Consider the following 144,179-nt stretch of genomic DNA (forward strand, 5'->3'; position numbering starts at 1 on the left):
GTACATTTCTGTGTACATTATTGTTATGTAGACATAGCCACAGTATACATTTCTGTGTACATTATTGTTATGTAGACACAGCCATAGTGTACATTTCTGTGTATATTATTGTTATGCAGACACAACCACAGTGTACATTTCTGTGTACATTATTCTTATGTAGACACAGCCATAGTGCACATTTCTGTGTACATTATTGTTATGCAGACACAGCCACAGTGTACATTTCTGTGTATATTATTGTTATGTAGACATAGCCACAGTATACATTTCTGTTTACATTATTGTTATGTAGACCTCATACTAGTATAACTAGTCTGAGTGTAGATACAGCCACAGTGGACATTTCTGTGTAAGTTGTTTGTTATGTACACACAACCACATTAGAGTACACGAATGAGGAGACACAACATTCATTCTCATTGCTAACAATGAGACACAACATTCATTCTGTCACACGCAACGTAATATTACCGTAATTGGTATGGTACAGGTTTGATGGTTCAAATACAAAAAATGGCAACAGTAACAAAAAGACTTCCCTGGCGGCGATGATAAAATACGAACACGGAGCCAACAGATGAGTACTCCACTACTCCAATAACTAGATACTTAAACTCCAATACAATTCAACGAGATCTCCGATCTGATCTCAGTGCTGAACAACTCCCCTATATATACCCACACTGTCTATAAATAGACCATTACATCACCATACATAATGAGTCTGGCACTTACTACAAATTTCTAGAATGTTCCATTACCTTCTATTGCCTTCTACAGTGTCCTATTACCTATTCAACCAGCTTCTAAAAATTCCACCCAGACACAGTACGGTTCTAGAACATTCTCAGTCAAACGGAAGTGGTAAACAAGTCGTATGCGACACATTTTCATCAATAACAATGATACACAACATTCATTCTTATTGCTATCAATGAGACACAACATTCATTCTTATTGCTATCAATGAGACACAACATTCCTTCTCATCGCTAACAATGAGACAAAACATTCATTCTCATCAATAACAATGAGACACAACATTCATTCTTATTGCTATCAATGAGACACAATATCCATTCTCATCGCTAACAATGAGACAACATTCATTCTCATCAATAACAATGAGACACAACATTTATTCTCATCTCTAACAATGAGACACAACATTCATTCTCATCGCTAGCAATGAGACACAACATTCATTCACATCTCTAACAATGAGACACAATATTCATTCTCATCGCTAACAATGAGACACAACATTCATTCTCATCGCTAACAATGAGACACAGCATTCATTCTCGTCAATAACAATGAGACACAACATTCATTCTCGTCAATAACAATGAGACACAACATTCATTCTCGTCAATAACAATGAGACACAACATTCATTCTCATCGCTAGCAATGAGACACAACATTCATTCACATCTCTAACAATGAGATACAACATTCATTCTCATCGCTAACAATGAGACACAACATTCATTCTCATCGCTAACAATGAGACAACATTCATTCTCATCAATAACAATGAGACACAACATTCATTCTCATCGCTAGCAATGAGACACAACATTCATTCACATCTCTAACAATGAGATACAACATTCATTCTCATCGCTAGCAATGAGACACAACATTCATTCTCATCGCTAACAATGAGACAACATTCATTCTCATCAATAACAATGAGACACAACATTTATTTTCATCATAAACAATGAGACACAACATTCATTCACATCTCTAACAATGAGACACAGCATTCATTCTCGTCAATAACAATGAGACACAACATTCATTCTCGTCAATAACAATGAGACACAACATTCATTCTCGTCAATAACAATGAGACACAACATTCATTCTCGTCAATAACAATGAGACACAACATTTATTCTCATCGCTAGCAATGAGACACAACATTCATTCACATCTCTAACAATGAGATACAATATTCATTCTCATCGCTAACAATGAGACACAACATTCATTCTCATCGCTAACAATGAGACAACATTCATTCTCATCAATAACAATGAGACACAACATTTATTCTCATCAAAAACAATGAGACACAACATTCATTCACATCTCTAACAATGAGACACAACATTCATTCTCGTCAATAACAATGAGACACAACATTCATTCTCGTCAATTACAATGAGACACAACATTCATTCTTGTCAATAACAATGAGACACAACATTCATTCTCGTCAATAACAATGAGACACAACATTCATTCTCGTCAATAACAATGAGACACAACATTCATTCTCGTCAATAACAATGAGACACAACATTCATTCTCATCAATAACAATGAGACACATCATTCATTCTCATCAATAACAATGAGACACAACATTCATTCTCATCTCTAACAATGAGACACAACATTCATTCTCATCAATAACAATGAGACACAACATTCATTCTCATCAATAACAATGAGACACAACATTCATTCTCATCACTAGCAATGAGACACAACATTCATTCTCATCGCTAACAATGAGACACATCATTCATTCTCATCGCTAACAATGAGACACATCATTCATTCTCATCGCTAACAATGGGTCACAACATTAATTCTTATCAATAACAATGAGACACAACATTCATTCTCATCGCTAACAATGAGACAACATTCATTCTCATCAATAACAATGTTCACAACACTCATTCTCATCGCTAACAATGAGACACATCATTCATTCTCATCGCTAACAATGAGTCATAACATTCATTCTTATCAATAACAATGAGACATAGCATTCATTCTCATTGCTAACAGTGAGACACATCATTCATTCTCATCAATAAAAATGAGACACAACATTCGTTCTCATCGCTAACAATGAGACACAACATTCATTCTCATTGCTAACAATAAGACACATAATTCATTCTCATCGATAACAATGAGACACAACATGCGTTCTCATTGCTAACAATGAGACACAACATGCATTCTCATTGCTAACAATGAGACACAACATGCATTCTCATTGCTAACAATGAGGCACAACATTCATTCTCATCAATAACAATGAGACACAACATTCATTCTCGTCAATAACAATGAAACACAACATTCATTCTCATCAATAACAGTGAGACACAACATTCATTCTCATTGCTAACAGTGATACAAACATGCATTCTCATTGCTAACAGTGAGACACAACATGCATTCTCATTGCTAACAGTGATACAAACATGCATTCTCATTGCTAACAGTGAGACACAACATGCATTCTCATTTCTAACAGTGATACAAACATGCATTCTCATTGCTAACAGTGATACAAACATGCATTCTCATTGCTAACAGTGAGACACAACATGCATTCTCATCAATAACAATGAGGCACAACATTCATTCTCATCAATAACAATGAGACACAACATTCATTCTCATCAATAACAGTGAGACACAACATTCATTCTCATCAATAACAATGAGACACAACATTCATTCTCATTGCTAACAGTGAGACACAACATTCATTCTTATTGCTATCGATGAAACACAACATTCATTCTCATTGCTAACAATGAGACACAACATTCATTCTTATCGCTATCAATGAGACACAACATTCATTCTCATTGCTAACAATGAGACACAACATTCATTCTCATTGCTAACAATGAGACACAACATTCATTCTCATTGCTAACAATGAGACACATCATTCATTCTCATTGCTAACAATGAGACACATCATTCATTCTCATTGCTAACAATGAGACACAGCATTCATTCTCGTCAATAACAATGAGACACAACATTCATTCTCGCCAATAACAATGAGACACAACATTAATTCTCATCAATAACAGTGAGACACAACATTCATGCTCGTCAATAACAATGAGACACAACATTCATTCTCATTGCTAACAGTGAGACACACCATTCATTCTTATTGCTAACAATGAGACACAACATTCATGCTCATCAATAACAATGAGACACAACATTCATTCTCATTGCTAACAGTGAGACACAACATTCATGCTCATCAAGAACAATGAGACACAACATTCAATCTCATTGCTAACGGTGAGACACAACATTCATGCTCATCAAGAACAATGAGACACAACAATCATTCTCATTGCTAACAATGAGACACAACATTCATGCTCATCAATAACAATGAGACACAACATTCATTCTCATTGCTCACAGTGAGACACAACATTCATGCTCATCAATAACAATGAGACACAACATTCATTCTCATCGCTAACAGTGAGACACAACATTCATGCTCATCAATAACAATGAGACACAGCATTCATTCTCATTGCTAACAATGAGACACAACATTCATTCTCATTGCTAACAATGAGACACAACATTCATCCTCATTGCTCACAGTGAGACACAACATTCATGCTCATCAATAACAATGAGACACAACATTCATTCTCATCGCTAACAATGAGACACAACATTCATGCTCATCAATAACAATGAGACACAGCATTCATTCTCATCGCTAACAGTGAGACAACATTCATGCTCATCAAGAACAATGAGACACAACATTCATTCTCATCGCTAACAGCGAGACACAACATTCATGCTCATCAATAACAATGAGACACAACATTCATTCTCATCGCTAACAGTGAGACACAACATTCATTCTCATCAATAACAATGAGACACAGCATTCATTCTCATTGCTAACAATGAGACACAGCATTCATTCTCGTCAATAACAATGAGACACAACATTCATTCTCGTCAATAACAATGAGACACAACATTCATTCTCGTCAATAACAGTGAGACACAACATTCATGCTCATCAAGAACAATGAGACACAACATTCATTCTCATTGCTAACAACGAGACACAACATTCATGCTCATCAATAACAATGAGACACAACATTCATTCTCATTGCTCACAGTGAGACACAACATTCATGCTCACCAATAACAATGAGACACAGCATTCATTCTCATTGCTAACAATGAGACACAACATTCATTCTCATTGCTAACAATGAGACACAACATTCATTCTCATTGCTCACAGTGAGACACAACATTCATTCTCATCAATAACAATGAGACACAGCATTCATTCTCATTGCTAACAATGAGACACAACATTCATTCTCATTGCTAACAATGAGACACAACATTCATCCTCATTGCTCACAGTGAGACACAACATTCATGCTCATCAATAACAATGAGACACAACATTCATTCTCATCGCTAACAATGAGACACAACATTCATGCTCATCAATAACAATGAGACACAGCATTCATTCTCATCGCTAACAGTGAGACAACATTCATGCTCATCAAGAACAATGAGACACAACATTCATTCTCATCGCTAACAGCGAGACACAACATTCATGCTCATCAATAACAATGAGACACAACATTCATTCTCATCGCTAACAGTGAGACACAACATTCATTCTCATCAATAACAATGAGACACAGCATTCATTCTCATTGCTAACAATGAGACACAGCATTCATTCTCGTCAATAACAATGAGACACAACATTCATTCTCGTCAATAACAATGAGACACAACATTCATTCTCGTCAATAACAGTGAGACACAACATTCATGCTCATCAAGAACAATGAGACACAACATTCATTCTCATTGCTAACAACGAGACACAACATTCATGCTCATCAATAACAATGAGACACAACATTCATTCTCATTGCTCACAGTGAGACACAACATTCATGCTCACCAATAACAATGAGACACAGCATTCATTCTCATTGCTAACAATGAGACACAACATTCATTCTCATTGCTAACAATGAGACACAACATTCATTCTCATTGCTCACAGTGAGACACAACATTCATTCTCATCAATAACAATGAGACACAGCATTCATTCTCATTGCTAACAATGAGACACAACATTCATTCTCATTGCTAACAATGAGACACAACATTCATCCTCATTGCTCACAGTGAGACACAACATTCATGCTCATCAATAACAATGAGACACAACATTCATTCTCATCGCTAACAATGAGACACAACATTCATGCTCATCAATAACAATGAGACACAGCATTCATTCTCATCGCTAACAGTGAGACAACATTCATGCTCATCAAGAACAATGAGACACAACATTCATTCTCATCGCTAACAGCGAGACACAACATTCATGCTCATCAATAACAATGAGACACAACATTCATTCTCATCGCTAACAGTGAGACACAACATTCATTCTCATCAATAACAATGAGACACAGCATTCATTCTCATTGCTAACAATGAGACACAGCATTCATTCTCGTCAATAACAATGAGACACAACATTCATTCTCGTCAATAACAATGAGACACAACATTCATTCTCGTCAATAACAGTGAGACACAACATTCATGCTCATCAAGAACAATGAGACACAACATTCATTCTCATTGCTAACAACGAGACACAACATTCATGCTCATCAATAACAATGAGACACAACATTCATTCTCATTGCTCACAGTGAGACACAACATTCATGCTCACCAATAACAATGAGACACAGCATTCATTCTCATTGCTAACAATGAGACACAACATTCATTCTCATTGCTAACAATGAGACACAACATTCATTCTCATTGCTCACAGTGAGACACAACATTCATGCTCATCAATAACAATGAGACACAACATTCATTCTCATCGCTAACAGTGAGACACAACATTCATGCTCATCAATAACAATGAGACACAGCATTCATTCTCATTGCTAACAATGAGACACAGCATTCATTCTCATCGCTAACAGTGAAACACAACATTCATTCTCATTGCTAACAATGAGACACAACATTCATTCTCATTGCTAACAATGAGACACATCATTCATTCTCATTGCTATCAATGATTAACAACATTCATTCTCATCGCTATCGATGATACACAACATTCATTCTCATCGCTAACAATGAGACACAGCATTCATTCTCGTCAATAACAATGAGACACAACATTCATTCTCGTCAATAACAATGAGACACAACATTCATTCTCGTCAATAACAGTGAGACACAACATTCATGCTCATCAAGAACAATGAGACACAACATTCATTCTCATTGCTAACAACGAGACACAACATTCATGCTCATCAATAACAATGAGACACAACATTCATTCTCATTGCTCACAGTGAGACACAACATTCATGCTCACCAATAACAATGAGACACAGCATTCATTCTCATTGCTAACAATGAGACACAACATTCATTCTCATTGCTAACAATGAGACACAACATTCATTCTCATTGCTCACAGTGAGACACAACATTCATTCTCATCAATAACAATGAGACACAGCATTCATTCTCATTGCTAACAATGAGACACAACATTCATTCTCATTGCTAACAATGAGACACAACATTCATCCTCATTGCTCACAGTGAGACACAACATTCATGCTCATCAATAACAATGAGACACAACATTCATTCTCATCGCTAACAATGAGACACAACATTCATGCTCATCAATAACAATGAGACACAGCATTCATTCTCATCGCTAACAGTGAGACAACATTCATGCTCATCAAGAACAATGAGACACAACATTCATTCTCATCGCTAACAGCGAGACACAACATTCATGCTCATCAATAACAATGAGACACAACATTCATTCTCATCGCTAACAGTGAGACACAACATTCATTCTCATCAATAACAATGAGACACAGCATTCATTCTCATTGCTAACAATGAGACACAGCATTCATTCTCGTCAATAACAATGAGACACAACATTCATTCTCGTCAATAACAATGAGACACAACATTCATTCTCGTCAATAACAGTGAGACACAACATTCATGCTCATCAAGAACAATGAGACACAACATTCATTCTCATTGCTAACAACGAGACACAACATTCATGCTCATCAATAACAATGAGACACAACATTCATTCTCATTGCTCACAGTGAGACACAACATTCATGCTCACCAATAACAATGAGACACAGCATTCATTCTCATTGCTAACAATGAGACACAACATTCATTCTCATTGCTAACAATGAGACACAACATTCATTCTCATTGCTCACAGTGAGACACAACATTCATGCTCATCAATAACAATGAGACACAACATTCATTCTCATCGCTAACAGTGAGACACAACATTCATGCTCACCAATAACAATGAGACACAGCATTCATTCTCATTGCTAACAATGAGACACAACATTCATTCTCATTGCTAACAGTGAGACACAACATTCATTCTCATTGCTAACAGTGAGACACAACATTCATGCTCATCAATAACAATGAGACACAGCATTCATTCTCATTGCTAACAATGAGACACAGCATTCATTCTCATCGCTAACAGTGAAACACAACATTCATTCTCATTGCTAACAATGAGACACAACATTCATTCTCATTGCTAACAATGAGACACATCATTCATTCTCATTGCTATCAATGATTAACAACATTCATTCTCATCGCTATCGATGATACACAACATTCATTCTCATCGCTAACAATGAGACACAACATTCATGCTCATCAATAACAATGAGACACAACATTCATTCTCATTGCTAATAGTGAAACACAACATTCATTATCATCGCTAAAAATAAGACACAACACTCATTTTCATCGCTAACAATGAGACAACCTTCATTCTCATCGCTAAGAGTGATACACAACATACACATCGTACATACTTCCCACTATCAGTAAGACATAAAATCGCTCTCATCGCTAACTACTATATGACAATATATTCCATGGTTCCTTTATAATGTGCTTCACACTGAATATTAAAAATGATTCGTTATCTACAATCTTGAATCTAACAAATGATTTAATAATATTCACTTTTAATTCAGATGTGCCTTTGAACGATGATATAACCATGCATTTTGCGATGAATATGATTGCGACGTCTTCTGGGGAAAATGTACTATATTGTTATTTGACCTGATATCCAATAAGATGTACACGTGTTGATGGATTGACAACGTACTCTGGTTTTACAGCAATGAAGTACTATATTAAAAAATACTGTTCGCCAGTCCGCATTATTGCTGTTATTGCTTTACTTATAGCAGTACATTTTATGTACCAATTCACAAAAATTCCAGATGTTCACGTGTTTGTCTTGTATTCATGTACTAATTGCAAAGAGAAAGTCACAGATGATTGGGCTAAATCTACTAAAGATTTAACAAGGGCGAAACAGATACAAGTTGAAGCTGTCACATATTCGAACAATATTTCGGGTACAAAATTTAAAATTACTCTTCCGGACCTCAGAAACGCTGAATTGAAAAAATCAATTGAAGCTTATGATAAACAATTTGACAACAGTTACGCTATTCCGTTACTAAACACTCATGGAGTGAAATATCCACTTGGGAAGTTTGATGGAACACTTACTAAAAATAACGTTCTGTGTAAAGTTAAACTTGCATTACCAATTGTACTAGGACAAGATACAGTACCGTTCAAGGAAATGGGACTAGCAAAATACTTCCCAGAACAATCTATTTATGAAAAGTATCGATATGAACGATGTGCCGTCGTATCCAGCTCCATCTTCATGAGCGGAAGCAGCTTTGGGAAGGAAATAGGTAATATTTAGAAGATACAATACTACTTTTGCAAACACGATTTTAATGAAGTTTGCTAAATTTATTTATTTGATTTAATGAGGTGCATTTCCATTTGAAGATTCTCATGATGCTGTAGTAAGATTCAACAGTGCCCCCACCGATGGTTTTGAGAAAGATGTAGGTGAAAAGACAACATTCCGCATTATTAATGGTGATGTTTGTTTCTCTGATTACGCTGATGGATCAGACAGCATGTTCCACAATACTACATTGTTGATGTGGTGGACAGGACCTTACAATGGTAACCTATATAGGGTAAGTGAACATTGCATTACAAATACAGACAGATTGGCTCTTACAATGTGAATCTATCCAGAGTTACTACAGTGACAACCTATCCACAGTTATCTAATTTTGCAATGGAAACTTATTCTTATAGTGATAGTAAGTGTAGCTTATATTAGCAATCTCTCTACAGTAATGGGCCTTACAGTGATAAGCTATACAACGTAAGTGTAACTATTAGTAACACACACCAAATTTGAGAGAAACTTACGTGATAACGTATCCAGACTATGACAAGATATCAATATCAAGTAGACCTAACAGTTGTAACTTATCCACAGTAAGTGGACCTCAATTTTACAACTTGCTCAGAGTAATTGTAATACTTATAATGACACCTTATTCAAATTAAGTGCACCTGGCCATGACAGTACATTGGCAACATACGCAGAGTGAGTGGACATTACCGTAGTAGAGTAAGTTTACCTTACACAGACAGACTATCCAGAGTAAGTTGACTTTACATTGACAGACTATCCAGAGTAAGTTGACTTTCCATTGACAGACTATCTAGAGTAAGTTGACTTTACATTGACAGACTATCTAGAGAAAGTTGAGTTTACATTGACAGACTATCTAGAGTAAGTTGACTTTCCATTGACAGACTATCTAGAGTAAGTTGACTTTACATTGACAGACTATCTAGAGTAAGTTGACTTTACATTGATAGACTATCCAGAGTAAGTTGACTTTACATTGACAGACTATCTAGAGTAAGTTGACTTTACATTGATAGACTATCCAGAGTAAGTTGACTTTACATTGACAGACTATCTAGAGTAAGTTGACTTTACATTGACAGACTATCCAGAGTAAGTTGACTTTACATTGACTGACTATCTAGAGTAAGTTGACTTTACATTGACAGACTATCCAGAGTAAGTTGACTTTACATTGATAGACTATCCAGAGTAAGTTGACTTTACATTGATAGACTATCTAGAGTAAGTTGACTTTACATTGACAGACTATCTAGAGTAAGTTGACTTTACATTGACAGACTATCTAGAGTAAGTTGACTTTACATTGACGGACTATCTAGAGTAAGTTGACTTTACATTGACAAACTATCCAGAGTACGTTGACTTTACATTGACAGACTATCCAGAGTAAGTGGACTTTACATTGACAGACTATTCAGAGTAAGTTGACTTTACATTGACAGACTATCCAGAGTACGTTGACTTTACATTGATAGACTATCCAGAGTAAGTTGAGTTTACATTGACTGACTAACTAGAGTAAGTTGACTTTACATTGACTGACTATCTAGAGTAAGTTGACTTTACATTGACAGACTATCCAGAGTAAGTTGACTTTACATTGACAGACTATCCAGAGTAAGTTGACTTTACATTGACAGACTATCTAGAGTAAGTTGACTTTGCATTGAAAAAATATCTAGAGTAAGTTGACTTTACATTGACAGACTATCTAGAGTAAGTTGACTTTACATTGACAGACTATCTAGAGTAAGTTGACTTTGCATTGATAAACTATCTAGAGTAAGTTGACTTTACATTGACAGACTATCTAGAGTAAGTTGACTTTACATTGACAGACTATCCAGAGTAAGTTGACTTTACATTGACAGACTATCCAGAGTAAGTTGACTTTACATTGACAGACTATCTAGAGTAAGTTGACTTTGCATTGATAAACTATCTAGAGTAAGTTGACTTTACATTGACTGACGATCTAGAGTAAGTTGACTTTACATTGACAGACTATCCAGAGTGAGTTGACTTTGCAATGATAGACTATCTAGAGTAGTTGACTTTACATTGACAGACTATCTAGAGTAAGTTGACTTTGCATTGATAGACTATCTAGAGTAAGTTGAGTTTACATTGACAGACTATTCAGAGTAAGTTGAGTTTACATTGACTGACTATCTAGAGTAAGTTGACTTTACATTGACAGACTATCCAGAGTACGTTGACTTACATTGACATACTATCTAGAGTAAGTTGAGTTTACATTGACTGACTAACTAGAGTAAGTTGACTTTACATTGATAGACTATCTAGAGTAAGTTGACTTTACATTGACAGACTATCTAGAGTAAGTTGACTTTACATTGACAGACTATCTAGAGTAAGTTGACTTTACATTGACAGACTATCCAGAGTAAGTTGACTTTACATTGACTGACTATCTAGAGTAAGTTGACTTTACATTGACAGACTATCCAGAGTAAGTTGACTTTACATTGATAGACTATCCAGAGTAAGTTGACTTTACATTGATAGACTATCTAGAGTAAGTTGACTTTACATTGACAGACTATCTAGAGTAAGTTGACTTTACATTGACAGACTATCTAGAGTAAGTTGACTTTACATTGACGGACTATCTAGAGTAAGTTGACTTTACATTGACAAACTATCCAGAGTACGTTGACTTTACATTGACAGACTATCCAGAGTAAGTGGACTTTACATTGACAGACTATTCAGAGTAAGTTGACTTTACATTGACAGACTATCCAGAGTACGTTGACTTTACATTGATAGACTATCCAGAGTAAGTTGAGTTTACATTGACTGACTAACTAGAGTAAGTTGACTTTACATTGACTGACTATCTAGAGTAAGTTGACTTTACATTGACAGACTATCCAGAGTAAGTTGACTTTACATTGACAGACTATCCAGAGTAAGTTGACTTTACATTGACAGACTATCTAGAGTAAGTTGACTTTGCATTGAAAAAATATCTAGAGTAAGTTGACTTTACATTGACAGACTATCTAGAGTAAGTTGACTTTACATTGACAGACTATCTAGAGTAAGTTGACTTTGCATTGATAAACTATCTAGAGTAAGTTGACTTTACATTGACAGACTATCTAGAGTAAGTTGACTTTACATTGACAGACTATCCAGAGTAAGTTGACTTTACATTGACAGACTATCCAGAGTAAGTTGACTTTACATTGACAGACTATCTAGAGTAAGTTGACTTTGCATTGATAAACTATCTAGAGTAAGTTGACTTTACATTGACTGACGATCTAGAGTAAGTTGACTTTACATTGACAGACTATCCAGAGTGAGTTGACTTTGCAATGATAGACTATCTAGAGTAGTTGACTTTACATTGACAGACTATCTAGAGTAAGTTGACTTTGCATTGATAGACTATCTAGAGTAAGTTGAGTTTACATTGACAGACTATTCAGAGTAAGTTGAGTTTACATTGACTGACTATCTAGAGTAAGTTGACTTTACATTGACAGACTATCCAGAGTACGTTGACTTACATTGACATACTATCTAGAGTAAGTTGAGTTTACATTGACTGACTAACTAGAGTAAGTTGACTTTACATTGATAGACTATCTAGAGTAAGTTGACTTTACATTGACAGACTATCTAGAGTAAGTTGACTTTACATTGACAGACTATCCAGAGTAAGTTGACTTTACATTGACGGACTATCTAGAGTCAGTTGACTTTACATTGACAGACTATCCAGAGTAAGTTGACTTTACATTGACAAACTATCCAGAGTAAGTTGACTTTACATTGACTGACTATCTAGATTAAGTTGATTTTACATTGACAGACTATCCAGAGTAAGTTGACTTTACATTGACAAACTATCCAGAGTACGTTGACTTTACATTGACAGACTATCCAGAGTAAGTTGAGTTTACATTGACAGACTATCTAGAGTAAGTTGACTTTACATTGACAGACTATCTAGAGTAAGTTGACTTTACATTGACAGACTATCCAGAGTATGTTGACTTTACATTGACAAACTATCCAGAGTAAGTTGACTTTACATTGACAGACTATCCAGAATAAGTTGACTTACATTGACAGACTATCTAGAGTAAGTTGACTTTACATTGACAAACTATCCAGAGTACGTTGACTTTACATTGACTGACTAACTAGAGTAAGTTGACTTTACATTGATAGACTATCTAGAGTAAGTTGACTTTACATTGACAGACTATCCAGAGTAAGTTGACTTTACATTGACAGACTATCTAGTGTAAGTTGACTTTGCATTGATAAACTATCTAGAGTAAATTGACTTTACATTGACTGACTATCTAGAGTAAGTTGACTTTACATTGACAGACTATCCAGAGTAAGTTGACTTTGCATTGATAGACTATCTAGAGTAAGTTGACTTTACATTGACTGACTATCTAGAGTAAGTTGACTTTGCATTGATAGACTATCTAGAGTAAGTTGACTTTACATTGACAGACTATTCCGAGTAAGTTGAGTTTACATTGACTGACTATCTAAAGTAAGTTGACTTTACATTGACAGACTATCCAGAGTAAGTTGACTTTACATTGACAGACTATCCAGAGTAAGTTGACTTTGCATTGACGGACTATCTAGAGTCAGTTGACTTTACATTGACAGACTATCCAGAGTAAGTTGACTTTACATTGACAAACTATCCAGAGTAAGTTGACTTTACATTGACTGACTATCTAGATTAAGTTGATTTTACATTGACAGACTATCCAGAGTAAGTTGACTTTACATTGACAAACTATCCAGAGTACGTTGACTTTACATTGACAGACTATCCAGAGTAAGTTGAGTTTACATTGACAGACTATCTAGAGTAAGTTGAGTTTACATTGACAGACTATCTAGAGTAAGTTGACTTTACATTGACAGACTATCCAGAGTATGTTGACTTTACATTGACAAACTATCCAGAGTAAGTTGACTTTACATTGACAGACTATCCAGAGTAAGTTGACTTACATTGACAGACTATCTAGAGTAAGTTGACTTTACATTGACAAACTATCCAGAGTACGTTGACTTTACATTGACAGACTATCCAGAGTAAGTTGACTTTACATTGACAGACTATCCAGAATACGTTGACTTTACATTGATAGACTATCTAGAGTAAGTTGAGTTTACATTGACTGACTAACTAGAGTAAGTTGACTTTACATTGATAGACTATCTAGAGTAAGTTGACTTTACATTGACAGACTATCCAGAGTAAGTTGACTTTACATTGACAGACTATCTAGTGTAAGTTGACTTTGCATTGATAAACTATCTAGAGTAAATTGACTTTACATTGACTGACTATCTAGAGTAAGTTGACTTTACATTGACAGACTATCCAGAGTAAGTTGACTTTGCATTGATAGACTATCTAGAGTAAGTTGACTTTACATTGACTGACTATCTAGAGTAAGTTGACTTTGCATTGATAGACTATCTAGAGTAAGTTGACTTTACATTGACAGACTATTCCGAGTAAGTTGAGTTTACATTGACTGACTATCTAAAGTAAGTTGACTTTACATTGACAGACTATCCAGAGTACGTTGACTTACATTGACATACTATCTAGAGTAAGTTGAGTTTACATTGACTGACCACCTAGAGTAAGTTGACTTTACATTGATAGACTATCTAGAGTAAGTTGACTTTACATTGACAGACTATCCAGAGTAAGTTGACTTTACATTGACAGACTATCTAGAGTAAGTTGACTTTGCATTGATAAACTATCTAGAGTAAGTTGACTTTACATTGACTGACTATCTAGAGTAAGTTGACTTTACATTGACAGACTATCCAGAGTAAGTTGACTTTGCATTGATAGACTATCTAGAGTAAGTTGACTTTACATTGACAGACTATCTAGAGTAAGTTGACTTTGCATTGATAGACTATCTAGAGTAAGTTGACTTTACATTGACTGACTATCTAGAGTAAGTTGACTTTACATTGGCAGACTATTCAGAGTAAGTTGAGTTTACATTGACTGACTATCTAGAGTAAGTTGACTTTACATTGACAGACTATCCAGAGTATGTTGACTTTACATTGACATACTATTCAGAGTAAGTTGACTTTACATTGACAGACTATCCAGAGTAAGTTGACTTTACATTGACAGACTATCCAGAGTAAGTTGACTTTACATTGACTGACTATCTAGAGTAAGTTGACTTTACATTGACAGACTATCCAGAGTAAGTTGACTTTACATTGATAGACTATTCAGAGTAAGTTGACTTTACATTGACTGACTATCCAGAGTAAGTTGACTTTACATTGACTGACTATCCAGAGTAAGTTGACTTTACATTGATAGACTATCCAGAGTAAGTTGACTTTACATTGACTGACCACCTAGAGTAAGTTGACTTTACATTGATAGACTATCCAGAGTAAGTTGACTTTACATTGATAGACTATCTAGAGTAAGTTGACTTTACATTGATAGACTATCCAGAGTAAGTTGACTTTACATTGACAGACTATCCAGAGTAAGTTGACTTTACATTGACTGACTATCTAGAGTAAGTTGACTTTACATTGACAGACTATCCAGAGTAAGTTGACTTTGCATTGATAGACTATCTAGAGTAAGTTGACTTTACATTGACAGACTATCTAGAGTAAGTTGACTTTGCATTGATAGACTATCTAGAGTAAGTTGACTTTACATTGACTGACTATCTAGAGTAAGTTGACTTTACATTGGCAGACTATTCAGAGTAAGTTGAGTTTACATTGACTGACTATCTAGAGTAAGTTGACTTTACATTGACAGACTATCCAGAGTATGTTGACTTTACATTGACATACTATTCAGAGTAAGTTGACTTTACATTGACAGACTATCCAGAGTAAGTTGACTTTACATTGACAGACTATCCAGAGTAAGTTGACTTTACATTGACTGACTATCTAGAGTAAGTTGACTTTACATTGACAGACTATCCAGAGTAAGTTGACTTTACATTGATAGACTATTCAGAGTAAGTTGACTTTACATTGACTGACTATCCAGAGTAAGTTGACTTTACATTGACTGACTATCCAGAGTAAGTTGACTTTACATTGATAGACTATCCAGAGTAAGTTGACTTTACATTGACAGACTATCTAGAGTAAGTTGACTTTACATTGACAGACTATCCAGAGTAAGTTGACTTTACATTGATAGACTATCTAGAGTAAGTTGACTTTACATTGATAGACTATCCAGAGTAAGTTGACTTTACATTGACAGACTATCCAGAGTAAGTTGACTTTACATTGACAGACTATCTAGAGTAAGTTGACTTTACATTGACAGACTATCCAGAGTAAGTTGACTTTACATTCACTGACTATCTGGAGTAAGTTGACTTTACATTGACAGACTATCTAGAGTAAGTTGACTTTACATTTACAGACTATCTAGAGTAAGTTGACTTTACATTGACAGACTATCCAGAGTAAGTTGACTTTACATTGACAGACTATCTAGAGTAAGTTGAGTTTACATTGATAGACTATCCAGAGTAAGTTGACTTTACATTGACAGACTATCTAGAGTAAGTTGACTTTACATTGACAGACTATCTAGAGTAAGTTGAGTTTACATTGACAGACTATCCAGGGTAAGTTGACTTTACATTGACAGACTATCCAGAGTAAGTTGACTTTACATTGACAGACTATCCAGAGTAAGTTGACTTTACATTGACAGACTATCCAGAGTAAGTTGACTTTACATTGACAGACTATCTAGAGTAAGTTGAGTTTACATTGACAGACTATCCAGGGTAAGTTGACTTTACATTGACAGACTATCCAGAGTAAGTTGACTTTACATTGACAGACTATCCAGAGTAAGTTGACTTTACATTGACAGACTATCCAGAGTAAGTTGACTTTACATTGACGGACTATCTAGAGTAAGTTGACTTTACATTGACAGACTATCTAGAGTAAGTTGACTTTACATTGACAGACTATCCAGAGTAAGTTGACTTTGCATTGACAAACTATCCAGAGTAAGTTGACTTTACATTGACAGACTATCTAGAGTAAGTTGACTTTGCATTGACAGACTATCCAGAGTACGTTGACTTTACATTGACAGACTATCCAGAGTAAGTTGAGTTTACATTGATAGACTATCTAGAGTAGTTGACTTTACATTGACAGACTATCCAGAGTAAGTTGAGTTTACATTGACAGACTATCCAGAGTAAGTTGACTTTACATTGACAGACTATCCAGAGTAAGTTGAGTTTACATTGATAGACTATCTAGAGTAGTTGACTTTACATTGACAGACTATCCAGAGTAAGTTGACTTTACATTGACAGACTATCCAGAGTAAGTTGAGTTTACATTGATAGACTATCTAGAGTAGTTGACTTTACATTGACAGACTATCTAGAGTAAGTTGACTTACATTGGCAGACTATCTAGAGTAAGTTGACTTTACATTGACAGACTATCTAGAGTAAGTTGACTTTGCATTGACAAACTATCCAGAGTAAGTTGAGTTTACATTGACAGACTATCTAGAGTAAGTTGACTTTACATTGACAGACTATCCAGAGTAAGTTGACTTTACATTGACAGACTATCTAGAGTAAGTTGACTTTACATTGACAGACTATCCAGAGTAAGTTGACTTTACATTATCAGACTATCTAGAGTAAGTTGACTTTGCATTGAAAAAATATCTAGAGTAAGTTGACTTTACATTGACAGACTATCTAGAGTAAGTTGACTTTACATTGACAGACTATCTAGAGTAAGTTGACTTTGCATTGATAAACTATCTAGAGTAAGTTGACTTTACATTGACAGACTATCTAGAGTAAGTTGACTTTACATTGACAGACTATCCAGAGTAAGTTGACTTTACATTGACAGACTATCCAGAGTAAGTTGACTTTACATTGACAGACTATCTAGAGTAAGTTGACTTTGCATTGATAAACTATCTAGAGTAAGTTGACTTTACATTGACTGACGATCTAGAGTAAGTTGACTTTACATTGACAGACTATCCAGAGTGAGTTGACTTTGCAATGATAGACTATCTAGAGTAGTTGACTTTACATTGACAGACTATCTAGAGTAAGTTGACTTTGCATTGATAGACTATCTAGAGTAAGTTGAGTTTACATTGACAGACTATTCAGAGTAAGTTGAGTTTACATTGACTGACTATCTAGAGTAAGTTGACTTTACATTGACAGACTATCCAGAGTACGTTGACTTACATTGACATACTATCTAGAGTAAGTTGAGTTTACATTGACTGACTAACTAGAGTAAGTTGACTTTACATTGATAGACTATCTAGAGTAAGTTGACTTTACATTGACAGACTATCTAGAGTAAGTTGACTTTACATTGACAGACTATCCAGAGTAAGTTGACTTTACATTGACGGACTATCTAGAGTCAGTTGACTTTACATTGACAAACTATCCAGAGTAAGTTGACTTTACATTGACTGACTATCTAGATTAAGTTGATTTTACATTGACAGACTATCCAGAGTAAGTTGACTTTACATTGACAAACTATCCAGAGTACGTTGACTTCACATTGACAGACTATCCAGAGTAAGTTGACTTTACATTGACAGACTATTCAGAGTAAGTTGACTTTACATTGACAGACTATCCAGAGTAAGTTGTGTTTACATTGACAGACTATCTAGAGTAAGTTGACTTTACATTGACAGACTATCCAGAGTATGTTGACTTTACATTGACAAACTATCCAGAGTAAGTTGACTTTACATTGACAGACTATCCAGAGTAAGTTGACTTACATTGACAGACTATCTAGAGTAAGTTGACTTTACATTGACAAACTATCCAGAGTACGTTGACTTTACATTGACAGACTATCCAGAGTAAGTTGACTTTACATTGACAGACTATCCAGAGTACGTTGACTTTACATTGATAGACTATCTAGAGTAAGTTGAGTTTACATTGACTGACTAACTAGAGTAAGTTGACTTTACATTGATAGACTATCTAGAGTAAGTTGACTTTACATTGACAGACTATCCAGAGTAAGTTGACTTTACATTGACAGACTATCTAGTGTAAGTTGACTTTGCATTGATAAACTATCTAGAGTAAATTGACTTTACATTGACTGACTATCTAGAGTAAGTTGACTTTACATTGACAGACTATCCAGAGTAAGTTGACTTTGCATTGATAGACTATCTAGAGTAAGTTGACTTTACATTGACTGACTATCTAGAGTAAGTTGACTTTGCATTGATAGACTATCTAGAGTAAGTTGACTTTACATTGACAGACTATTCCGAGTAAGTTGAGTTTACATTGACTGACTATCTAAAGTAAGTTGACTTTACATTGACAGACTATCCAGAGTACGTTGACTTACATTGACATACTATCTAGAGTAAGTTGAGTTTACATTGACTGACCACCTAGAGTAAGTTGACTTTACATTGATAGACTATCTAGAGTAAGTTGACTTTACATTGACAGACTATCCAGAGTAAGTTGACTTTACATTGACAGACTATCTAGAGTAAGTTGACTTTGCATTGATAAACTATCTAGAGTAAGTTGACTTTACATTGACTGACTATCTAGAGTAAGTTGACTTTACATTGACAGACTATCCAGAGTAAGTTGACTTTGCATTGATAGACTATCTAGAGTAAGTTGACTTTACATTGACAGACTATCTAGAGTAAGTTGACTTTGCATTGATAGACTATCTAGAGTAAGTTGACTTTACATTGACTGACTATCTAGAGTAAGTTGACTTTACATTGACAGACTATCCAGAGTAAGTTGACTTTACATTGACGGACTATCTAGAGTCAGTTGACTTTACATTGACAAACTATCCAGAGTAAGTTGACTTTACATTGACTGACTATCTAGATTAAGTTGATTTTACATTGACAGACTATCCAGAGTAAGTTGACTTTACATTGACAAACTATCCAGAGTACGTTGACTTCACATTGACAGACTATCCAGAGTAAGTTGACTTTACATTGACAGACTATTCAGAGTAAGTTGACTTTACATTGACAGACTATCCAGAGTAAGTTGTGTTTACATTGACAGACTATCTAGAGTAAGTTGACTTTACATTGACAGACTATCCAGAGTATGTTGACTTTACATTGACAAACTATCCAGAGTAAGTTGACTTTACATTGACAGACTATCCAGAGTAAGTTGACTTACATTGACAGACTATCTAGAGTAAGTTGACTTTACATTGACAAACTATCCAGAGTACGTTGACTTTACATTGACAGACTATCCAGAGTAAGTTGACTTTACATTGACAGACTATCCAGAGTACGTTGACTTTACATTGATAGACTATCTAGAGTAAGTTGAGTTTACATTGACTGACTAACTAGAGTAAGTTGACTTTACATTGATAGACTATCTAGAGTAAGTTGACTTTACATTGACAGACTATCCAGAGTAAGTTGACTTTACATTGACAGACTATCTAGTGTAAGTTGACTTTGCATTGATAAACTATCTAGAGTAAATTGACTTTACATTGACTGACTATCTAGAGTAAGTTGACTTTACATTGACAGACTATCCAGAGTAAGTTGACTTTGCATTGATAGACTATCTAGAGTAAGTTGACTTTACATTGACTGACTATCTAGAGTAAGTTGACTTTGCATTGATAGACTATCTAGAGTAAGTTGACTTTACATTGACAGACTATTCCGAGTAAGTTGAGTTTACATTGACTGACTATCTAAAGTAAGTTGACTTTACATTGACAGACTATCCAGAGTACGTTGACTTACATTGACATACTATCTAGAGTAAGTTGAGTTTACATTGACTGACCACCTAGAGTAAGTTGACTTTACATTGATAGACTATCTAGAGTAAGTTGACTTTACATTGACAGACTATCCAGAGTAAGTTGACTTTACATTGACAGACTATCTAGAGTAAGTTGACTTTGCATTGATAAACTATCTAGAGTAAGTTGACTTTACATTGACTGACTATCTAGAGTAAGTTGACTTTACATTGACAGACTATCCAGAGTAAGTTGACTTTGCATTGATAGACTATCTAGAGTAAGTTGACTTTACATTGACAGACTATCTAGAGTAAGTTGACTTTGCATTGATAGACTATCTAGAGTAAGTTGACTTTACATTGACTGACTATCTAGAGTAAGTTGACTTTACATTGGCAGACTATTCAGAGTAAGTTGAGTTTACATTGACTGACTATCTAGAGTAAGTTGACTTTACATTGACAGACTATCCAGAGTATGTTGACTTTACATTGACATACTATTCAGAGTAAGTTGACTTTACATTGACAGACTATCCAGAGTAAGTTGACTTTACATTGACAGACTATCCAGAGTAAGTTGACTTTACATTGACTGACTATCTAGAGTAAGTTGACTTTACATTGACAGACTATCCAGAGTAAGTTGACTTTACATTGATAGACTATTCAGAGTAAGTTGACTTTACATTGACTGACTATCCAGAGTAAGTTGACTTTACATTGACTGACTATCCAGAGTAAGTTGACTTTACATTGATAGACTATCCAGAGTAAGTTGACTTTACATTGACAGACTATCTAGAGTAAGTTGACTTTACATTGACAGACTATCCAGAGTAAGTTGACTTTACATTGATAGACTATCTAGAGTAAGTTGACTTTACATTGATAGACTATCCAGAGTAAGTTGACTTTACATTGACAGACTATCCAGAGTAAGTTGACTTTACATTGACAGACTATCTAGAGTAAGTTGACTTTACATTGACAGACTATCCAGAGTAAGTTGACTTTACATTCACTGACTATCTGGAGTAAGTTGACTTTACATTGACAGACTATCTAGAGTAAGTTGACTTTACATTTACAGACTATCTAGAGTAAGTTGACTTTACATTGACAGACTATCCAGAGTAAGTTGACTTTACATTGACAGACTATCTAGAGTAAGTTGAGTTTACATTGATAGACTATCCAGAGTAAGTTGACTTTACATTGACAGACTATCTAGAGTAAGTTGACTTTACATTGACAGACTATCTAGAGTAAGTTGAGTTTACATTGACAGACTATCCAGGGTAAGTTGACTTTACATTGACAGACTATCCAGAGTAAGTTGACTTTACATTGACAGACTATCCAGAGTAAGTTGACTTTACATTGACAGACTATCCAGAGTAAGTTGACTTTACATTGACAGACTATCTAGAGTAAGTTGAGTTTACATTGACAGACTATCCAGGGTAAGTTGACTTTACATTGACAGACTATCCAGAGTAAGTTGACTTTACATTGACAGACTATCCAGAGTAAGTTGACTTTACATTGACAGACTATCCAGAGTAAGTTGACTTTACATTGACGGACTATCTAGAGTAAGTTGACTTTACATTGACAGACTATCTAGAGTAAGTTGACTTTGCATTGATAAACTATCTAGAGTAAGTTGACTTTACATTGACTGACTATCTAGAGTAAGTTGACTTTACATTGACAGACTATCCAGAGTAAGTTGACTTTGCATTGATAGACTATCTAGAGTAAGTTGACTTTACATTGACAGACTATCTAGAGTAAGTTGACTTTGCATTGATAGACTATCTAGAGTAAGTTGACTTTACATTGACTGACTATCTAGAGTAAGTTGACTTTACATTGGCAGACTATTCAGAGTAAGTTGAGTTTACATTGACTGACTATCTAGAGTAAGTTGACTTTACATTGACAGACTATCCAGAGTATGTTGACTTTACATTGACATACTATTCAGAGTAAGTTGACTTTACATTGACAGACTATCCAGAGTAAGTTGACTTTACATTGACAGACTATCCAGAGTAAGTTGACTTTACATTGACTGACTATCTAGAGTAAGTTGACTTTACATTGACAGACTATCCAGAGTAAGTTGACTTTACATTGATAGACTATTCAGAGTAAGTTGACTTTACATTGACTGACTATCCAGAGTAAGTTGACTTTACATTGACTGACTATCCAGAGTAAGTTGACTTTACATTGATAGACTATCCAGAGTAAGTTGACTTTACATTGACAGACTATCTAGAGTAAGTTGACTTTACATTGACAGACTATCCAGAGTAAGTTGACTTTACATTGATAGACTATCTAGAGTAAGTTGACTTTACATTGATAGACTATCCAGAGTAAGTTGACTTTACATTGACAGACTATCCAGAGTAAGTTGACTTTACATTGACAGACTATCTAGAGTAAGTTGACTTTACATTGACAGACTATCCAGAGTAAGTTGACTTTACATTCACTGACTATCTGGAGTAAGTTGACTTTACATTGACAGACTATCTAGAGTAAGTTGACTTTACATTTACAGACTATCTAGAGTAAGTTGACTTTACATTGACAGACTATCCAGAGTAAGTTGACTTTACATTGACAGACTATCTAGAGTAAGTTGAGTTTACATTGATAGACTATCCAGAGTAAGTTGACTTTACATTGACAGACTATCTAGAGTAAGTTGACTTTACATTGACAGACTATCTAGAGTAAGTTGAGTTTACATTGACAGACTATCCAGGGTAAGTTGACTTTACATTGACAGACTATCCAGAGTAAGTTGACTTTACATTGACAGACTATCCAGAGTAAGTTGACTTTACATTGACAGACTATCCAGAGTAAGTTGACTTTACATTGACAGACTATCTAGAGTAAGTTGAGTTTACATTGACAGACTATCCAGGGTAAGTTGACTTTACATTGACAGACTATCCAGAGTAAGTTGACTTTACATTGACAGACTATCCAGAGTAAGTTGACTTTACATTGACAGACTATCCAGAGTAAGTTGACTTTACATTGACGGACTATCTAGAGTAAGTTGACTTTACATTGACAGACTATCTAGAGTAAGTTGACTTTACATTGACAGACTATCCAGAGTAAGTTGACTTTGCATTGACAAACTATCCAGAGTAAGTTGACTTTACATTGACAGACTATCTAGAGTAAGTTGACTTTGCATTGACAGACTATCCAGAGTACGTTGACTTTACATTGACAGACTATCCAGAGTAAGTTGAGTTTACATTGATAGACTATCTAGAGTAGTTGACTTTACATTGACAGACTATCCAGAGTAAGTTGAGTTTACATTGACAGACTATCCAGAGTAAGTTGACTTTACATTGACAGACTATCCAGAGTAAGTTGAGTTTACATTGATAGACTATCTAGAGTAGTTGACTTTACATTGACAGACTATCCTGAGTAAGTTGACTTTACATTGACAGACTATCCAGAGTAAGTTGAGTTTACATTGATAGACTATCTAGAGTAGTTGACTTTACATTGACAGACTATCTAGAGTAAGTTGACTTACATTGGCAGACTATCTAGAGTAAGTTGACTTTACATTGACAGACTATCTAGAGTAAGTTGACTTTGCATTGACAAACTATCCAGAGTAAGTTGAGTTTACATTGACAGACTATCTAGAGTAAGTTGACTTTACATTGACAGACTATCCAGAGTAAGTTGACTTTACATTGACAGACTATCTAGAGTAAGTTGACTTTACATTGACAGACTATCCAGAGTAAGTTGACTTTACATTATCAGACTATCTAGAGTAAGTTGACTTTGCATTGATAAACTATCCAGAGTAAGTTGACTTTGCATTGACAAACTATCCAGAGTAAGTTGACTTTACATTGACAGACTATCTAGAGTAAGTTGACTTTACATTGACTGACTATCTAGAGTAAGTTGACTTTACATTGACAGACTATCCAGAGTAAGTTGACTTTACATTGACAGACTATCTAGAGTAAGTTGACTTTACATTGACTGACTATCTAGAGTAAGTTGACTTTACATTGACAGACTATCCAGAGTAAGTTGACTTTACATTGACAGACTATCCAGAGTAAGTTGACTTTACATTGACAGACTATCCAGAGTAAGTTGACTTTACATTGACGGACTATCTAGAGTAAGTTGACTTTACATTGACAGACTATCTAGAGTAAGTTGACTTTACATTGACAGACTATCCAGAGTAAGTTGACTTTGCATTGACAAACTATCCAGAGTAAGTTGACTTTACATTGACAGACTATCTAGAGTAAGTTGACTTTGCATTGACAGACTATCCAGAGTACGTTGACTTTACATTGACAGACTATCCAGAGTAAGTTGAGTTTACATTGATAGACTATCTAGAGTAGTTGACTTTACATTGACAGACTATCCAGAGTAAGTTGAGTTTACATTGACAGACTATCCAGAGTAAGTTGACTTTACATTGACAGACTATCCAGAGTAAGTTGAGTTTACATTGATAGACTATCTAGAGTAGTTGACTTTACATTGACAGACTATCCAGAGTAAGTTGACTTTACATTGACAGACTATCCAGAGTAAGTTGAGTTTACATTGATAGACTATCTAGAGTAGTTGACTTTACATTGACAGACTATCTAGAGTAAGTTGACTTACATTGGCAGACTATCTAGAGTAAGTTGACTTTACATTGACAGACTATCTAGAGTAAGTTGACTTTGCATTGACAAACTATCCAGAGTAAGTTGAGTTTACATTGACAGACTATCTAGAGTAAGTTGACTTTACATTGACAGACTATCCAGAGTAAGTTGACTTTACATTGACAGACTATCTAGAGTAAGTTGACTTTACATTGACAGACTATCCAGAGTAAGTTGACTTTACATTATCAGACTATCTAGAGTAAGTTGACTTTGCATTGATAAACTATCCAGAGTAAGTTGACTTTGCATTGACAAACTATCCAGAGTAAGTTGACTTTACATTGACAGACTATCTAGAGTAAGTTGACTTTACATTGACTGACTATCTAGAGTAAGTTGACTTTACATTGACAGACTATCCAGAGTAAGTTGACTTTACATTGACGGACTATCTAGAGTCAGTTGACTTTACATTGACAGACTATCCAGAGTAAGTTGACTTTACATTGACAAACTATCCAGAGTAAGTTGACTTTACATTGACTGACTATCTAGATTAAGTTGATTTTACATTGACAGACTATCCAGAGTAAGTTGACTTTACATTGACAAACTATCCAGAGTACGTTGACTTCACATTGACAGACTATCCAGAGTAAGTTGACTTTACATTGACAGACTATTCAGAGTAAGTTGACTTTACATTGACAGACTATCCAGAGTAAGTTGAGTTTACATTGACAGACTATCTAGAGTAAGTTGACTTTACATTGACAGACTATCCAGAGTATGTTGACTTTACATTGACAAACTATCCAGAGTAAGTTGACTTTACATTGACAGACTATCCAGAGTAAGTTGACTTACATTGACAGACTATCTAGAGTAAGTTGACTTTACATTGACAAACTATCCAGAGTACGTTGACTTTACATTGACAGACTATCCAGAGTAAGTTGACTTTACATTGACAGACTATCCAGAGTACGTTGACTTTACATTGATAGACTATCTAGAGTAAGTTGAGTTTACATTGACTGACTAACTAGAGTAAGTTGACTTTACATTGACAGACTATCCAGAGTACGTTGACTTTACATTGACAGACTATCCAGAGTAAGTTGAGTTTACATTGATAGACTATCTAGAGTAGTTGACTTTACATTGACAGACTATCCAGAGTAAGTTGAGTTTACATTGACAGACTATCCAGAGTAAGTTGACTTTACATTGACAGACTATCCAGAGTAAGTTGAGTTTACATTGATAGACTATCTAGAGTAGTTGACTTTACATTGACAGACTATCCAGAGTAAGTTGACTTTACATTGACAGACTATCCAGAGTAAGTTGAGTTTACATTGATAGACTATCTAGAGTAGTTGACTTTACATTGACAGACTATCTAGAGTAAGTTGACTTACATTGGCAGACTATCTAGAGTAAGTTGACTTTACATTGACAGACTATCTAGAGTAAGTTGACTTTGCATTGACAAACTATCCAGAGTAAGTTGAGTTTACATTGACAGACTATCTAGAGTAAGTTGACTTTACATTGACAGACTATCCAGAGTAAGTTGACTTTACATTGACAGACTATCTAGAGTAAGTTGACTTTACATTGACAGACTATCCAGAGTAAGTTGACTTTACATTATCAGACTATCTAGAGTAAGTTGACTTTGCATTGATAAACTATCCAGAGTAAGTTGACTTTGCATTGACAAACTATCCAGAGTAAGTTGACTTTACATTGACAGACTATCTAGAGTAAGTTGACTTTACATTGACTGACTATCTAGAGTAAGTTGACTTTACATTGACAGACTATCCAGAGTAAGTTGACTTTACATTGACGGACTATCTAGAGTCAGTTGACTTTACATTGACAGACTATCCAGAGTAAGTTGACTTTACATTGACAAACTATCCAGAGTAAGTTGACTTTACATTGACTGACTATCTAGATTAAGTTGATTTTACATTGACAGACTATCCAGAGTAAGTTGACTTTACATTGACAAACTATCCAGAGTACGTTGACTTCACATTGACAGACTATCCAGAGTAAGTTGACTTTACATTGACAGACTATTCAGAGTAAGTTGACTTTACATTGACAGACTATCCAGAGTAAGTTGAGTTTACATTGACAGACTATCTAGAGTAAGTTGACTTTACATTGACAGACTATCCAGAGTATGTTGACTTTACATTGACAAACTATCCAGAGTAAGTTGACTTTACATTGACAGACTATCCAGAGTAAGTTGACTTACATTGACAGACTATCTAGAGTAAGTTGACTTTACATTGACAAACTATCCAGAGTACGTTGACTTTACATTGACAGACTATCCAGAGTAAGTTGACTTTACATTGACAGACTATCCAGAGTACGTTGACTTTACATTGATAGACTATCTAGAGTAAGTTGAGTTTACATTGACTGACTAACTAGAGTAAGTTGACTTTACATTGATAGACTATCTAGAGTAAGTTGACTTTACATTGACAGACTATCCAGAGTAAGTTGACTTTACATTGACAGACTATCTAGTGTAAGTTGACTTTGCATTGATAAACTATCTAGAGTAAGTTGACTTTACATTGACTGACTATCTAGAGTAAGTTGACTTTACATTGACAGACTATCCAGAGTAAGTTGACTTTGCATTGATAGACTATCTAGAGTAAGTTGACTTTACATTGACTGACTATCTAGAGTAAGTTGACTTTGCATTGATAGACTATCTAGAGTAAGTTGACTTTACATTGACAGACTATTCCGAGTAAGTTGAGTTTACATTGACTGACTATCTAAAGTAAGTTGACTTTACATTGACAGACTATCCAGAGTACGTTGACTTACATTGACATACTATCTAGAGTAAGTTGAGTTTACATTGACTGACCACCTAGAGTAAGTTGACTTTACATTGATAGACTATCTAGAGTAAGTTGACTTTACATTGACAGACTATCCAGAGTAAGTTGACTTTACATTGACAGACTATCTAGAGTAAGTTGACTTTGCATTGATAAACTATCTAGAGTAAGTTGACTTTACATTGACTGACTATCTAGAGTAAGTTGACTTTACATTGACAGACTATCCAGAGTAAGTTGACTTTGCATTGATAGACTATCTAGAGTAAGTTGACTTTACATTGACAGACTATCTAGAGTAAGTTGACTTTGCATTGATAGACTATCTAGAGTAAGTTGACTTTACATTGACTGACTATCTAGAGTAAGTTGACTTTACATTGGCAGACTATTCAGAGTAAGTTGAGTTTACATTGACTGACTATCTAGAGTAAGTTGACTTTACATTGACAGACTATCCAGAGTATGTTGACTTTACATTGACATACTATTCAGAGTAAGTTGACTTTACATTGACAGACTATCCAGAGTAAGTTGACTTTACATTGACAGACTATCCAGAGTAAGTTGACTTTACATTGACTGACTATCTAGAGTAAGTTGACTTTACATTGACAGACTATCCAGAGTAAGTTGACTTTACATTGATAGACTATTCAGAGTAAGTTGACTTTACATTGACTGACTATCCAGAGTAAGTTGACTTTACATTGACTGACTATCCAGAGTAAGTTGACTTTACATTGATAGACTATCCAGAGTAAGTTGACTTTACATTGACAGACTATCTAGAGTAAGTTGACTTTACATTGACAGACTATCCAGAGTAAGTTGACTTTACATTGATAGACTATCTAGAGTAAGTTGACTTTACATTGATAGACTATCCAGAGTAAGTTGACTTTACATTGACAGACTATCCAGAGTAAGTTGACTTTACATTGACAGACTATCTAGAGTAAGTTGACTTTACATTGACAGACTATCCAGAGTAAGTTGACTTTACATTCACTGACTATCTGGAGTAAGTTGACTTTACATTGACAGACTATCTAGAGTAAGTTGACTTTACATTTACAGACTATCTAGAGTAAGTTGACTTTACATTGACAGACTATCCAGAGTAAGTTGACTTTACATTGACAGACTATCTAGAGTAAGTTGAGTTTACATTGATAGACTATCCAGAGTAAGTTGACTTTACATTGACAGACTATCTAGAGTAAGTTGACTTTACATTGACAGACTATCTAGAGTAAGTTGAGTTTACATTGACAGACTATCCAGGGTAAGTTGACTTTACATTGACAGACTATCCAGAGTAAGTTGACTTTACATTGACAGACTATCCAGAGTAAGTTGACTTTACATTGACAGACTATCCAGAGTAAGTTGACTTTACATTGACAGACTATCTAGAGTAAGTTGAGTTTACATTGACAGACTATCCAGGGTAAGTTGACTTTACATTGACAGACTATCCAGAGTACGTTGACTTTACATTGACAGACTATCCAGAGTAAGTTGACTTTACATTGACAGACTATCCAGAGTAAGTTGACTTTACATTGACAGACTATCCAGAGTAAGTTGACTTTACATTGACAGACTATCTAGAGTAAGTTGACTTTACATTTACAGACTATCTAGAGTAAGTTGACTTTACATTGACAGACTATCCAGAGTAAGTTGACTTTACATTGACAGACTATCTAGAGTAAGTTGAGTTTACATTGATAGACTATCCAGAGTAACTTGACTTTACATTGACAGACTATCTAGAGTAAGTTGACTTTACATTGACAGACTATCTAGAGTAAGTTGAGTTTACATTGACAGACTATCCAGGGTAAGTTGACTTTACATTGACAGACTATCCAGAGTAAGTTGACTTTACATTGACAGACTATCCAGAGTAAGTTGACTTTACATTGACAGACTATCCAGAGTAAGTTGACTTTACATTGACAGACTATCTAGAGTAAGTTGAGTTTACATTGACAGACTATCCAGGGTAAGTTGACTTTACATTGACAGACTATCCAGAGTACGTTGACTTTACATTGACAGACTATCCAGAGTAAGTTGACTTTACATTGACAGACTATCCAGAGTAAGTTGACTTTACATTGACAGACTATCCAGAGTAAGTTGACTTTACATTGACAGACTATCTAGAGTAAGTTGAGTTTACATTGACAGACTATCCAGGGTAAGTTGACTTTACATTGACAGACTATCCAGAGTACGTTGACTTTACATTGACAGACTATCCAGAGTAAGTTGAGTTTACATTGATAGACTATCTAGAGTAGTTGACTTTACATTGACAGACTATCCAGAGTAACTTGAGTTTACATTGACAGACTATCCAGAGTAAGTTGACTTTACATTGACAGACTATCCAGAGTAAGTTGAGTTTACATTGATAGACTATCTAGAGTAGTTGACTTTACATTGACAGACTATCCAGAGTAAGTTGACTTTACATTGACAGACTATCCAGAGTAAGTTGAGTTTACATTGATAGACTATCTAGAGTAGTTGACTTTACATTGACAGACTATCTAGAGTAAGTTGACTTTACATTGACAGACTATCCAGAGTAAGTTGACTTTACATTGACAGACTATCTAGAGTAAGTTGACTTTACATTGACTGACTATCTAGAGTAAGTTGACTTTACATTGACAGACTCTCTAGAGTAAGTTGACTTTACATTGACTGACTATCTAGAGTAAGTTGACTTTACATTGACAGACTATCCAGAGTAAGTTGACTTTACATTGACAGACTATCCAGAGTAAGTTGACTTTACATTGACAGACTATCTAGAGTAAGTTGACTTTACATTGACAGACTATCCAGAGTAAGTTGACTTTACATTGACGGACTATCTAGAGTCAGTTGACTTTACATTGACAAACTATCCAGAGTAAGTTGACTTTACATTGACTGACTATCTAGATTAAGTTGATTTTACATTGACAGACTATCCAGAGTAAGTTGACTTTACATTGACAAACTATCCAGAGTACGTTGACTTCACATTGACAGACTATCCAGAGTAAGTTGACTTTACATTGACTGACTATCTAGAGTAAGTTGACTTTACATTGACAGACTATCCAGAGTAAGTTGACTTTACATTGACGGACTATCTAGAGTCAGTTGACTTTACATTGACAGACTATCCAGAGTAAGTTGACTTTACATTGACAAACTATCCAGAGTAAGTTGACTTTACATTGACTGACTATCTAGATTAAGTTGATTTTACATTGACAGACTATCCAGAGTAAGTTGACTTTACATTGACAAACTATCCAGAGTACGTTGACTTCACATTGACAGACTATCCAGAGTAAGTTGACTTTACATTGACAGACTATTCAGAGTAAGTTGACTTTACATTGACAGACTATCCAGAGTAAGTTGAGTTTACATTGACAGACTATCTAGAGTAAGTTGACTTTACATTGACAGACTATCCAGAGTATGTTGACTTTACATTGACAAACTATCCAGAGTAAGTTGACTTTACATTGACAGACTATCCAGAGTAAGTTGACTTACATTGACAGACTATCTAGAGTAAGTTGACTTTACATTGACAAACTATCCAGAGTACGTTGACTTTACATTGACAGACTATCCAGAGTAAGTTGACTTTACATTGACAGACTATCCAGAGTACGTTGACTTTACATTGATAGACTATCTAGAGTAAGTTGAGTTTACATTGACTGACTAACTAGAGTAAGTTGACTTTACATTGATAGACTATCTAGAGTAAGTTGACTTTACATTGACAGACTATCCAGAGTAAGTTGACTTTACATTGACAGACTATCTAGTGTAAGTTGACTTTGCATTGATAAACTATCTAGAGTAAGTTGACTTTACATTGACTGACTATCTAGAGTAAGTTGACTTTACATTGACAGACTATCCAGAGTAAGTTGACTTTGCATTGATAGACTATCTAGAGTAAGTTGACTTTACATTGACTGACTATCTAGAGTAAGTTGACTTTGCATTGATAGACTATCTAGAGTAAGTTGACTTTACATTGACAGACTATTCCGAGTAAGTTGAGTTTACATTGACTGACTATCTAAAGTAAGTTGACTTTACATTGACAGACTATCCAGAGTACGTTGACTTACATTGACATACTATCTAGAGTAAGTTGAGTTTACATTGACTGACCACCTAGAGTAAGTTGACTTTACATTGATAGACTATCTAGAGTAAGTTGACTTTACATTGACAGACTATCCAGAGTAAGTTGACTTTACATTGACAGACTATCTAGAGTAAGTTGACTTTGCATTGATAAACTATCTAGAGTAAGTTGACTTTACATTGACTGACTATCTAGAGTAAGTTGACTTTACATTGACAGACTATCCAGAGTAAGTTGACTTTGCATTGATAGACTATCTAGAGTAAGTTGACTTTACATTGACAGACTATCTAGAGTAAGTTGACTTTGCATTGATAGACTATCTAGAGTAAGTTGACTTTACATTGACTGACTATCTAGAGTAAGTTGACTTTACATTGGCAGACTATTCAGAGTAAGTTGAGTTTACATTGACTGACTATCTAGAGTAAGTTGACTTTACATTGACAGACTATCCAGAGTATGTTGACTTTACATTGACATACTATTCAGAGTAAGTTGACTTTACATTGACAGACTATCCAGAGTAAGTTGACTTTACATTGACAGACTATCCAGAGTAAGTTGACTTTACATTGACTGACTATCTAGAGTAAGTTGACTTTACATTGACAGACTATCCAGAGTAAGTTGACTTTACATTGATAGACTATTCAGAGTAAGTTGACTTTACATTGACTGACTATCCAGAGTAAGTTGACTTTACATTGACTGACTATCCAGAGTAAGTTGACTTTACATTGATAGACTATCCAGAGTAAGTTGACTTTACATTGACAGACTATCTAGAGTAAGTTGACTTTACATTGACAGACTATCCAGAGTAAGTTGACTTTACATTGATAGACTATCTAGAGTAAGTTGACTTTACATTGATAGACTATCCAGAGTAAGTTGACTTTACATTGACAGACTATCCAGAGTAAGTTGACTTTACATTGACAGACTATCTAGAGTAAGTTGACTTTACATTGACAGACTATCCAGAGTAAGTTGACTTTACATTCACTGACTATCTGGAGTAAGTTGACTTTACATTGACAGACTATCTAGAGTAAGTTGACTTTACATTTACAGACTATCTAGAGTAAGTTGACTTTACATTGACAGACTATCCAGAGTAAGTTGACTTTACATTGACAGACTATCTAGAGTAAGTTGAGTTTACATTGATAGACTATCCAGAGTAAGTTGACTTTACATTGACAGACTATCTAGAGTAAGTTGACTTTACATTGACAGACTATCTAGAGTAAGTTGAGTTTACATTGACAGACTATCCAGGGTAAGTTGACTTTACATTGACAGACTATCCAGAGTAAGTTGACTTTACATTGACAGACTATCCAGAGTAAGTTGACTTTACATTGACAGACTATCCAGAGTAAGTTGACTTTACATTGACAGACTATCTAGAGTAAGTTGAGTTTACATTGACAGACTATCCAGGGTAAGTTGACTTTACATTGACAGACTATCCAGAGTACGTTGACTTTACATTGACAGACTATCCAGAGTAAGTTGACTTTACATTGACAGACTATCCAGAGTAAGTTGACTTTACATTGACAGACTATCCAGAGTAAGTTGACTTTACATTGACAGACTATCTAGAGTAAGTTGAGTTTACATTGACAGACTATCCAGGGTAAGTTGACTTTACATTGACAGACTATCCAGAGTACGTTGACTTTACATTGACAGACTATCCAGAGTAAGTTGACTTTACATTGACAGACTATCCAGAGTAAGTTGACTTTACATTGACAGACTATCCAGAGTAAGTTGACTTTACATTGACAGACTATCTAGAGTAAGTTGAGTTTACATTGACAGACTATCCAGGGTAAGTTGACTTTACATTGACAGACTATCCAGAGTACGTTGACTTTACATTGACAGACTATCCAGAGTAAGTTGAGTTTACATTGATAGACTATCTAGAGTAGTTGACTTTACATTGACAGACTATCCAGAGTAACTTGAGTTTACATTGACAGACTATCCAGAGTAAGTTGACTTTACATTGACAGACTATCCAGAGTAAGTTGAGTTTACATTGATAGACTATCTAGAGTAGTTGACTTTACATTGACAGACTATCCAGAGTAAGTTGACTTTACATTGACAGACTATCCAGAGTAAGTTGAGTTTACATTGATAGACTATCTAGAGTAGTTGACTTTACATTGACAGACTATCTAGAGTAAGTTGACTTTACATTGACAGACTATCCAGAGTAAGTTGACTTTACATTGACAGACTATCTAGAGTAAGTTGACTTTACATTGACTGACTATCTAGAGTAAGTTGACTTTACATTGACAGACTCTCTAGAGTAAGTTGACTTTACATTGACTGACTATCTAGAGTAAGTTGACTTTACATTGACAGACTATCCAGAGTAAGTTGACTTTACATTGACAGACTATCCAGAGTAAGTTGACTTTACATTGACAGACTATCTAGAGTAAGTTGACTTTACATTGACAGACTATCCAGAGTAAGTTGACTTTACATTCACTGACTATCTGGAGTAAGTTGACTTTACATTGACAGACTATCTAGAGTAAGTTGACTTTACATTTACAGACTATCTAGAGTAAGTTGACTTTACATTGACAGACTATCCAGAGTAAGTTGACTTTACATTGACAGACTATCTAGAGTAAGTTGAGTTTACATTGATAGACTATCCAGAGTAAGTTGACTTTACATTGACAGACTATCTAGAGTAAGTTGACTTTACATTGACAGACTATCTAGAGTAAGTTGAGTTTACATTGACAGACTATCCAGGGTAAGTTGACTTTACATTGACAGACTATCCAGAGTAAGTTGACTTTACATTGACAGACTATCCAGAGTAAGTTGACTTTACATTGACAGACTATCCAGAGTAAGTTGACTTTACATTGACAGACTATCTAGAGTAAGTTGAGTTTACATTGACAGACTATCCAGGGTAAGTTGACTTTACATTGACAGACTATCCAGAGTAAGTTGACTTTACATTGACAGACTATCCAGAGTAAGTTGACTTTACATTGACAGACTATCCAGAGTAAGTTGACTTTACATTGACGGACTATCTAGAGTAAGTTGACTTTACATTGACAGACTATCTAGAGTAAGTTGACTTTACATTGACAGACTATCCAGAGTAAGTTGACTTTGCATTGACAAACTATCCAGAGTAAGTTGACTTTACATTGACAGACTATCTAGAGTAAGTTGACTTTGCATTGACAGACTATCCAGAGTACGTTGACTTTACATTGACAGACTATCCAGAGTAAGTTGAGTTTACATTGATAGACTATCTAGAGTAGTTGACTTTACATTGACAGACTATCCAGAGTAACTTGAGTTTACATTGACAGACTATCCAGAGTAAGTTGACTTTACATTGACAGACTATCCAGAGTAAGTTGAGTTTACATTGACAGACTATCCAGAGTAAGTTGACTTTACATTATCAGACTATCTAGAGTAAGTTGACTTTGCATTGATAAACTATCCAGAGTAAGTTGACTTTGCATTGACAAACTATCCAGAGTAAGTTGACTTTACATTGACAGACTATCTAGAGTAAGTTGACTTTACATTGACTGACTATCTAGAGTAAGTTGACTTTACATTGACAGACTATCCAGAGTAAGTTGACTTTACATTGACAGACTATCTAGAGTAAGTTGACTTTACATTGACTGACTATCTAGAGTAAGTTGACTTTACATTGACAGACTATCCAGAGTAAGTTGACTTTACATTGACAGACTATCCAGAGTAAGTTGACTTTACATTGACAGACTATCCAGAGTAAGTTGACTTTACATTGACGGACTATCTAGAGTAAGTTGACTTTACATTGACAGACTATCTAGAGTAAGTTGACTTTACATTGACAGACTATCCAGAGTAAGTTGACTTTGCATTGACAAACTATCCAGAGTAAGTTGACTTTACATTGACAGACTATCTAGAGTAAGTTGACTTTGCATTGACAGACTATCCAGAGTACGTTGACTTTACATTGACAGACTATCCAGAGTAAGTTGAGTTTACATTGATAGACTATCTAGAGTAGTTGACTTTACATTGACAGACTATCCAGAGTAACTTGAGTTTACATTGACAGACTATCCAGAGTAAGTTGACTTTACATTGACAGACTATCTAGAGTAAGTTGAGTTTACATTGATAGACTATCTAGAGTAGTTGACTTTACATTGACAGACTATCCAGAGTAAGTTGACTTTACATTGACAGACTATCCAGAGTAAGTTGAGTTTACATTGATAGACTATCTAGAGTAGTTGACTTTACATTGACAGACTATCTAGAGTAAGTTGACTTACATTGGCAGACTATCTAGAGTAAGTTGACTTTACATTGACAGACTATCTAGAGTAAGTTGACTTTGCATTGACAAACTATCCAGAGTAAGTTGAGTTTACATTGACAGACTATCCAGAGTAAGTTGACTTTACATTATCAGACTATCTAGAGTAAGTTGACTTTGCATTGATAAACTATCCAGAGTAAGTTGACTTTGCATTGACAAACTATCCAGAGTAAGTTGACTTTACATTGACAGACTATCTAGAGTAAGTTGACTTTACATTGACTGACTATCTAGAGTAAGTTGACTTTACATTGACAGACTATCCAGAGTAAGTTGACTTTACATTGACAGACTATCTAGAGTAAGTTGACTTTACATTGACTGACTATCTAGAGTAAGTTGACTTTACATTGACAGACTATCCAGAGTAAGTTGACTTTACATTGACAGACTATCTAGAGTAAGTTGACTTTACATTGACAGACTATCTAGAGTAAGTTGACTTTACATTGACAGACTATCCAGAGTAAGTTGACTTTGCATTGACAAACTATCCAGAGTAAGTTGACTTTACATTGACAGACTATCTAGAGTAAGTTGACTTTGCATTGACAGACTATCCAGAGTACGTTGACTTTACATTGACAGACTATCCAGAGTAAGTTGAGTTTACATTGATAGACTATCTAGAGTAGTTGACTTTACATTGACAGACTATCCAGAGTAACTTGAGTTTACATTGACAGACTATCCAGAGTAAGTTGACTTTACATTGACAGACTATCTAGAGTAAGTTGAGTTTACATTGATAGACTATCTAGAGTAGTTGACTTTACATTGACAGACTATCCAGAGTAAGTTGACTTTACATTGACAGACTATCCAGAGTAAGTTGAGTTTACATTGATAGACTATCTAGAGTAGTGGACTTTACATTGACAGACTATCTAGAGTAAGTTGACTTACATTGGCAGACTATCTAGAGTAAGTTGACTTTACATTGACAGACTATCTAGAGTAAGTTGACTTTGCATTGACAAACTATCCAGAGTAAGTTGAGTTTACATTGACAGACTATCCAGAGTAAGTTGACTTTACATTATCAGACTATCTAGAGTAAGTTGACTTTGCATTGATAAACTATCCAGAGTAAGTTGACTTTGCATTGACAAACTATCCAGAGTAAGTTGACTTTACATTGACAGACTATCTAGAGTAAGTTGACTTTACATTGACTGACTATCTAGAGTAAGTTGACTTTACATTGACAGACTATCCAGAGTAAGTTGACTTTACATTGACAGACTATCTAGAGTAAGTTGACTTTACATTGACTGACTATCTAGAGTAAGTTGACTTTACATTGACAGACTCTCTAGAGTAAGTTGACTTTACATTTACAGACTATCCAGAGTAAGTTGACTTTACATTGACAGACTATCTAGAGTAAGTTGACTTTACATTGACAAACTATCAAGAGTAAGTTGACTTTACATTGACAGACTATCTAGAGTAAGTTGACTTTACATTGACTGACTATCTAGAGTAAGTTGACTTTACATTGACAGACTATCCAGAGTAAGTTGACTTTGCATTGATAGACTATCTAGAGTAAGTTGACTTTACATTATCAGACTATCTACACAAATTGTACCTCACAGTGTACACTGACATCCCAAAGAGGCAATCTGTGCAAAGTTGTTGTACCTTACATTGACAACTCATACAGGGTAAGATGGTTCTTAGTGGGAACTACAGTGGCAACCTATACAGGGTATGATAACCTTATACTGACGACCTAAAGAAGGTAAGGGCAAATTACACCTATCCATAGTAAGTAGACATTTCAGTGGCAACATATACAGAGTGTATGGAATTCACAGTGACAACGTCTTCATAAGCATATCTTTCAGATAACCTATTCAGGTTAAGTGAACATTACAGTGACATGTCACAGCCATCTTATGCATATTCATCAGACAACCATGAAAGTTGTACATGTGAATATACTTTAGAGCTATAGAGATGTGCTCTGTGTGTATATATAGCAATATGGAATCATTATTCGATGGGACAGATGATAGTTTTGAATCAATGAGTTCCCTATTAGTCTATGTATGTCACACAAATAGCCATCATGTTGCACCAGTATAGGTATATCTAAACTCATTATATGCTATATTACTGACTGTAATGATTTATGGTATACATTTAGACGTTATTCTTACATTTTACAGTGGTACACCAACTATAATACACAACGACCTGGAAAACAAATATTTGCCAAGTACATAGCATGGAGGACACGTTTTCCAAATCAGGATTTCTACCTTATCCATCCCAAGTCATTATGGAATGCTTGGGATGTTGTGGAATATTTCAACACAGGAAAACCAATCAGGAAAATAGTTCCATCTTCAGGATTTACAGGTAATGTTGTTTCATCACTAGAAAACACCAGAGAAATAAATCTCATCATCATCATCATCATCATCATCACTCATGTAGCTAAATCAACCACGAAATGGAGAAAGAAACACGCTGTAATCAAATGTGGGCATGACAATGATGAAAAGAAACAATAATATTTAAAATGTCTTTCAAATTCACTCACTATTTTCATACACATTTTATTATTTCAATTAATCAATGTTCTAATGCAAGTAGAAATAATAAAGTATATCCCATTTCAGAGTCACTAATTTAAAAGGATTCCGAAAAGACAAAAAAAATGACCGGCAGCAAAAATTCAACAAGTACACTAAAATCTCCCAAAACAATCAACAACGAAATAAAAGCAGCTACGGTGTACACTGCACTACATAGTCAAATCAGAATATGGACCCAAAGATATATATGACTGTCATTTTATACTTGTATTTAATATTGTTGCATTTACTGGCTTGACTTGTAATTGAATATTACTGCACTGAGGCCACAACAAATGGTAATTAAAATTATATTCTTTTTGTTCTCCTTTATATTTCAGGTATTACAATGATGCTTGGTATGTGTGACACAGTCAGTATATATGGATTTGCAAACAAATTGAATAATCAATGTCATTACCATTATGAAAAGAACTGTCCCACTTTCCGATGGCATCCAATCTCAGAAAAACAACTCATAAGATCATTGCATGAAGGATCAGAAGATGATCTGCAACGAGACGTATTGACTGTTAGTGGGGTCAATAAATTGACCTGTTTATGATGTATTTTTAAAATCATTTATTTTTTGTTTATTCCTGTTTTACAATAAATACAAGCAATTATTTTGTATCACTTTCGAATTATATCATTGGACATTGATTGCACACACACTTTGTTTTATCGGTATAATGTTAGTTAAATTAGTATACATAATTTTCAGTAAGACAGCTGAAGTGTTCTTTTCAAAGCATGTACTGAAAATTACGACAATTATTCATTATAACTGGTACACATAAATATAATTTTAATACAAGCTGATCCTCAATAAGTATGTTTAGAATAATTGGCGACCGTAAATATATATATAACTTCTTAATTTTTCAATTATTGTGTAAACCCACTTAACCTGATGTACTTGTTTTCAACATCTGACACCTGTGCAAACGTAGGGAGGACTATTTGGCCAGTTATCTATATAGTCGTCAATCTGCAGCAGTGGTTTAAACCTGATTGGGCAGTGTATTATGTCAATCTGCAGCAATGGTTTAAACCTGATTAGGCAGTGTATTATGTCAATCTTCATCAGTGGTTTAAACCTGATTGGGCAGTGTATTATGTCAATCTGCACCAGTGGTTTAAACCTGATTAGGCAGTGTATTATGTCAATCTGCACCAGTGGTTTAAACCTGATTGGGCAGTGTATTATGTAAATCTACACCAGTGGTTTAAACCTGATTGGGCAGTGTATTATGTCAATCTGCACCAGTGGTTTAAACCTGATTGGGCAGTGTATTATGTCAATCTGCACCAGTGGTTTAAACCTGATTAGGCAGTGTATTATGTCAATCTGCACCAGTGGTTTAAACCTGATTGGGCAGTGTATTATGTAAATCCACACCAGTGGTTTAAACCTGATTGGGCAGTGTATTATGTCAATCTGCACCAGTGGTTTAAACCTGATTGGGCAGTGTATTATGTCAATCTGCACCAGTGGTTTAAACCTGATTGGGCAGTGTATTATGTAAATCTACACCAGTGGTTTAAACCTGATTGCGCAGTGTATTATGTCAATCTGCACCAGTGGTTTAAACCTGATTGGGCAGTGTATTATGTCAATCTGCACCAGTGGTTTAAACCTGATTGGGCAGTGTATTATGTAAATCTACACCAGTGGTTTAAACCTGATTGCGCAGTGTATTATGTCAATCTGCACCAGTGGTTTAAACCTGATTGGGCAGTGTATTATGTCAATCTGCACCAGTGGTTTAAACCTGATTGGGCAGTGTATTATGTCAATCTGCACCAGTGGTTTAAACCTGATTAGGCAGTGTATTATGTCAATCTTCATCAGTGGTTTAAACCTGATTAGGCAGTGTATTATGTCAATCTTCATCAGTGGTTTAAACCTGATTGGGCAGTGTATTCTGTCAATCTGCAGCAGTGGTTTAAACCTGATTGGGCAGTGTATTATGTCAATCTGCACCAGTGGATTAAACCTGATTGGGCAGTGTATTATGTCAATCTGCACCAGTGGTTTAAACCTGATTAGGCAGTGTATTATGTCAATCTGCAGCAGTGGTTTAAACCTGATTGGGCAGTGTATTATGTCAATCTGCACCAGTGGTTTAAACCTGATTGGGCAGTGTATTCTGTCAATCTACACCAGTGGTTTAAACCTGATTGGGCAGTGTATTATGTCAATCTGCACCAGTGGTTTAAACCTGATTGGGCAGTGTATTCTGTCAATCTGCAGCAGTGGTTTAAACCTGATTGGGCAGTGTATTATGTCAATCTACACCAGTGGTTTAAACCTGATTGGGCAGTGTATTATGTCAATCTGCACCAGTGGTTTAAACTGGATTGGGCAGTGTATTCTGTCAATCTTCATCAGTGGTTTAGGCCTGATTGGGCAGTGTATTATGTCAATCTGCACCAGTGGTTTAAACCTGATTGGGCAGTGTATTATGTCAATCTACACCAGTGGTTTAAACCTGATTGGGCAGTGTATTATGTCAATCTGCACCAGTGGTTTAAACTGGATTGGGCAGTGTATTCTGTCAATCTTCATCAGTGGTTTAGGCCTGATTGGGCAGTGTATTATGTCAATCTGCACCAGTGGTTTAAACCTGATTGGGCAGTGTATTATGTCAATCTACACCAGTGGTTTAAACCTGATTAGGCAGTGTATTATGTCAATCTGCACCAGTGGTTTAAACCTGATTGGGCAGTGTATTATGTCAATCTACACCAGTGGTTTAAACCTGATTAGGCAGTGTATTATGTCAATCTGCACCAGTGGTTTAAACCTGATTGGGCAGTGTATTATATCAATCTGCACCAGTGGTTTAAACTGGATTTGGCAGTGTATTATGTCAATCTGCACCAGTGGTTTAAACCTGATTGGGCAGTGTATTATGTCAATCTGCACCAGTGGTTTAAACCTGATTGGGCAGTGTATTTTGTGAATCTGCACCAGTGGTTTAAACCTGATTAGGCAGTGTATTATGTCAATCTGCACCAGTGGTTTAAACCTGATTGGGCAGTGTATTATGTCAATCTACACCAGTGGTTTAAACCTGATTAGGCAGTGTATTATGTCAATCTGCACCAGTGGTTTAAACCTGATTGGGCAGTGTATTATGTCAATCTACACCAGTCGTTTAAACCTGATTGGGCGGTGTATTATGTCAATCTGCAGCAGTGGTTTAAACCTGATTTTGCAGTGTATTCTGTCATTCTGCACCAGTCGTTTAAACCTGATTGGGCAGTGTATTCTGTCAAACTGCACCAGTGGTTTAAACCTGATTGGACAGTGTATTCTGACAATCTGCACCAGTGGTTTAAACCTGATTAGGCAGTGTATTTTGTGAATCTGCACCAGTGGTTTAAACTGGATTGGACGGTGTATTATGTCAATGTGCAGCAGTGGTTTAAACCTGATTTTGCAGTGTATTCTGTCATTCTGCACCTGTCGTTTAAACCTGATTGGGCAGTGTATTCTGTCAATCTGCAGCAGTGGTTTAAACCTCATTGGGCGGTGTATTCTGTCATTCTGCACCAGTCGTTTAAACCTGATTGGGCGGTGTATTATGTCAATCTGCACCAGTGGTTTAAACCTGATTGGGCAGTGTATTATGTCAATCTGCAGCAGTGGTTTAAACCTGATTAGGCAGTGTATTTTGTGAATCTGCACCAGTGGTTTAAACCTGATTAGGCAGTGTATTATGTGAATCTGCACCAGTGGTTTAAACCTGATTGGGCAGTGTATTATGTCAATCTGCACCAGTGGATTAAACCTGATTGGGCAGTGTATTATGTCAATCTGCACCAGTGGTTTAAACCTGATTAGGCAGTGTATTATGTGAATCTGCACCAGTGGTTTAAACTGGATTGGACGGTGTATTATGTAAATCTGCAGCAGTGGTTTAAACCTGATTGGGCAGTTTATTCTGACATTCTGCACCAGTGGTTTAAACCTGATTGGGCAGTGTATTATGTCAATCTGCACCAGTGGTTTAAACCTGATTGGGCAGCGTATTATGTCAATCTGCACCAGTGGTTTAAACCTGATTGAGCAGTGTATTATGTCAATCTGCACCAGTGGTTTAAACCTGATTGGGCAGTGTATTATGTCAATCTGCACCAGTGGTTTAAACCTGATTGGGCAGTGTATTATGTCAATCTGCACCAGTGGTTTAAACCTGATTGAGCAGTTTATTATGTCAATCTGCACCAGTGGTTTAAACCTGATTGGGCAGTGTATTATGTCAATCTGCACCAGTGGTTTAAACCTGATTGGGCAGTGTATTATGTCAATCTGCACCAGTGGTTTAAAGCTGATTGAGCAGTGTATTATGTCAATCTGCAGCAGTGGTTTAAACCTGATTGGGCAGTGTATTATGTCAATCTACACCAGTGGTTTAAACCTGATTGAGCAGTGTATTATGTCAATCTGCAGCAGTGGTTTAAACCTGATTGGGCAGTGTATTATGTCAATCTACACCAGTGGTTTAAACCTGATTGAGCAGTGTATTATGTCAATCTGCAGCAGTGGTTTAAACCTGATTGGGCAGTGTATTATGTCAATCTACACCAGTGGTTTAAACCTGATTGAGCAGTGTATTATGTGAATCTGCAGCAGTGGTTTAAACCTGATTGGGCAGTGTATTATGTCAATCTACACCAGTGGTTTAAACCTGATTGAGCAGTGTATTATGTCAATCTGCACCAGTGGTTTAAACCTGATTGAGCAGTGTATTATGTCAATCTACACCAGTGGTTTAAACCTGATTAGACAGTGTATTTTGTGAATCTGCACCAGTGGTTTAAACTGGATTGGACGGTGTATTATGTCAATCTGCAGCAGTGGTTTAAACCTGATTTTGCAGTGTATTCTGACATTCTGCACCAGTCGTTTAAACCTGATTGGGCAGTGTATTCTGTCAATTTGCAGCAGTGGTTTAAACCTGATTGGGCAGTGTATTCTGACAAACTGCAGCCGTGGTTTAAACCTGATTAGGCAGTGTATTATGTGAATCTGCACCAGTGGTTTAAACTGGATTGGACGGTGTATTATGTAAATCTGCAGCAGTGGTTTAAACCTGATTGGGCAGTTTATTCTGACATTCTGCACCAGTGGTTTAAACCTGATTGGGCAGTGTATTATGTCAATCTGCACCAGTGGTTTAAACTGGATTGGGCGGTGTATTGCAAACTATAGCGTTGTCAGGCTGTTGTTGATTGGGTAAGCAGACTTAGCTAGGGTAGCTGCTATGGCAGAACACCAGTGCTGGCGGCCCTATTTATGTTGATGATTGAATCAGCAAACTATAGCGTTGTCAGGCTCCAGTTGATTGGGTAAGCAGACTCAGCTAGGGTAGCTGATATGGCAGAACACCAGTGTTGGCGGCCCTATTTCTGTTGATGATTGAATCAGCAAACTATAGCATTGTCAGACTCTTGTTGATTGGGTAAGCAGACTCAGCTAGGGTAGCTGCTATGGCAGAACACCAGTGCTGGCGGCCCTATTTCTGTTGATGATTGAATTAGAAAACTATAGCGTTGTCAGGCTCTTGTTGATTGGGTAAGCAGACTCAGCTAGGGTAGCTGCTATGGCAGAACACCAGTGTTGGCGGCCCTATTTCTGTTGATGATTGAATTAGCAAACTATAGCGTTGTCAGGCTCTTGTTGATTGGGTAAGCAAACTCAGCTAGGGTAGCTGCTATGGCAGAACACCAGTGTTGGCGGCCCTATTTCTGTTGATGATTGAATCAGCAAACTATAGCGTTGTCAGGCTCTTGTTGATTGGGTAAGCAGACTCAGCTAGGGTAGCTGCTATGGCAGAACACCAGTGCTGGCGGCCCTATTTCTGTTGATGATAGAATCAGCAAACTATAGCGTTGTCGGGCTCTTGTTGATTGAATAAGCAGACTCAGCTAGGGTAGCTGCTATGGCAGAACACCAGTGCTGGCGGCCCTATTTCTGTTGATGATTGAATCAGCAAACTATAGCGTTGTCAGGCTCTTGTTGATTGGGTAAGCAGACTCAGCTAGGGTAGCTGCTATGGCAGAACACCAGTGCTGGCGGCCCTATTTCTGTTGATGATTGAATCAGCAAACTATAGCGTTGTCAGGCTCTTGTTGATTGGGTAAGCAGACTCAGCTAGGGTAGCTGCTATGGCAGAACACCAGTGCTGGCGGCCATATTTCTGTTGATGATTGAATCAGCAAACTATAGCGTTGTCAGGCTCTTGTTGATTGGGTAAGCAGACTCAGCTAGGGGAGCTGTTATGGCAGAACACCAGTGCTGGCGGCCCTATTTCTGTTGATGATTGAATCAGCAAACTATAGCGTTGTCAGGCTCTTGTTGATTGGGTAAGCAGACTCAGCTAGGGTAGCTGCTATGGCAGAACACCAGTGTTGGCGGCCCTATTTCTGTTGATGATTGAATCAGCAAACTATAGTGTTGTCAGGCTCTTGTTGTTTGGGTAAGCAGACTCAGCTAGGGAAGCTGCTATGGCAGAACACCAGTGCTGGCAGCCCTATTTCTGTTGATGATAGAATCAGCAAACTATAGCGTTGTCAGGCTCTTGTTGATTGGATAAGCAGACTCAGCTAGGGTAGCTGCTATGGCAGAACACCAGTGCTGGCGGCCCTATTTCTGTTGATGATTGAATCAGCAAACTATAGCGTTGTCAGGCTCTTGCTGATTGGGTAAGCAGACTCAGCTAGGGTAGCTGCTATGGCAGAACACCAGTGCTGGCGGCCCTATTTCTGTTGATGATTGAATTAGCAAACTATAGCGTTGTCAGGCTCTTGTTGATTGGGTAAGCAGACTCAGCTAGGGTAGCTGCTATGGCAGAACACCAGTGCTGGCGGCCCTATTTCTGTTGATGATTGAATTAGCAAACTATAGCGTTGTCAGGCTCTTGTGATTGAATAAGCAGACTCAGCTAGGGTAGCTGCTATGGCAGAACACCAGTGCTGGCGGCCCTATTTATGTTGATGATTGAATCAGCAAACTATAGCATTGTCAGACTCTTGTTGATTGGGTAAGCAGACTCAGCTAGGGTAGCTGCTATGGCAGAACACCAGTGCTGGCGGCCCTATTTCTGTTGATGATTGAATCAGCAAACTATAGCGTTGTCAGGCTCTTGTTGTTTGGGTAAGCAGACTCAGCTAGGGTAGCTGCTATGGCAGAACACCAGTGTTGGCGGCCCTATTTCTGTTGATGATTGAATCATCAAACTATAGCGTTGTCAGGCTCTTGTTGATTGGGTAAGCAAACTCAGCTAGGGTAGCTGCTATGGCAGAACACCAGTGTTGGCGGCCCTATTTCTGTTGATGATTGAATCAGCAAACTATAGCGTTGTCAGGCTCTTGTTGATTGGGTAAGCAGACTCAGCTAGGGGAGCTGCTATGGCAGAACACCAGTGTTGGCGGCCCTATTTCTGTTGATGATTGAATCAGCAAACTATAGCGTTGTCAGGCTCTTGTTGATTGGGTAAGCAGACTCAGCTAGGGAAGCTGCTATGGCAGAACACCAGTGCTGGCAGCCCTATTTCTGTTGATGATTGAATCAGCAAACTATAGCGTTGCCAGGCTCTTGTTGAATGGATAAGCAGACTCAGCTAGGGTAGCTGCTATGGCAGAACACCAGTGCTGGCAGCCCTATTTCTGTTGATGATTGAATCAGCAAACTATAGCGTTGTCAGGCTCTTGTTGATTGGGTAAGCAGACTCAGCTAGGGTAGCTGCTATGGCAGAACACCAGTGTTGGCGGCCCTATTTCTGTTGATGATTGAATCAGCAAACTATAGTGTTGTCAGGCTCTTGTTGTTTGGGTAAGCAGACTCAGCTAGGGAAGCTGCTATGGCAGAACACCAGTGCTGGCAGCCCTATTTCTGTTGATGATAGAATCAGCAAACTATAGCGTTGTCAGGCTCTTGTTGATTGGATAAGCAGACTCAGCTAGGGTAGCTGCTATGGCAGAACACCAGTGCTGGCGGCCCTATTTCTGTTGATGATTGAATCAGCAAACTATAGCGTTGTCAGGCTCTTGCTGATTGGGTAAGCAGACTCAGCTAGGGTAGCTGCTATGGCAGAACACCAGTGCTGGCGGCCCTATTTCTGTTGATGATTGAATTAGCAAACTATAGCGTTGTCAGGCTCTTGTTGATTGGGTAAGCAGACTCAGCTAGGGTAGCTGCTATGGCAGAACACCAGTGCTGGCGGCCCTATTTCTGTTGATGATTGAATTAGCAAACTATAGCGTTGTCAGGCTCTTGTGATTGAATAAGCAGACTCAGCTAGGGTAGCTGCTATGGCAGAACACCAGTGCTGGCGGCCCTATTTATGTTGATGATTGAATCAGCAAACTATAGCATTGTCAGACTCTTGTTGATTGGGTAAGCAGACTCAGCTAGGGTAGCTGCTATGGCAGAACACCAGTGCTGGCGGCCCTATTTCTGTTGATGATTGAATCAGCAAACTATAGCGTTGTCAGGCTCTTGTTGTTTGGGTAAGCAGACTCAGCTAGGGTAGCTGCTATGGCAGAACACCAGTGTTGGCGGCCCTATTTCTGTTGATGATTGAATCATCAAACTATAGCGTTGTCAGGCTCTTGTTGATTGGGTAAGCAAACTCAGCTAGGGTAGCTGCTATGGCAGAACACCAGTGTTGGCGGCCCTATTTCTGTTGATGATTGAATCAGCAAACTATAGCGTTGTCAGGCTCTTGTTGATTGGGTAAGCAGACTCAGCTAGGGGAGCTGCTATGGCAGAACACCAGTGTTGGCGGCCCTATTTCTGTTGATGATTGAATCAGCAAACTATAGCGTTGTCAGGCTCTTGTTGATTGGGTAAGCAGACTCAGCTAGGGAAGCTGCTATGGCAGAACACCAGTGCTGGCAGCCCTATTTCTGTTGATGATTGAATCAGCAAACTATAGCGTTGCCAGGCTCTTGTTGAATGGATAAGCAGACTCAGCTAGGGTAGCTGCTATGGCAGAACACCAGTGCTGGCAGCCCTATTTCTGTTGATGATTGAATCAGCAAACTATAGCGTTGTCAGGCTCTTGTTGATTGGATAAGCAGACTCAGCTAGGGTAGCTGCTATGGCAGAACACCAGTGTTGGTGGCGCTATTTCTGTTAATGATTGAATTAGCAAACTATAGCGTTGTCAGGCTCTTGTTGATTGGATAAGCAGACTCAGCTAGGGTAGCTGCTATAGCAGAACACCAGTGTTGGTGGCGCTATTTCTATTAATGATTGAATTAGCAAACTATAGCGTTGTCAGGCTCTTGTTGATTGGGTAAGCAGACTCAGCTGGGGTAGCTGCTATGGCAGAACACCAGTGTTGGTGGCCCTATTTCTGTTGATGACTGAATCGTCAAACTATAGCGTTGTCAGGCTCTTGTCGATTGGGTAAGCAGACTCAGCTAGGGTAGCTGCTGTGGCAGAACACCAGTGTTGGTGGCGCTATTTCTGTTAATGATTGAATTAGCAAACTATAGCGTTGTCAGGCTCTTGTTGATTGGGTAAGCAGACTCAGCTAGGGTAGCTGCTATGGCAGAACACCAGTGCTGGCGGCCCTATTTCTGTTGATGATTGAATCAGCAAACTATAGCGTTGTCAGGCTCTTGTTGATTGGATAAGCAGACTCAGCTAGGGGAGCTGCTATGGCAGAACACCAGTGCTGGCGGCCCTATTTCTGTTGATGATTGAATCAGCAAACTATAGCGTTGTCAGGCTCTTGTTGATTGGGTAAGCAGACTCAGCTAGGGTAGCTGCTATGGCAGAACACCAGTGTTGGCGGCCCTATTTCTGTTGATGATTGAATCAGCAAACTATAGCGTTGTCAGGCTCTTGTTGTTTGGGTAAGCAGACTCAGCTAGGGAAGCTGCTATGGCAGAACACCAGTGCTGGCAGCCCTATTTCTGTTGATGATAGAATCAGCAAACTATAGCGTTGTCAGGCTCTTGTTGATTGGATAAGCAGACTCAGCTAGGGTAGCTGCTATGGCAGAACACCAGTGCTGGCGGCCCTATTTCTGTTGATGATTGAATCAGCAAACTATAGCGTTGTCAGGCTCTTGCTGATTGGGTAAGCAGACTCAGCTAGGGTAGCTGCTATGGCAGAACACCAGTGCTGGCGGCCCTATTTCTGTTGATGATTGAATTAGCAAACTATAGCGTTGTCAGGCTCTTGTTGATTGGGTAAGCAGACTCAGCTAGGGTAGCTGCTATGGCAGAACACCAGTGCTGGCGGCCCTATTTCTGTTGATGATTGAATTAGCAAACTATAGCGTTGTCAGGCTCTTGTGATTGAATAAGCAGACTCAGCTAGGGTAGCTGCTATGGCAGAACACCAGTGCTGGCGGCCCTATTTATGTTGATGATTGAATCAGCAAACTATAGCATTGTCAGACTCTTGTTGATTGGGTAAGCAGACTCAGCTAGGGTAGCTGCTATGGCAGAACACCAGTGCTGGCGGCCCTATTTCTGTTGATGATTGAATCAGCAAACTATAGCGTTGTCAGGCTCTTGTTGTTTGGGTAAGCAGACTCAGCTAGGGTAGCTGCTATGGCAGAACACCAGTGTTGGCGGCCCTATTTCTGTTGATGATTGAATCATCAAACTATAGCGTTGTCAGGCTCTTGTTGATTGGGTAAGCAAACTCAGCTAGGGTAGCTGCTATGGCAGAACACCAGTGTTGGCGGCCCTATTTCTGTTGATGATTGAATCAGCAAACTATAGCGTTGTCAGGCTCTTGTTGATTGGGTAAGCAGACTCAGCTAGGGGAGCTGCTATGGCAGAACACCAGTGTTGGCGGCCCTATTTCTGTTGATGATTGAATCAGCAAACTATAGCGTTGTCAGGCTCTTGTTGATTGGGTAAGCAGACTCAGCTAGGGGAGCTGCTATGGCAGAACACCAGTGCTGGCGGCCCTATTTCTGTTGATGATTGAATCAGCAAACTATAGCGTTGTCAGGCTCTTGTTGATTGGGTAAGCAGACTCAGCTAGGGTAGCTGCTATGGCAGAACACCAGTGCTGGCAGCCCTATTTCTGTTGATGATTGAATCAGCAAACTATAGCGTTGTCAGGCTCTTGTTGATTGGATAAGCAGACTCAGCTAGGGTAGCTGCTATGGCAGAACACCAGTGTTGGTGGCGCTATTTCTGTTAATGATTGAATTAGCAAACTATAGCGTTGTCAGGCTCTTGTTGATTGGATAAGCAGACTCAGCTAGGGTAGCTGCTATGGCAGAACACCAGTGTTGGTGGCGCTATTTCTGTTAATGATTGAATTAGCAAACTATAGCGTTGTCAGGCTCTTGTTGATTGGGTAAGCAGACTCAGCTGGGGTAGCTGCTATGGCAGAACACCAGTGTTGGCGGCCCTATTTCTGTTGATGATTGAATCGTCAAACTATAGCGTTGTCAGGCTCTTGTCGATTGGGTAAGCAGACTCAGCTAGGGTAGCTGCTGTGGCAGAACACCAGTGTTGGTGGCGCTATTTCTGTTAATGATTGAATTAGCAAACTATAGCGTTGTCAGGCTCTTGTTGATTGGGTAAGCAGACTCAGCTAGGGTAGCTGCTATGGCAGAACACCAGTGCTGGCGGCCCTATTTCTGTTGATGATTGAATCAGCAAACTATAGCGTTGTCAGGCTCTTGTTGATTGGATAAGCAGACTCAGCTAGGGTAGCTGCTATGGCAGAACACCAGTGTTGGTGGCGCTATTTCTGTTAATGATTGAATTAGCAAACTATAGCGTTGTCAGGCTCTTGTTGATTGGATAAGCAGACTCAGCTAGGGTAGCTGCTATGGCAGAACACCAGTGTTGGTGGCGCTATTTCTGTTAATGATTGAATTAGCAAACTATAGCGTTGTCAGGCTCTTGTTGATTGGGTAAGCAGACTCAGCTAGGGTAGCTGATATGGCAGAACACCAGTGTTGGTGGCGCTATTTCTGTTAATGATTGAATTAGCAAACTATAGCGTTGTCAGGCTCTTGTTGATTGGGTAAGCAGACTCAGCAAGGGTAGCTGCTATGGCAGAACACCAGTGCTGGCGGCCCTATTTCTGTTGATGATTGAATCAGCAAACTATAGCGTTGTCAGGCTCTTGTTGATTGGATAAGCAGACTCAGCTAGGGTAGCTGCTATGGCAGAACACCAGTGCTGGCGGCCCTATTTCTGTTGATTGAATCAGCAAACTATAGCGTTGTCAGGCTCTTGTTGATTGGATAAGCAGACTCAGCTAGGGTAGCTGCTATGGCAGAATACCAGTGCTGGCGGCCCTATTTCTGTTGATGATTGAATCAGCAAACTATAGCGTTGTCAGGCTCTTGTTGATTGGGTAAGCAGACTCAGCTAGGGTAGCTGCTATGGCAGAACACCAGTGTTGGTGGCGCTATTTCTGTTAATGATTGAATTAGCAAACTATAGCGTTGTCAGGCTCTTGTTGATTGGGTAAGCAGACTCAGCTGGGGTAGCTGCTATGGCAGAACACCAGTGTTGGCGGCCCTATTTCTGTTGATGATTGAATCAGCAAACTATAGCGTTGTCAGGCTCTTGTTGATTGGGTAAGCAGACTCAGCTAGGGTAGCTGCTATGGCAGAACACCAGTGCTGGCGGCCATATTTCTGTTGATGATTGAATCAGCAAACTATAGCGTTGTCAGGCTCTTGTTGATTGGATAAGCAGACTCAGCTAGGGTAGCTGCTATGACAGAACACCAGTGCTGGCGGCCCTATTTCTGTTGATGATTGAATCAGCAAACTATAGCGTTGTCAGGCTCTTGTTGATTGGGTAAGCAGACTCAGCTACGGTAGCTGCTATGGCAGAACACTAGTGTTGGTGGCGCTATTTCTGTTAATGATTGAATTAGCAAACTATAGCGTTGTCAGGCTCTTGTTGATTGGGTAAACAGACTCAGCTAGGGTAGCTGCTATGGCAGAACACCAGTGTTGGTGGCGCAATTTCTGTTAATGATTGAATCAGCAAACTATAGCGTTGTCAGGCTCTTGTTGATTGGGTAAGCACACTCAGCTAGGGTAGCTGCTATGGCAGAACACCAGTGCTGGCGGCCCTATTTCTGTTGATGATTGAATCTGCAAACTATAGCGTTGTCAGGCTCTTGTTGATTGGGTAAGCAGACTCAGCTAGGGTAGCTGCTATGGCAGAACACCAGTGTTGGTGGCGCTATTTCTGTTAATGATTGAATTAGCAAACTATAGCGTTGTCAGGCTCTTGTTGATTGGGTAAGCAGACTCAGCTAGGGTAGCTGCTATGGCAGAACACAAGTGTTGGCGGCCCTATTTCTGTTGATGATTGAATCATCAAACTATAGCGTTGTCAGGCTCTTGTCGATTGGGTAAGCAGACTCAGCTAGGGTAGCTGCTATGGCAGAACACCAGTGTTGGTGGCGCTATTTCTGTTAATGATTGAATTAGCAAACTATAGCGTTGTCAGGTTCTTGTTGATTGGGTAAGCAGACTCAGCTAGGGTAGCTGCTATGGCAGAACACCAGTGCTGGCGGCCCTATTTCTGTTGATGATTGAATCAGCAAACTATAGCGTTGTCAGGCTCTTGGTGATTGGATAAGCAGACTCAGCTAGGGTAGCTGCTATGGCAGAACACCAGTGCTGGCGGCCCTATTTCTGCTGATGATTGAATCAGCAAACTATAGCGTTGTCAGGCTCTTGTTGATTGGATAAGCAGACTCAGCTAGGGTAGCTGCTATGGCAGAACACCAGTGCTGGCGGCCCTATTTCTGTTGATAAAGTACTGAGAAATAATTTTTTTTAAACTCATAGTTGCTGTCGACATAGGAAGTAAAGTAAGCAAATAACACCGAATAAACGGCAAGGTAAAGACTATGTCTAATTATAGTAAATACGTACTGCGTGCGTGACTCGAACCGGCGCTCGCGTACGGCACCTAATCGCCTAGCTTCACGCCACTACACGTCTTCCCCTCGGCCACCGGGCATCCCCAAAAAAGGATGCTTAATAACCGAGCTTATTACGTGCAGAGAACGTGAAACCCGTCCACGCGATACGCGCCACACAGCATGGTGGCGTGAAGCTAGGCGATTAGGTGCCGTACGCGAGCGCCGGTTCGAGTCACGCACGCAGTACGTATTTACTATAATTAGACATAGTCTTTACCTTGCCGTTTATTCGGTGTTATTTGCTTACTTTACTTCCTATGTCGACAGCAACTATGAGTTTAAAAAAAATTATTTCTCAGTACTTATTCACTGTTAAAATGCTGTACCATTACTTTCACCATCCTACTACAGCCAGATCTGAAGGCCTTTGCCGCATTCTGGCCATGCTGTGTGGCGCGTATCGCGTGGACGGGTTTCACGTTCTCTGCACGTAATAAGCTCGGTTATTAAGCATCCTTTTTTGGGGATGCCCGGTGGCCGAGGGGAAGACGTGTAGTGGCGTGAAGCTAGGCGATTAGGTGCCGTACGCGAGCGCCGGTTCGAGTCACGCACGCAGTACGTATTTACTATAATTAGACATAGTCTTTACCTTGCCGTTTATTCGGTGTTATTTGCTTATTTCTGTTGATGATTGAATCAGCAAACTCTAGCGTTGTCAGGCTCTTGTTGATTGGGGAAGCAGACTCAGCTAGGGTAGCTGCTATGGCAGAACACCAGTGTTGGTGGCCCTATTTCTGTTGATGATTGAATCAGCAAACTATAGCGTTGTCAGGCTCTTGTTGATTGGATAAGCAGACTCAGCTAGGGTAGTTACTATGACAGATTCCCAGTAAATCACCCTGTTGATGATTGAATCAGCTTCAGTGTTCAAGACCCATGTTGACTTATTAATATACCGTATGCTGAGTAGACTATGACATAAAGTAGACCAACCTAGGGGTTCTTAAAGCGACTGGCATTAGTGTTGGCACAGACTACATGCAAACTTATCACTTCTACTAGCAGATTTTAATGGCGTTGAGAAGCTCTTACCAGCAGAAACAAAACATACAAAAACCATAACTGGACATGCAGATTACCATTAATAAATGACCCTGCCCCAGTGGCCAATAGCTTACATGTTTGTATTACCTGCATTTAACTAACAAATAGACAGCTTTGCTAGTAATTCTAATTAATCTCCTTATACAATATATGGTTAATGCAGAAAAAATATGCTTCAATATCAATTAATTTCATTGCCCAACAGTATTGAGTAAAGGATAAGCTAAAATGAAAGACAGGAAAGGAGTTTAAAATACAAAATAAAACATTTAAGAGTTTTGTTCAGTATTATTTAATTTAGTCATTACAGGTATGGTCACTATGGCAACCAAAGTACAGCAACAAAGTGAATATCACATCTCAATCTACAAGAGTTAAGAATAGACAATGTACATTTTAAAATACACCAATGATATATGGAAGGTAATCCTCACTGAGAAAAAATAATTATATTATTGAACAATTAGGTTGAAATACATAAATATTGGATATCAAGAATGTTGCTTAATAGTTTGTATGAGTACTGTGTGACAAATTTATATCTAACCGTTATGTAAGTAGACAGGACTTATTGCAAGTTGACATGACTTTCTGTAGTTTGGAATGGCATGTACAAGTACTACTGTACTTTCTGCAAATTGGCATGACATGCTGCAACCGCAAGACTACAACCTCAATCTATGGCAAACATACAAACATTACAAACAAACATAATAATCATGACAATAAAAACATTGTATAATTTCAAGTGAGGATAGTGTTAAGTCAGTGCCAGTCAAGTGTAATAAGGGTAATATAAGAGGAATACAAAAACACAATGAAATACACATAACTAAATTGTGCTCCAGCAAAATATAAGAGTAACATGAACAAACACACAATGAAGTGGCGTTATTAACATAACACTGTACATTTTGATAACAATTAAAGTTATTATATATTTACAAGAATTAAACAAACACAAATATACAAAGTTATTAGAAACATTAACACATTATGAAGGAATAAAAGTCTAGTCTACAAGAATACTAGCACTACTGTAATGCAAATAATATGAATGTCTAAAGACAGTGGAATGTGATTTGTTAATGGAACAAATACAAATATTGATCCATGATACAAAACTACAAACAAGAACCAATATAACCTAGAAATTTACATAACATAATGAAATCATAAAATATAGTGACATATCTTACAATGGTTACAATACTTGCATACTCGAAACATCTATATATGTTATATACAATGTGACAATCATGAATTTTAAGTTGAGTAGAAATAAAATCCTAAGTTTGATGGACTGTTTCTTGGCCCAATGTACAAATGTGAATGAATAGCCAAAGATGTAGTGTCTGTAATGTAGAAAATGGCAAGTCACAATAAATTACACTGAAATCAGGAAAATTATTTCTTCCCAAGTAGCCGAAATATGCAAAGATTTGAAGAACCCTGTACAATCAGTGTTTTAGGACAGTGAGTGTAATATTATTCCATTTGTACAACATTACAAAATATTAAACTTCAAAACACAATACATGTATTGCATGTACTGCATATTACACTTGAAAACACAATACATGTACTGCATATTACACTTGAAAACACAATACATGTATTACATATTACACTTGAAAACACAATACATGTATTACATATTACACTTGAAAACACAATACATGTATTACATATTACACTTGAAAACACAATACATGCACTGCATATTGCACTTGAAAACACAATACATGTATTGCATATTACACTTGAAAACACAATACATGTATTACATATTACACTTGAAAACACAATACATGTACTGCATATTACACTTGAAAACACAATACATGTATTACACATTACACTTCAAAACATAATACATGTACTGCATATTACACTTGAAAACGCAATACATGTATTACACATTACACTTGAAAACACAATACATGTATTGCATATTACAATTGAAAACATAATACATGTACTGCATATTACACTTCAAAACACAATACATGTATTACATATTACACTTCAAAATACAATACATGTACTGCATATTACACTTCAAAACACAATACATGTATTACATATTACACTTCAAAATACAATACATGTACTGCATATTACACTTCAAAACACAATACATGTATTACATATTACACTTCAAAATACAATACATGTACTGCATATTACACTTCAAAATACAATACATGTACTGCATATTACACTTCAAAACACAATACATGTAATGCATATTACACTTCAAAACACAATACATGTACAAATGTATTGCATGTACAAAATATTCATTGCAGAATCAGATCTCAATATATTGCTCCAATCAAGGTAATAATTGTGGACAATTATAAATAACGTTTTATTTGCTTTCAATATATAGTAATTTGCATAAAAGAAAAAAAATAGTATGACTTAAAATTGTTCAGTTTGGTCAGCCTAAAATACCATGGCAACCTGAGAGATAAAGACAGTTTACACAAAGTTACAGAAATGCAATTTTAATGCAGTTTATTTTGAGTTTGAACAAATGTGTCCAAATACATTGCATTATTTTAAGGAATGTTATAGGAATGTTTTAGGTTCACTGATATAGTGTTGTCACATAGACATTCAAATTTGCTGACATCAGTTGTGACTGTAATACAGCTAATAGCCCCGTCACACCATAACGTTTTGCTCAGCGTTCTCTGAACGTTCCAATCGTCCAATTTCCGAGCGTTCCTAATGCACGAGGAGCGTGTAATGAGCGACCAAGTGAAATACCCCTGAAAATCATTGACGTGTGCTAATGTGTCACTAGCGCGCGACGAACGACTTTTAAACGTTAAGTGAGCGTGTTGAGCGTGTATTTAACATTAGGTCGTTAATTTAATTTTAGTCGCACGCTTTATGTGCGCTAGGGGTACGTTCAGCAGTCGTTGACAGGTCGCTAGTGAGTTGTTCACTGCAAAGCGAGCGATTGGTAACAAGTAAGTAACGCTAGAGCAACGACTGACTAACGATTGTCGAACGCGTCAAACATTAGCAAAACGATCTAAGAACGTTATTTAATGTTTAACAGTGTTTAAAAATAAATGTTGAAGAACACTGGTCTCAAATGAGAACTTTTGTGCATGTTCAAAACTTATTTTTTGGATCAGCGTTCTCCGCCGATTCCCGACAATCAGCAATGATTACCGACATTCACTAGCGTTCTCACGGCGCTCTTCTGGCGCTGTCCCAGCGACCTTGGGCGACTACCAACGTTTCCTCAAACGCCAGAGAACGCTAGCCAGAACGTCATGGTGTGACTGCGCCATAAATGAGTCTCAGTAATTTCAACAGTAAGTCATAATTTATTTGCATGATTACATTGTAAGTGGTACTGGACATTGGAGACAATAAAAAAACAAAATAGGAACAGTAAACAAAGTTCTTATTTAAGTAAATAAAACTAATGACTTGCATAGATAGAGTAGAACCAGTCTAAACCAGATACCTACCTTCCTTTCCTCTATAAAAACCCTATAAAGTGGAATCAGTTTAAACAGGTTTTACTCTCTATATGGAATGAATCAAGAAGATACTAGTCGTAAAATACAATTCAAAATTAATATAAATATTATATAATTAGCAGATAAATTCTGAAAAAAGAACTATACTGAATGTTCACTACTTAAAGATTTTATCTGCTACAAAGTAATGTACATATTATCCTACCCTGCACAAACAAGCGCCCTCAACTAATGAGAAGTTTGAAATAAAAATACAAACTTGCATATGTTGTCATTGACCATAATATCCTGTATTGCACCTGTCTATCATAATGATTCAATGATGGTTCAAATGACACAATGCCAATGATGGATCAAATGATGCAATCCCAATGATGGACCAAATGACGCAATCCCAATGATGGACTAAATGACGCAATCCCAATGATGGACCAAATGACATAATCCCAATGATGGTTCAAATGACGCAATCCCAATAAGAGACCAAATGACGCAATCCCAATGAGAGACCAAATGATGCAATCCAATGATGGACCAAATGTCGCAATCCCAATGATGGACCAAATGACACAATCACAATGATGGACCAAATGACACAATCACAATGATGGACCAAATGACATAATCCCAATGATGGTTCAAATGACGCAATCCCAATGAGAGACCAAATGACGCAATCCCAATGGGGGACCAAATGATGCAATCCCAATGGGGGACCAAATGATGCAATCCCAATAATGGTTCAAATGACACAAAGCCAATGATGGACCAAATGACAACGCCAATGATGGACCAAATGACACAATCCAATGATGGATCAAATGACTCAATCCAATGATGGATCAAATGACTCAATCCCAATGATGACCAAATGATGCAATCCCAATGATGGACCAAATGACACAATCCAATGATGGACCAAATGACACAATCCAATGATGGATCAAATGACGCAATCCCAATGATGACCAAATGATGCAATCCCAATGATGGACCAAATGACACAATCCCAATAAGGGTCCAAATAACACAATGCCAATGATGGACCAAATGACACAATCACAATGATGGACCAAATGAACATAATCCCAATAAGGGTCCAAATAACACAATGCCAATGATGGACCAAATGACACACTAAATGACGCAATCCCAATGATGGACCAAATGATGCAATCCCAATAATGGTTCAAATGACACAAAGCCAATGATGGACCAAATGACAATGCCAATGATGGACCAAATGACACAATCCAATGATGGATCAAATGACTCAATCCAATGATGGATCAAATGACTCAATCCCAATGATGACCAAATGATGCAATCCCAATGATGGACCAAATGACACAATCCAATGATGGATCAAATGACGCAATCCCAATGATGACCAAATGATGCAATCCCAATGATGGACCAAATGACGCAATCCCAATGATGGACCAAATGACACATTTCCAAAAAGGGTCCAAATGAGACAATCCCAATGATGGACCAAATGACATAATCCCAATAAGGATCCAAATAACACAATACCAATGATGGACCAAATGACACAATTCAAATGATGGACCAAATGACACAATTCAAATGATGGACCAAATGACGCAATCCCAATGATGGACCAAATGACACAATTCCAAAAAGGGTCCAAATGACACAATTCCAAAAAGGGTCCAAATGACACAATCCCAATGATGGTTCAAATCAAACAATCCAAATGATGGACCAAATGACGCAATCCCAATGATGGACAAAATGACACAACACCAATGATGGACTAAATGACAACGCCAATTATGGACCAAATGACACAATCCAATGATGGATCAAATGACGCAATCCCAATGATGACCAAATGATGCAATCCCAATGATGGACCAAATGACGCAATCCCAATGATGGACCAAATGACACAATTCCAAAACGGGTCCAAATGACATAATCACAATAAGGGTCCAAATAACACAATGCCAATAATGGACCAAATGACACAATTCAAGTGATGGACCAAATGACGCAATCCCAATGATGGACCAAATGACACAATTCCAAAAACGGTCCAAATGACACAATCCCAATGATGGACCAAATGACACAACGCCAATGATGGACCAAATGACACAACGCCAATGATGGACCAAATGACACAATCCCAATGATGGACCAAATGACACAATCACAATGATGGACCAAATGACACAATCACAATGATGGACCAGATGACACAATCCCAATGATGGTTCAAATGACGCAATGCCAATGATGGATCAAATGACGCAATCCCAATGATGGACCAAATGATGCAATCCCAATGAGAGACCAAATGACGCAATCCCAATGGGGGACCAAATGACACAACGCCAATGATGGACCAAATGACACAATCCAATGATGGACCAAATGACACAACGCCAATGATGGACCAAATGACACAATCCAAAGATGAATCAAATGACGCAATCCAATGATGGATCAAATGACGCAATCCCAATGATGACCAAATGATGCAATCCCAATGATGGACCAAATGACGCAATCCCAATGATGGACCAAATGACACATTTCCAAAAAGGGTCCAAATGAGACAATCCCAATGATGGACCAAATGACATAATCCCAATAAGGATCCAAATAACACAATACCAATGATGGACCAAATGACACAATTCAAATGATGGACCAAATGACACAATTCAAATGATGGACCAAATGACGCAATCCCAATGATGGACCAAATGACACAATTCCAAAAAGGGTCCAAATGACACAATTCCAAAAAGGGTCCAAATGACACAATCCCAATGATGGTTCAAATCAAACAATCCAAATGATGGACCAAATGACGCAATCCCAATGATGGACAAAATGACACAACACCAATGATGGACTAAATGACAACGCCAATTATGGACCAAATGACACAATCCAATGATGGATCAAATGACGCAATCCCAATGATGACCAAATGATGCAATCCCAATGATGGACCAAATGACGCAATCCCAATGATGGACCAAATGACACAATTCCAAAACGGGTCCAAATGACATAATCACAATAAGGGTCCAAATAACACAATGCCAATAATGGACCAAATGACACAATTCAAGTGATGGACCAAATGACGCAATCCCAATGATGGACCAAATGACACAATTCCAAAAACGGTCCAAATGACACAATCCCAATGATGGACCAAATGACACAACGCCAATGATGGACCAAATGACACAACGCCAATGATGGACCAAATGACACAATCCCAATGATGGACCAAATGACACAATCACAATGATGGACCAAATGACACAATCACAATGATGGACCAGATGACACAATCCCAATGATGGTTCAAATGACGCAATGCCAATGATGGATCAAATGACGCAATCCCAATGATGGACCAAATGATGCAATCCCAATGAGAGACCAAATGACGCAATCCCAATGGGGGACCAAATGACACAACGCCAATGATGGACCAAATGACACAATCCAATGATGGACCAAATGACACAACGCCAATGATGGACCAAATGACACAATCCAAAGATGAATCAAATGACGCAATCCCAATGATGGACCAAATGATGCAATCCCAATGATGGACCAAATGACGCAATTCCAAAAAGGGTCCAAATGACACAATCCCAATGATGGACCAAATGAACATAATCCCAATAAGGGTCCAAATAACACAATGCCAATGATGGACCAAATGACACACTAAATGACGCAATCCCAATGATGGACCAAATGACACGATTCCAAAAAGGGTCCAAATAACACAATCCCAATGATGGACCAAATGAACATAATCCCAATAAGGGTCCAAATAACACAATGCCAATGATGGACCAAATGACACAATCCCAATGATGGACCAAATGACACAATTCCAAAAAGGGTCCAAATAACACAATGCCAATGATGGACCAAATGACACAATCCCAATGATGGACCAAATGACACAATTCCAAAAAGGGTCCAAATGACACAACGCCAATGATGGACCAAATGACACAATCCCAATGATGGACCAAATGACACAATCACAATGATGGACCAAATGACACAATCACAATGATGGACCAGATGACACAATCCCAATGATGGTTCAAATGACGCAATGCCAATGATGGATCAAATGACGCAATCCCAATGATGGACCAAATGATGCAATCCCAATGAGAGACCAAATGACGCAATCCCAATGGGGGACCAAATGACACAACGCCAATGATGGACCAAATGACACAATCCAATGATGGACCAAATGACACAACGCCAATGATGGACCAAATGACACAATCCAAAGATGAATCAAATGACGCAATCCCAATGATGGACCAAATGATGCAATCCCAATGATGGACCAAATGACGCAATTCCAAAAAGGGTCCAAATGACACAATCCCAATGATGGACCAAATGAACATAATCCCAATAAGGGTCCAAATAACACAATGCCAATGATGGACCAAATGACACACTAAATGACGCAATCCCAATGATGGACCAAATGACACGATTCCAAAAAGGGTCCAAATAACACAATCCCAATGATGGACCAAATGAACATAATCCCAATAAGGGTCCAAATAACACAATGCCAATGATGGACCAAATGACACACTAAATGACGCAATCCCAATGATGGACCAAATGACACGATTCCAAAAAGGGTCCAAATAACACAATCCCAATGATGGACCAAATGAACATAATCCCAATAAGGGTCCAAATAACACAATGCCAATGATGGACCAAATGACACAATCCCAATGATGGACCAAATGACACAATTCCAAAAAGGGTCCAAATAACACAATGCCAATGATGGACCAAATGACACAATCCAAATGATGGACCAAATGACACAATCACAATGATGGACCAAATGACACAATCACAATGATGGACCAAATGACACAATACCAATGATGGACCAAATGAGACAATCCCAATGATGGACCAAATGACGCAATACCAATGATGAACTAAATGACACAATCCCAATGATGGACCAAATGATGCAATCCCAATGATGGACCAAATGACGCAATCCCAATGATGAACTAAATGACACAATCCCAATGATGGACTAAATGACACAATCCCAATGATGGACTAAATGACACAATCCCAATGATGGACTAAATGACACAATCCCAATGATGGACTAAATGACCAATTGGGGGACCAATAATGGTATATCTGCATAACATCATTACACACACACACACACACACACACACACACACACACACACACACACACACGTGCATACACACACAGAGACACATGCATACACAAACACTTAGGAATGGTTTTAAAATGTTACATAAATGTATACAAATTGTGCACGTCCACAAAAAGCAACAGATGGGTATCATTGCTTTAGACTTTACATATGCATGATTACCCAGTTTGAACACATGTTTGAACACCAGGAGACTGTATGGATAAAACATATGAACACAGGACCCTTATACAATTTCTTCTTCTATGTGAAACCATAATAATAAAGAAACAAAGTACCAGATTAAATCAATAAAACTAAAAATTGACTTAAATTTGAGATTATTATAAATTAATCCAAATATTTTACAGTACATAGTAATGCAGCAAGCACTGGTTATTCATCAGACGAAACTAAAACAACTGGCAGAACATAAACCTGGCGTGAAGCATTTTGTCATACACATTTTGCACGGAACTCTGCTCTTAACTTTTTAATCATTGACATGGACAGTGATCCTGGGACTGAAAAAACATTCTGTGAATAAAAAGAAAACAAATTTGTGAGTAATTTATAGATAAACAAGTTTGTATTATTGGGTGCATGCTACAAAGAATGGCAGAAGTAGATATTGATGTCTGGTATAATTACACCAAGTCAGAACATGACAAATGTGACTGTTCTGTTAAAGGTTCATCTACTTAGACAAGGTACTGAGTGCATATTGTGAAGTAATTTAAATACCTGCATAAATATATGACAGTCTACATTGCTACTGTCAGTGGTCATTCTCTTGAATGCTTCCACAACATTAGGAAAGCTTTTGGAAGTCAGTATAATATTTTGATGCTGGTTGAGCATTGTGAGAGCTACACGGAATATGATTTTAGAACCCTCGTAAAATAGACTATCCCAGATTCGGAGTACTGTCTGTAGAAGGAAATCAGAAAATATGTCAGTGGTCTAAACATTTGTAAGAATTGTCGCAAGTGACACCAAGAAGAAAATTTAAATGAAAGAAACACAGAACTGCAGTAAAATAAATAAATAATCAGAGTAGTGATGAAGATCTTCAGTGACTTACACTGGTGAAAAGATGTCTATACACTGGTATTTTGCAGATTTACTTTTCACATCGCTGCCTTTCACCCTGCTGTGTCACAGAATCACATCATTTACAGTAATTTCTTTGATCCTATATTGTCACAGAATAATTTCATTCATAACCTGTCAACAGAGGGCACTGGCCTCCAAGAATGCTGGAACAATGACAATCATTGCTAGCTTCACCAGTATGAGAAAGAAAATACTTACTTCTAATGGCAAGACTTCAAGGTATAAGCATATAAACCATTTTGTTGTTGGTAGAGACCATGGCACACCTTCTGCTTCAACATGAGCATGTAAATTAGGTAATTTAATCCGAACTAGTTCCCCTAAAACCTCTTGATCTGTTTTTAAGCCTATCATGTCTTGAGTGTAGTAATCTGAAACCCAAATCAAATTTCAAACCTTATCTCAAACAGCAATGTACATGTAAGTGCTTACATATAGGATTTTATCTCTTCATAATAATTTAACTGTTTGTCATAATTTAGTATTAATCTGATATGAATTATGAGATATCTGAACAAAACTTGTGTTGATTAAAGCACACTTAAATATGAGATGGATTAGAATTAGACTTCCAGAATGGCAGAAGTGCTCGATTTTCAAATCATTTTTCCCACAAGTGGACAACTTTTGAGTTGAACAAATTATAAGAACACTCTATAATTCTACTCTGTTTCTGGTATCTAGAACATATTGCCTTTAATTTTTGCAACGTATAATTGAAATAAAAGCTACACAAGTGCTGCGAAGTGACTTGGTTCAGACAGCATACATTGTATTTGCTAATTGACGGGTTCCACAAGAGATGTGCCATAATATGGTTCAAACTGCCATGTTTTTTAAGTAAAAGAAAAAATATTTTCTTTCCCCATCATTTGTTGGATGGCTATACTGTACCTGGTAGCAGTTTGTCAAGCAATATATCTAGTAAAAAGAATGTCATTTCCTCATCTTTTACAACAAGTAGAAGTAGACCAGTGATGAAATTTAGACCCTGACAATATCCAACTCCAGAGTTATGATGTCCATATGCTACAAGTACATTATACAGTGGTTTTCTCTTGCCTTCTTCTGCTCCCTCCTTAAAGTAGATATTCTCTGGAAATGTTCTGTGGATATCTGCAAACACAAATCACATGTTATAATCCATCATTGGCAAAAAAAAAATTATTTTTCACTCTAAAAGGGTCATTTACATATCCCTTACGAGTCCAATCTGTGAAGCTACAAAATCTTGCCATTTACTGAATATATGAATAACAAATAGGCATCTGTTATTGAACAATGATTGTCAAGATAACATCACGATACATTTTGAGTGGAAATGAAACTATTTTGCCACTATAATAATTTTCCATTGTTTGATATTTACATTTAGAGTTAGCCTATGGCTTCTTGTTGCTTGTACATGCATTTTGAAGTCAATATTATAATAATATTTTGATGTTGGTTATGAGAGCAGAATGTGATTTTAGAACCCTCGTAGGATAGACTATCCCAGATTAGGAGTACTGTCTGTAGAAGGAAAAGTGATGACGAGTACGGTACCTGTATTGATTGTTTCAAGCAGCCTTTGGTCAAATGGTCCTGCCATAAGTTTTTCGTACAACCCTGGATTATCTTCCATTCGTTTCTGTGCTCCACTGATATGCATCCATACCATACCACGATGCTCACCAGGAATGCCTTTCCGACAATATCTCTTCACTTGAAAACAAGAACAACAGAACACAGGATATAACAGTGACTGACAGATGAATCAAATAGGACATGAATGTAACTGTAAATCTTGCATAAATCAAACCCTGGACTAACAGAAACCTGTCTAAACAGCTTTTCCAGTCCTTTCTCTATAGCATCACTCATAATAACAGCACATGTCCAAACGATGACAGAAAAGCTGACAAAAACAAAGTATATCCAGAATTTGATAATAGAGGCATTATAAACAAAACAATATTAAAATGCACAGTTCATATTTATTTAAATCAAAGAATGCTTAGAAAGAACTTCTGTGTGCTGAGAGTATTGGAGGAATATATAAATTTTAGATTAGCCTTTGAAATAAGAAGCTTGGTGACTAACATGGGTGTGCTATTTGAGATGCACAAGATGAAAAAAATGTGATACATAGTATTGAAATTTATATTATTTACAGAATGTTAATTTAATTATACATCAGTGGTTTGTAGTCTAATTTATTCAAAAGAACCTCCACCATAAGTTTAATTTAAATCTGATTTTTTGAGAATTGGCTAATTAAAATTAGACAATCTATATGCACAAATTTCAACAATATTAAAACTAATTCTGTAAGTCTATGGTAATAATAAACGGACTGGTTAACTGCAAAAATTCGAAGAGGCAACAAAATTAATACTTTTAACTTAAAAATTTTGTTTAATTTCTTATTTCTTGGCGTTAAGTTTTCAAGACTTTTGAATTTTGATAGAGCTTATACAATAGATAATACCTTTACGAGATCTTTCAACCTTGGTTCTTGCTGAGAGTAGGGAGCTCCATTTACCCGCTCGTCTAGCTAACACTGCTAGGTAATGTGTCATGAATTCTTCATATGTCTGGTAGTCAAAATCTTCTGGTCGTTCAAAGCCATATGGGTCTATTGCACTGCAAACAATACAAAGAGGATTACTTCTACTGTAAACACATTAATTAATTATTCACTTCTCATTTTGTAAAATTCGCTAAATTAAATCCCAGTGAACATGTAGAATATCAATAGAACTATATCATTGCTTCCCTGCCAACTTTGTGAATTTAAATCCAGTGAAAATGCTCAAAACATCAAAATACAGAAATTGTATGCCTTTTGAAAATAAATAGTTTTATAGTATTATGGTATAAAATATTGTATTAGAAGAACAAGTTTTGAGGAGGGGGGTTTAAAGACCAATGAAGCTTCACATTGAAATTGGGTGTCAACAAATATCTAATACACAGGTATGTGGTGTGAGATCTTTATTAAACATGAAGAATTACAAAGATCATGGTGATTCAACAAAAAGGTAAAATAACACACAATTAATGACACAGATCAATGCTAGGATGATTCATCCTATTTTTTCAAAATTGTGTACCAGATACCAAGGCAGCTAACTTTTAAGCTTCACTAGCCCTGCCAGAAATTTGTGTACCAGATACCAAGGCAGCTAACTTTTAAACTTCACTAGCCCTGCCAGAAATTTGTGTACCAGATACCAAGGCAGCTAACTTTTAAACTTCACTAGCCCTGCCAGAAATTTGTGTACCAGATACCAAGGCAGCTAACTTTTAAACTTCACTAGCCCTGCCAGAAATTTGTGTACCAGATACCAAGGCAGCTAACTTTTAAACTTCACTAGCCCTGCCAGACATTTGTGTACCAGATACCAAGGCAGCTAACTTTTAATCTTCACTAGCCCTGCCAGAAAATTGTGTACCAGATACCAAGGCAGCTAACTTTTAAACTTCACTAGCCCTGCCAGAAAATTGTGTACCAGATACCAAGGCAGCTAACTTTTAAACTTCACTAGCCCTGCCAGAAATTTGTGTACCAGATACCAAGGCAGCTAACTTTTAAACTTCACTAGCCCTGCCAGAAATTTGTGTACCAGATACCAAGGCAGCTAACTTTTAAACTTCACTAGCCCTGCCAGACATTTGTGTACCAGATACCAAGGCAGCTAACTTTTAATCTTCACTAGCCCTGCCAGAAAATTGTGTACCAGATACCAAGGCAGCTAACTTTTAAACTTCACTAGCCCTGCCAGAAAATTGTGTACCAGATACCAAGGCAGCTAACTTTTAAACTTCACTAGCCCTGCCAGAAATTTGTGTACCAGATACCAAGGCAGCTAACTTTTAAACTTCACTAGCCCTGCCAGAAATTTGTGTACCAGATACCAAGGCAGCTAACTTTTAAACTTCACTAGCCCTGCCAGAAAATTGTGTACCAGATACCAAGGCAGCTACCTTTTAAACTTCACTAGCCCTGCCAGAAATTTGTGTACCAGATACCAAGGCAGCTAACTTTTAAACTTCACTAGCCCTGCCAGAAAATAGTGTACCAGATACCAAGGCAGCTACCTTTTAAACTTCACTAGCCCTGCCAGAAATTTGTGTACCAGATACCAAGGCAGCTAACTTTTAAACTTCACTAGCCCTGCCAGAAATTTGTGTACCAGATACCAAGGCAGCTAACTTTTAAACTTCACTAGGCCTGCCAGACATTTGTGTACCAGATACCAAGGCAGCTAACTTTTAAACTTCACTAGCCCTGCCACAAATTTGCTGTGCTGCATAAAAGATTATTTTCGAATAATTTCAAGCACAGCAAGAGCAGTAGACAGTCACAATAGTTATCTGAATGATGTTAGTGTTTCATCTAGACTCTAATAGTTACAATTTTATTGTAGTAGAACATGCAACAAATGTTACCAGACCCTTGGCATGTAGTTTTAATGTTTGCCAGCCCAACTGGAAAGCTATTCCAATCAGGTGTACAGGTAGGCAGCAACACTTTTTAATACAATTTGATTGTGAATTTGTGTCTAATGTATTTTGAATTACTTATACATGTATGTGCAGTTTGAATGGAATCATTTTCCCCCTATTTTTTTTACCAAAAAATGACACGTTTTGACCCCAAAACCATAGCATGTACAAAACAAATTGATGTGCATCTGTAAGTTTTAGTGATACAGATCTGTAGAGAATTTTATGAAAACCAGTTTATTTTAAATATTTTTTTTTGACCGAAAAAAACAAATGATAAATGCCTTAACATACCTCTTTAAATGCATGTAAATCAAAAAATTAACTAATATTTGTCTGCTATTTGAGATTCACAATATTAAAACAATGTGATCCATATTATTGAAGTTTGTAATACTCACAGAAAATAAATTTGATTGTACATCTGAGGTTTGCAGTCTAATTTATTCCAGAACACCTCTATGACAAGTTCAATTTAAATCTGATTTTTTGAGATACCAGAAATTGGTTAATATTAAGTAGATAATCAATGTCCATGTTTTTTAACATTAAACTAATCGTGGATTACCCCAGAGCATCTATGAACCAAATTACAATGAAATGTGATGGTTATGCATATTATGCAAATTAGGCAATTAGTATGCTTGAATTTCAACCAAAACTAGTCATGTCTTTAAAATTGTTTCCAGGCACTTGTATATCATGTCTTACTGAAATGCTGCATTGGTTTTTGAGATACAAATGCAAAATTGGTTACTTATTACGCATGTCATGGATTTCAACACAAAACTAATCAGGTCTGTGCTTTGTCCCAGGCACATATATATCAAGTTAATTTGAATTGATGATTCCAAATTTATGGAAAGCCAAAAAGTAAATTATTATGTATTTAAATTAGGTCATTACACTGTCTTTGAGTATATATGTACCAAGTTTCTTTGAAATAAGATGATCAGAACTTGAGACATTGATGGAATAGCTGAAAACAGACTAATTATTATGCAAATCAGGTCATTAATATGTACAGTTTCAAACATAAAACTGATAAGATATCCACACAGAGCATCTATGTACCAAGTTTCATTGAAATGTGATAATGGTGGAAAGCCGTATCCATAGTAACCATACATGCTGACAAAACCCATGACTGTATAGATGAATACTTAGCATATTCAGATTATTTGCAGAAATGCTATCTGATCTCATGAAATTCACTGTACTGCCATGGTATGAATCATTCAAATATGACAAAACTAAACAATCATCAGCACTCACAAAGACTCAAAAACTAAGCAGCATTATATTCAAAACATGAACACATTCTGCTAACAGGAAGTAGTTGTTGACTTTTATATTTGCAGAGAGCATTTAAGAATCATTTTGTGTCAGTGTTCCAATATTTGCACAATATCATTTGCATAAATGTAGTACAAGCAAATTTTGTGTTATGCAGCAAAGAAATTGTCACCTTAATAATCATGGGGGCACTGTGACTTCGGTGCATTTTAGTTTTCTTTAATGAAGGATTAATTTATGTTCACTGGATGGTGATATGCAGGTTACTGTGGATTACATTATGTTCACTAGATGGTCATATGCAGGTTACTGTGGATTACATTATGTTCACTAGATGGTGATATGCAGGTTACTGTGGATTATATTATGTTCACTAGATGGTGATATGCAGGTTACTGTGGATTATATTATGTTCACTAGATGGTCATATGCAGGTTACTGTGGATTACTTTATGTTCACTAAATGGTGATATGCAGGTTACTGTGGATTACAATATGTTCACTAGATGGTCATGTGCAGGTTACTGTGGATTACTTTATGTTCACTAAATGGTGATATGCAGGTTACTGTGGATTACAATATGTTCACTAGATGGTCATGTGCAGGTTACTGTGGATTACATTATGTTCACTAGATGGTGATATGCAGGTTACTGTGGATTACTTTCTGTTCATTAGATGGTGATATGCAGCTAGGTTACTGTGGATTACTTCATGTTCACTGGATTTCATTCTTGATGAAAAAAAATGAATTTGGGTTGACACATTGTAATACAATGTCACTGATTTGTCATAAATGACATGTCATAAGGGGAAACAAGTAATTTAACTTGCAACTATATCTTAATAACTGGCGAATGGGATCGTGAAAGCACTTTTTTTTTTTAAATTTGATTAACAAAAGCGATGTGAGAATTGAAGTAAAGATTATAATATAACATAAAGTACCAATGTCTTGTAATTAAAGCCTGTACAATCTATCAGTCACATGCAAGAAACCAATGACATTTCTAACCTACCGGTACTAATAACTCATCAGAGGAGCAGAGAAGCACAGGCTTTACTCTTTGATATGCTGCAGGGCATACGTAAACCTTGATTATTTTCTAAAAATAGTTCCCAGTTGTCAATGGTTGTAAATTTCTCTTCCCTCACAGTGGAATATATATTATTGTATTACTGTGTCATGACATGTCTGTAGAGTGAGAGACCCCAGTCACCTTTCCTGCCATAGCACACACAAATCCATGGATGAAATGAGATCGCCTCCTTCTAGTCAGGTTTTCAATTACAGCAAGCAGGGCCAGCACGATAATATCATGTGCATGCAGGTGGCCTAAAAACTATAAATTTGCCAAACTACCAATCAGAACTAATGTTACATACAGCTCTCTTGTAAGGCACAGTATAATTGGATAACAAATTAAATCATGTCAGGAGAGCACCCTGGACATAATTTGCATCAATTGGTCTCATTAAAGCAATTTTAATGAGAATGAAGGTAAACCAGCACCAAGATTTTAGTCATCTTGTCATATCTCTACTACTCACTCTGAATCTGAGACCCAAGCAAGGTGCTATATATGTACCAAGCTTGAATGCCTGAAAGATCCAAGATCAAAAGTGGATTTTGATAGATTGGCACAACTGAAATGACTATCGGGCCTCAATTTTGAAATTAATAACAACACAACTGATTATGTATCCGCAATATTTTATGTGCAAAGTTAGAAGTTAACCAGTTCAGACATATCAGATATATTGCTCTTTTTTGAAAAAAAACAAACATAATGCTGTCAAGTTGGCTATTCAGATTTGTAAAATAACTGTCTGAAAAACCAAATGAATAGATAGAGCACAATCCACAAAATGCAGGAGCCAAGATAGTGAGCTATTATAGCCTACACATTATACTGTGATTGCATCAAGCTTAAGATTCATAGCATGTATAGAGAGTAATATAATTCCTTGGATGAATTGAAAAGATCTAATCAGTGGTATATCTTGTATGAATACATAATTCAAGAAATGTCTTTGGTGATTAACATCACAGTGAAATTGCAATTATTTATACATGGTACAATAGCATCTCTCACAACCCCTATGACATGTGTATGCATCTGTGGAGAATTCATTTTGATTTATTCAACCTCTTCTGAAACCATGGAGTAGAGAATATATTAGTACAAGCGACCTGGCAATCAAAATACATGTAGATCCACTGGTTCTGACTGATAAGAACATGCCAACCTAATTTCATCAACATATTGTTCACAAAAATTAAGTACAACTCAAATATATCAAAGCAATTGGGCTGGTAGTTTTAAAGAAGTCGTAAATTTCATTTTAACCCAAAGAAATGTTGCTAAAAATTAATAATATCATCATCAAATGAACAAATCTGATAGAGGTCCACCAAAGGTACCTAGATATAATGTATCAAAGTAATCGGGCTGGTAGTTTTCAAGAAGAAGTCAAAAATCTTTTACCAAAAATGACAAAAATATTTGCTAAAAATAGAGAAATAATAATGTTGTCCAAAATGAATAAATCTTATAGAGGCCCACTCAAAGTATAACATATCAAAGCAATCTTGCTAGTAGAAAGAGTCAAAAATTACAATTGTTACGGCCAATCACCTACATAAACATCTCTGCATGCTTTGTCAACTTTGATGACAGTGGAGCTAAAAGACAAAGAACCATATTAATTTTCAGATAGCTAAATTAAAATCCAGTAAATTTGCATGATTAACAATAAGATCACAAAACATTTTAAAACCAAGTTAATATATAATCAATAAATTACATGCAATTAGTAATCCTTCATTACATTATTTCACATTAATAATATGTGTATTTCCAAAGTGTTGTGTAATCCGGTAGAACAGATATTTCATATGCATAATATGTGTATCTCCAAAGTGTTGTGTATTATACTGGTAGAACAAATATTTCACATGCATAACATGTGTATTTCCAAAGTGTTGTGTAATATACCGGTAGAACAGATATTTCACATGTATAATATGTGTATCTCCAAAATGTTGTGTAATATACATGTACCAGTAGAACAGATATTTCACATGCATAATATGTGTATCTCCAAAGTGTTGTGTAATATACCGGTAGAACAGATATTTCACATGCATAATATGTGTATCTCCAAAGTGTTGTGTAATATACAGGTAGAATTAACAGATATTTCACATGATTAATATGTGTATCTCCAAAGTGTTGTGTAATATACCGGTAGAACAGATATTTCACATGCATAATATGTATATCTCCATAGTGTTGTGTAATATACCGGTAGAATTAACAGATATTTCACATGATTAATATGTGTATCTCCAAAGTGTTGTGTAATATACTGGTAGAACAGATATTTCACATGCATAATATGTGTATCTCCAAAGTGTTGTGTAATATACCTGTAGAACAGATATTTCACATGCATAATATGTGTATTTCCAAAGTGTTGTGTAATATACTGGTAGAACAGATATTTCACATGCATAATATGTATATCTCCATAGTGTTGTGTAGTATACCGGTAGAACAGATATTTCACATGCATAATATGTGTATCTCCAAAGTGTTGTGTACTATAACAATAGAACAGATATTTCACATGCATAATATGTGTATCTCCAAAGTGTTGTGTAATATACTGGTAGAATAGATATTTCACATGATTAATATGTGTATCTTCAAAGTGTTGTATGGTAGAACAGATATTTCACATGCATAATGTGTATCTCCAAAATTAGGCGAGGGTTCTCAGAACCCGCCTATTCACATAGTTCATACCCACCATAGACTCTGGTCAGTCAAAATGACTATTTTGAACTGTAGGCATTAATCAGCGATTCTGCCGGTGACGGAGAGATAGAATCCAGGTCAGGGGAAGCCCCATGACCTCAAGATTCTTTTACCCCTTACGTCACGAACCCACATGACCGAGGCCACCTGGCAGCGCCACAGGTAGCCGTCCTTCACTCTGGTTCCTTTCTCTCCGCCTCGAGGACTTAAACCACGCGACGGAAAGAGTGGGGAGGTTGGGGGGGACCCAGAGTCTATGGTGGGTATGTACTATGTGAATAGGCGGGTTTGGAGAACCCTCGCCTAAATTCACTACGTTCAATTACCCACCATAGACTCCGGTCAGTCAAAATGACTATTTTGAACTGTAGGCAGAGTCAGACACCGATAGGTGGCGGGTTTTTCCGAGCAAACAGAAAAAAAAGGAGAATGATGAAAGACTTTCCCCCAGTCCGGGATGAAAAACAAACCCAAAAACCTAAGTTAAGACCCAAGAAGGGTGGTGTCTTACCTTGCCTGTGCTGTCCCAGAAGCAAGAAGCCAATGATGCTGTGGTGACAGGGTTCGGTGTGCCCGAGAAAGCTAGACCCAAGCCGAATTCGGGGGTGATAAGCTTGAAGTAGGACCGAAACAGTTCGCATGAGGGCGTAGGTCAACAGAAGCGAAACCTGGGAGCTTCCAGGAAGTGCTAGTGGAACAGACAATCTGCCCGCAAAAATGCAGAGACTGAATTATCGCCTATGCGCAGAGGCCCCTGCAGTCGTTCGGGCTGGGTCAGCAAACAAGGCCTGACCCGCTACGACAGGGCCTAACCTGAAGAGACCCTGTTCAATAGATTGGGTGTCTCCAAGGTAGTAGTTGATGAAGACGTTCTGCGTTTTCCAGAAGCCTGCCCTCAGAATGTGTTTGAGGGGGGAACCTGACGCTAGCGCTAGTGAGTTAGCAATCGCACGGACCTCATGTTCTTGTACTTGGTGTCTCTGCAAGGTCTGTGTTGAGGAGCATAGTGTATTATAGACCTCCAGTACAGTCGCAGTAATCCACCTGGGGATGGAAGTTGGGGAAACCGGCTTATCCCGCTTGCCAGGGCCGTAACACAAAAACATGTGTTTGGTTCCCCGTCTAGAAAACCTGGTACGGTTCTCGTAGCAACTCAGCGCTCGGACCGGGCAGAGAAGCAATTCCTCCTGATCCTCCGGACTGACAATATTTGCCAGCCGGGGGATGACAATCGGTTGAGGATCGTGTCCTGGGATTTGGTTCTTGGCGAGAACCAGATTAGTGTCTTAGTACAACTTTATCGTCCATAAAAGCGGCACGACCGTCCGCAAAGGATAGTGCGCGCCTAGCTTTGACCGGCGCCTACCTGAGGCGAGGGCCAGTAGGAAGACTATTTTCCACATCAAAAATTTGAGTGGTGCTGATTGGAGAGGCTCAAAAGGCAGTCTGCTTAGAGCAGACAACACAGCCGACGAGTTCCAGTTGGGCGGCTCCCTTGTATGAGGTCTTGGCGTCTAGAAAGCAGTAAATAGTCTCCTAAAAATAGGACAATCGGCTAGTCTTGTTCCCGTACGTTCTGAGTGGTGGGGGACAAGACCGACCTGTAGCCAACGCTCGCTGCGTAGAACAAACCCACTTCGTCAAACAGGTGGACGAAGGAGCCTGCTACCTAGCCAATAGAGGGATGTTATGGATCAATCTCCCTTCCGCTACACCAATCAGTGTATGCTTACAGCCTAGAAATGTAGGCCGCGTAGGTGGAATCCTTGTTCGCCCTGGCCAGGACGTTGGCAGCCCGCTCAGATAAGGCTTTCATATGTGCGGGTCTACTGAGAGCCTATATGCGTGTAAGTGATACCTGCTGGGCTCGTTGGTAGTGCGCCGTCTGGTTGGGACGGCAGGTCCGGTAAGTCCGGAAGCACTGCTGGCGCTTCGACTAGCCTTCCCAACAGAAGTGGATACTAGGCCTTGCTAGGACTGACAACGATGGGGAATGCGTCCCCCCCTCCTTCTTGAAGGAGACCACCGCTGTGTTGCCTGTGCGGAGCAGGACTCTGTAGTCTCGAACTACGGGTAGAAAGCGTGGTAGTGCTAAGTACACTGCTCTCAGTTCGAGCCGGTTGATATGGTAGTCCCGAAACTAATGCGGGGGCCATATCCTTGGGCTCATTGGCCCAATAGATGCGCTCCCCAACCCTAGGGGGAGGTATCTGTTACCAGAGTCATACCTGCGGCGAGCAGGCCCAAGGGGCTCCCCTGTCCGAGGTTGGCCAGTGACGACCACCAGGGCAGGGCCTCCTTCACTTGGTCCGAGATCGAAACCCGCCTATCTAGTTCCCATAGGAGAGCTCGGCGCTATAACAAGCGTTATACTGGGCGGCTGCGTACTGCGGCCTGGGGAACGACCCTTCGAACCAAGGTCATCATTTCGATGATCCGTGTTAGTTCGCGGAGGGACACAGAGGGAACGCTGACTAGGCATTCGGCTAGGCTGCCGAGCGATAAGCAATACGCTTGAAATAGATAAGCCAAGCATACCTCTGTGTCACAACTCCATGCCCAGGGACACCAACTGCACGTTGGGTCGAGGTGGGACTTGTCAATTTACCAATGAGCCCAACTGGTGAAGTAAATCCCGTGTTAGCCTGACGCGTTTGGCTATTACCCCTTGCCCGGGTTGTTGGTAACCGGAAGCCTGGGTACGGATTGAGGTGTACCGACATCTGGTGAAGCAGCAGCACTACCTGTTTCATCACTCTGGTGAACACGTAGGGCGCTGTGCCTAACCCGAACGGGGAGGCACCCGAGATTCGAATACTTGGCCCAGCTGGGCGATTCAAAGGAGATGGCAACTCGCTGGGTGCATCGGTACGTGCAGGTAGGCCCCGCTTAAGTCTAGCGGGGCTAGCCAGTCAAAATGGTGTATGAAGAGAAGAACCCTGAATGGTGTCTCCATGTGGAACCAATCGAGGAGCACGTACTGATTCAGTCTGCCTAGGTCCAAAACTGGACGCCTGCCATTTGTAGATTTGGTACTACGAACCCATTTGGGCAGAAGCCTGGCCTTAGCTCTGGCTGATGTACCCTGTGTATGGCGTCTTTCCCCAGCAAACTGCTACTTCCTGTCTGATTGCCTCCGCCTTGCGGGAGTCCCCTGGCAGTGCCCAACAGGGGAGACACTGACGGGGGGAAAAGGAGATTTCAGCGGTATCCCGTAAACTGCTGTCACCACCTGGAAAGGTCCAGGGATCGGCCACCCGTTGTCTCCAAACCGGACTACACCGGCGCAATCTGTGTTGACAGGGATATGTGGCCATGTGTTCGGCAGTTGCGAGGGGGGGTGTGCTTCCTTCCCCCATGAGGTGAGTTCCCCAAGGCCTGAAGTCGTCACTAAGTTGTGACCTGGCCATTCACCGAACACGTGCCTGTTCCCCCCCCCCCCCCCCCCGTTGCAGAGGTGAGCGTCAAACATGCCTCCCCTGCTGCCGGGTAGACGTCTGCCCAGGGAGGGTGAGGAGCCACCACCTGGCTCTTACCTCCCTGGGGGCGTGCCACTACCCTCCTCTCCCATGGAAGGGTATGAGCGCTTGCCTCCTGGCTGACTCCAGCTAGCGGACAACGCCCTAGGGCGTTGTGTTTTCTATGCTTGGGGTGCCCTCCGATTGCCCATGGCAGGACCAACTGGCTAGCGGATTCAAACTGAACCCTCCGGTTCATTGCACTCCGAAGCTCCGAGACGGTACCCACCATTCCCTGAACAAAGAGAGTGGAGGAAGTCCAGTCTGCGTCACTGAGGCGGGGACCGCTTGTCGGCGAAATTGGGTGTCAATTGGAAAGGACACCCATGGAACGCGGCTATCCCCCTTTGCCCGGTTTGCCAAATTCGTGGTACCGGGGTCTGGGGAAGGAGCCTTGGAATCCGGTTGGGGGCGTTTTGGTCTCATCCCACGCTATGGGGTCTGATCCCGAAACCACACCGACCGGGTAGCGTTTGGTCCAGTGGGAAGTGTTGCCTAATGTTATCCCCACCCGGGGGCCTTAAGCATTACATCCTCCACGGCTGACCAACGCCGTCCATCAACACCGTTTGCATGCTCTGCGCCCCACTCTGCACTCAGGCGGACAGGGAGAGACTTCCCGACGGGGTTGCTTTGGATCCCGACGCCCATGATCCCATAAGCGTTGAAGCAACCTTAGGTGGTTGCTTTAGGATCAAGGGTGATACAAACAAAATGTACATCGTATCACTGGGATCGATGATACTCCGCCTCACCCCAAAAGCGTGGCTCACCGAGTCATACAGATGGATGACTCTGAGGGAACGCCCGGAATACCGGCTGTATCCGACGCGAGCGAACTGCATCTCCTTTCACTTTAAATATGTGAGAGGGAGCGTGTTCGACTGTGCGTCTCATGACAGGGTCGGTTCCCTCTGGGGACGCCCGTGGGTCGGTAAGAAAAGAGGCAAAACCCACAGCGGGGACCGGACACAAGGAAAAACTCGTTACCGTTGTACCGTTATCGCGTGACGAACCCTAGCTGGCTGAAAGTAGGGGGGTCAGCGTGTGCCCTGCCCTGAAAGCCCTGCCCCGAGATCGGAGACTTGGCTGCCAGCACCCCGTTGGCATTCAGTGCCCGAGGATCCAGAGAAGGACCGGGGCAATTAGCCTGGGCCTTGGCCACCCCCCAAAATAGTGGGAGAGCCGTGCCGTGGAACGGGGGTTCCCCGGAAGAGACGTGTTTGAATGCAAACATGCTTTCGTGTCTCTTCCTGCTTGCCTGCATCTGATCTACCCGGTCTGCCAGGGACGCAATTGCCCCAACAGTCCTTCGACCAAAGACCTCAACTCAGAGGCAAACTCGCCGCCGTGCGAGGAAGGGTCCACGAAGAGACCCGCAACAGGCCCCATAGGAGGAAAGCCTCCAGGGGCACAGCCTCACTGCAGCCAGTAAAATCGGGTAAGAACACCGCCTGAAAAAACAGACTGTGAGGATGCCCTCCGATCAGCGGGGGAGACCGAGAATATCGGTACCTCCGCCGTCGGGCCTCTTACTCGACGTCCCGGTACATGAAGTACCGGTAGCCGAGCGTGAGGACTTTCCACTCATGCAAAACACGCAACTCACTTTAACCAATTTGTTTACTGGACGCGCGACCTTGCTGTGATGCGGTCAGTGTCAGTGATTTTGATGGCTCTGAAAGAAAATCTCAGGCCTCAGAACTGCAGTGAAAAAAAAATAACACGCTTTCACGCAAAAAACCCCGAAACCCACACGTAGCCACGGCAAAGTATCTCGGATGCGGGTTCTATGCTGGTAAATTCTGAATAAACCACTGTACGGTCGGCTCGAAAGACGAGGAGACTGGAAGAAAAAGGCAGCGAGCCTTGGAGCTGTCATTACATCGATATATTGCTAAATACATTAAAAATAAAAGACGACATATGTGTATCTCCAAAGTGTTGTGTAATATACCGGTAGAACAGATATTTCACATGCATAATGTGTATCTCCAAAGTGTTGTGTAATATATCGGTAGAACAGATATTTCACAGGCATAATATGTGTATCTTCAAAGTGTTGTGTAATATACTGGTAGAACAGATATTTCACATGCATAATATGTGTATCTCCAAAGTGATGTGTAATATACCGGTAGAACAGATATTTCACATGCATAATATGTGTATCTCCAAAGTGTTGTGTAATATACCGGTAGAACAGATATTTCACATGCATAATGTGTATCTCCAAAGTGTTGTGTAATATACCGGTAGAACAGATATTTCACATGCATAATATGTATCTCCAAAGTGTTGTGTAATATACCGATAGAACAGATCAATAACACTCAGCTTGACCTGATATGATCTGATAACTAGGAAATATGATAAACATATTAAATAGTACATTATATTATTCAATTACTCTAACAATCCAGGTGAGATTTAAAATCATAGACTGCCAATATTTATGGGCAATGGAACACATTTATGTAAACAATTTACTTCAGTTCTACATTCAAACAGACCATCATTTTAGACTATTGAAATATACATGGGATAGTTTAGGGTTTAGTTTGGTTCAAATTGACACGAAAGAAATCACCTAATTGTAACATTCTGGTATCAAGCTAAAAATTATAAGAGAAAATATCATAGGGTTATATATAACATCTCAAATATGAGCACAAGAGGAAAAAAAAGAACAATAAAAGAAGTTAGTGTTCACAGATCAATTTCAATACACAGGAGAGTAAATTATTTTAACTGAATTTAGCCATAGCCAATCAGATTATGCTAGACATGGCCAGGATGATCTGATGGCCACTAGACATCATAGTGGCCACCAATTTGCCATAATGACTCACCAGTTGGCCATAATGACCCACCAGGTAGCCATAATGACCCACCAGTAAGTCATAATGGTCACCAGTCATCTAATTATAAATTATGTACTTTTTGTACTGATCCAATTGATGTCTAATGAACAGAAGGACAGAATACATTAAAATTTTGTGAGAAATGTTAAAACAAATGCATGTACATTTTGTATAGAATCTTAAAACAATGAAATTGTATTTTAAGAACTGACGATTTTTTTCAAGGAATGAAGTGTGGCATAATTCCTGTGAATAAAATTGAAGATATAAGGTATTAAATTATGCTAAACATTTCAGTGGCAATGGCAAAATGTATGTGTTGCTATGAGAACGAGAGCATTATAATAACAGTTGGTTACAATTCCACTCTATTTTAATTGTGTTTGTTTTTATTAGTTCTTCATTTTACTTGCATTATTGATGTGTAAAATAACATTTTCTTTCTAATAATCTTATTTTTTTTTTTAACTTTTAACTTTCAGTGTTTATAAATAAATGAATGGCATAGGATGATCAGTTGAGATAAAGAAGTAAATATCTGATTATCTTCCTTTGCCAGGTGTAATTGAAAAGCTTTCCATAATATCAAATTGACACAAATTCAATTGAAGATGAACATTTGTTATTGAATTGGCCAAAATATAACACACACAGGGAAATCTTCATCCAAAAAATTATGACACTAATTTCATCCAACAATAAAAAATATACAGTTCACATATATACTCTCAAGCATGGCATAATTACAGAACTTTCCAATTATATTTACACAACAAAAAGATTTATTTAACATTTAAATACTAGTTAAGTTCTTTTATACAATTCTTACATATATCTTGTTATTATTTTAAAACTTTTTATTGCTGTACTATGTAAATCTTTTTTTTTTTTACATGGAGACAATATAGTTATTATTATCACTGGGAGTCCAGTCAACATGAGTGAATGTAGTAAGAAGGGCATGTAGACATATGATCCATCCATCAGTAATAATTTAAAATATTGTTCATAAAACACTAGAATACTAGTCTATAAAGAAATGTGTTCGGGGGTACAAATAAGACTACATATCTGGATTCAAAAATTATGATGGAAATCAACCGTCAAAATATTTTTAAAACATATCAGTGTTAAAGGGTTAGACAAAATCTGTCTATTACATTTGGGTATGTCATCACTGATCAGTAGACACAAATTGTGAGTTGATTCCTTGTGTCAGGTGACAGCAAGAAATCCATGAAGTCTGAAATCTTACTAAGGTTATCTTAAAAGCATGTCACACTAATGCTGAATGTATGTGTTATGTGAAACTGAGTTGACATTACCTACATGTAAGTGCATATCAGACCATATTTAATCACACTGGACTAGTGAAAATAGTATAAGCTGCATCTATCTAGATCATGAAGGCTTTTGGTTTTAATATCAGAAATATATTGTTTGAAATATTTGTGTGCAATGTACATGTATCATTACACACAATCCATTTTATGTACTCACTTAGCTTCACCTTTAGTCATTACAAGCCTGCATTACTTCAATGTACTGTGATATTAAATGGTGATAACACTCAATCTACACAGTAATAAATCAAAACCCGTCTGGCAGAGACTCATTAAATTTGTTAAATGTCAGATTTAAAGCTTGAACTGGAAACCTTTCTTTATTAGCAACAAGACTAACTTATTTAAATTAAATTGTACACTGCAACGCCAATAATGACCAATCAAGGAAGCATAGAGTGAACTGTGAATATGCAAGTATATGAAGTTTGACTCATTTCAATGCATAGGGTGGAGTATACCATTTATTAGTTGTAGTGTATAATGAATACTGTAAACAGTATGATGTAACAGGAATAGTGTAACAGGTGTAGTGTAACAGGTGTAGTGTAACAGGTGTAGTGTATCAGGTGTAGTGTATCAGGTGTAGTGTATCAGGTGTAGTGTATCAGGTGTAGTGTATCAGGTGTAGTGTATCAGGTGTAGTGCAACAGGTGTAGTGCAACAGGTATAGTGCATCAGGGTAGTGTATCCAGGGTAGTGTATCAGGTGTAGTGTATCAGGGTAGTGTATCAGGTGTAGTGTATCAGGAGTAGTGTATCAGGAGTAGTGTATCAGGTGTAGTGTAACTGACATAGTGTATCAGGTATAGTGTAAAAATTGTAAATTGTAGTTTATCAAGTGTAGTGTAATTTCACCTATGTTATTTTATCAGTGATCCTATTTTTTTATTATTTAACGATATCCAATTTCCATCCTTGCTTTTAAAATGCAATAGTTGAAGAGAAAATCCAAAGGCAGCAAGTAAAACTTTCCATATTAAACTAATAAATTTGTGAAACAGAGAAAGACGCTATACAAGAAGAGGTAATATTTCTAAAAATACAAATAAAACTTTGAATTAAATCAGATGGGGAAAAGAAAAAGCTTTGTTATCTGTATAAATTAACTCAGATCTAGTACTTCTCTATCTCACAACAGCACTATTAATCACTAATATATTTTCCCATGATTTCCAAAACAATAAATAAAATATTCTCCTGTAAATCCAAGACAAAATACATTTCAAAATTTGTGGGCTCAAAATAATATGATGTATATATTTGTGAGAATATAATTTTATTATTTTTTTTAATAATAATAATCTTAATTATCTTTATTGCATACTCTTTTTTTTTTTTTTGGCAACGTCATGAAAGGAGTGTATGTTACTTATTTAAGTACAACTATTCATTAATTACTTCAATAATATCTAATAATATAATTTTATTATTTTAATAATTTATCTGTTCAGGTGTTGAAATTAGATAATCATAATTGAATGATAAATGTACACATAATAACATTACTCAACACATTAATTTATAGCAGTGCTTTTACATAAAGCATGCTCTAGTTACATTCTTGACAGGACATTTCAATGTTTAAGGAAGCAGAAACTCATATAACTCAAAACTTTGTTATCAATTCATGCGACTTAAAATATAGGACTTTTATCACATGTAACACAGTTGTATACCCTCTTTTAAATCCTTACTATTATTGATGACTACTGAGCTGACAAGAGAATCCGTGACTGTTATGATTATACAAGCAATGGAAAGGTTTTCAATCAATGTAAGTAGAAATACCAAGGGTCCCACGGATTAGTGTAGTAATAATGTGAAAACAGAAAAATTCACTGCGTTTAATTTAGTGGATTGCATTTTCCAGATATATTCACTTGATTTTAATTAAATGGAAACAATACTTTTTTATGGATCACCTTGTATAATCACTAAGTTTCAATTTAACAATAAGCAAAATTACTATTATTAAGTACGAGGCAGACAAGTGTCATTGGTTAAAAGCGGTTACATGATCATTTCATAGCATTTCTTGCCTTTAATGTCATTCTGTGTGTTACTGGCCTCTGATGTATTAGTATTGGGAACACTTAAGATTGTTACAGACAATATAAAATTAGATGGCACATTTATCCATTGGGGGCTACTGGTAATTTTAAAAGTTTGAGTTTTGGCTCACAGTTTTAACCTCACGTAGTGCCTCATTAGTTACTTTTAGGATAATAAGAAGGTTATTGTTTCTGGCTTTGGAAAATATCAAGAATTATCAATGCCAAGTGGTCGTTATTGACCTCAGCATTCGGCTTGGGGATGATAATTCTTGATATGAGCCACTAATGAGGACAACAACTTTATAATAAAACCCTAATGTTGTCAGTCCTACATGTATGTTCTATTACTCTGACATGACTACATAAGGGTTAACCCTATAAATATCATTGTAAGTTGAAATATCAAGGCTCTCACAGATTAGTTTAGTAATATTGTAAAAAAAGACTTGGTTTTATTATAGCTCATTTAACCATCAGTATAGAACCAGAGATATGTGAATTTGACAAAATCCAGGTCATGCAAGTGAAGCTGCGAGTTCGCAGACAACTTTATATTTGCGATTGCAAATACCATGTACCTTAATGGCCCTATAGCCATACATGAAAGAAATAAAAATCTGAGCAATGAATGAATGATTGATGAACTATGAGATATACTAGTCAGGAAGTGATATCAGATACTCTTGGCAAATACATGTCATCAATATGAAATGTGTGGCTTGTGTTGGTGAAGGGAAAATAGTTAAAACCACCAGTTCCAATCAATCAAGACAATACACTCATGTTTGATACAACCTATTCACATACATTATTTGAACAAATTATTTAATTAATATGGAAATTTGCTATATATTATGCAAATATTTCACACAAAACTACAGCATATTATCCAAAACCATAGGGTAAGTTCAAAGACTTTACTTTGTACATCAGTAGCAAACTTTCCATATGTCTAAAGACTGACAAAGCTACCTAATCTGTGAACATGCATTTATATAAATTCACTCTCAATATTCAAATAGAATTATAAGGGTTCCATTTAACATGGAATCTGCAAAAACACCAATCCTAAGGGGTCCATTTAACATGAAATCTGTAAAACACCAACCCTAAGGGGACCATTTAACATGGAATCTGCTAAAAAAACTAATCATAAGGGGTCCATTTAAACATGAAATCTGCAAAAACACCAATCCTAAGGGGTCCATTTAACATGAAATCTGTAAAACACCAACCCTAAGGGGACCATTTAACATGGAATCTGCTAAAAAAACTTATCATAAGGGGTCCATTTAAACATGAAATCTGCAAAAACATCAATCCTAAGGAATCCAATTTACAAGCAAGCTACAATTGTATGTCTTCAACTGTTCCATCAAGTTAATTGGTGCTTGTTGTGAACGTTGAGTTAAATTATACATAGCTGAGCAGAAGATACCCCAAGGCAAAAAACAAGTCAATTATTCCAGACTTGATTGCTATTATATCTACACTCATGTGTACAGTAAATACTAAAACAAGTTGGTAAGCTAGTTAGCAATCCGCTCCACTCAAAAAACAAACAACATGTTTTCGGCTGTTGCAATCGTAGGACATTAACGTGAATGTCAGTAACTAAAACCGGGCCCGGTATACAAAGTTTGCAAAAACATTAAGTTTTTAGAAGTAACTTTACTTTATTACTAGCACATATTTTGTTGTTAAATTATTATTTCCGACCGTTTTGCAATTCTATTTTCTAGATTCAAATGCAGCATTTATAGTTCATTTAAAGTTCAAAGTTGCATTGGGATTACGTTGATACAGTGTTACAATGTAGGCGCCGGTGATCTCTTGTCTTTGGCAACTAAAGCCCCTTTCACAATTAGCGCCTCACTCGTGCGATAATTTTTTTTTTCGAAAATATTTTTTCCGGCCTGTTGTAGAAGTGTTGTCTTTGAGTCGCAAGCAATATATAAAATCGTACAAGAGGTGAACGACCACTGCACCAGGATACAACAGTCGTGAGACGTAATCGTGCGATTATTTTCATGTTTCCGGGTGCAACAGTCGTACAACGGCTGCAACGGTTGAACGATGATGCGACCAAGTCGCACGACATATGCGTTTTGTAGCACCATATGTCGCGCGACTTAGCGACCCGTTGTACGACTACTACAACCGATCGTACACGGCTACGACCCATTGTGCGACACACCGCACCACCTGTCGCGCGAGGTGTTGGCCTATACGACACGCGATGCGACTTTCTTCATTACAACCGCTGATGCCTGACGAGACGCTGCTATAGTGAACAAGACACAACCAAAATACAAGCATCGGCATCAGATTATCATACTGTCCAAACAGCACACGTTTCTCAATCCAGGGTTTGACCCACCACCTTCTTCTTTGCCTTGCATGTCTTTGACGTCTACGGATGAGTAAGGCCATCAATATGACATGTCTGTCTTGAACGTTTTGGATTTGCCTTCTCAGACTTAGCAAATGCAAGAGCCTCCCAGGAGCTATTGGTCGAGCAGCAGCCATGTTTACAGTATGGATGGTCCAGACATTTGGGGTGAAAGCTCAGGAGTTCTCGAGCTTATATTGGGGGTGAAAAAAATCGTACAACGTTGCAAAGGGGGCAAGACAGGTCTTAGGGTGGTACAACGGACTCGTACGACAGGACGCATCATCGTACGACATGAAAATACTCGTGCAACACTCGTTCGGGGTCTTACGAGTGCATGCAAAGTCGCACAACACTCGTACTGCCTGTCGTGCAATTATTTTTCATCGCGTCAGTCGCTCAAAATATCGGAGCAGCACGGTTTTTTTTCCCGACTGAGATGCGACCATTTTGTCGCATCTGGATCGTACAATAAGTGGTACAACGGCTACAACGAGTCGTACAACTGGAAAAATTTCGAGTCGCAAGCCGTTGTAGTCTGTTTGGCAACAATTGTGAAAGGGGCTTTAGCCAAAATAAAAAGCATGATCATTTGAACACTGCTATTACATTAAAAGTTTTTGGGCTGTTGCCATGGCAACGGTAGACCAGAATTTTTTCAGATTTTACCACTCAACAAGAGTGAAAGTGTAACCTGCCTGCCAAGTTTGAATGAAATCAGCCAAACCAAAAAAATTTTCATTCGAATTAATACATGTACATGAAAACACTGGAAATCACACACACACACACACACACACACACACACACACACACACACACACACACATATGCGCACACACTCACAAAAGAGTTTTAAAGGCAATCCTAGCAGAGAGAAATGCTCAAAATCCAAGTAGTTTGCAACTAATTATATAAAACTGTATTGAAAGCATGTACTTGTAATTAGTCACTAGAATAGATCAAATGAGCTGCCTATTGAGCCACCTTATAATGCACATGATTTTAACCTCTATACATCACACTGTAGAACTGCAATCACATCGACCACCCACAAACATGTACATGTTTTCAGCTTGCTATTTTCTATGCACTCATCAAGATGACTTTAATCAATAACATTTTTTTTTTCTGTTTCAATATAACAATGATGATGACATAGCTTGTTCAAAGCAGTCATGCGAAGCAATCCATCTCATGCATGTGAAAACTAGACTATATCCCATAAAATGTACTGATTAAATCCTGCCCAGAAACACAATGAGAGATTACCTGTCATGCATAATACAAAGATGAGATGAGATTAAATTCACAAAAATCTACCTAGCATACAGTACTAAAGCCATGGGGATGTGTGGAGTATATAGAAATATGACAATTTAAATTTGAAACAAATTTAACATGATCTTCAGTTTGAGAAGTGACAATATTTGCACCAGCAGATATAGGAGATTGTAATTGTAGGGAGAAACTAGTTGCGTATCAATCCAAGGTTGTCAGAAAAACTAATGACACATATCAAAGTAAGAAAGTCAAACACTACACATGTACATATCTAGTGAGCACTATGATTATAAAGTCTTAAACTCACTTATTACTGCATATCTGATATTAACTGCTGAGGGAACACAGTATGCTATGTTATGTACATTATACAAAACAGTGTGTCTCATCTATAATTCTATAGTTTTCTAGTCTACTTTGTGAATAATGATGTTTAATTGATTTTTACATCGACTGTGTTAGTCATTTTAAATTGGATCACATGTCATGAATAATAGATTTGTTACCAAAAGCAAAAATATTTCTATAATAAGAATAGATCCATTACTTTTTAAGTACTACCTAATATTATGCAAATAAGTTTTCCTGAACCCTGGTTGAGTCTGGATGTTTTAATAAATTACTCATTAGGTAAGATAGGGAAAATTAATTTCATTTTTAGTGTGAATATATAATATGAAGTTAATTTGGTTGCTATGGGAGCATGTGCTTACCATGAGTGAATGTGGTTGCTATGGGAGCATTTGGTTGCTACTTTACATGAAGTAGTTGCTATTAACAAAACAACATGCATAATTGGAACATGTTTATTATTTTCTTTTTAAATTATTGAATATTGTAAGCAAGACTTGACTGCACTGAATCTATGATTCAAAACTACAGAAATCTTGGTGGTAATCATTTCTGTTGAGTTCAACAATCATTTTCATTCCTAATCCATAATGTAGTCAATAACTTGGCAAATTTCTTTTCTGAGATTACTATACAGCCATCAAATAGGTACATGTCCTTACAGTAGAGACATTTTCGGTCACCAACCTTTGTCCAATGTATTCTGTTAAATTTTAAGAGTGTGTATGTAAGAGTACCTATACACTTATATAAAGAATGGTTATAATTTGGTGAATGGATAACACAAATGTAAATACTGAATTTGATGAATGGATAAGTTCATATGTTAAATGAAGGATTTGCCCACAAATGTACAGAGAAAACATTGGTTTAGTGGTTACAGTTTACATAAACCATGCTTTGCAATATAACTCTTGCAGAATGGCAAGAAATATCTAACATCTATGAAGTGAAAAATAAAAAAAGAATATTTCATTATAGATATAATAATGAAGACTATTAATACTTCAATTTATGATTCACATTTTCACTTTTTAATTAGTAATGAATAATACTTGGTGTTTTGGAGTCCATTCCCATAATATGCATGAACATTATCATTTGCAAATCAAACACATGTGACATGTGGTTATATTGTTGAGGTATGTATAATATTTACATTATAACACAACTCAGAAATTAATTTAAAAATAGAATTATTTTTTGAAACAACCAGCAGAAGAAGAGGAGTGACCAAAACCATGTGACGAAATCCACTATGCTTTTAATGAAAAAGATTGTATTTTATGCAATCATTAAACTATTTATATGATTAAGAATACATGAATTATGATTGTGTATCGTGAAAGGATGTGAGGCGGACAGATGTTCCCATTCACTAGGCATTGAATCAAAGTATAACCATGCACAGTCAGATATAAACAGAAAATCATGAAACTAGACACAAAAGAATAAAATCAACTTTACCTGCGGAAATTAGGAGTTTGCATCATGTTATCCTGATTGGTAGTTTTTAAATGCAACAAAATTCTAGAATCTGGAGAGTTGGTTCTTAACTCTTATGTGTTCAGCGTCACAGTGTGCACAGTGGCAGACTACAATGCTGCCACCCCTCCAGTAAAATGGTAGATTCCAAATGGACACTAAAAAGTCTGATATAATGAGAGTGCAAAAGGGCAGGGACAATCAGAAGATATTTTGTATGACAACAATGTTAGTAGGAGTAACTGAAAATATTAAAGCAGGCAAATAAAACTGCACAAGTTTGAACTAGTAGGTCATAAACGAGGCAATATAAAGTTGTAACAGCTGTGTACTCACACATAAAACTATAATGATATTGGCTGCTTAATTCATGCATAAAAATCAACTACACAAACAATTTCAAACAACATTGATAAAATTGTGCAGAAAAATCTCTAAACATTTTAGTTTCTACAATAAAAATGTTTAAATGAAAAGAAAAAAACGAGTAAAAATTACTGATATATGTTCAATAGAAAACTGTGATCGTGTGCACTGAGTGTATAAAACAGTACATGCCTAGCAGACGTTATATAAAATAAATAAGTGATTCACAGTATTTAAGTGAAAGAACTAACCTCCATGACATATCAGTAGATCAGTGCATAAGCCAACTCAAATGTACAGTCTACTTTGGATAACACAGCACTCACAGGAGTTTAAATTGTAATATAGAAATGTCTGTGTGTCAGTCAGACATACACCGACCACTGCTGCTGCTGCTGACACACATACGTTGCATTTTATTGTTGGGATTATAATAGCATGGTATGTATGTCAGTACTAGAAACAGTTGGAGGTTAATTCATTGAGAACATAATTGTTATGATGCAGTGTGACGACAGCGTTTAAATATCAGTGGTGTGGTGGCGACACTGGTAGATTAGAATCATTCAACGGTATACCACTTGGCACTGTGGCCAGGTGTATTTGTCAGGGAATGTGATTGGCTGAAATTTGTTTTAGGTACCACTTGGCATTGTGGCCAGGTGTATTTGTCAGGGAATGTGATGGAATGAAATTTGTTTTTGGTACCACTTGGCACTGTGGCCAGGTGTATTTGTCAGGGAATGTGATTGGCTGAAATTTGTTTTAGGTACCACTTGGCATTGCGGCCAGGTGTATTTGTCAGGGAATATGATGGGATGAAATTTGTTTTTGGTACCACTTGGCACTGTGGCCAGATGTATTTGTCGGGGAATGTGATTGGCTGAAATTTGTTTTAGGTACCACTTGGCATTGTGGCCAGGTGTATTTGTCAGGGAATGTGATGGGATGAAATTTGTTTTTGGTACCATTTGGCATTGTGGCCAGGTGTATTTGTCAGGGAATGTGATGGAATGAAATTTGTTTTTGGTACCATTTGACACTGTGGCCAGGTGTATTTGTCAGGGAATGTGATGGAATAAAATTTGTTTTTGGTACCATTTGACACTGTGGCCAGGTGTATTTGTCAGGGAATGTGATGGAATAAAATTTGTTTTTGGTACCATTTGGCATTGTGGCCAGGTGTATTTGTCAGGGAATGTGATGGAATGAAATTTGTTTTAGGTACCATTTGGCACTGTGGCCAGGTGTATTTGTCAGGGAATATGATGGAATAAAATTTGTTTTTGGTACCATTTGGCACTGTGGCCAGGTGTATTTGTCAGGGAATGTGATGGAATAAAATTTGTTTTTGGTACCATTTGGCATTGTGGTCTGGTGTATTTGTCAGGGAATATGATGGGATGAAATTTGTTTTTGGTACCACTTGGCACTGTGGCCAGGTGTATTTGTCAGGGAATGTGATTGGCTGAAATTTGTTTTAGGTACCACTTGGCATTGTGGCCAGGTGTATTTGTCAGGGAATGTGATGGAATGAAATTTGTTTTTGATACCACTTGGCACTGTGGCCAGGTGTATTTGTTGGGGAATGTGATGGGATGGAATTTGTTTTTGGTACCATTTGGCATTGCGGCCAGGTGTATTTTTCAGGGAATGTGATTGGCTGAAATTTGTTTTAGGTACCACTTGGCATTGTGGCCAGGTGTATTTGTCAGGGAATGTGATGGAATGAAATTTGTTTTTGATACCACTTGGCATTGTGGCCAGGTGTATTTGTCAGGGAATGTGATGGAATAAAATTTGTTTTAGGTACCACTTGGCATTGCGGCCAGGTGTATTTGTCAGGGAATATGATGGGATGAAATTTGTTTTTGGTACCATTTGGCATTGTGGCCAGGTGTATTTGTCAGGGAATGTGATGGAATGAAATTTGTTTTTGATACCATTTGGCACTGTGGTCAGGTGTATTTGTCAGGGAATGTGATGGAATGAAATTTGTTTTTAATACCATTTGGCATTGTGGTCAGGTGTATTTGTCAGGGAATGTGATGGGATGAAATTTGTTTTTGATACCATTTGGCATTGTGGTCAGGTGTATTTGTCAGGGAATGTGATGGAATGAAATTTGTTTTTGGTACCATTTGGCATTGTGGCCAGGTGTATTTGTCAGGGAATGTGATGGAATAAAATTTGTTTTTGATACCATTTGGCATTGTGGCCAGGTGTATTTGTCAGGGAATGTGATGGAATGAAATTTGTTTTTGGTACCACTTGGCACTGTGGCCAGATGTATTTGTCAGGGAATGTGATGGAATAAAATTTGTTTTTTATACCATTTGGCATTGTGGCCAGGTGTATTTGTCAGGGAATGTGATGGAATGAAATTTGTTTTTGGTACCACTTGGCACTATGGCCAGATGTATTTGTCAGGGAATGTGATGGAATAAAATTTGTTTTGGGTTCCATTTGGCACTGTGGCCAGATGTATTTGTCAGGGAATGTGATGGAATAAAATTTGTTTTAGGTTCCATTTGGCACTGTGGCCAGATGTATTTGTCAGGGAATATGATGGAATAAAATTTGTTTTAGGTTCCATTTGGCACTGTGGCCAGATGTATTTGTCAGGGAATATGATGGGATGAAATTTGTTTTTGATACCATTTGGCATTGTGGCCAGGTGTATTTATCAGGGAATATGATGGAATGAAATTTGTTTTTGGTACCATTTGGCACTGTGGCCAGATGTATTTGTCAGGGAATGTGATGGGATGAAATTTGTTTTTGGTACCATTTGGCATTGTGGCCAGGTGTATTTGTCAGGGAATGTGATTGGCTGAAATTTGTTTTTGGTACCATTTGGCATTGTGATCTGGTGTATTTGTCAGGGAATGTCATGGGATGGAATTTGTTTTTGGTACCATTTGGCATTGTGGCCAGGTGTATTTGTCAGGGAATGTGATTGGCTGAAATTTGTTTTTGATACCACTTGGCATTGTGGTCAGGTGTATTTGTCAGGGAATGTGATTGGCTGAAATTTGTTTTTGATACCACTTGGCACTGTGGCCAGATGCATTTGTCAGGGAATGTGATGGGATGGAATTTGTTTTTGGTATCACTTGGCACTGTGGCCAGGTGTATTTGTCAGGGAATATATTCACATATATTCGACGTAACTGTACATTATCATAAAATTGTGTAAGGGATTTGTCATCACCATGTGACAGACAGTTACATGTTATCATCCTATACATTATTCAACCATTTACTCCCTTAGAGTTCCCCATTAGAGTTGTCTACACATATCAATCCAGTGTTTTCTCCCAAGTTGCGTAACCTCATTAGGCAGGAGTATTCTCTTTAGTAAATGTACTTGCTTTCTAACACTGCTCAAAGACGGCTTTACAAAACCAGAATAACATAATATATTGCTATAATATTCTGAAAGCTTCCCATTATTAATCAACACAGGTTAAATTGAACAAATTTAACTTGTTCTATGATGTAATTTTAATTGCTAAAATTACTACTAATTATTAAGCACAAATTCAATAGATCAATATATTGGTAATTACGAAAACTCATAATATACACAATTATAGTGATGTTACATGTATAATAACCACTAATTGTCATATAATTTATGAAACACGAGTTTGATGTGAAGATAACACAGACACATGAAAGCAACCTTTTTGACCTCGAACAGTAAATGTTTGTATTACCTAATATCATCCCAAAACTCTGTGGATTCTTCTAGCTCAGAGACATCTTTATGCCTACAGCAACACCAACGTGTCCAACAATTTGAATCTGCCATTATGTATACTATATTCTCACCATCTATGCAAGGGTTAATTCTTATCCACTGACTGACTCTATTCCACTGCTATGTGTAGTCAATGTTTCCTTCATGAATACAAATGACATGTGAATCACTCAGCCAGTTACTAAGCTAGTTCAAAATAACTGACAACCTTAACAACACTCAATAGGACAATGTTATAATATTTTTAAAAAAAAGCAGTAAATGTATAAACTCAAAGAATAGTAAAAAATAATAATTCCATTAATTAACTAATTTTTTTTAACTGCAATGACCAGTGATAATTATTTATGTATATTATTAAACAATGCAATAATGTATAAACTCAAAGAATACTAAAAAATAATAATTTCATCAATTAATTATTGTCTTTTTCACTGTAATGATCAGTGATAATTATCTATATATAAGTATTGCGAAAGATTATTTGAATAATCAACAAAGTAGAATTCCGTAAAAGCAGTCAGACATATGCAGTAGATATGTCTGCAGTTGTCGTCTGTACAAGTAGGCAGTGGTTGCCGTCTGTACAAGTAGGCAGTGGTTGCCGTCTGTACAAGTAGGCAGTGGTTGCCGTCTGTACAAGTAGGCAGTGGTTGCCGTCTGTACAAGTAGGCAGTGGTTGCCGTATGTACAAGTAGGCAGTGGTTGCCGTCTGTACAAGTAGGCAGTAGTTGTCTGTACAAGTAGGCAGTGGTTACCGTCTGTACAAGTAGGCAGTGGTTGCCGTCTGTACAAGTAGGCAGTGGTTGCCGTCTGTACAAGTAGGCAGTGGTTGCCGTCTGTACAAGTAGGCAGTAGTTGTCTGTACAAGTAGGCAGTGGTTGCCGTCTGTACAAGTAGGCAGTGGTTGCCGTCTGTACAAGTAGGCAGTAGTTGTCTGTACAAGTAGGCAGTGGTTGCCATATGTACAAGTAGGCAGTGGTTGCCGTCTGTACAAGTAGGCAGTAGTTGTCTGTACAAGTAGGCAGTGGTTGCCGTCTGTACAAGTAGGCAGTGGTTGCCGTCTGTACAAGTAGGCAGTGGTTGCCGTCTGTACAAGTAGGCAGTGGTTGCCGTCTGTACAAGTAGGCAGTAGTTCTCTGTACAAGTAGGCAGTGGTTGCCGTCTGTACAAGTAGGCAGTGGTTGTCTGTACAAGTAGGCAGTGGTTGTCTGTACAAGTAGGCAGTGGTTGCCGTCTGTACAAGTAGGCAGTGGTTGCCGTCTGTACAAGTAGGCAGTGGTTGCCGTCTGTACAAGTAGGCAGTGGTTGCCGTCTGTACAAGTAGTCAGTGGTTGCCGTCTGTACAAGTAGTCAGTGGTTGCCGTCTGTACAAGTAGTTAGTGGTTGCCGTCTGTACAAGTAGTCAGTGGTTGCCGTCTGTACAAGTAGTCAGTGGTTGCCGTCTGTACAAGTAGGCAGTGGTTGCCGTCTGTACAAGTAGGCAGTGGTTGCCGTCTGTACAAGTAGGCAGTGGTTGCCGTCTGTACAAGTAGGCAGTGGTTGTCGTCTGTACAAGTAGGCAGTGGTTGTCGTCTGTACAAGTAGGCAGTTGTTGCCGTCTGTACAAGTAGGCAGTGGTTGCCGTCTGTACAAGTAGGCAGTTGTTGCCGTCTGTACAAGTAGGCAGTTGTTGCCGTCTGTACAAGTAGGCAGTGGTTGCCGTCTGTACAAGTAGGCAGTGGTTGCCGTCTGTACAAGTAGGCAGTGGTTGCCGTCTGTACAAGTAGGCAGTGGTTACTATCTGTACAAGTAGGCAGTGGTTGCCGTCTGTACAGGTAGGCAGTGGTTGCCGTCTGTACAAGTAGGCAGTGGTTGTCGTCTGTACAAGTAGGCAGTGGTTACTATCTGTACAAGTAGGCAGTGGTTGCCGTCTGTACAGGTAGGCAGTGGTTGCCGTCTGCACAAGTAGGCAGTAGTAGTCTGTACAAGTAGGCAGTGGTTACTATCTGTACAAGTAGGCAGTGGTTGCCGTCTGTACAAGTAGGCAGTGGTTGCCGTCTGTACAAGTAGGCAGTGGTTGCCGTCTGTACAAGTAGGCAGTGGTTGCCGTCTGTACAAGTAGGCAGTGGCTGCCGTCTGTACAAGTAGGCAGTGGTTGCCGTCTGTACAAGTAGGCAGTTGTTGCCGTCTGTACAAGTAGGCAGTGGTTGTCGTCTGTACAAGTAGGCAGTGGTTGTCGTCTGTACAAGTAGGCAGTGGTTGTCGTCTGTACAAGTAGGCAGTGGTTGTCGTCTGTACAAGTAGGCAGTTGTTGCCGTCTGTACAAGTAGGCAGTGGTTGCCGTCTGTACAAGTAGGCAGTTGTTGCCGTCTGTACAAGTAGGCAGTGGTTGCCGTCTGTACAAGTAGGCAGTGGTTGCCGTCTGTACAAGTAGGCAGTGGTTGCCGTCTGTACAAGTAGGCAGTGGTTACTATCTGTACAAGTAGGCAGTGGTTGCCGTCTGTACAGGTAGGCAGTGGTTGCCGTCTGTACAAGTAGGCAGTGGTTGTCGTCTGTACAAGTAGGCAGTGGTTACTATCTGTACAAGTAGGCAGTGGTTGCCGTCTGTACAGGTAGGCAGTGGTTGCCGTCTGCACAAGTAGGCAGTAGTAGTCTGTACAAGTAGGCAGTGGTTACTATCTGTACAAGTAGGCAGTTGTTGCCGTCTGTACAAGTAGGCAGTTGTTGCCGTCTGTACAAGTAGGCAGTGGTTGCCGTCTGTACAAGTAGGCAGTGGCTGCCGTCTGTACAAGTAGGCAGTGGTTGCCGTCTGTACAAGTAGGCAGTGGTTTCTGTCTGTACAAGTAGGCAGTGGTTTCTGTCTGTACAAGTAGGCAGTGGTTGCCGTCTGTACAAGTAGGCAGTGGTTGCCGTCTGTACAAGTAGGCAGTGGTTTCTGTCTGTACAAGTAGGCAGTGGTTGCCGTCTGTACAAGTAGGCAGTGGTTGCCGTCTGTACAAGTAGGCAGTTGTTGTCGTCTGTACAAGTAGGCAGTGGTTGCCGTCTGTACAAGTAGGCAGTAGTAGTCTGTACAAGTAGGCAGTGGTTGCTGTCTGTACAAGTAGGCAGTGGTTGCCGTCTGTACAAGTAGGCAGTGGTTGCCGTCTGTACAAGTAGGCAGTGGTTGCCGTCTGTACAGGTAGGCAGTGGTTGCCGTCTGTACAGGTAGGCAGTGGTTGCCGTCTGTACAAGTAGGCAGTGGTTACTATCTGTACAAGTAGGCAGTGGTTGCCGTCTGTACAAGTAGGCAGTGGTTGCCGTCTGTACAAGTAGGCAGTGGTTGCCGTCTGTACAAGTAGGCAGTGGTTGCCGTCTGTACAAGTAGGCAGTGGTTGCTGTCTGTACAAGTAGGCAGTGGTTACTATCTGTACAAGTAGGCAGTGGTTGCCGTCTGTACAAGTAGGCAGTGGTTGACGTCTGTACAAGTAGGCAGTGGTTGCCGTCTGTACAGGTAGGCAGTGGTTGTCGTCTGTACAAGTAGGCAGTGGTTGTCGTCTGTACAAGTAGGCAGTGGTTGTCGTCTGTACAAGTAGGCAGTGGTTGTCGTCTGTACAAGTAGGCAGTTGTTGCCGTCTGTACAAGTAGGCAGTGGTTGCCGTCTGTACAAGTAGGCAGTTGTTGCCGTCTGTACAAGTAGGCAGTGGTTGCCGTCTGTACAAGTAGGCAGTGGTTGCCGTCTGTACAAGTAGGCAGTGGTTGCCGTCTGTACAAGTAGGCAGTGGTTGCCGTCTGTACAAGTAGGCAGTGGTTGCCGTCTGTACAAGTAGGCAGTGGTTGCCGTCTGTACAGGTAGGCAGTGGTTGCCGTCTGTACAGGTAGGCAGTGGTTGCCGTCTGTACAGGTAGGCAGTGGTTGCCGTCTGTACAGGTAGGCAGTGGTTGCCGTCTGTACAAGTAGGCAGTGGTTGCCGTCTGTACAGGTAGGCAGTGGTTGCCGTCTGTACAAGTAGGCAGTTGTTGCCGTCTGCACAAGTAGGCAGTGGTTTCTGTCTGTACAAGTAGGCAGTGGTTGCCGTCTGTACAAGTAGGCAGTGGTTGCCGTCTGTACAAGTAGGCAGTTGTTGCCGTCTGTACAAGTAGGCAGTGGTTGCCGTCTGTACAAGTAGGCAGTGGTTGCCGTCTGTACAGGTAGGCAGTGGTTGCCGTCTGTACAAGTAGGCAGTTGTTGCCGTCTGTACAAGTAGGCAGTGGTTGCCGTCTGTACAGGTAGGCAGTGGTTGCCGTCTGTACAAGTAGGCAGTGGTTTCTGTCTGTACAAGTAGGCAGTGGTTGCCGTCTGTACAAGTAGGCAGTTATTGCCGTCTGTACAAGTAGGCAGTGGTTACTATCTGTACAAGTAGGCAGTGGTTGCCGTCTGTACAGGTAGGCAGTGGTTGCCGTCTGTACAAGTAGGCAGTTGTTGCCGTCTGTACAAGTAGGCAGTGGTTTCTGTCTGTACAAGTAGGCAGTGGTTGCTGTCTGTACAAGTAGGCAGTGGTTGCCGTCTGTACAAGTAGGCAGTTGTTGCCGTCTGTACAAGTAGGCAGTGGTTGCCGTCTGTACAAGTAGGCAGTGGTTGCCGTCTGTACAGGTAGGCAGTGGTTGCCGTCTGTACAAGTAGGCAGTTGTTGCCGTCTGTACAAGTAGGCAGTGGTTTCTGTCTGTACAAGTAGGCAGTGGTTGCTGTCTGTACAAGTAGGCAGTGGTTGCCGTCTGTACAAGTAGGCAGTTGTTGCCGTCTGTACAAGTAGGCAGTGGTTGCCGTCTGTACAAGTAGGCAGTGGTTGCCGTCTGTACAGGTAGGCAGTGGTTGCCGTCTGTACAAGTAGGCAGTTGTTGCCGTCTGTACAGGTAGGCAGTGGTTGCCGTCTGTACAGGTAGGCAGTGGTTGCCGTCTGTACAAGTAGGCAGTGGTTGCCGTCTGTACAAGTAGGCAGTTGTTGCCGTCTGTACAAGTAGGCAGTGGTTGCCGTCTGTACAGGTGGGCAGTGGTTGCCGTCTGTACAGGTAGGCAGTGGTTGCCGTCTGTACAAGTAGGCAGTTGTTGCCGTCTGTACAAGTAGGCAGTGGTTTCTGTCTGTACAAGTAGGCAGTGGTTGCCGTCTGTACAAGTAGGCAGTGGTTGCCGTCTGTACAAGTAGGCAGTGGTTGCCGTCTGTACAGGTAGGCAGTGGTTGCCGTCTGTACAAGTAGGCAGTGGTTGCCGTCTGTACAAGTAGTCAGTAGTAGTCTGTACAAGTAGTCAGTAGTAGTCTGTACAAGTAGGCAGTGGTTGCCGTCTGTACAAGTAGGCAGTGGTTGCCGTCTGTACAAGTAGGCAGTGGTTGCCGTCTGTACAGGTAGGCAGTGGTTGCCGTCTGTACAAGTAGGCAGTGGTTGCCGTCTGTACAAGTAGGCAGTGGTTGCCGTCTGTACAAGTAGGCAGTGGTTGCCGTCTGTACAGGTAGGCAGTGGTTGCCGTCTGTACAGGTAGGCAGTTGTTGCCGTCTGTACAAGTAGGCAGTGGTTTCTGTCTGTACAAGTAGGCAGTGGTTGCCGTCTGTACAAGTAGGCAGTGGTTTCTGTCTGTACAAGTAGGCAGTGGTTGCCGTCTGTACAAGTAGGCAGTGGTTGCTTTCTGTACAAGTAGGCAGTGGTTGCCGTCTGTACAAGTAGGCAGTGGTTACTATCTGTACAAGTAGGCAGTGGTAGCCGTCTGTACAAGTAGGCAGTGGTTGCCGTCTGTACAAGTAGGCAGTGGTTGTCGTCTGTACAAGTAGGCAGTGGTTGTCGTCTGTACAAGTAGGCAGTGGTTGCCGTCTGTACAAGTAGGCAGTGGTTACTATCTGTACAGGTAGGCAGTGGTTGCCGTCTGTACAAGTAGGCAGTGGTTGCCGTCTGTACAAGTAGGCAGTGGTTGCCGTCTGTACAAGTAGGCAGTGGTTACTATCTGTACAGGTAGGCAGTGGTTGCCGTCTGTACAAGTAGGCAGTGGTTGCCGTCTGTACAAGTAGGCAGTGGTTGCCGTCTGTACAAGTAGGCAGTGGTTGCCGTCTGTACAGGTAGGCAGTGGTTGCCGTCTGTACAAGTAGGCAGTGGTTGCCGTCTGTACAGGTAGGCAGTGGTTGCCGTCTGTACAAGTAGGCAGTGGTTGCCGTCTGTACAAGTAGGCAGTGGTTGCCGTCTGTACAAGTAGGCAGTGGTTGCCGTCTGTACAAGTAGGCAGTGGTTGCCGTCTGTACAAGTAGGCAGTGGTTTCTGTCTGTACAAGTAGGCAGTGGTTTCTGTCTGTACAAGTAGGCAGTGGTTGCCGTCTGTACAAGTAGGCAGTGGTTGCCGTCTGTACAAGTAGGCAGTGGTTGCCGTCTGTACAAGTAGGCAGTGGTTTCTGTCTGTACAAGTAGGCAGTGGTTACTATTTGTACAAGTAGGCAGTGGTTGCCGTCTGTACAAGTAGGCAGTGGTTGCCGTCTGTACAAGTAGGCAGTGGTTGCCGTCTGTACAAGTAGGCAGTGGTTGCCGTCTGTACAAGTAGGCAGTGGTTGCCGTCTGTACAGGTAGGCAGTGGTTGCCGTCTGTACAAGTAGGCAGTGGTTGCCGTCTGTACAAGTAGGCAGTGGTTTCTGTCTGTACAAGTAGGCAGTGGTTGCCGTCTGTACAAGTAGGCAGTGGTTGCCGTCTGTACAAGTAGGCAGTGGTTGCCGTCTGTACAAGTAGGCAGTGGTTTCTGTCTGTACAAGTAGGCAGTGGTTACTATTTGTACAAGTAGGCAGTGGTTGCCGTCTGTACAAGTAGGCAGTGGTTGCCGTCTGTACAAGTAGGCAGTGGTTGCCGTCTGTACAAGTAGGCAGTGGTTGCCGTCTGTACAAGTAGGCAGTGGTTGCCGTCTGTACAGGTAGGCAGTGGTTGCCGTCTGTACAAGTAGGCAGTTGTTGCCGTCTGTACAAGTAGGCAGTGGTTTCTGTCTGTACAAGTAGGCAGTGGTTGCCGTCTGTACAAGTAGGCAGTGGTTGCCGTCTGTACAGGTAGGCAGTGGTTGCCGTCTGTACAAGTAGGCAGTGGTTACTATCTGTACAAGTAGGCAGTGGTTGCCGTCTGTACAAGTAGGCAGTGGTTGCCGTCTGTACAAGTAGTCAGTAGTAGTCTGTACAAGTAGGCAGTAGTAGTCTGTACAAGTAGGCAGTGGTTGCCGTCTGTACAAGTAGGCAGTGGTTGCCGTCTGTACAAGTAGGCAGTGGTTGCCGTCTGTACAGGTAGGCAGTGGTTGCCGTCTGTACAAGTAGGCAGTGGTTGCTGTCTGTACAAGTAGGCAGTGGTTGCCGTCTGTACAGGTAGGCAGTTGTTGCCGTCTGTACAAGTAGGCAGTGGTTTCTGTCTGTACAAGTAGGCAGTGGTTGCCGTCTGTACAAGTAGGCAGTGGTTTCTGTCTGTACAAGTAGGCAGTGGTTGCCGTCTGTACAAGTAGGCAGTGGTTTCTGTCTGTACAAGTAGGCAGAGGTTGCCGTCTGTTCAGGTAGGCAGTGGTTGCCGTCTGTACAAGTAGGCAGTGGTTTCTGTCTGTACAAGTAGGCAGTGGTTGCCGTCTGTACAAGTAGGCAGTGGTTGCCGTCTGTACAAGTAGGCAGTGGTTGCCGTCTGTACAGGTAGGCAGTGGTTGCCGTCTGTACAAGTAGGCAGTTGTTGCCGTCTGTACAAGTAGGCAGTGGTTTCTGTCTGTACAAGTAGGCAGTGGTTGCCGTCTGTACAAGTAGACAGTGGTTGCCGTCTGTACAGGTAGGCAGTGGTTGCCGTCTGTACAAGTAGGCAGTGGTTACTATCTGTACAAGTAGGCAGTGGTTGCCGTCTGTACAAGTAGTCAGTAGTAGTCTACAAGTAGGCAGTAGTAGTCTGTACAAGTAGGCAGTGGTTGCCGTCTGTACAAGTAGGCAGTGGTTGCCGTCTGTACAAGTAGGCAGTGGTTGCCGTCTGTACAGGTAGGCAGTGGTTGCCGTCTGTACAAGTAGGCAGTGGTTGCCGTCTGTACAAGTAGGCAGTGGTTGCCGTCTGTACAGGTAGGCAGTTGTTGCCGTCTGTACAAGTAGGCAGTGGTTTCTGTCTGTACAAGTAGGCAGTGGTTGCCGTCTGTACAAGTAGGCAGTGGTTTCTGTCTGTACAAGTAGGCAGTGGTTGCCGTCTGTACAAGTAGGCAGTGGTTGCCGTCTGTACAAGTAGGCAGTGGTTGTCGTCTGTACAAGTAGGCAGTGGTTGTCGTCTGTACAAGTAGGCAGTGGTTGCCGTCTGTACAAGTAGGCAGTGGTTACTATCTGTACAGGTAGGCAGTGGTTGCCGTCTGTACAAGTAGGCAGTGGTTGCCGTCTGTACAAGTAGGCAGTGGTTTCTGTCTGTACAAGTAGGCAGTGGTTGCCGTCTGTACAAGTAGGCAGTGGTTGCCGTCTGTACAAGTAGGCAGTGGTTGCCGTCTGTACAAGTAGGCAGTGGTTGTCGTCTGTACAAGTAGGCAGTGGTTGCCGTCTGTACAGGTAGGCAGTGGTTGCCGTCTGTACAAGTAGGCAGTGGTTGCCGTCTGTACAAGTAGGCAGTGGTTGCCGTCTGTACAGGTAGGCAGTGGTTGCCGTCTGTACAGGTAGGCAGTTGTTGCCGTCTGTACAAGTAGGCAGTGGTTTCTGTCTGTACAAGTAGGCAGTGGTTGCCGTCTGTACAAGTAGGCAGTGGTTTCTGTCTGTACAAGTAGGCAGTGGTTGCCGTCTGTACAAGTAGGCAGTGGTTGCCGTCTGTACAAGTAGGCAGTGGTTGTCGTCTGTACAAGTAGGCAGTGGTTGTCGTCTGTACAAGTAGGCAGTGGTTGCCGTCTGTACAAGTAGGCAGTGGTTACTATCTGTACAGGTAGGCAGTGGTTGCCGTCTGTACAAGTAGGCAGTGGTTGCCGTCTGTACAAGTAGGCAGTGGTTTCTGTCTGTACAAGTAGGCAGTGGTTGCCGTCTGTACAAGTAGGCAGTGGTTGCCGTCTGTACAAGTAGGCAGTGGTTGTCGTCTGTACAAGTAGGCAGTGGTTGTCGTCTGTACAAGTAGGCAGTGGTTGTCGTCTGTACAAGTAGGCAGTGGTTGCCGTCTGTACAAGTAGGCAGTGGTTACTATCTGTACAGGTAGGCAGTGGTTGCCGTCTGTACAAGTAGGCAGTGGTTGCCGTCTGTACAAGTAGGCAGTTGTTGCCGTCTGTACAAGTAGGCAGTGGTTTCTGTCTGTACAAGTAGGCAGTGGTTGCCGTCTGTACAAGTAGACAGTGGTTGCCGTCTGTACAGGTAGGCAGTGGTTGCCGTCTGTACAAGTAGGCAGTGGTTACTATCTGTACAAGTAGGCAGTGGTTGCCGTCTGTACAAGTAGTCAGTAGTAGTCTGTACAAGTAGGCAGTAGTAGTCTGTACAAGTAGGCAGTGGTTGCCGTCTGTACAAGTAGGCAGTGGTTGCCGTCTGTACAAGTAGGCAGTGGTTGCCGTCTGTACAAGTAGGCAGTGGTTGCCGTCTGTACAGGTAGGCAGTGGTTGCCGTCTGTACAAGTAGGCAGTGGTTGCCGTCTGTACAAGTAGGCAGTGGTTGCCGTCTGTACAAGTAGGCAGTGGTTGCCGTCTGTACAGGTAGGCAGTTGTTGCCGTCTGTACAAGTAGGCAGTGGTTTCTGTCTGTACAAGTAGGCAGTGGTTGCCGTCTGTACAAGTAGGCAGTGGTTGCCGTCTGTACAAGTAGGCAGTGGTTACTATCTGTACAAGTAGGCAGTGGTAGCCGTCTGTACAAGTAGGCAGTGGTTGCCGTCTGTACAAGTAGGCAGTGGTTGTCGTCTGTACAAGTAGGCAGTGGTTGTCGTCTGTACAAGTAGGCAGTGGTTGCCGTCTGTACAAGTAGGCAGTGGTTACTATCTGTACAGGTAGGCAGTGGTTGCCGTCTGTACAAGTAGGCAGTGGTTGCCGTCTGTACAAGTAGGCAGTGGTTGCCGTCTGTACAAGTAGGCAGTGGTTACTATCTGTACAGGTAGGCAGTGGTTGCCGTCTGTACAAGTAGGCAGTGGTTGCCGTCTGTACAAGTAGGCAGTGGTTGCCGTCTGTACAAGTAGGCAGTGGTTGCCGTCTGTACAGGTAGGCAGTGGTTGCCGTCTGTACAGGTAGGCAGTGGTTGCCGTCTGTACAGGTAGGCAGTGGTTGCCGTCTGTACAAGTAGGCAGTGGTTGCCGTCTGTACAGGTAGGCAGTGGTTGCCGTCTGTACAGGTAGGCAGTGGTTGCCGTCTGTACAAGTAGGCAGTGGTTACTATCTGTACAAGTAGGCAGTGGTTGCCGTCTGTACAAGTAGTCAGTAGTAGTCTGTACAAGTAGGCAGTAGTAGTCTGTACAAGTAGGCAGTGGTTGCCGTCTGTACAAGTAGGCAGTGGTTGCCGTCTGTACAAGTAGGCAGTGGTTGCCGTCTGTACAAGTAGGCAGTGGTTGCCTTCTGTACAGGTAGGCAGTGGTTGCCGTCTGTACAAGTAGGCAGTGGTTGCCGTCTGTACAAGTAGGCAGTGGTTGCCGTCTGTACAGGTAGGCAGTTGTTGCCGTCTGTACAAGTAGGCAGTGGTTTCTGTCTGTACAAGTAGGCAGTGGTTGCCGTCTGTACAAGTAGGCAGTGGTTTCTGTCTGTACAAGTAGGCAGTGGTTGCCGTCTGTACAAGTAGGCAGTGGTTGCCGTCTGTACAAGTAGGCAGTGGTTACTATCTGTACAAGTAGGCAGTGGTAGCCGTCTGTACAAGTAGGCAGTGGTTGCCGTCTGTACAAGTAGGCAGTGGTTGTCGTCTGTACAAGTAGGCAGTGGTTGTCGTCTGTACAAGTAGGCAGTGGTTGCCGTCTGTACAGGTAGGCAGTGGTTACTATCTGTACAGGTAGGCAGTGGTTGCCGTCTGTACAAGTAGGCAGTGGTTGCCGTCTGTACAAGTAGGCAGTGGTTGCCGTCTGTACAAGTAGGCAGTGGTTACTATCTGTACAGGTAGGCAGTGGTTGCCGTCTGTACAAGTAGGCAGTGGTTGCCGTCTGTACAAGTAGGCAGTGGTTGCCGTCTGTACAGGTAGGCAGTGGTTGCCGTCTGTACAGGTAGGCAGTGGTTGCCGTCTGTACAGGTAGGCAGTGGTTGCCGTCTGTACAGGTAGGCAGTGGTTGCCGTCTGTACAAGTAGGCAGTGGTTGCCGTCTGTACAAGTAGGCAGTGGTTGCCGTCTGTACAAGTAGGCAGTGGTTGCCGTCTGTACAAGTAGGCAGTGGTTGCCGTCTGTACAAGTAGGCAGTGGTTGCCGTCTGTACAAGTAGGCAGTGGTTGCCGTCTGTACAAGTAGGCAGTGGTTTCCGTCTGTACAAGTAGGCAGTGGTTGCCGTCTGTACAAGTAGGCAGTGGTTGCCGTCTGTACAAGTAGGCAGTGGTTGCCGTCTGTACAAGTAGGCAGTGGTTGCCGTCTGTACAAGTAGGCAGTGGTTGCCGTCTGTACAAGTAGGCAGTGCTTGCTGTCTGTACAAGTAGGCAGTGGTTGCCGTCTGTACAAGTAGGCAGTGGTTGCTGTCTGTACAAGTAGGCAGTGGTTGCCATCTGTACAAGTAGGCAGTGGTTGCCGTCTGTACAAGTAGGCAGTGGTTGCTGTCTGTACAAGTAGGCAGTGGTTGCTGTCTGTACAAGTAGGCAGTGGTTGCTGTCTGTACAAGTAGGCAGTGGTTGCCGTCTGTACAAGTAGGCAGTGGTTGCCGTCTGTACAAGTAGGCAGTGGTTGCTGTCTGTACAAGTAGGCAGTGGTTGCTGTCTGTACAAGTAGGCAGTGGTTGCCGTCTGTACAAGTAGGCAGTGGTTGTCTGTACAAGTAGGCAGTGGTTGCCGTCTGTACAAGTAGGCAGTGGTTGCCGTCTGTACAAGTAGGCAGTGGTTGCCGTCTGTACAAGTAGGCAGTGGTTGCCGTCTGTACAAGTAGGCAGTGGTTGCCGTCTGTACAAGTAGGCAGTGGTTGCCGTCTGTACAAGTAGGCAGTGGTTGCCGTCTGTACAAGTAGGCAGTGGTTGCCGTCTGTACAAGTAGGCAGTGGTTGCCGTCTGTACAAGTAGGCAGTGGTTGCCGTCTGTACAAGTAGGCAGTGGTTGTCGTCTGTACAAGTAGGCAGTGGTTGCCGTCTGTACAAGTAGGCAGTGGTTGCTGTCTGTACAAGTAGGCAGTGGTTGCCGTCTGTACAAGTAGGCAGTGGTTGCCGTCTGTACAAGTAGGCAGTGGTTGCCGTCTGTACAAGTAGGCAGTGGTTGCTGTCTGTACAAGTAGGCAGTGGTTGTCTGTACAAGTAGGCAGTGGTTGCCGTCTGTACAAGTAGGCAGTGGTTGCCGTCTGTACAAGTAGGCAGTGGTTGCCGTCTGTACAGGTAGGCAGTGGTTGCCGTCTGTACAAGTAGGCAGTGGTTGCCGTCTGTACAAGTAGGCAGTGGTTACTATCTGTACAAGTAGGCAGTGGTTGCCGTCTGTACAGGTAGGCAGTGGTTGCCGTCTGTACAAGTAGGCAGTGGTTGCCGTCTGTACAAGTAGGCAGTGGTTACTATCTGTACAAGTAGGCAGTGGTTGCCGTCTGTACAAGTAGGCAGTGGTTTCTGTCTGTACAAGTAGGCAGTGGTTGCCGTCTGTACAAGTAGGCAGTGGTTGCCGTCTGTACAAGTAGGCAGTGGTTGCCGTCTGTACAAGTAGGCAGTGGTTGCTGTCTGTACAAGTAGGCAGTGGTTGCCGTCTGTACAAGTAGGCAGTGGTTGCCATCTGTACAAGTAGGCAGTGGTTGCCGTCTGTACAAGTAGGCAGTGGTTGCTGTCTGTACAAGTAGGCAGTGGTTGCCGTCTGTACAAGTAGGCAGTGGTTGCTGTCTGTACAAGTAGGCAGTGGTTGCCATCTGTACAAGTAGGCAGTGGTTGCCGTCTGTACAAGTACATGTAGGCAGTGGTTGCCGTCTGTACAAGTAGGCAGTGGTTGCTGTCTGTACAAGTAGGCAGTGGTTGCCGTCTGTACAAGTAGGCAGTGGTTGCCGTCTGTACAAGTAGGCAGTGGTTGCCGTCTGTACAAGTAGGCAGTGGTTGCCGTCTGTACAAGTAGGCAGTGGTTGCTGTCTGTACAAGTAGGCAGTGGTTGTCTGTACAAGTAGGCAGTGGTTGCCGTCTGTACAAGTAGGCAGTGGTTGCCGTCTGTACAAGTAGGCAGTGGTTGCCGTCTGTACAGGTAGGCAGTGGTTGCCGTCTGTACAAGTAGGCAGTGGTTGCCGTCTGTACAAGTAGGCAGTGGTTACTATCTGTACAAGTAGGCAGTGGTTGCCGTCTGTACAGGTAGGCAGTGGTTGCCGTCTGTACAAGTAGGCAGTGGTTGCCGTCTGTACAAGTAGGCAGTGGTTACTATCTGTACAAGTAGGCAGTGGTTGCCGTCTGTACAAGTAGGCAGTGGTTTCTGTCTGTACAAGTAGGCAGTGGTTGCCGTCTGTACAAGTAGGCAGTGGTTGCCGTCTGTACAAGTAGGCAGTGGTTGCCGTCTGTACAAGTAGGCAGTGGTTGCCGTCTGTACAAGTAGGCAGTGGTTGCCGTCTGTACAAGTAGGCAGTGGTTGCCATCTGTACAAGTAGGCAGTGGTTGCCGTCTGTACAAGTAGGCAGTGGTTGCTGTCTGTACAAGTAGGCAGTGGTTGCCGTCTGTACAAGTAGGCAGTGGTTGCCGTCTGTACAAGTAGGCAGTGGTTGCCATCTGTACAAGTAGGCAGTGGTTGCCGTCTGTACAAGTACATGTAGGCAGTGGTTGCCGTCTGTACAAGTAGGCAGTGGTTGCCATCTGTACAAGTAGGCAGTGGTTGCCGTCTGTACAAGTACATGTAGGCAGTGGTTGCCGTCTGTACAAGTAGGCAGTGGTTGCTGTCTGTACAAGTAGGCAGTGGTTGCCATCTGTACAAGTAGGCAGTGGTTGCCGTCTGTACAAGTACATGTAGGCAGTGGTTGCCGTCTGTACAAGTAGGCAGTGGTTGCCATCTGTACAAGTAGGCAGTGGTTGCCGTCTGTACAAGTACATGTAGGCAGTGGTTGCCGTCTGTACAAGTACATGTAGGCAGTGGTTGCCGTCTGTACAAGTAGGCAGTGGTTGCTGTCTGTACAAGTAGGCAGTGGTTGCCATCTGTACAAGTAGGCAGTGGTTGCCGTCTGTACAAGTACATGTAGGCAGTGGTTGCCGTCTGTACAAGTAGGCAGTGGTTGCCGTCTGTACAAGTAGGCAGTGGTTGCTGTCTGTACAAGTAGGCAGTGGTTGCCGTCTGTACAAGTAGGCAGTTTTATACTCAGTAATATAAGTATACCAATTTGAATACCAAGTGTGTGGCATTGCTAAGGTTAGGTGCACTTGTCACAAAAAACACAATTGTTACAATTTATGTACAGTGTATGCTATTGGCGATATAATTAAGCAAATGAATGCTTTTCAACTGAAGAATAAAATACAATAATGTCAAAATAAAAATGATGAAATACTAATGCATGTTTCCATGGCAGCAACACTGTGTCAATAAATGAGTATATAATTGATCCTCAGTTAAAGTGAATTGATAAAAGTTAACTATCAATTTGAGAAAAAATAAGATAAATTGCCATAATTGAACTGACTCAGTGTGTATGATGAGATTGATGACAAGGGATTTCCATATTGTAAACTACAGCAGTCCAATTATTGTGGTGAGTGTTCATCCACATGAATAGTTACTAATAGAGTAAAAATGAAATAATAATTGAACAAATTAAATTAAAATATTGGGTTACACCATTCACCATTCATTATAAGAGGGTTAAAACAGAAAAGATATAATATATGGAATAAAATGATACTTATCAACACTTCAATGTAATGATATATCTTGGCATTAAATACAATACATTTATTAGCTTTAATTATTATTTGTATATTATGATTGTTTTAGTGTGAGAATAATAATTGCTGTTCATTATGCAGATTGGCCTTACAAATCAATAATTTCTTTCCCCGGATCACCAAATAACCTATACTAAATATCAACAGGGTATGAACTTCACAGATATATCAAAGGCGCCAACAATTTATTTTGGTGCCCATTGACAGAAAATTCAGATATTTATGTATTCTGTGATGCTATGGCAATTTTATTAAATTTAGTATTGAATCAAAGAAAGCTTAGAAAAAACTCGCCTGTGCTGAGAGTATTGAAGACACATTAAAAATTAATAAAAAATTACTTGTATCTGAGATATTGATGGAAAAGCTGAAAACTAATTATGTAAATCAGGTAACTAATATGAACAGAACAAAAAAATTATGAATTATTATGCTAATTAGAGAAATAATATGAACAAATTTTAACCCAGATTAATAAGCATAAATATTTACCAAAACTAATTGGGTCTCTGCATAGTTCTCTTTAAAAGTTTCATTAAAATCCAATTCGTGGTTCTTTATATATCAGTGGAACATTATGCAAATTAGGTAATCAATAACTAAACTAATCAGGTCTCTGCATAGTCCTAGAAGATCGAAGTATCACTGAAGAAAATAATGATTAGTACTTTAAATATCAGGCAAAAAGCTGAAAATTAACTAATTATGCTAATAAGTTAATTAATATGCACAAATATTTACCCAAAAACTAATCAGGGGTCTGCACACTCCTTAAGTAACTATGTACAAAGTGTCATTGAAATGTGATGATCACTACTTGAAATATCAAAAACTGAAAATTAATTAATTATGCAAATTAGGTAATTAATATGTACTGATATTAGCCAAAAATTGATTAATCATTATGCAAATTAGGCAATTAATATTGCACGGATTTTTACCCAAAGCTAATCAAATCTGCGCATTAGTTTGGAGCATCTATGTGCCAAGTTTCAACAAAATCCAATGAGTGGTTTTTTAGATATCAGTAGAACAGTCATGGAACAGCTAAAAATCAGCTAATTATCATGCAAATTAGGTAATTAATATGCATGGATTTTTACCAAAACCTAATCAAATAGTTCTATGCACCAAGTTTCATCAAAAATCAATGTATAGTGCTTCGCACATGGGAGTCAAAAAGTAGATTTGACACTCAAAATATAGCATTGTTGACTACAAGAAGTCAAAGGTAATACATCTGTATATCAACTCTGACTGGAGTCAATATTTGTAAAATTATATCAAATAAACATTTTGTAAAAAAGCTGCATGGTAATAACAAGCTTTGTGCACTTACACAAAAATGTGCTGAGAAGTATTAGAAAGAACTCCTGTGTGCTGAGAGTATTAGAAAGAACTCCTGTGTGCTGAGAGTATTAGAAAGAACTCCTGTGTGCTGAGAGTATTAGAAAGAACTCCTGTGTGCTGAGAGTATTAGAAAGAACTCCTGTGTGCCGAGAGTATTAGAAAGAACTCCTGTGTGCTGAGAGTATTAGAAAGAACTCCTGTGTGCTGAGAGTATTAGAAGGAACTCCTGTGTACTGAGAAGTATTAGAAAGAACTCCTGTGTGCTGAGAGTATTAGAAAGAACTCCTATGTGCTGAGAAGTATTAGAAAGAACTCCTGTGTGCTGAGAAGTATTAGAAAGAACTCCTGTGTACTGAGAAGTATTAGAAAGAACTCCTGTGTGCTGAGAGTATTAGAAAGAACTCCTGTGTGATGAGAAGTATTAGAAAGAACTCCTGTGTGCTGAGAGTATTAGAAAGAACTCCTGTGTGCTGAGAGTATTAGTAAGAACTCCTGTGTGCTGAGAGTATTAGAAGGAACTCCTGTGTACTGAGAAGTATTAGAAAGAACTCCTGTGTGCTGAGAGTATTAGAAAGAACTCCTATGTGCTGAGAAGTATTAGAAAGAACTCCTGTGTGCTGAGAAGTATTAGAAAGAACTCCTGTGTACTGAGAAGTATTAGAAAGAACTCCTGTGTGCTGAGAGTATTAGAAAGAACTCCTGTGTGCTGAGAAGTATTAGAAAGAACTCCTGTGTGCTGAGATTATTAGAAAGAACTCCTGTGTGCTGAGAGTATTAGAAAGAACTCTTGTGTGCTGAGAGTATTAGAAGGAACTCTTGTGTGCTGAGAGTATTAGAAAGAACTCCTGTGTGCTGAGAGTATTAGAAAGAACTCCTGTGTGCTGAGAGTATTAGAAAGAACTCCTGTGTGCTGAGAGTATTAGAAAGAACTCCTGTGTGCTGAGAGTATTAGAAAGAACTCCTGTGTGCTGAGAAGTATTAGAAGGAACTCCTGTGTGCTGAGAGTATTAGAAAGAACTCCTGTGTGCTGAGAGTATTAGAAAGAACTCCTGTGTGCTGAGAGTATTAGAAAGAACTCCTGTGTGCTGAGATTATTAGAAAGAACTTCTGTGTGCTGAGAGTATTAGAAAGAACTCCTGTGCTGAGAAGTATTAGAAGGAACTCCTGTGTGCTGAGAGTATTAGAAAGAACTCCTGTGTACTGAGAGTATTAGAAAGAACTCCTATGTGCTGAGAGTATTAGAAAGAACTCCTGTGTGCTGAGAGTATTAGAAAGAACTCCTGTGTGCTGAGAGTATTAGAAAGAACTCCTGTGTGCTGAGATTATTAGAAAGAACTCCTGTGTGCTGAGAGTATTAGAAAGAACTCCTGTGTGCTGAGAGTATTAGAAAGAACTCCTGTGTGCTGAGAGTATTAGAAAGAACTCCTGTGTGCTGAGATTATTAGAAAGAACTCCTGTGTGCTGAGAGTATTAGAAAGAACTCCTATGTGCTGAGATTATTAGAAAGAACTCCTGTGTGCTGAGAGTATTAGAAAGAACTCCTGTGTGCTGAGAGTATTAGAAAGAACTCCTATGTGCTGAGATTATTAGAAAGAACTCCTATGTGCTGAGATTATTAGAAAGAACTCCTGTGTGCTGAGAGTATTAGAAAGAACTCCTGTGTGCTGAGAGTATTAGAAAGAACTCCTATGTGCTGAGATTATTAGAAAGAACTCCTGTGTGCTGAGATTATTAGAAAGAACTCCTGTGTGCTGAGAGTATTAGAAAGAACTCCTATGTGCTGAGATTATTAGAAAGAACTCCTATGTGCTGAGATTATTAGAAAGAACTCCTGTGTGCTGAGAGTATTAGAAAGAACTCCTGTGTGCTGAGAGTATTAGAAAGAACTCCTATGTGCTGAGAGTATTAGAAAGAACTCCTGTGTGCTGAGAAGTATTAAAATTAATTCAAAATTTAAGATTAGCCTTTCAAACAAGAAGCTTGGTAACTAATATTTATTAATACTCAAATAATAAATCTGATTTTACATTTGTGGTTTTCAAATGAAATCTGATTTTTTGAGATGTCAGAATAAGATTATATTATGTTGTATATAAACCTAAGACTAATTAGATCATCAAATTGTCTTAGAGTATATTATGTAGTATGTATATTATGTATTATGTAGATTCATTGAAATAAGATGATACATACTTGAAATATTAAGCAAATTAGGTAATTAATATCAAATAACATTGACCTAGACTAATCAGGTGTGTGTTGTGTCATATGACATCTATGCACCAAGTTTCATTAAAATGGGATCATTAGTACTTGAGATGCATGTACAAGTGGGAAAAACAAAAAATATTGTTATGCAAATTAGGTAATTAATATACATGGGACTTTTACCCCCAGGTCTGTGCAACCCTTATGTACCAGTTTCATTGAAATGTAATGATTAGTACTTGATATACCAAAAGCTGAAAAATGACTAATTAAGCAAATTAGGTAATTAATATGCAAATACTAGTATTAAATATTATTGGAATTGAATAAAACTCAATTCAATGGAATTCAGCATAGAGTTGCATTTTAATTCATGTTTAATTAAAGTTTGAATAACATAAAAATGTTTGCGAAGCTTAGGTTTAGTAAAGGGGGAAGATATGGTACAATTATATAAATATAAATTGAATCATATCTTCCCCCTTTACTAAACCTAAGCTACACAAGCCTGACTTAAATTTGATTAAATATTAATATAAATTATGCAAATAGTGTCATCACAATGTCGTATTAAATTGGTTTAAAGTTAAATTGAAGTTTTCACAACATTGGTACCGCACATGTACACACACACACACGTTACAATGTTGTAACAACACACTCAATTAACTTTTAATACAGTTGCGATATAAACTTGATTAAAATGCATTCTTATATTGGGTTGCGTTTTAATTGAGTTTAATTAAATAAAAGTGGAATGTCCTGCAATTAACATAGAAATGTTTGTGAAGCTTCGGTTTAGTTAAAGAGGTAGGTATGGTAGAATAATATTAATATTAATATTAATATAAATTGAACCATACCTTTTTCCTTTACTAAACGAAATATGAATATAAATTATGAAAATAGTAAGGTTCGTAACAATGTAGGTCCTGTCGTGACAAGACTGTGTAAAGTTAAAGTCGTCACAATGTTGGTATCACACATGCACACATACAGACAGCTGCAAAGACACACTGGAGTCTAAAAAAACAGGATCACAAAATTACCTTGGTAAAATTAATAAAAGCACTAAACATTGTTATGCAACATTGAGAACTCCTGAAATTCAAGTTTTAGCTCATAACCACAACCACAGTGTGGTGATAGCAAATGCATGAATCTAATTACCTGGTTATACAAGATATAAAAATATATTATACACCATCTGTCAGTATATATCTGTATAAATTTGGCGATATTAATTCCGTATATACTAGGTCTAATTTGTTTATATTTTCATGAGAGAAAAAAAAAATGCTGAAGACTTCTGCGAAATGCCATAGGGACTGTTTTTGCTTGCAGGCTCATCCTTTATTTTAATTGTGCAAGCAGAAGAATTGATGACATGATAGTACAATTTGCACAAGTCTGCTTTCATTTATGGATCATTCAAAAAAAGAAATCATGCTTTAAATGCTGAAAAGTCATCGTTCATATCAGAAATCATGCTGTCAAAAGTCATCGTTCATATCAGAAATCATGCTGTCAAAAGTCAAAATTCTAATTATGTACCTAAAGGCCATGATATATAGATCAACAAATCCCGATGAGTTCCCACAGTAAACAAAACTAAAATGTGTCAGCCATATTGAATAAAAGTTTGATTCTTATCAGTCAATCTATGTTAAAATGGCCACCATTCGGCCACCTTAAATTGAATTGTCAAGCAAATTAATAAGCATTGTGTAACATAATTGGTTATAAAAGAAATGTCATAGATACATTTGTATGGCAATAAAACTGCATTTCATTCAAACAAAATGGCCACCAGTTGGAAATTTTAAATCCAATCTGAAAAACATAATCATAAATTTGCCCAAAACTTGTCCATACACGAGAAAAATCTACCTCCAGAATGGCAGAAATGCTTGATTTTGATGAATTTTGTACATTAAAAAAACCACCTAACCACCATATACATGTATTTGTGATGAAAAGAGTACAGTCTGAGTGTAACTTAACATTCAGCTAGATTTTAGCTGCCTTAGCTTAGCCATGGAAGGTACTAACGGAAGGAGCCACGACGCCTATCAAGTGGCCAGTTAAGCCTCTTAACTGGCTTATTTCCTTTTGTTTCAACCCAAATTAATCCTGATAAGGACATTGTCTACCTCATCTTTGATGTCGATGATCGTTTGCGATTGTTTACACAAGTAACGAGTTAGCGGAGTATGATATAACCTCACCGATTTTTAATGTGACCATAAAAAACATGCGCATTATGAAACTACGGTCATCACACATGCGCACTGGGTTTGTTTAGGTGTGAAAGGTCAAAATACGTATTTCACAACCAGAAATTCAACAGATAAATGTTTGACTTCACAAATTTCACATGTTTTAATTATTAGCAACTGTAACTATAACAAGATTCCGAGTGCATACAACAACAATTCCTAAGGACTCCTAAAAAATATTATCACAGAGAAAGTGTCTATGCATGCTCTTCTTTCGATACTATCTTTTCTGTTGGTGTTCGCTGATGTCCGGTGGTCAAAAATTTCGACAGTTTCGGGTGTCAAACCCACGCACTGACAATGGTACCATTGAATAATACAATCATGTCAAGCAATCATTGATTACGTCTCATCACCATTACGAATACAAAATTCACGATATTTCATCAGTTCTTCTTCAATCAATGTTACATTTGACAATTTTCCATTAAAGTTCGCCAAGATCCCCGGAAACAACAGCATTCAAACTAGACGCCATTTTCAATATTGTACATGCGAGGTTCGACTATCGCTTCCGAACATGCTCCGAATATTACCGAATGCTCGAGATGGTCGTAACCTTTTGTACGAAGGTGCTAAAAGCTAACAAGAACAATGTTTGTGAACAAACATTGACAAACGATCATGGGGTAAAGCTACACAAAACACAGCAATTATTTGATTAAAAGATATTGTGATGACTTAAAATTGGAAACTTCTAAATCACAAAATTCACCCCAGGCATGCAGTAAAGATATAACCCTAATCTTGTCAGACCCATGTAATTTAACATTGACTTGACCTCATAAAGATTAATTTTATTTCACCAAATAACTGGACAAACTTCTCAAGATGTGGGATAATAACAGTGACAGAATATTCACTTTCGCTAATGAAAAACTACAGAAATACAGAAACAGAATATCTCTTTCAATTTTTTTATAAATGTCAGCATGTTTGAGACACTTTCTATCATAAGTGGGAAGGACATATTTGTATTGTTGTTTGTTACCTTGCCTCATAAAGACACTAGGTATGATGAAAATGGCAGGCAGTCCAAGGCAATGAAAGGATTGTAACACATGCAAATTACAGGTTGCCCATTACATAATCAGGGGTAGCAGAATTGGAAACAAGCATTTGCACAGGAAAAAATAATGAAAAACAAATCCTGCAGTGAAAACAATTCTGCATACCTAAATATTCAGGAAAAAATTATTTCACACAGTGGAAAAAATTATTTCACACAGTGGAAAAAAACGAAATACAGCAAATTCATCATGGGAAAAAAAGTTTTTTCAGAGGGTTTAAAGCTCACTATTTTCTGCGATAAGTAAAATCTGCTCAATTAAATCCATGTGAACATGTAAAATAACAATAGAATTTATTGTTCTCAGTGAAAGGGCTTAACATCAAAATAGTGAAATAAATACAGGTGAAAATATTTTTTTTTACAGTTACTCATTCTGTTTTAAATCTGTCAGTACCGTGACTTCCGAGTTATTGTTGTACAACCACACTGGATACTAGCACATCCAAATAAGGACATGGGTCATTCTATACTCATTGACACACCAGAACAGAAAGTAGGAAGAGAAAGAATTTTTGCATTCCGAAACAAGGGACAACAGGTTAGCTTGCTGCTTGTGATTGGTTCTGACAGTCACTCTATCTCATATTAAAGGGATTGTGATTTTGACCATTTGGGGACATGAAATGTCATTTCATTCCACACCTGAACAGAGACAAATAAACAATCATAAAATATGTTTAGTTTGCTTATGTCCACATTATTATAACATAGTAACAACAGATAATTAAGCTATGATATCAGATCACGTCATCTATCAATAAACAACGCCCCCTTGCCATGGATATGACAGGACGTACACATTTTAAAAGTATTAGCGAAAATTTTGCAATATGACCACGTCTACCACAGAAGATGACAAAGCAGTAGTCTCTTGTGGAAAAACGCAGTCCATGAAATAACTTGTTTGCTACCCCTTCTAAATGGAATTCAAATTACCCCGGTGAAAAAACATTACATAAGTCAATAGCAGTTGTTATTTTGCACAAGGAATATGGAGAGAAAGTTTTTATTTGAATTTTATATAAAATAATTGTATTTTTATTTGCCCCCTTACCTCACAATGAACGGCAATGTTCGGTAATTTACTTCCAAACTAGAAGAGCTAATTGAACTTATAAACTCACCTTCGATAGTTGTTCGACGTCGCCATTTTTCAAACGCAGTTTTACTTTGAATGTTGAGGGCGCAATGCACCACCTCGTTCAAATGCATGTGTAACATATAAAAGATACCTGTTTCACTTAAAACGTCTACATCTTTACAAAGAATAGTTTGAGAAACAATAATATAAAGACAATATATGAAATAATCAAAATTCATTTAGTACATATATAAATATATTATAACAAGCCATGTTGCAGGTTATGTAGAAACTATTGCAAACTTAGGTGGTCACGGGCATTCCCGAGTTTTCTATAGCATTTACCCTCGCTTCTACGTTGCATTGTTCAACGTAGAATAGATGAAATTGGGTATATTTAACATACGTCATACGTCAATAAAATACAGATAATATTGTGTTGTGTATATATAGTCAGCTAACTTTTTAATAACGTGCTTTTACTTGACTCGGTTATATTTATATCAGCCGTTATATATGCGAACACTTTTAATTCCGGTGAAATGTATATTACTAAAGAACGCTTCCTTTTCTGTGTTATATATTTGACAACAAAATATAATTTCCGGTTGAAGCACGTTCACTTGAAATATGGAAAACAAAAATAGCAACGCCACTTGTTGAAGGCTGAACATTTGCTGGATGCAATAATGTGCGATTGCTGCAATTCAAAACATAGTGACAGGTTGTCAACACATCGATATATTTTGTTAATTACCCAAACATTACAAACATTTGCCATTATAATCTGAGGTATATTTCCATGTATTTGATTTGCATGCAATAAAGTATGCGAACAAATATAAAGTAACTTGGGTCATGAACCGAATTTAGAAGTTATCTGTGTAATACAGGAGAAATTGAAGATGAATTCCATCTAATAATGTCAAGTCAAAAATATGAACAACAAAGAAAGTATCGAGTTGAAAATATGACAGTAAATGTGTATCTGTCATGAGTATTCGCACTACACTACATGGCACAATGTGTTAAACATTGCCATTAAAATAACATCTCCGCGGCACAACCCATAGTATGAGAATATTTATAGATGTAATGTATTTTTGTGTGTTTACAGTTAATCTTATAATTTGTAAATGTAACTTATTTGCCATCCGGTCACTGGTAGCATAGTGGTTGTCGCATCAGACTCATGAAGGACGCAAATGCATCTTTATCGGGCTGCGCAAGTGAATAATCAAGTTCGGCATAAGGGGACCAATTCCGTTTAATAGAATAAAAGTTGGGTCACATCCATAAATATATAAATAAATCAAAACACATAAAAAATAGAGAGCCAGAGCGCAGGAACGCAGAAGACAGAACGCTAATTAGTGACTCCCATTTCATGTGTAAGTACATGTTAGTACGTCCATGATAATATACAGTAAATTATATAAATGGAGATTCCAGCAGTACCTTTCATAACCAAATTATAAACCCTACAATATGTTATACATTCAAATAATGCGTTACTCAAAGAAGCTTTTGTGGTTAACCAAAACATTAAAAGTAAATGGTATTTAGAAGTGACATCGTTATTAAACAATATCCAACAATATCATTCTTCAGTTAACAACTGTGATAAATTAACCTCGGCACAAATGAAACAAATTGATTTGGGCATCAAGGATGTATTCCTAACAAGATGGAAACGTGAGGTTCATAATGATAACCGCGCCAAAGCAAATGAGAAAAACAAACTGAGAACATATCGGCCCGGGATAATCGGCTAATCAAATCAGATTTAAACCTTGAGTCATATTTAGTCAAGCTAAAAAACTTTGAACTGCGTAGTGTGTTTACCAAATTTCGTCTTAGTGACTATAGTCTCAAAATTGAAATGGGTCGTCATAAAAAAAAAATGCCATTAAACAACAGGGTTTGTGACATGTGTAACAAAGTTCTAATTGAGGATGAAATGCATTTTCTGCTGGAATGCAACAAATATAATGAGTTGCGTACCAAACTGTTCAATAAAGCTAAGGATATAAGCCCAGCATTTTAAAATAAACCTGCAGAGTAAATATTCATGGAATTGTTACAGAATGAAAACGTTATTATACCAGTAGCACAGTTCATAAGTAAAAGCTTCGAAGTCAGGAAGCAGGGTCTCACTTGACATTTTAATGCCTGCTGTCAATTTAGTAATTTCATATTAGTTAGTATTTTAGAGATTTTGTATTATTTAGTAATTTAGTGATTGTATTTGTTATTTAGTATATTGTTTTTATATATATATTTTTCTTTGTACTTTCCTTCCGGGGATTGTGTAAGAGTCAAAGTAAATAAATAAAATTTACTTTCAACGTTGAGGGCGTTATGAATCTTCACCTCGTTCTCAAACATGTATAATATAGAAACTAAATGCGTTTTACTTTGCCTTAAATTAAATATTATTTGCGAAAACATGTAAAGACAATTAAGATTACAATCTTACTCTAAGAGTTTTCTAATGAATGATATTGTATCGTACAAAATATAACTCAAAAGTTTATGTAAAAAAATGCAAACTTAGGTAGTCATAGGCATTCCCGGCTCCCGCCATCTTTCTTTTTACTTGCTGTCTCCCGTGGCCACTAATCTGTGTTTTTAGGGTTAAACATTTTGCAATGAGACTGAAACGATTTCTCTTGCGATATTACCCTCCAGGTAAGCGGTGCATGTGACTAATCACCTTTATATAATTGTAGCGTAGGTTTTGTGCCCTCGAAACGATGCAAGTTCCAAAATTGACTCGGTTGTCAATATAAACATTACATTCGGGCCACTAGGACTGTATGTCATTACTCACTCGGTACAAGTAACATTGATCTAGAAATAATTTACTAATTATAACGCCGTTCGTAGCAATGTTCGATAACATCAATTTTATTTATGTAAACCATTTTCGGTTATGGCAACCGTGAGTATCAATCGCGCAATTATTGTGATGACATCGGATTTGTATCGCTCATTTTCGTGTTTCTGTTAATTAATTAAATGTATATAGTTACTGTAAAATACTTTATTTTACCTGGGCTTTTTGAGTGTTTTGTATGGAATTTATTTTCGCTGATTTTTGACAAGTTGAATGTAAAATATAGGAAAAAATGTATATTCGCTGGATTTTAATTTCACTGAATCATTCCTTCAGCAAAAATAACAAAAATTAATTCCAAGTGAAAATAGTATTTTACAGCAAGTGTTGATCCATAGCTTTACATAATATGTTATGATATTTTTATAAAACATTTTTTTTTTCGCATTTTATTCCAAAAGAATATGCTTTCATTGCCTTGGTTTTATTTTTATTTTTTTTTAATTTTCAGGTATTATCTTGGAATATGAACAACACGGTAATATAAAGAACAAGTCAATAGATTTATTAGATTTAAAACCTGAGTAAGTATTGATGTATCGTTGCCATGTCAAATCTCACAACAATATACCGTACTTCCCTGAGCATAAGCCCCTCCCCGAGTATATGCCCACCCTCTGTTTTTAGACATTTAACAGGTTGAGGGCATTCCCGAGTATAGGCCCAGGGTGTTTTTACGGGGCGTCAACGACATTTATTACAAACATGCATGTAAAAAGTGTATTTCATTACATAATAATCGTGATTGGTACGGTAGTTTGGTTCCTGCTTTTACGAGAAAACTCGCATTAATTTCAGAGTGCATGGCCCCCGAACGTACGGAACATGGTTCGCACCTTTTCTATTCTGTTATTTACTCAGGATGAACTCCGATGTTGCAATACTGAAGTAATCCATATTTCTTTTGAGTAGAAACCTGGGCATTGTACATTGTTTTACTTTTCGGAATAATCCATTGAGACTTTCGTGAATGGGATGTGAACGAGCAAACTATTCTTCTACATGACTTGTTGGCGACTGTGAACAGTTTAAATACTTCCTCCACCCTCAGTTTACCTTTCGAAAATTGCGAATCAACAGCTTTAGGGAAAAAATCACCATTTTTCGTCGATATCAGACTGCATTTTAACATCGCGGTAATTCACTTCCACATTGCGTTGAAAAAATGACTTCGTCAATAATCGGAAAACTTCGTCTGTATGACACAACATTTTGATTGGTTAACGAAAGACGTGACCTGTTAGGTCAAAGGAAGTTGTTCAGGTCAAATCACAATGAAAAACACCATGGCGGTTTTGTATCAAGAGTTTGCGTACGATCAAAAACATTCCACAACGACGGGTATCATAACAACACTATACTTTGTGTATTACAGAACAGATATAGATGCTGTCATGGATGAAATAATGAGCAAAGAACCACTGATAACACCATCTAGATTAGAACAGGTCAGACAGCTAATACAGAGGTTACAAGAAAAGCTTGCACAGAGTGATGACCATAAATTTTATTTATTTAAGGTTTGTATCTGAGACAGTTATTCTGCTCACATTCAATGTTTGCATCAGACTAGTTATCCAATGTGATATGCACTTATTATAACACCGAACTACAAAATAAACTAATCATAAATACCATGATCACCCTATTAATCTCTTGCAACATCAGTGTTCTCCCCAGGATGTAAACAGCGTGGCGGTCCCGCCACAGTGCTTTGATTTGCCGCCACACTGGTCTGACACCGCCACGGTGATTAGCAAGACCGCCACAGTGCTTCTTTTCATTGGGGGATCTCGTCACGCTGGTCAGCCTGACCAGCACTCAAAACTAGCGACCACTGCGGAAACGCTTCCGACTATTGTCATATTGTTATTATATTTACGTACCGACCAACACGCATCCTGCCAGTTGTGGATAATAATTTTTAAACAATTGACATAGTCGCGTGATGTGGTAGCGGCTTTGAACAATACAAGTCAATTTTGTAAAATTAGCACCTCTTTGTTTGTAAGTAAATACTTTCTGATGCAGTCTTTGGTTTGAAAGCTAAAATTCTTTCAAAATCAATTCCATCCGATACAACATGGGCAAATCGGAGTTCACGATCAGTTTACGCTACTCAAGAAAAAAACAACGTGTTTATTGTTATTGGGTAAAATACATTTGAACTGTTATCATCGTGAATTATGTAAAAACTCTTCTTTCAATAATTTTTTTACCTTTTAAAAATTTCTAATCACCTCTTTCGAAAACCATCATGCAGTTTTTATCTGAAATTCATACAAACACATCGTGCTACGACATCGCTTTACTTCCGCAATGTAATTTTTATGATCACGATCATTCGGAAAACTTCGGGTTCTACCGGCATTATCATGCGGCATTTTGATTGGTAAATAGCGTTTTTGACCCACCGGGTCAAAGGACACATGCCGGTCAATTAATGCGTCATAACTATCATGGCGGGTCTGTGTTTTTCACCGAAGTGATCGAGTGATCAAAAATAATTTCTCCTGATAAAACTAGCTCAAATTTTACGTTTTTTCATATAAAAAAAAGAAGTATTTAATTATTGCATGACATCATGATCGAGTAAGAGGAATTATTGGTATAACCGGTGTATAACATCGTGAAGTAAGTTATGTCACGTCGTAACTTTGATCATTTGGAAGTGTTATTTGTTCGTTCATTTACTGTAAATGTAAACGTTAGAAGCTGATGGTCGGAATAATAACCAACAATCCGCCAAATAACTACATGGTCGATTTTTTGAAATTGAATTTTGTAGTAAATAAGATCATGAAAGTGGTGAACATAATCCTGGCTCAAACGTTTCAAATGAGTTTCATTTAACTTTTTACAATTTATTTGTTTCTTTTTAGTCTGCAGCATTTGCATTTTGAAAATGTTTCATTTTTAAATTCAAACTCTTCTAAATTGTGAAACGTAATATTTTGACTCCAAAAAAAAAATATTTTCCCTGTGACGGAGCTCATTAATATTACAAATAAAAGTGTTTATAACACTGTGTGAAGCAAATAAATATCTGCCGCTTTGTTTTTAAAAATATATGTTGTTTATTGTGTGGGTGTAAATGTGCTTTCGTCAATTTCTATTATTATGTAAATGATATGCAAGTGATATGCAAATTAGGCCGCCACAGTGGTTTAAATTCCTGGGGAGAACACTGAACATTGTAATATTCTTTGCAGCATTGTTACTTGTGTTTATTTTGACCAGGCACTGTCATTTTCAGAGTCAACATGCCTGTACACATTTTATGAAATTGAATACGCTTTCCATTTGACTGGCATAACCTACACTGGTTGAATGGTCTCATCCATATTCTTATCAGTTAGCTGATATTTCAGAATTAAGTTGCACATAGTGCTCTGTAGATGGTTGATTTCATGGGCACTGTTTCTATCTATATATTAAGTTGCACATAGTGCTCTGTAGATGGTTGATTTCATGGGCACTCTTTCTATCTATATATTAAGTTGCACATAGTGCTCTGTAGATGGTTGATTTCATGGGCACTCTTTCTATCTATATATTAAGTTGCACATAGTGCTCTGTAGATGGTTGATTTCATGGGCACTGTTTCTATCTATATATTAAGTTGCACATAGTGCTCTGTAGATGGTTGATTTCATGGGCACTGTTTCTATCTATATATTAAGTTGCACATAGTGCTCTGTAGATGGTTGATTTCATGGGCACTGTTTCTATCTATATATTAAGTTGCACATAGTGCTCTGTAGATGGTTGATTTCATGGGCACTCTTTCTATCTATATATTAAGTTGCACATAGTGCTCTGTAGATGGTTGATTTCATGGGCACTCTTTCTATCTATATATTAAGTTGCACATAGTGCTCTGTAGATGGTTGATTTCATGGGCACTCTTTCTATCTATATATTAAGTTGCACATAGTGCTCTGTAGATGGTTGATTTCATGGGCACTGTTTCTATCTATATATTAAGTTGCACATAGTGCTCTGTAGATGGTTGATTTCATGGGCACTGTTTCTATCTATATATTAAGTTGCACATAGTGCTCTGTAGATGGTTGATTTCATGGGCACTGTTTCTATCTATATATTAAGTTGCACATAGTGCTCTGTAGATGGTTGATTTCATGGGCACTCTTTCTATCTATATATTAAGTTGCACATAGTGCTCTGTAGATGGTTGATTTCATGGGCACTGTTTCTATCTATATATTAAGTTGCACATAGTGCTCTGTAGATGGTTGATTTCATGGGCACTGTTTCTATCTATATATTAAGTTGCACATAGTGCTCTGTAGATGGTTGATTTCATGGGCACTCTTTCTATCTATATATTAAGTTGCACATAGTGCTCTGTAGATGGTTGATTTCATGGGCACTCTTTCTATCTATATATTAAGTTGCACATAGTGCTCTGTAGATGGTTGATTTCATGGGCACTGTTTCTATCTATATATTAAGTTGCACATAGTGCTCTGTAGATGGTTGATTTCATGGGCACTGTTTCTATCTATATATTAAGTTGCACATAGTGCTCTGTAGATGGTTGATTTCATGGGCACTCTTTCTATCTATATATTAAGTTGCACATAGTGCTCTGTAGATGGTTGATTTCATGGGCACTGTTTCTATCTATATATTAAGTTGCACATAGTGCTCTGTAGATGGTTGATTTCATGGGCACTGTTTCTATCTATATATTAAGTTGCACATAGTGCTCTGTAGATGGTTGATTTTATGGGCACTGTTTCTATCTATATATTAAGTTGCACATAGTGCTCTGTAGATGGTTGATTTCATGGGCACTGTTTCTATCTATATATTAAGTTGCACATAGTGCTCTGTAGATGGTTGATTTCATGGGCACTGTTTCTATCTATATATTAAGTTGCACATAGTGCTCTGTAGATGGTTGATTTCATGGGCACTCTTTCTATCTATATATTAAGTTGCACATAGTGCTCTGTAGATGGTTGATTTCATGGGCACTGTTTCTATCTATATATTAAGTTGCACATAGTGCTCTGTAGATGGTTGATTTCATGGGCACTGTTTCTATCTATATATTAAGTTGCACATAGTGCTCTGTAGATGGTTGATTTCATGGGCACTGTTTCTATCTATATATTAAGTTGCACATAGTGCTCTGTAGATGGTTGATTTCATGGGCACTGTTTCTATCTATATATTAAGTTGCACATAGTGCTCTGTAGATGGTTGATTTCATGGGCACTGTTTCTATCTATATATTAAGTTGCACATAGTGCTCTGTAGATGGTTGATTTCATGGGCACTCTTTCTATCTATATATTAAGTTGCACATAGTGCTCTGTAGATGGTTGATTTCATGGGCACTCTTTCTATCTATATATTAAGTTGCACATAGTGCTCTGTAGATGGTTGATTTCATGGGCACTGTTTCTATCTATATATTAAGTTGCACATAGTGCTCTGTAGATGGTTGATTTCATGGGCACTGTTTCTATCTATATATTAAGTTGCACATAGTGCTCTGTAGATGGTTGATTTCATGGGCACTGTTTCTATCTATATATTAAGTTGCACATAGTGCTCTGTAGATGGTTGATTTCATGGGCACTCTTTCTATCTATATATTAAGTTGCACATAGTGCTCTGTAGATGGTTGATTTCATGGGCACTCTTTCTATCTATATATTAAGTTGCACATAGTGCTCTGTAGATGGTTGATTTCATGGGCACTCTTTCTATCTATATATTAAGTTGCACATAGTGCTCTGTAGATGGTTGATTTCATGGGCACTGTTTCTATCTATATATTAAGTTGCACATAGTGCTCTGTAGATGGTTGATTTCATGGGCACTGTTTCTATCTATATATTAAGTTGCACATAGTGCTCTGTAGATGGTTGATTTCATGGGCACTGTTTCTATCTATATATTAAGTTGCACATAGTGCTCTGTAGATGGTTGATTTCATGGGCACTCTTTCTATCTATATATTAAGTTGCACATAGTGCTCTGTAGATGGTTGATTTCATGGGCACTGTTTCTATCTATATATTAAGTTGCACATAGTGCTCTGTAGATGGTTGATTTCATGGGCACTGTTTCTATCTATATATTAAGTTGCACATAGTGCTCTGTAGATGGTTGATTTCATGGGCACTCTTTCTATCTATATATTAAGTTGCACATAGTGCTCTGTAGATGGTTGATTTCATGGGCACTCTTTCTATCTATATATTAAGTTGCACATAGTGCTCTGTAGATGGTTGATTTCATGGGCACTGTTTCTATCTATATATTAAGTTGCACATAGTGCTCTGTAGATGGTTGATTTCATGGGCACTGTTTCTATCTATATATTAAGTTGCACATAGTGCTCTGTAGATGGTTGATTTCATGGGCACTCTTTCTATCTATATATTAAGTTGCACATAGTGCTCTGTAGATGGTTGATTTCATGGGCACTGTTTCTATCTATATATTAAGTTGCACATAGTGCTCTGTAGATGGTTGATTTCATGGGCACTGTTTCTATCTATATATTAAGTTGCACATAGTGCTCTGTAGATGGTTGATTTTATGGGCACTGTTTCTATCTATATATTAAGTTGCACATAGTGCTCTGTAGATGGTTGATTTCATGGGCACTGTTTCTATCTATATATTAAGTTGCACATAGTGCTCTGTAGATGGTTGATTTCATGGGCACTGTTTCTATCTATATATTAAGTTGCACATAGTGCTCTGTAGATGGTTGATTTCATGGGCACTCTTTCTATCTATATATTAAGTTGCACATAGTGCTCTGTAGATGGTTGATTTCATGGGCACTGTTTCTATCTATATATTAAGTTGCACATAGTGCTCTGTAGATGGTTGATTTCATGGGCACTGTTTCTATCTATATATTAAGTTGCACATAGTGCTCTGTAGATGGTTGATTTCATGGGCACTGTTTCTATCTATATATTAAGTTGCACATAGTGCTCTGTAGATGGTTGATTTCATGGGCACTGTTTCTATCTATATATTAAGTTGCACATAGTGCTCTGTAGATGGTTGATTTCATGGGCACTGTTTCTATCTATATATTAAGTTGCACATAGTGCTCTGTAGATGGTTGATTTCATGGGCACTCTTTCTATCTATATATTAAGTTGCACATAGTGCTCTGTAGATGGTTGATTTCATGGGCACTCTTTCTATCTATATATTAAGTTGCACATAGTGCTCTGTAGATGGTTGATTTCATGGGCACTCTTTCTATCTATATATTAAGTTGCACATAGTGCTCTGTAGATGGTTGATTTCATGGGCACTGTTTCTATCTATATATTAAGTTGCACATAGTGCTCTGTAGATGGTTGATTTCATGGGCACTGTTTCTATCTATATATTAAGTTGCACATAGTGCTCTGTAGATGGTTGATTTCATGGGCACTGTTTCTATCTATATATTAAGTTGCACATAGTGCTCTGTAGATGGTTGATTTCATGGGCACTCTTTCTATCTATATATTAAGTTGCACATAGTGCTCTGTAGATGGTTGATTTCATGGGCACTGTTTCTATCTATATATTAAGTTGCACATAGTGCTCTGTAGATGGTTGATTTCATGGGCACTGTTTCTATCTATATATTAAGTTGCACATAGTGCTCTGTAGATGGTTGATTTCATGGGCACTCTTTCTATCTATATATTAAGTTGCACATAGTGCTCTGTAGATGGTTGATTTCATGGGCACTCTTTCTATCTATATATTAAGTTGCACATAGTGCTCTGTAGATGGTTGATTTCATGGGCACTGTTTCTATCTATATATTAAGTTGCACATAGTGCTCTGTAGATGGTTGATTTCATGGGCACTGTTTCTATCTATATATTAAGTTGCACATAGTGCTCTGTAGATGGTTGATTTCATGGGCACTGTTTCTATCTATATATTAAGTTGCACATAGTGCTCTGTAGATGGTTGATTTCATGGGCACTGTTTCTATCTATATATTAAGTTGCACATAGTGCTCTGTAGATGGTTGATTTCATGGGCACTCTTTCTATCTATATATTAAGTTGCACATAGTGCTCTGTAGATGGTTGATTTCATGGGCACTGTTTCTATCTATATATTAAGTTGAACATAGTGCTCTGTAGATGGTTGATTTCATGGGCACTCTTTCTATCTATATATTATATAGTGTTGATATGCTGCAGAAAATGTGTAACTGGAGTGCAGTGAAAATCGTGCTCACATTCAAGCAGTGGGTAAAGAAATTGTGTGAAATATAAATATAGTCATTTTTTAAATCCTGTGACTTCTGCACTTGAACACATTGTATTATTATTTGATTACAAGCAAAAAATTTTATTTTGAATTTAAACATCCCTATCAAATATAGTAGGATGTTATGTTATGAAAATATGTGTTTTACTTAACAATGTTTATGGAGGACATGTATTGGATAGACCACATGTATTGGGTGGACCGCATGTATTGAGTAGACTGATTCAGTACTGGGTAGACTAGGGATAGATAATTTAGCATTAAGTTTTTTGTTGTATTTTTCAGGTGCTACGTGCTCACATATTGCCATTAACCAATGTAGCTTTCAATAAATCTGGTTCTATGTTTATAACGGGCAGTTATGATAGAACATGTAAAGTGTGGGAAACTGCATCAGGAGAAGAACTACATACATTAGAAGGGCATAGAAATGTTGTATATGCTATTGCATTTAATAATCCATATGGGTAAGTCAAATTTCTGTTTGACATATATTTTTTAATTTTCTAATTACATTTTACGATCCATGAATATGATATGTAAAATATTTGCAGTGTAGTCGGTTTTCTCCCCAGTATTTTCGTCAACCTTGGTTGCTAATTTGCATAATAATTAGCATATAATTTAAATACTTTATTAATAATGTTTAATTTTTTCATTTTTCGTAAACTGCTTATACACTTTATTACATTAATAATTTAGAAGGAAAACACAAGACATGCCTTAAAACAGTAAACAAGAAAATCAGTATATTATTATAAAGTAGTCATTCGCTATTTGTTGTGCAAAAAATAGTGGCAAATATGTAATGGAGAATTCTTGGTTAATTGACAACAATAACAACTTGTAAGTTGCAACGTTCCGTAGTGAAAACTTAATGCTGCTGCGATCGTAAACAATTGTGACAGCCTTGTGTGTTGCTCAATCAAGGATCTACCCAGAATGCAGTATTTCATTTGTCTCATTATGACGGCAGATACCGGGTAGGCTGCTGTCTGTTAATAAGGTAGGCCAAATGGTCACCAGCCATGATAGAAAGCAAGTTCAACTTTTTGGCATCAAGTTTTCGCGGCCTTACTTGGAACCCGCACAATTTTTTGATTTCATCAATGTTTCAATCATTTTTACTTCATATAAAGTTTCAAATCAGAGTGATCACGTACAGACGGTTCGAATTTGTGATGTTCTACCGATTCAAATAAACAAGTTACAATGGAAAAGCAAGTTGAATAAATTATTCTACGATTTCCTTTATGTTTTATTTTCAACATTCGAATAATCTTTTCTTCAAACGTTTGACATCGGCTTTGGCATGATCAGTGAATTACGAAAATAGATTACAATTTACAACAAGTACATGCTGACCAAAATAAACTGAGCAGCTTTCTGACTTTTGTTAGTTATTGTTTATGGCTTAAAAGAACAGCGAGGACAAGTCTCATAGAACAATAGCTGTGGAAATTATAGAACGCAAGGAAATAGTAAAGGTGCAGAAATCAATGATTTAATCAGTGCTGGTAATAATTTTGAGCATGGCAGACAAGCAAGGCGGAACTGTCACACTGTTTGTATCCTGGGGAGAACACTGGTAGTTTAGTGCAGTACATGTAAACAGCACGGCATTGACTTAAAAAAACACAACATTCATGTTTTCTTATTTTGTTTCAGTGACAAGATAGCCACAGGATCTTTTGATAAAACTTGTAAACTTTGGAGTTCAGAAACTGGTAAATGTTATCACACATTTCGAGGTCATACAGCTGAAATTGTAAGTTATATTAACAGTAACATAGATATAAACTTATCTCTTACATCATCAACTTTGTTGTTGGATTGTACCGTAATTTTACATTCTTTCAATCTTATTTCAGGTATGTATATCATTTAATCCACAAAGTACGTTAGTTGCTACTGGTAGTATGGATACTACAGCCAAATTATGGGATGTTCAAACAGGAGCAGAAGTTAGCACGCTGTCTGGGCATTCTGCAGAAATCATCTCATTATCATTCAACACAACAGGAGATCAGATTATTACGGGATCATTTGATCATACTGTCTCTGTATGGGATGTCAGGAGTGGAAAGTATGTACAGAAAATATCTTAAATGCTTTCAAAATATTGTTATATAATTATGATTTCACAACCATTTTGTTATGGTTTCAAAACCACTGTATGAGTTGAAAATAAATTGATGTAATGATTTCATAATCACAATTATTTCAAAACTAAATTAATGTGATTACAATTTTAAAAAATGAAAAAAAAAGTGATTAAAACTTGTAAGTGCTGGCATTCTTGTTTGAAATTACTGACTAGTGTTCTTGTTGTTTGCAGGAGAATTCACACATTAATAGGACATAGAGGTGAAATAAGCAGTGCTCAATTCAACTATGACTGTTCATTAATTGCTACTGGTTCTATGGACAAAACATGTAAAATATGGGACAGTAGTGTTGGTCAGTGTGTAGGAACATTGCGAGGTCATGATGATGAGATATTAGATGTTGTATTTGATTATACAGGACAATATGTAGCTACTGCATCAGCTGATAGTAAGTATGTCTCCCACAAACACAGCGTAAACAAAACAAGAACTACACATGTTGATTATACAGGACAATATGTAGCTAATGCATCAGCTGATAGTAAGTATGTCTCCCACAAACACAGCGTGAACAAAACTAGACCTACACATGTTGATTATACAGGACAATCAGTAGCTACTGCATCAGCTGATAGTAAGTATGTCTCCCACAAACACAGCGTAAACAAAACAAGACCTACACATGTTGATTATACAGGACAATATGTAGCTACTGCATCAGCTTATAGTATGTCTCCCACAAACACAGCGTGAACAAACAAGAACTACACATGTTGATTATACAGGACAATATGTAGCTACTGCATCAACTGATAGTAAGTATGTCTCCCACAAACACAGCGTAAACAAAACAAGAACTACACATGTTGATTATACAGGACAATATGTAGCTACTGCATCAGCTGATAGTAAGTATGTCTCCCACAAACACAGCGTGAACAAAACTAGACCTACACATGTTGATTATACAGGACAATCAGTAGCTACTGCATCAGCTGATAGTAAGTATGTCTCCCACAAACACAGCGTAAACAAAACAAGACCTACACATGTTGATTATACAGGACAATCAGTAGCTACTGCATCAGCTGATAGTAAGTATGTCTCCCACAAACACAGCGTAAACAAAACAAGACCTACACATGTTGATTATACAGAACAATATGTAGCTACTGCATCAGCTGATAGTAAGTATGTCTCCCACAAACACAGCGTGAACAAAACAAGAACTACACATGTTGATTATACAGGACAATATGTAGCTACTGCATCAGCTGATAGTAAGTATGTCTCCCACAAACACAGCGTAAACAAAACAAGAACTACACATGTTGATTATACAGGACAATATGTAGCTACTGCATCAGCTGATAGTAAGTATGTCTCCCACAAACACAGCGTGAACAAAACAAGACCTACACATGTTGATTATACAGGACAATCAGTAGCTACTGCATCAGCTGATAGTATGTCTCTCACAAACACAGCGTGAACAAAACAAGAACTACACATGTTGATTATACAGGACAATATGTAGCTACTGCATCAGCTGATAGTATGTCTCCCACAAACACAGCGTAAACAAAACAAGAACTACACATGTTGATTATACAGGACAATATGTAGCTACTGCATCAACTGATAGTATGTCTCCCACAAACACAGCGTAAACAAAACTACACATGTTGATTAAATAATCTGCTAACATTGTACTTCATCTTCTTCACATCACATGGCATTATATTGAGTATTGTCTTTACATTATGTACATCAATGTTGTATTTCAGGTACAGCTAGAGTCTACAATGCTGTCACGCATAACTGTATCACCAAACTTGAAGGTCATGAAGGAGAAATATCAAAGGTAAAAAAAGCATTTAGGGTAGAATCCTACTAATATTTTTAAGAAAGTTGGTCATAAATCACATGTTCACTGGTTTATTATGTAAAAGCATTGAGTTATTGTCTCATGGCATCATAAAATAGCATTTATTTGTGTGTTACAGTGATGCAATTTGAGAAACTTGACATATTTTTCAAAAATGGCTATTTTTAGAACCACACCATAAAGCACAATGTTAAATACAATTTTTTTTTTAACACTTTTTAAAACCCAGGTTTTTTAAATAATTGAGGAAACAAAAAGTACTCCTGTCATTCACAATATATAATATTTTCAGCCTATGTCACCAGGCTACAATTTGAGATATGGCATGATATCAGTGCCAGAATAGGAACCACCCAAAATGGCCACTATTCACTGAAATACAACCATTGTTTTCTCATAAATTAAGCTAGTGAATCCCCAGTAAATTTTCTTAATATATACTTCCCATAAGTACAAAAGTATAATTTATTGGAAAATGAATAAATTCTGTGTTTTTGAATTCGTGTTTAGGCTTCTACCTTAATAAGTTTGATATATTGTTGTTGTTGGACACAGTCCAGTAACATTGCCAAGGCTGATTTTGTTTCAATACAGAAGAAGACATAAGGCATAAATCTATCCTCCACTTCCACCAAACGCACATTTTATGTGTTAACTGGTTTTTATTAGCTCCGCTGTCGACTTTGTCGAGTGGAGCTTATCATATGAGTGATTGTCCGTCGTCGTCCGTGTCAAGGTTTTACTTTTTCGACTTCTTCTTGAAAACTACAAGCCTGAATGCTTTGATACTTGGTGTATATGTACCTTGAGTAGACCTCTCTCAGATTTGTTCATTTCATGATCATATCGTCAATTCTCTAATTTTGGTGAATATTTTTGTCATTTTTGGTAAAAAGTGATATTTTCGACTTCTTGTTAAAAACCGCAAGTCCAATTGCTTTGATATTAAATATATAAGTACTACATGTGGACCTCTCTCAGATTTGTTCATTTTGTAATGATATCTTTAATTCTCTAATTTTGGTAAATATTTTTGTCATTTTTGGTAAAAAGTGATATTTTCAACTTCTTGTTAAAAACCGCGAGTCCAATTGCTTTGATATTACATATATAGGTACTACATGTGGATTTCTCTCAGATTTGTTCATTTTGTAATGATATCTTCAATTCTCTAATTTGGGTGAATATTTTTGTCATTTTTGGTAAAAAGTGATATTTTCAACTTCTTGTTAAAAAGTCCAATTGCTTTGATATTACATATATAGGTACTACATGTGGACCTCTCTCTGATTTGTTCATTTTGTAATGATATCTTTAATTCTCTAATTTCGGTGAATATTTTTGTAATTTTTGGTAAAAAGTGATATTTTCGACTTCTTGTTGAAAACCGCAAGTCCAATTGCTTTGATATTACATATATAAGTACTACATGTCGACCTCTCTCAGATTTGTTCATTTTGTAATGATATCTTCAATTCTCTAATTTTGGTGAATATTTTTGTCATTTTTGGTAAAAACTGATATTTTCGACTTGTTAAAAACCGCAAGTGCAATTGCTTTGATATTACATATATAGGTACTACATGTGGACCTCTCTCAGATTTGTTCATTTTGTAATGATATCTTTAATTCTCTAATTTTGGTGAATATTTTTGTCATTTTTTGGTAAAAAGTGATATTTTCAACTTCTTGTTAAAAACCGCGAGTCCAATTGCTTTGATATTACATATATAGGTACTACATGTGGATCTCTCTCAGATTTGTTCATTTTGTAATGATATCTTCAATTCTCTAATTTGGGTGAATATTTTTGTCATTTTTGGTAAAAAGTGATATTTTCAACTTCTTGTTAAAAAGTCCAATTGCTTTGATATTACATATATAGGTACTACATGTGGACCTCTCTCTGATTTGTTCATTTTGTAATGATATCTTTAATTCTCTAATTTTGGTGAATATTTTTGTCATTTTTGGTAAAAAGTGATAATTTCGACTTCTTGTTAAAAAAGACAAGTCCAATTGCTTTGATATTATTACATATATAGTTACTACATGTGGATCTCTCTCAGATTTGTTCATTTTGTAATAATATCTTTAATTATCTACAGTAATGTTGGTGAATATTTTTGGTAAAAAGTGATATTTTCTTGTTAAAAACCACAATCATTTATGGTGAAAAATGATATTTTTGAATTTTTGTTGAAAACAGCAAGTCCCATTGCATTGATACTATTCATATTGTTCATTTTCTAATATCTTCTGTTCTATAATTGAAATGTGCATTGCAAACAGCGGAGCTATTTCAGCCGAGAGGCTGCTTGTTATTAGTCCCCGTTCGGATGCAGTCCGAAAACGGGGACTTATGTTTTGCCCTGTGTGCGTCCGTCCGTCCGTCCGTCTGTGATCACCTGTATCTCGAACATGCATGGACCGATTAAGTTCAAACTTCACTCATACATCACACATTATATGGGACATATGCACATGCATTTTTTTCATGATCCGATTAACGATAGCCGAATAGCGGCCATTTTAAGGTCGAAAATGCATCAAAATCGCACATTTTCACCATTCCGGACCCGGATCTCAGTTATGCATGGACGGATTTTGTTCAAATTTGGTACATACATTAAACATAATAGGACCTTGATGCACGTCATTTTTTTTTTGGATCGGGTTCGAAATGGCCGACTGGCGGCCATTTTGTTTTAAAGAATTCAGTTCTGGATCCGTATCTCAGACATGCTTGGATTGATCGAGTTCAAACTTCACACACACAAGGTACATCATGTCACAAATATGTATGTGCATTTGTTTCATGATCTCATTAACGATAGCCAAATGGCGGCCGCTTTAAGGCCGAAAATGCATTGAAATCGCACATTTTCACCATTCCGGACCCGGATCTCAGTTATGCATGGACGGATTTCATTCAAATTTGGTACATACATTAAACATAATAGGACCTTGATGCACGTCATTTTTTTTTTCGGATCAAGTTCGAAATGGCCGACTGGCGGCCATTTTGTTTTAAAGAATTCAGTTCTGGATCTGTATCTGAGACATGCTTGGATTGATCGAGTTCAAACTTCACACACACAAGGTACATCATGTCACAAATATGTATGTGCATTTGTTTCATGATCTCATTAACGATAGCCAAATGGCGGCCGCTTTAAGGCCGAAAATGCATTGAAATCGCACATTTTCACCATTCCGTACCCGGATCTCAGTTATGCATGGACGGATTTCATTCAAATTTGGTACATACATTAAACATAATAGGACCTTGATGCACGTCATTTTTTTTTTCGGATCAAGTTCGAAATAGCCGACTGGCGGCCATTTTGTTTTAAAGAATTCAGTTCTGGATCCGTATCCGAGACATGTCTGGATTGATCAAGTTCAAACTTCACACACACAAGGTACATCATGTCACAAATATGTATGTGCATTTGTTTCATGATCTCATTAACGATAGCCAAATGGGGGCCGCTTTAACTTTTAAGGCCGAAAATGCATTGAAATCGCACATTTTCACCATTCCGGACCCGTATCTCAGTTATGCATGGATGGATTTTGTTCAAATTTGGTACATACATTAAACATAATAGGACCTTGATGCACGTCTTTTTTTTTTTCGGATCAAGTTCAAAATGGTCGACTGGCGGCCATTTTGTTAAAGAATTCAGTTCTGGATCCGTATCCAAGACATGTCTGGATTGATCAAGTTCAAACTTCACACACACATGGTACATCATGTCACAAATAGATATGTGCATTTGTTTCATGATCTGCTTAACAATAGCGGAATGATGGCCATTTTAAGGCCGAAAATGCATCAAAATCACGTATTTTCACAATTCCAGAACCGGATCTCAGTCATGCATGGATGGATTTTGTTCAGATTTAGCACAATGTGTTGTACATATGCAGGTGCATTTCGGTCATGATCTGCTTTGAATGTATATGTCATTCAAATATGAACGGAACGGGGACGTGTCATTGACAATGACTTGTTTCATTTATTGCTAAATATTGACATCATATTACATTTGTTCAGATTTAGCACAATGTGTTGTACATATGCAGGTGCATTTCGGTCATGATCTGCTTTGAATGTATATGTCATTCAAATATGAACGGAACGGGGACGTGTCATTGACAATGACTTGTTTCATTTATTGCTAAATATTGACATCATATTACATTTGTATTTGCAGCTTACCTTTAACCCACAGGGTACCAAGTTATTAACAGCGAGTGCTGACAAAACTGCCAGATTATGGAATCCATTAACAGGAGAGTGTTTGCAAGTCTTGGAAGGCCACACAGATGAAATCTTTAGTTGTGCATTTAATTATGAAGGAAAAACTATTATTACAGGTAAGTTCAGTGAGTTGGTCGATATAGCAAAGGGACTCCCAAAATATTCATCATGGCTGTGACAGCATGTCAACCAGTATTAGTGGGTTGGTAGCTATGTTTGGTGACATTCTGCAGCCATGTGTTGCAATGTCTTTCTCATATGTACACGTCTAACGATTTGCTGTTAATACTTTCTCTGTAGGTAGCAAAGATAACACTTGTAGGATATGGCAGTAACCAGATGCGCAAACAGACCACTGCATGTCAACTAACAATTTGAGAAGAGACCAAGAGACATGTACATGACTGAATCATTGTGACTTCACAACAGATGGAATCCTTGTATTGATTGGCAATTGTCTTGTCTATTTTTACTCAGATATTACATAATGATGTGCTTGGTGTCTTTAGTTTTCTTGTAAACAAGTACTATAAAAGCTATGCATACATGTAAGTTATATCGTTTTATTTCCAAATCGTGTGTATTTTGTGCTTGCACCATTCTAATTATTTACATGCATATTGTGGGGGTTTTTTTTGCTGAACTGCAAATTGTTAGAAGATGGTTCTACTTCTGTTAACAGACGAATAATTGGATGTTCTGTGGGACATCATAGACATGTGATCAGAATAGTTGAAAACTTAGAATGACGACATGTATATATTTTGTGTAATACTTCATAAAGACCCATTGTAATGTTCTCATCTTATGATTGCAAGTATTAGTAATATATTTATTTTTATTGTTCTTGTATTTACTCTGCATTTGAGTAATTCATTCTACATGTACCACCCTTATTTCTTAGAAACAATTCTTATGATAAAAAGCATCTATTTTAAGAAATATTATCTCTTATTTCTGTTCAATAAAATCTTTGAAGGTACCAACTTTTTATGCTAAAGATGATAACAGGCTTGACATCTACAGCTGTGATTTTCTTCAGAGATTTCATCTTGGTATTTTGACTTTGGATAGAACATCTGTAAATATTCTAATCGCAGGCTGGTAGTTGAATACAAGTACTTACCGGTACTTCCCTGCTTTGACTGTATGCTAAGGACCAAGCATTCTCAGATGGATATTGTTGATAGAAGCACTAACTACAGTGGACGTTATGAACATGAATGACTCTGATAAATTAATGTTGCTGTGTATATGGATACATTGTATAAGCCCCCTATAAACTTAGTTGGTTACCTTTCTATTGTCTATTTTGTTTTCAATAATGCAGCTGTGCCTAAAATTTTGTAAATTGCAAATAAATAAAGTTGTTTTCAAATTTTCTCATGTCAATGTTAGGGGCACTATTGAATGATCTCGAGAATGACTGTAAGAAAGACAGAGAAATGTACTTTATTGGTGAAATCATAACATTTCTGACGATTGTTTAGACATATGTATTCCATATCAAATTGATTGAACATGTTAACCTTGGATAGCTAGTCAAAATTGAACTTACCATAAAAACTTAATTTTGTTAAATGTATCCTGTTAATTCATGGTGTCCATGCTCTAATTTTTTTATGCATAACATATATTTCCTTAGCAAGAAATCTCAATTCTATTGAATGGTTAATCTCATATATGGATGCCATGTCTTTGATTGGATAATTGCCTGACAGTGACCATGTGTCATAATTTCTGTACTGCCTTGGCAATTGGAAATTACAGTGACCCTTTGCTAAGTCGCTCCTCAGAAAGTCTCTGGTAGTTGGATGGCTCTCAAAAATTCTATTTTGCTAGCAGTTTGAAGTAAAAGGCAGAGTGTTTCGTTGCACAGTGTATTTAATTAGTCATTAAAGGACTGGAGGATTGAGAGAACCTACTGTGCATTAATTACTGACATACAAAGGGTGAAGACAGCCTGTCGCAAAGTGTTGACAGGGATGTAAAGTTGCTACTATACGTACTTCTGTCGACCGGTCCACCTTTGATATAGCTCGATAAAACTCACTGCAATGAGTTGAATCCATCACTCTGATCTCTAGTTGTCAACTGAACAGCATGTCTAAGTGGAAGCTATCCAGTCTGTCTGTATATAAAATCTTGTAGTGGTCGACTGTCAAGACGGATGAAACAAAGTCAAGGGTTGCATGTGATCTAGCGGTATGAGAGTCCACTATTCGTTGGTTGCAAAGAATGGAGAAAAGCTGAGAAAATTATCCGACAATAAAGACATTGATAAAGCTGTGATGTTTTTCAAAAAAGATAACATACTATAGGGGTAAATAATCCATACACCCACGACGTGACTGTATTTCAAACAAACTTGTACCGATATTATATTCTGGAGAAATGACATAAAATTCGAAATTTCGGCAAAGCAATGTGCTATATCCATAAATTTCATGTAAAGCCAGTCAATATCAGATCAATTGTAAATGTTCTGTTTTTATTTATTCAAAATAATGAATCACTATTTATTAAATCGATCCAAAAATATTCTTTTACTAGTAATTTGCATTAACTAATTTCCATCGTGTCCTATTGATTAAAACACTTGAAAACAATTATATTTACTATCGTAAATTATTTTCAGTCTTTATCAGCAATTCTTACAACAAATATTAGAAAGGCATTTATTTCAAATGTATTTTTATGTACAATAAATTGTTTACATGCAATATATTACAATGACAATATAAGAATAATATACAAAGAATGTACCTGTGTATGGCACTGCTTCTGAAATGCTAAAATCAATACCAGCAGATGGCATATAAACATTCACTTAATGTTGTCAAATAAATTTATTTTTGCCTCAATATTTTTTAAACAAAATAGATTGGTTGAAAACTATGATGTTCACATTCCTCAAACACATCAGCCTTGTTATCAGAGTTGTCCTTTCATACTAGAGTGGTATCTACTGCCAGACAATACATGTGCCATCTTGGCTACCTGTAAAATAAAAAGCATTGTTATATGCAGATAAAAAAAGTTTTATTGAAACTATAATGGCTGCCAGTCAGTCATCTTGACTCTGATAGTGAAACAAATACAGATGCAAGTCTAAAATATGGTGTGCAGAGTGACTTGTATTGGAAATAAATGGACTACCTGGTAATGTTAATACTCACCAGTTATAATAGTACTACCACTGTAATTATATTGACAACATGTAATATTTTGTGTATGTGCTTGTAGTACCTGTACACATTCAGTATTCTCCACATTCCATAGTCTAACAGTCATATCAGCACTTGATGTAAGTAGCTTATTACCTTGTGGATTGAACATCACCTACAATAAAGCAAATCATTCTCTCACAAATGCATCCACAAATAAAACTTATTGCAACACATTGAAACCAATTTGCTTCTGTATCAATACTGCAAACTTTTTGAGAACAGAGAGAGCTGTTTATTCACAGATATAATCTGGTGGATACAGACGGAATGCTAAGGCCTCTCACTGATATCACGAGTGATGAGGTGTATTCTGTGGTTATATTTTCAAATACAAACACTGCATCAAGGTTTTATTCACTAATCGAAATTTGGGTATTTTATTATTCATTACACAAATATTATTTAAAAATATCCAGTATTCTCCCCAGGAGAACAGGGTTTTCGTACCTCCTGCCACGGTAAGGGACTATTTTATCTTGTCTATTACCCAGTAGTAATAGACAATACCAATGTTACTCCATGGAAAATGACCCAGTAATCCACAGTATAAAATACCTTTGTAATTTCTTTTTCATGACCGTCCAACTTTGCCATATTTACTTGAGTTTCTGTGTTGTACATATTGGCTACACCTGGTGAAAACCAAAAAATTTTGTTAAAATTATGAAGAGGTAATGGTTGGTGATCAGCACACAGAAAAATATAAGGTTATTATGAAGGAAAACAGTGGAAGTACGACTATCACACTCGCACATAATCATATTGGTATTTAGCATTTCCGCAATAAATGATATACAGTTTAGAAGCCTGAACACAGAATTGTTGGATCGAGTGATTCCAAAGTTGAACACTGTCACTGAATAGCCATGAAAAGTTGACAAAAAGTTAGTAAGAACCCCTCCTGGAAAGCTGTAGTCAGTACAGATTTGATTTATAATTAACAGCATCACAATATATACCAAAGAGAATGTATTTAATACAATCTGATTGAAGTTTTTATTGAACTTTTATTGATATTTTTAGTTCTAGCTTACACAAATTTAAGACAAACGGTAACCGCTATATATGAAAGATGAGGAAAGTTGGTGGAATATTGTACCACATTCACTTATGGCAATATAAATACATGTCTTAATTGTAGTCTCAAATGTTAATCCTTTCAGAAACAACATTGAATGTCCAATTATTCTTACCATCCATTGATGCTACCACCATAAACTGTCCAGTAGGGTCAAAAGTCATATCAGTTATCTCACTCTCGCACAATATGGTTGCTATGCACTCAAATGTCATGCTATCCCATAATTTACAGGACTTGTCTTTAGATGCACTGACAAGAAGTTTGCCATCTGGACTGTATACAATATGGCTGACCATATCATCATGACCAATCAGTGTACTCAAACAGCTGAGAATAATAAGTAAATGAATTAGATACATGTATAAGACTTGTTGACAACATCAGTGGTATAATGCAAATTGCACTCCGACTGTATTGAATTGAGATGTACGTGCTGCAGCATAGCTATGGCATGAAATGTATAAAAAGAAGACACAGGTGAAAACATACAAACTCAGCCTGTGACACTGCATCTTCATCTAGAATCATTGGTACAAATTGGATAAATGCAATTTTTTAGAAATTCAATCATTTTTGGGTAAATATGAAATTACTGATTAAATCAAATAATGAAAAGATTATCCTTGTACTTTCATAAATGACCCTAACCTGTGAAAATCTTGATGAGATGTAAAGGAGTAATCATGTCTTTAAAAAGAATCTATCAATCTCCGGAATTGAGATTTTAATCCAGCAAGTAAAATTGCTGTGCGATTACAACTAAACATGTATGTATGAAAAGAAATATTGATAAAATAATTATTATGATAATGATATTCAATAATTACCTGCCAGTTTTTACTTCATGAATGGATATATTATTGTCTGGACCTCCAAAGGCAACTTGATCACCATGAGGGTTAAAGGTCATAGCAGCATTATAACCCTTGTGAATGAAGATTGGAATTCAATCAATTTATTGATTTGCATGTAATTTGATAAAGGGTGGTAGTCGGTGTGCCACACATGCGCGAAATATATGCAGAAAGTTTTTGGCCTTTGTTTTTACCGTGATTGTTGCCAGTCAGTGAAAATGACTGGATGTACGCCCCAGGAATTGGATTGTGGGAATATCAATGTTTATCAACACAAATGTTTCATATGCGCAGTGCGAAGAACACCGCCCTTTAAATGATTGACAATACTATCATTTAGAATATTTCAACAAATTCCATTCCAGTGATTTTCCATTCACTGTGAGACCTCACGTACACATAATGCAAACTAAACAGATCAAACGTTTTCTGCAAAAATCAAATGATTTAATTTTAAAATTCAATTTTTCTTTCAATATCCAAATGCCTATCTTTCAGAGAGGAATGTTGAGGCATCCTTATTTTATTGACCATCATCAACTGTGTATAGCACATAAGTATGGAAATTAATACCCAAAAAATAATTGTGCATTTGTTGAATCCCATGCAATGTTTTTACACCACTACAAAGTACAGATGTTACACATAAAATAGGATCTCACACTGAAGGGGAATTAGTCTATTGTGATTATATGAATACTTGATTGTAAAGTAGCTATAAACTATACCAGAATTGTATGAAGTAATCTGCCTGTCTGTACATCCCATAATTTCACTGTTGTATCAAGACTGCCAGTCGATAGTAAATGACTTTGTTTATTGAATTCCAGACACACCTTTGAAATAAATATGTAAATATTTTTAAAACATCACAAACTGATTATGGTTCATTATACCGGTATCAAAGCAGTCCACACTCCTTTACATGGTTGTAACTTTAGAACTGACAAACCAAGAGCTATTAGCTTATATCAGTGACAAAATGAATGTATGCAGTTTTTGCATTCAAAGCATGATCTGCAGTACAAAATAAAGACAAGGTACTCACAATGTGATCTGTATGTCCTGTCAACGTGTGGGAGCATTCACCACGTTCAATGTTCCAAAGTTTACATGTGTTGTCATGAGAACCAGATGCTATTATCTCTCTGTAAATAATTTAGTCACAAATTAAGTTATTACACTGCCATAAGGTAAGGTAACATACTTATAAAAATGTATAAATCCAACATTTTTAATTTGAAATCATTCAAATTCAAACTAAACGATTAGCCGACCAAGTATTCTGTGAGCTTACATCAATGCATATACATGTACTGTGCACAACTGGGATCATTACTCGCCTTACTTTATGGCAGTGAATTCTGTAAGATTTCTCATGCAGCAAATAAACATTGAAATACAACATGTGCATTTATTGCAACATACCCATTGGGAGAAACTGCTATGGCAGACACAGCATGTTCATGCCCTTGAAGTGTTGTGATTTCCTCCCCTGTTGTAAGATCCCATATTTTACAGGTATTATCTTGGCTTGCACTCACAAACTTGTCACCATTAACCATAACACAAATACCGGTAACTGCTTCAATATGCCCTTTAAACTCCTGAAAAAAATGTTTTTATGCAAATCATTCATTTATTCATAGCAGTCAAAAGAAGAAATAATATTTTTCTACAATTTATAACCAAATATGTTATACATATGAATGGAAACACACATAAATATTACAGTCCTGATTGGAATAAAATAATGAAAATAAATTTAACTTAAGACTTACTTTAAATAAAAAAAAATAGAATAAATAGATGTGACAACTGTCAGCAAAGTAACCTTAAACCAGAAATAGCAGAGAAATACCAATTAGAACACAGAAAACTAATGATAATCATTAAATCAAAGAAAACCTTAGAAATAATTCATATGTAGCTAAGAGTATTTGAGGCATTAAGTAGAAATATTTACTATATTAGAAGCACATCTCCAAAAAATTGAAATATGCCTCATTTTGATGATAGATTTGCATTTGAATATATGATTGTGCTTCCAATAGAGCAAATACGAAAACTGCAAGCCATGATGCAAGTGGTTCCCAGTGGCTATGTTATACTGATGAATTAATATCTTTCTAATATATATCTTATCCAACAACATCATTGTGATATTGGGTGCATGTGCCTACATTTGTATCTGCCACAGTACTTGAGATATTACAGTTATGCTAATAAATGAAGTAACATTACCATAAATGTATATGGTCAAATGATATGTTAGTCACATGTTTTATATAATTCCCTCACAGTATTGCACTGGTTGCATGTACCCACCGTTAATAGTGCTAGGGATATTACAGAAATATTAAGCTAAAATGTAGCTAATTG

General features: G+C 38.1%; 4 protein-coding genes across 6 annotated transcripts in view; 2 read left to right on the plus strand and 2 right to left on the minus strand.

Annotated features, from left to right (window-relative positions):
- Positions 1-9,098: 9,098 nt before the first annotated feature.
- On the plus strand, positions 9,099-41,028 carry LOC144352906 (beta-galactoside alpha-2,6-sialyltransferase 2-like). The gene is made up of 4 exons (XM_085498015.1): positions 9,099-9,690; positions 9,791-9,987; positions 39,985-40,177; positions 40,737-41,028. Exons 1-4 carry the CDS (start codon positions 9,099-9,101, stop codon positions 40,958-40,960), a joined length of 1,206 nt encoding a protein of 401 aa, XP_085354141.1. The 3' UTR covers positions 40,961-41,028.
- Positions 41,029-55,672: 14,644 nt separating this feature from the next.
- On the minus strand, positions 55,673-117,291 carry LOC100369727 (growth hormone-regulated TBC protein 1-A-like). 2 transcript variants are annotated; one of them, XM_078012230.2, is made up of 7 exons: positions 117,225-117,291; positions 67,737-67,891; positions 66,812-66,970; positions 66,161-66,382; positions 65,465-65,637; positions 64,895-65,080; positions 55,673-64,687 (listed from the first exon to the last, which is right to left on the minus strand). In XM_078012230.2, the coding sequence occupies exons 1-7, from the start codon at positions 117,248-117,250 to the stop codon at positions 64,607-64,609; spliced, it is 1,002 nt and encodes a 333-aa protein (XP_077868356.1). In that variant the 5' UTR covers positions 117,251-117,291; the 3' UTR covers positions 55,673-64,606. The 2 variants fall into 2 exon arrangements, with proteins under 2 accessions (XP_077868356.1, XP_085358389.1); XM_085502263.1 differs by having other exon boundaries at positions 117,155-117,227.
- A 2,473-nt stretch (positions 117,292-119,764) lies between these two features.
- On the plus strand, positions 119,765-137,188 carry LOC100369577 (uncharacterized). Its single transcript, XM_085502276.1, has 10 exons — positions 119,765-119,872; positions 120,532-120,604; positions 121,456-121,600; positions 128,652-128,833; positions 130,035-130,134; positions 130,238-130,452; positions 130,705-130,922; positions 132,262-132,338; positions 136,586-136,748; positions 136,933-137,188. The coding sequence occupies exons 1-10, from the start codon at positions 119,833-119,835 to the stop codon at positions 136,965-136,967; spliced, it is 1,248 nt and encodes a 415-aa protein (XP_085358402.1). The 5' UTR covers positions 119,765-119,832; the 3' UTR covers positions 136,968-137,188.
- Positions 137,189-139,283: 2,095 nt separating this feature from the next.
- The window catches only part of LOC100369878 (uncharacterized), a 9,339-nt gene continuing 4,443 nt past the window's right edge, over positions 139,284-144,179 (minus strand). Inside the window, exons 4-11 of one of the 2 annotated variants that reach the window (XM_078012229.2) lie at positions 143,226-143,404; positions 142,846-142,945; positions 142,526-142,633; positions 141,771-141,868; positions 141,056-141,270; positions 140,418-140,494; positions 139,812-139,974; positions 139,284-139,632 (exon numbers count right to left, since the gene is read on the minus strand). In XM_078012229.2, the coding sequence (XP_077868355.1) occupies positions 139,598-139,632; positions 139,812-139,974; positions 140,418-140,494; positions 141,056-141,270; positions 141,771-141,868; positions 142,526-142,633; positions 142,846-142,945; positions 143,226-143,404 (975 nt within the window). In that variant the 3' untranslated portion in view covers positions 139,284-139,597. The remainder of the gene's footprint in view (positions 139,633-139,811; positions 139,975-140,417; positions 140,495-141,055; positions 141,271-141,770; positions 141,869-142,525; positions 142,634-142,845; positions 142,946-143,225; positions 143,405-144,179) is intronic. The other variant, XM_085502271.1, reaches the window with a different exon arrangement.

This window comes from Saccoglossus kowalevskii, chromosome 1, assembly GCF_978046115.1.
Source record: "Saccoglossus kowalevskii chromosome 1, keSacKowa6.1, whole genome shotgun sequence".
NCBI lineage: Eukaryota > Metazoa > Hemichordata > Enteropneusta > Harrimaniidae > Saccoglossus > Saccoglossus kowalevskii.

Coding starts and splice junctions, on each gene's coding strand:
- LOC100369577 (XM_085502276.1), top strand. CDS start 119,833: ATGAGACTGAAACGATTTCTCTTGCGATATTACCCTCCAG. Junction 119,873..120,531: donor CTTGCGATATTACCCTCCAG/GTAAGCGGTGCA, acceptor TTTAATTTTCAG/GTATTATCTTGGAATATGAA. Junction 132,339..136,585: donor ATGAAGGAGAAATATCAAAG/GTAAAAAAAGCA, acceptor TTGTATTTGCAG/CTTACCTTTAACCCACAGGG.
- LOC100369727 (XM_078012230.2), bottom strand. CDS start 117,250: ATGGCGACGTCGAACAACTATCGAAG. Junction 66,383..66,811: donor GCTTGAAACAATCAATACAG/GTACCGTACTCG, acceptor TTGTGTTTGCAG/ATATCCACAGAACATTTCCA. Junction 65,638..66,160: donor GCTTGACAAACTGCTACCAG/GTACAGTATAGC, acceptor TTTGGGTTTCAG/ATTACTACACTCAAGACATG.
- LOC144352906 (XM_085498015.1), top strand. CDS start 9,099: ATGAAGTACTATATTAAAAAATACTGTTCGCCAGTCCGCATTATTGCT. Junction 9,691..9,790: donor CAGCTTTGGGAAGGAAATAG/GTAATATTTAGA, acceptor TTCCATTTGAAG/ATTCTCATGATGCTGTAGTA. Junction 40,178..40,736: donor TCCATCTTCAGGATTTACAG/GTAATGTTGTTT, acceptor TTTATATTTCAG/GTATTACAATGATGCTTGGT.